The 144,179-nt window shown below is 37.6% G+C and overlaps 2 long non-coding RNA genes across 2 annotated transcripts; both read right to left on the reverse strand.

The window, feature by feature from the left end:
- Positions 1–2,639: 2,639 nt before the first annotated feature.
- Positions 2,640–22,006, reverse strand: LOC146445467 (uncharacterized). The gene is made up of 4 exons (XR_014855103.1): positions 21,839–22,006; positions 20,783–21,197; positions 6,856–7,075; positions 2,640–5,296 (listed from the first exon to the last, which is right to left on the reverse strand). It is a non-coding gene; the product is annotated as an uncharacterized LOC146445467 (long non-coding RNA).
- A 2,494-nt stretch (positions 22,007–24,500) lies between these two features.
- Positions 24,501–63,357, reverse strand: LOC146445468 (uncharacterized). Its single transcript, XR_014855104.1, has 3 exons — positions 63,221–63,357; positions 42,271–42,350; positions 24,501–30,210 (listed from the first exon to the last, which is right to left on the reverse strand). It is a non-coding gene; the product is annotated as an uncharacterized LOC146445468 (long non-coding RNA).
- Positions 63,358–144,179: the final 80,822 nt, after the last annotated feature.

Consider the following 144,179-nt stretch of genomic DNA (forward strand, 5'->3'; position numbering starts at 1 on the left):
CAATGTTCCTTAGAGCAAAAAAAATATGAATTTTCTAAATAACTATACAGTTCCTGATTATTCAAAGATTTAGGTACAACTAATTAGGATAATGGCAGTGTTATGAGGTGGGAAAAGAAGTTCACAAAACTGTGAAGACTACCTAAGCAAACAATGCTGCTGGCTAAAAATTAACATAAAAAAATCTGGTTTGCTTATTTTATTATGCTTCAGCTTTGTGCCTCTTCACAATTCCTGATTCCTGGTAGTACCTGCAACAAAAGGCCTGAAGGCAGAACTGAAGCTCAGTTTGTTTATACAAATACAAGTATCTAAAACTGATGCAATGATTGCCACAAGGAAATCTAATCCCTATTCCACTACAAAGCTGAACTCAAATGGATGGACCTGCATAGGTCTTTGAGTCACATTACTCATGTCAGCAGTATGTAAATATATAGAGATGACTGTCATGAACATGGCCCACATACAAATGATTGAAAAGGCTTATCAAGAGAGTTAGGTTTTAGCACATCTTTAAGCATCTTTCCTCTGAGTTCTTACAGTTTAGTAGTCTCTATTTTGAAGAAATCTATTAATTCTTCTGTCTCACAAGGCTTTGGTAGAAAACCTGTGCTCTAAACAGAACATATTGCCAATTAGTAACTGTAGAAGAGCACTGCAACATGTACAAAAGAGGAAAAAAAGAGTTTGTTTTCTTTTCCTCTTATTTTATATGGAACCTGCATGACTCAGACTACCCAGGGTTACCCAAAACAGGGATCAAGAAATAAACAATCAGATCTTCTTCCACTGACAGAATCAATTTCCCATTTACTCTCTGGAAAACTAATTTTCTTCTACAAATTGCCTTTCAACAACTATCTTGGCCCACTAGGATTTCTTATGAGGCCTGCTATTACCTGGTTTTAACTCTGTTCCCTGTGTTCTCTTTCTGGGATTTCTGACAGACATCACAAGCTAATTGCCAAATGGATCAGAATTTCATAAATATGGAAAACAAATTCTTTCTGCAGGAACAGATATGTGGCTTTAACATACTGAGATATTTTTTAGTCTCTTTCCATTATTTGGAAACCTTACGCCACTGGTCTTCTGGGGAACCCGGCAGCTCATTTGGGAATCCTCACTTGTGCTGTGGTTAAACGAGCTTTGAGGAGGCTCTTAGGGCTGAAGTACCAAGATCTGTTTCACTGCACAATTAAAACTCTTCAACGGTGAGGATTATCAGGAAACAATTGTTCTGATACCGAACTAGGATTGACAAGACAATTATGAATGTCTACCCTCATCTTCTGCATTCTACAGAATGCTGGGTTTCATCCATACCTTGAGAAGTTTGTGCTAGGTTGTGCCAGGTTGTAGGAGCATTTTATGCCTTGGTCTGAGAATATCAAACATGTATGGACTATTCCAGTGGTTAATGTCTTCAATCCTCTGGATTTTTTTTTTTTTGTTGTTGTTGGTTTGGTTTGGTTTGGTTTGGTTTGGTTTGGTTTGGTTTGGTTTCTCTCCTCTTATTAATTGTATCTCACTTTAACTTCTGAAAAATGATTCAGTATTTTTCTCAGGAAGATATTTTGATACTGAGACCAAGTCACTTCTCGATCTTTTTTTTTTTTAACTTTTTTTATTTTTAATTCCAAGCAAATATAAAACTGTCTAGAGATTTTTTTTTCAGCTTTCAAATAACTTATGTAGTTTTTTTTCACATCCATCATGATTTCTTCTCCCTTCTCAAATTTACAGACCCAAATCCTGCAAATTTTATTCACATCTCTGAAAAACACTGTTGTGAAGTAAGTTGACTGGTCTTGTCTTGTTAATCACAGTTTTCCATTGTATATACAAGTGTATTTCAAAAAGGTTTATGGAAACATCACAATAAGAACTTATAATCCAAGATATATATATATACACACACACACATAATATTTTCACATTGAAAATTACTTCATGAAAACTGTCACTTATTAATACTTGATTTAATAAACATACCTTCTACCGACCCTTTTTTCTGTACACATCAGTTCAGGAACATTTATTAATCAGGGAATGAGATTCTTTGATTCTTTCCAACTAGGCAAATATATTCTCATTCCTTACTTCCTTATTTATTCCTAAAATATAGGGAATCACTAGAAAAACTTTTTGGTTTGGTTTGACAGCCTAGAAGTCACCACTATGAAATATTCAAGGTGCCTGATTTTCAAAAATAGCTCCTACTTTAGTGAGCCATGCTTCTATAAGAGTTTTTGGGTTCCTAATGGTGAAATCAAGAATTTACTTGTTTTTTTGAAGTTCTTCAGCAGCTTTGGTTCCTCTTGTTTTACTTCTTTATCAATCTAGATTTAAGTAAGATAAACTTCCTTAAATGTTATCTTTTCACATGGTTTGAAAGGGAGATATATATCTCCAGTTGGCTTGAGTCCATAATTCTGATCTCTACTTTTCTATTAGCTCAGTGGATAACATGCTATTTGAAAGACCCTCCAGAAGAAAATGTCACCTTCTTATCACTCTAGTTTTGGATATGGCTTGATTTTGCATGGAGAATAACAAAACTATTTGGATAAAAAGATGCCATTTTACACACTGTAACTTCTAAAATTAACTGTATTTTCAGTAAAGCGTGTTTTTTCAGCACTTTTAAATCCACTGGAAAAATGCAGAAAAGGATACAGTTCTTCTTGAGACAAGTGAAGTGTTAATATCAAACTGTGAACTAGTGAGAATCTTCATGATGCATCTGTGCATAGACTGCTAAAATATGTAGAATTACTATATTTTTTCATTGCTCCAAGTGCTTCTATTAAACTTTGTGATTGTAACCATTCGAAAAACTCAGAAGCCCTTCTACTTGCATATCATAAAGCATCTATCTTACATCTTGTTTGATGTGCTTTTTGTGTTATAAAGGCAGCATGAAAATAGATTTGCTCAGGGCCTATGGAGTCATCACAGTTGCAGTAGTTTATATTACTACCCTAGTACTTTTGCCATCATTTCCCAACTTTGTAACAACACTTGGAAAGAAAGAAGAGTAAGTTTTCCATGAGAGGTTAGTTGGAAAAATCATCTGCCATAATTTTGGATTTTGTTAAATCAGCAAAGTTTTGAAAAGGCTGCAAGTGAAATGTTGCTGATAAAATTTATACCTTGGTTTCCCAGTGCTGCCAAGGGTAACCGATAACCAGTCAGGGGTTGGAGGATGAGGGCAGTGCCCTCCTGGTGCCTGGGCTATACCAGCTGCTGGCTTCCACCTTGGAGCAGACCCCATCCCTCCTCTTCCCTGTTAGTTTATGTTTAGTGACATACTGTTGCTGTCATCTGTATTAATGAAGTTGAACACAAAAATAAATGCAAAATGCTTTGTGCTACAATCAAATGTATTTCAGTGTGCAGAATAGGATTTCTTCATCTATTGTGATAAAAATTCCTCAAAATTACATAGAATATTCTGCTGTTTTGCAATCATAAACATTTTGAAATAAACTAAACAAGCACAAACATGACACTCTATATTCTTTGTAGTTAATATTTTTCTTTGCAATTCTCAATGTTTTCCTGTTAAATTATTGAAAAATATCATATTTCTTTTGTAGGAAAATCTGTGCTTTTAAAAGCTTGTGCATTGCAGCTAAACCCAACTAAACTCAATTTTAATGCGCAGAACAGGTGCATCACATTGTCAAGCAGACTTTATCTTTGTCATTTGAACTGAGCCCATTGCAGTGGAGAGCAGTGATTTTGTGATGTAATAAGCACAATCAAAAGATCAGCAGAAGCAGGCAGAGAAAATGATACATATTCTGCATTGATAGCAGCCAAGGACAATGTGGACACTCTTAATTTCAAAAAAATGTAGTCAGGGGGGATTTAATCCTGAAAAGTTTTATTTGTTGTCATTTACAAGAGAATGAGTAGGTTGCAAGCTTCTTGTCAATCATCTACAACTATAGCCTTTTGAAAAAAAATGTTAAATGTGTCTTATTTAAGTGTATCCACTACATGTGTTTTAATTGAAAATATTATTTATGGCAATGACTCAATGTTCGTTAAAATCTGTTTTAACAGACTCTCCTCTCTAGTTCAAGATGATGCTTTTCTTATGACACTTCAGCAAATAGATTTAATTTTTATTTTAATCTGCTATTTCTATATTCCCTCTTCTTTTCCATAATAACTCATGGATCTACTGCTTTTCTTCTGCTTTGAACTTCCATACATTTCACTTCACATCTCAGGCTCAAAACCATTTTTAAATACCATACCCAGAATTATTCTGGCCCTACTGTTTGTCTTCCTGTACAGCTAAAAAGAAATAGTTTATATATTTTATCTCTGAATAAATCAGCTTTATACTCTGCATTCTGGAGTTTACATTCAAAATAGGGAGAGACATTTTTGGAGAGCTGGAAAAAAATGGAAGAACTCTTGAGTGATCCAATTCACAATAGACACTGAACTATTTCTGAAATACTCCAGATTTAGGGAAACTCAAAGATACTGAAATGAATCTTCATCTCTATTGCTTGTGCTCTCTTGAGAAAAGCAGCAAAAAACCCTCACTCAAGACTATACATCTTTTATGAACAGAATAGAAAATGCTATGAATAAAAATATTTGTGACAGAGATGGACTTGAAGCCTAAAGCATGGAAAGAATATTTTATCTATACATTTCATTACACAAAAGCAAGGACTGAAATCCTACCTCACTAAAAGAAATGGCAAAACTCCCATTTTACTATAATAGCCAGGTTTTTACCTTAAAGACTTTTAAGGATGGAAAACTGATGTGTAAAGGTTCTCTTTTGAGGGCACTGCAAAAACACTGCCAGTAATTTCCTAGCAGCATTTGTAACTTAAATCCTCACCTCAAGGTGAACATTTGAATATGAGAAGGAAAGTGTTTGTTCAGTTTGCGTTTGAATTTGTCAGTTTTGCATTTTGCCTTTTTAAGACAGAAAGGACTCAGACCTGCATTCTGAAGAGTTTCACACTTAGCAGTTTGAGATAAAAACTGTGGTTCTGACTCATTTCTGAAAACAGAGTTGCTTTAACAGCAGCATCAGGCTCTTCTGCAGTCTATGCCTTCAGTTTCATCTTTATCTGCATGGAGGAAGCTGATTAGTATTTCAATCAGTCATTTTCTGTTTCAGGACCAGGAAAGATGCAGAAGCAGTTTGTGAAATATTTTCTTTCCTTAACTCCTGCAGCTCCATGGTGGGTGCTATCTGTTGCTGTCACAGATGCACAAGAACATGAACGGCAAGGTGCTGGGAGCAGGACACCTGTAGAAAAAACATACTTGGTCAAAAAAGTTATCTCAGTTATGCAGCCACGTAGGACCATGAAGCCATTTTCTCTAATCTGTTTTTGTTATTCCTGGTAGACAAATTGCAGAATAAAGCCAGGACATTCATCATCATGCTGTCATTTGATCCTCTATATTCTAACAATCCACTAGAATTGAAATATTATAAGGAGAAGATTAATATAACTGCACTAGAATTCTGTCCTAGGAAAGAGACACCAGAGAGGCACTGTTTAAAAGCAATGCCTTCACCCAGTGAGGCACACAGGCACACACTGAAGGGGATGCATATGAACTGGCATCCTCTATAAACAACATTTCTGGCTTTATGTTTCAGAAGAATTTTCTCAAAGTCTGCAACATGCACAGAGACAGTTTTCACCACTTTATCATTTGTCCTTATTTCTCTTTATACTTAATATTCTATACCTGATGTTTTGTCTTAATACCTTTCTTTGAATTACATAATAGTCTGATATCTTTCTTCTTAAATGTTTATTTATCTGCTTGGCTGAACTTTGTTATCCACTTACTAGCCAGTAGAAGTTCTCTTTTATTGTTCATTTAATGAACAGAGATGACAAACACAATTTTAAATTGCTGGGCTATTCATTGCACCTTGAGAAGTATGAAATTAGGACTTGAGCATAGAAGGAAAGCTTGTCAAAGGAATAAACAAACCATACTTTTGCCATTTTTGCTATAATTATTCAAATTAATTGACTTGGTCTTTTAATTGAATTAATTCAGGGTTGTTATTTTTCTTTCATGGAGAAGAAAGAACATTTGTTCCATGGTTATTTACTAATGCAGTACACTATAAACACACACAGGGAAAAATGGCATTGAAATAGCACTGTGTACTACTTTATAAGTAAAATCCATCTGAATTAGATACCTTTGAAAGTTCTGTTGATAATACTTGTGTATCATAATTTCTTGGGGAAGTTAACATAAAAAAGCTCCAAGCTATTGAAATGCACAATACAAAAGCAAACCTAAGTGAAAGACACACCTGACACCTATAGTAAACTGTTCTTTATTGTGAAGTCAATAATTACACTCTGCTCCAATTGCACTCTGTCCCAGTGTACTGATACATGTTGTCTATTGTTCTATATTTTCTTCATATTAACAAAAACAGCAGAAAAACAAGTGTAGAACTCTGTTTCAACAGCTTGTTGTTACACCTTGAAGCCAAGGTTTAAAAGACTAATGTTCCCATTTTAAATTTTCAGAACAACCTGTTTTCTTTGTGGGAATCTTGTAGGAGGGGGGTCAGTCTGCACTGTGTACCTGCACAGGATACTTTTTAGAGAAAAAAGCCCAAAGCTGGTATTTATATGTTTTAGTTTTAGATCCTGAGAACCTTACTGAACAATCACATAAAACATGTGGTAAAAGTATCACTGAGGAGGAAACTCAACAAAGAGAAGCACTGAGTCAAATCCATTTAGCTACAAATAATCTGGCAAAATAGGCTTCTAAGCAGCTGGGTTTATATACAGATGAAAAATGACAGAGAGAAGGACATACCTGCATGGAGAGTAGATGTATCCCTTAGCGCATTAGTGGTTCTGCCCTCCTGATCATCTAAGTCTTTTCTGTCACTTCCTGTGGAAAGCGAGGGGATGGAAGGATGGGAAACAACTCCATACCAAGCTTGTTCTTCTCCTATGGTTAGTGGAATATGCTTGGGAACTTGGAGGCTTTGAATATCTCTAAGATGCCCTTTTTCCCCCTGGTTAGGTGCAACCTGAGACAAAGTTGATGAGTTCTGCATCAGTCATGAGTTAACTGTGATCATGGATAACCCAGCTAAGACCTCTGTGCCTCAACCAGCTTACCTACAAAAGCAAGTAACATTATGTACTTCATATTTATGTGAAAGATATTAAATGCATTTATATTGAAAATATATTACTTTATATGAAATTTATATAGCATATATTCATAATAACATGTCTCATATTTATAGGCAAAGATGTGATTCTCATGTGTTGTGTGTATTGGACTGCAAACATTCACCTCTGAGAAATATTGCCTCTTAGGGCAATTTCATTTAGTTTATCTCTTCACTGGTGAAACACTGGTAATTATATTCATGATAATTAGCCTTATCCTCCTTGAATATTGCTCTTGGTCTGCAGGTAAAAACATTCTTAAAAGCTGGAATTCAAAGACTTCTATTCTGTTTTTCATTGCCTTTTAAATTAACCATTATTTAAGTCTCTAAATATTTTATTAGGCAAAATTGAAAATTAAAAAAACCCATACTTTATTTTTAAAACTACTTCCAGATCAAAAGAGATGATCAGAGATGGCTCTTTAGCTATGAGGTTACCTCCAGGCCATCAATATGAAAGAACATCTTTCAGTGATTTGAGTCTGAATTCATCTCTCCTGAATTAGTAAGCCAAAAGACAGAGAGATGGCTCCCCAAATTAGCCAGCTGCCTTTGCATAGCAAAGAAACACACCAAGGCCAGGTAAATAAATTCCCCTCTATGTCACATACAGCAGTACTTGGGATATTAGGCGATCATCCTGAATGATACATCTTGCTTTTATCTTGACCTGGGCAGCTGGAGAACCTGAGGCTTGCAAGCTGTTCTCATGCCAGGCCCACAAGATGCTCTTTTCCTGCCCACCTGTGATTCTGTACAGCACTTAAAATCTTTGTCCCAGCTATCACAGCTCTCTTTGCAAGGAGAATTGTTTGTTTTCTAATCAGACGAATGGAAAAGGATTAGTCATTTAAGTGGAGACAGCAAGGAATGGCACATACTGAGCTATTTCCTGGGCCTAGGAAATCATGCTCCTAAGCACACTTCTTTCACAGTTACCCTTTTCACTCCTGACTTTGCATCAAGAGGCAACAGTCCCACATTTGGATAGTAAGAGTATTATACTGTTCCGTGGTTATCTTGTGTGTTTTCGACATGAAAATTTTCATGAAGGGATGGTCCTCCAGAAAGAGTAAAGCTATTGGGAGGTTACCAGATCAGCAGCACCCTGCAGCTTTCTGGGGTTTGAGGCAGCAGGCATGTGCTGGTCTCCACACTCCTCAGATCCATCATTTCAACCTGAGACAGGAAAGATCACAAGTCTTGTGAACTGTCTCAGCAACATGATTGTCAATGTCATTAATGTTCCATTCCTCCATTTATGAGGCAGATATAATTTGTGCCTTGGTACCTTTCAACTGCTTTCAAGCACCAAGAGAAATTCAGCTCTGGTAACAGACAGCAACTCATCCTGGGGAAGGGTCTCACATCCCATGACAAGGAGCATCAATCTGAACTTAAAATTAGAAAAACTCTATTCCAGCAAAACAGGGCAAAACATCCAAATACATATTGATGCAGAACATCCTTAGGTAGGATAATGCATATTTTCCTACTTCTGGGAAGGTGTTTGTCCCTTATCGCCAAAACAGTCTCCTTGACAGAATGGTATGGATGAGATCTCTGGGAATCCCAACCAGAGAGGGCTAACTGCAGCTATTGATTCACTGCACTTTGGGATGGATAAAGCACAACTCTGAAATGAGTATTTTTTTCTCCTTACCCTTGCTTGTCTGGCCTCTCTACAGCTGTACATCTTCTATTGAGGTGAAAACTGAGCCCCCAGCATTTCTGTCCAACCTTGTTCCTCTTTGCCTACCATAATCATCATGCTCTGCCTAAACCTACCTAAATCTCTACATAAATTTATTAGAAGAAAACTCTTTGGTTGTCTTTCTTGCCTCCACTCATATAACTTTTTAAAATTTGTCTAAACTGCATCAACTCTTCAAACCATTGGTGCAATATCACTGTTTAAAGCAAGCTTTGGAAAAAGTCCCCATATTTTTTCCTTTAGAATTTTGTTGGGTTTTTTCACTCCCCAATTTACAGCCTGAGCCCAGATAATCTGAGAGACTTGCCAGTCAGTAGGAAAAGCAGAAAACCTGTGGAAATTCAGAACTTTCTGTATGTCTGTGAAGAGGTTGATATGTGGGATGGCTCTTCCAATGGTTCCAATCAGTGTACATCTGACTTCAAGTCCTGTAGCCACCTCATGGCACAGGGTTGGTTAGGGTGGAATGCTTTGCAGGGAGATTTTTAAAATTTTATCAAAATTTTTGTGTGAACTGAAAGGAAACAAGAACGTTGCAAGAGAATGACAGTGCTGAAGGCCAGAAAATATAACTAAAATGTGTCTAGCTTTTCAAAAGGTCTATTGTGGGTGCAAGCCAATATTAATGACCTTAAAAATGGATGTAGAAAGTCTTGCCTGTTGCAGAAATACTTTGTGGAAACTTCCTATTAAAAAAAATCAAAACAGAACCAAAGCCAAAAACTAAAACAAAGCCAAAACCAAACCAATTAAAAAAAAAAAATTCTGTAAAACAGCTGTACTTCATAATGAATATCTCCACAGACATTTCTTATAGTGGTGGACATTGATTGCTGCAGGGCTGCTCACTGCAAGCAATATGGGTTCTTCATTAGCTTTCCTGTAAAACACCATTAGGCAGTTTCAAAAGGATTTTTTGAATGAACAGAACCTCTTTGTATACCCAAAAGTATAAGAAAATATCAAAATGAAAATGAGTTCAGGAGTACGTTAATGAGCTGCAAGAAGTGTGATGAGTATTTCGTTTTTCTTTCTTTGAACATTGCTCAAAATTTAACCAAAATTGATTTAAAATATGTACAAAAAACCAGAAAAAATTAGATCGAGTAATACCACAATTTTAAAATGAACCCTTATGAGTCATGAGAATTGAAGAGTTGTATATCTACAAAGATATCCTGTTTTCCTAAATTTGTACATAAGTTACCCTAAAATCCTCATTTCCATCTTTCTTGACATGCTTCATCAGGACTAGGTTAGGCTCTGGCTAGACCCGTTTGTAGAAGTTTTTGTCCTGCTGCCAGGAAAAACCATTGCTGGATGCTCTTGAAGAAGGAGACACTTGATGGTCTTGAGAGAAGAGGATGTGAAGGAAAGATGTGCCTAAGCACATCTCATAAATCCCAAAAGATCAAGGACACCAACCAAGCACATGCTGTTTCTCCTGATATGTTAAAGTGTGGGGTCTGCCAAAACTCACTGCTCTCTTCATAACCACAAGGCATAAAAGTTATAGCCAGAGACAAAGGACACCTGCTCCCTGAAAAAGGCAATAATTGATTTCTTTCAAAAGGCATTGCCCCCAGAAATATGAGTTTGTCTTGCCTCTCATGTTTTTTTATTGTCATCAAATGGAACCAGGGAATGTCAATCTCCTGAAGGATAAAACGGGATTAAGGTACTACTGTTCTCCATCAGCTAAAGGATTTGGGATTATGATGAAAGTTAAATGAGCCCTAAATCCAGCTAATATCGGTATCATATACCTGGCAATGAATTGTGTGAGGAAAAATGGCATTGAAATTCATTAAAAAATAAAAACCAATATGGCCTTCTTATGAGGAGACTGGTGAAAGTGACAAACAGACAGAAAATAGAACCACAAATCTTGCATAACTAGTCACATTACTGTGGCCAAAATTGTATTTTTACAGTTCTGAATTCTGAACAGCAAAATATCAGCATGACATTGCCTGACCTGGGAGGCTACATAAAGATAAAATAAAATTTCAGGCTAAACTACATAAATACAAATTAAAATGTATTGTTCTCTTTCATACTGGAAGGTAATAAAGCATTACTTTAAGTGGCATTTATGACACAAAACACGGTTAGGTACTGTAGTTTCAAATGAATGGGAGCAAGAAGAATTGCTGCAACTCATTTTAATCTCCATTTTATAAAATAAAAGTGGTATTAATGCTTATATTTGTATTTAATGATTATTTTAAAACTGCAAAACCAGTGTACCCATGTTTCTGTCACAGTAAAAAAAATCAGTATTGCTATAATTTCTCTGAGTTACATGCTTTTAATGGAGCACATGTTAATTAGCATGTTATTAAGCATAAGCCAATCAGCATATGATTATTGAATGCAACTCCAGCCATGTCGATCTTGCAGCCATTTTCTCTGTGAGGAAATATTCTCTAGGACATGGCTGGGAGCAGAATTTGTAAAACACTGTCAGTGGATTTTTTCAAATCCTGTTATTAACCCACTATATTTTTAAGAGTACTTTTTCTGGTTTGGGTTTATTTTTTTTTTAATTTTCTTTTCTGTATACATATTAAGTAGAATTTGCAGAGAACCAAATGATGCAAGAAAAGCTACTCTCCAGTTTTATGGTACATTGCTCCTCTCTGGATTTTCTGCCCACAGTGTTTCCTATTAAAAACCTCTATCTCTAGTAGAAAATGTAGAAGGCAAATGCCCATTAAAATTTTGCTGCCTGCTCTATCAAGTAGAGTAATTTAATTGCATCAAGTGACTATCTAACAGATGCACTAAAATTATAAAGCTCCAGTAGACCCTCCATATAGAAATACATTTTACATAAACATCTATGTTGTTAACCACACACCCATAATTAAATACGTCTTCGCAAGATTTCTACACTAGAACACATATTTTGCCATTTTTGCACTAAATGAGATTGCACGAAAGTTTGGACATTTTTCAGCTTCTTAGAATTTTAATAATTTTTTGTTGTTGCTTTTAACTTCACGCTGTTTTACCACTAGGGAGTCCACTGTTTGCTTTTACTACTTAACAGGAGGTAATATCAAAGAAATATTCAATAAATCCTCTTTTCTGATAGAACTGAAATAAAAAGAAAATATGTACTTGCTGTGTGAATGTGAATATTGTCACATTTCTTATGTGTTTGACATTCAGCAAGAAATCAAGAGCTGCCCACATAATGTATAACTTGTCTAATACTTCTTCACTTTTGACTGGTAATTCACTACATGCTGCATATCTTGGCTGACTTTCAATTTTACACTGATACTCATCACTGCAGCATGAAGGTCTATGATCTCTTTGCTATAGCAGACCAATCTCCAGTGCTGAAGGTGTAGCTGACTCCCATTCTTTCAAGCACCAGGTGCCTGAATCCCACCTTACTGACAGTGCAGGAGCAAAACTAGCTACCCATAGGATATTTTCTACATAAAAGAGATGTCAGTCCTAAAGCTCTAGTCAAGGGATGACAGCATCACTCTCATGGTTGAAATTCAAGATAGTTCTTAAAATATGCACTTTGTTGGTAGTTATGATCAAATCTAAGTAGTACTAGAATTAACATAACAAGCATTGGAAAATTAAAAACAACTGAGATGAGGAGAATATACAGAGTAAAAACTGCCTTGTACAAATTTTTAATCAAAGTCAACATGCCTACATCAATTTTTACTAGCTCAGGTTTGACCCTCTGTTAACATCAAGATGCCACAGTTTAACCAGTGCTCAGTAGGACCCTGTCTTCCACACTGCTAAGGAGATAATCACTGTCCAGATTTTGCCACCATATGAATGGAGCTGTGAAAACATTGACACATAATTAATTGTTAGTGATGATTTTAGCCTTCTGACAATCTTCTGTAAAAACAAACAAAATAATGTAAGCCAATGCAGTGCAATTTTTCTTTCATTTTCAAACCAAAGCCATTGTTTGCAAAACAAATTTTGCATGCGTCACAGCAGTGAAGTGATTGTCAAAGGGTGAATTCTGTCTGCTGGGAAACACTTTTCCATGGTAAGCTTTTTCTAGGTGATCTACAGTGTTTTTGTTTCAAAGCAGAATAAAAATGCTGAAGAGCTCATTATATATCCAAAGCAGACTTCTTCAAGAAGGAGGAAGTATGGGGAAGAAATAAAATTGGAATCTCTAACAAAATTATCGGGAGATTTTAAAAAATTTAGAGCAAGTAGCAATAACAAACTACACTCTCATCTCCAGCATAAGATTTGAGAGCAGGAGGAAGAAGGGTAGTTATCATTATGCCCAGCTACCGAGGAGGCTGTCATGGTCTGAAATATTCAGATCTCATACAAATACATAGCTCTTAGTCACTCTTCATCACAAAACATCTGTTACTCATGATTTTGTCTCATGATTTAGAAGCCGAACAGTTAGGAGGAGATTTATCTACAGCCACGTGGATCTGACTGAGTAAGTTTGAAAATGACTCCTGAAATTATACATGTTTATTCTGAGACCATCACTGATATGACTCACTAATATATAGAGTTGCCCATTCTTCAGAAAGTCTGAGTGATGTATAAAGAGCCACTGTTGCAGAAGGTGGACAACCCCTATACTTTAAGGTTTTTTATTAAAAGTGTAGTAGAATTCTTGTTCCTTAACAAACGAAGTTTAAGTATTTGAAAATGCACAGTGTTAATGACTGCCAGCACCATGGGTGCTCCAGCAGGCTATGATTGCTCTCACCAGCCTTTAACCACACTCCACTTCAATCCTCCTTTGCAACCTCTCCTTCTCCCCACCTCCTTCTCCCCTCTGGGCTGCCCTGGACACAGGAGCACACCCTGATCATCAACTTTGTGTTTCAGTGCAAGAAGGGGTCAAGAACCTTTTCTGGAGTTTGGCAGGGAAGGTGGTGCTGGGAGCATAATCCCAACACAGCCATGCTAAGCACAACATCCCCAAATCATAGCCCTATCCCTCCCACTGCACTGCCTCCTTGCCAAGCTGCCTGCAGCCCCAGGAAATTCCTCTGGACAGCACAGAGCTCCCTTCAGCAGCACTCCCAGCACCTTGGAGAACAAGAGGAGTGAAACACTTTCACCCATAGGACCATTGCATCAACCGGCTCTCAGGGAAAGAGAGGCGTGCCAGTTAATTGGTGACTTGTTGCACCCTACATTAGCAGCCTATCAGAAGCTTCTCAGGGAGCATCTAGCACTGTGCTCGTTTACCCCACCTTCTCCCTCTCATGTCCTTTGTATAAAAAATAAGAATTGTGAGAGAGGGTTTACAGAGGAATATTACACAGAAAGACACAGGGTGTTCAGAATGACCAGAGACTGCTGCTACACAGACCCTTATGAGAACGTTTTGTAAAATAACCCTTAATAATTTAAAAATAACACTTTTCAGTAGAGTGGGTGTGCATGTATGTTTTTCTCCACCAAAACATGCGCTGCACAAGTGACAAATGTTGTGAGAGATGTTGACAGGCTGGAGAGGGGGGTCTCTGTGAACCCCAAGAAGTTCAACAAGGTCAAATTGTTGGGGGTTGAGTACACTTGGAATTTCTTCCCATTCCTGTTACTAAGCAACAAATAGTTGGGTGTTTTAGAGCCATCAAGTCTTTTGTAAAAGACAAAAGGTGTGCTTGGGCAGGGCACGGTAAGGGGAGAGCGGGCCCTGGGAATGCTCTCTTGTTGTTTGGACGCTGAGGGGAGAGGCTGCTCTCTTTGCTTTCCAGCTGCTACCAGAGGAAATCCAACTGTGCCCTGTTTTTTCTCTTCTCCTGGCTGGGTGAGCTTTGATTCAACTTTTCTTCCCGCTGGGAAGGGCGCGTTTCCCCGGGCTGCGTTTCCTCGCGGCTGCTGCCGGGGAGCCCGGCTGCTTCTGCTGCCTGCCCCTGCCTTCTGCCGCACGAGACCGCGGCGTCTGCTGTGACTGCAGAAATCCTTGCTGCCTTGCTGGCTGGCCGGGAGGGAGCCGGTGCCTGCCCCTGCTGCCCTGTTTTCTGCCGCTCCAAGCTGGCTGGCTGCCCGCTTTTCAGCCCTTTGATATTGCCAGCTGCCTGGGGCTGGCCTGGCCACCTGCAGCCGCTCAGGAGTCATCGCACCTACCCTGACCAGCCGGAAGCTCAACAGCGCCACCTGCAGCCACTCGGGAGTCATCACACCTGCCCTGCCCAGCCGGGAGCTCAACAGCGCCCCTGCTGCTTGCAACTGTGATTACACCACACGGGAAAAGGCTCAGCAGCTCACAAGTCATCTGCTATTGGTTTTCTGGTTCTAGTTGTGGTTGCTATTATTGTTATTGTTTGTTTATAGATACTAGTAAAGAACTGATATTCCTTTTTTCCGATACCTTTGCCTGAAAGCCCTTGATTTTTCAAAATTAAATAATTCAGAGGGAGGGGAAAAATCACATTCTCTGTCCTAGGGAGGGTTCAACCTCTCTTGGCAGACACCTGTCTTTCAAACCAAGACACAAGTGCAAGGTTCTACACCTGGGTCGGGGCAATCCCAGACACACCAACAGGTTGGGTGGAGAAGTGATTAGGAGCAGCACTGAGGAGGACTTGGGTGGTGATGGTTAATAAAAAACATGGGCCAGCAGTGAGCGCTCATAGCCCAGAAAGCCAAACAAATCCTGGGCTGCATCCAAAGGAGCATGACCAGCAGGTCAAAGGAGGAGATTCTACCCCTCTATCTGCTCTTGTGAGATGCCACTGGCAGTGCTGCATCCAGCTCTAGGGATCCAGGAAAGGAAGGACAGGGGACTGTCAGAGCAAGTCCAGATGTGGCCATGAAATTGATAAGGAGACTGGAGCACCTTTCGTATGAAGACAGGCTGAAAGTCAGGGCTATTCAGCCTGGAGAAGAGAAGGTTGTAAAGAAACCTCAAAGAACATTCCAGTATCTGAAGGGGCCTACAGGGAAGCTGGAGATGGACTCAGGAACTGTAGTGATAGGAGCGGGAGTAATGGCTTCAGACTGAAAGGCAGAAAATTTATGTTAGATATTAGGAAGAATTTCTTTAGGGTGAGGGTGGTGGGGCCCTGGAACAGGCTGCCCAGCAAAGCTGTGGATGTCCCCATCCCTGAGAGTATTCAAGGCTAGGCTGGATGGGGCTTGAAGTAAGCTGGTCTAGTGGAAGGTGTCCCTGCCTACAGCAGGGGTTTGGAACTGGATGATCTTTAAGGTCCCTTCCAACCCAAACCATTCAATGATTCTATGATTCTATTGCTTTTTGTCTAATTGTAGATTTTTACTCCATAGTCTCTCACCACAAGAGAGATGGAAAGCAAGATAATTTTATTATGTGCAAAAAATACTGTCGCTGCTATTTATCTCCACTCTGCAAGAGGAAATACCAGGGAATGAGTTGTGGTGAGGAGAGATTTAAATAAACATAAATGGTAGGGAGTGTGTCCAGGTATTTGTACCAAAAGGCAGGCTGCATGCTCAAGAGATGTAAATCAACATAGTTCTTTTCAGGTTAAATATTCACTGCTCAGATCCACCAGTCTGACCCAGAGAAGGGGTAAGTTTCAGAACTGGTTATTAATTAATTGAAATAAATCACGGGTTATCAATATGTGCATAGCTAACAGCAGAGTGCATAATTAATTTTAATCTCATCTCCATAGTAAATCTTAATCTCTGAATTTCTTTGTAATAATTATTTCTTTTTCTGTTAAAGCTGTAAAATATTTGGAACAAGCATGTTTTTATAAACTGGATATGCAGAAACCTACACATATTTTGGCATTTGACATATTTTTAAATTAAGGATTCTGATGTGAAAAATAAAAATGTATTAGAATATATTAAAAGAGCTCTGTCTTTCAGATGCAAGCTCAGTATAAGAAATCTCTTTTGAATACTGAGTTTATCCTAACCATGCATAACATCACTATTTTAGTACTTGGGAATACTGAGAAAATTAAATAGGTCATGAAATGCTATTATTTTCTGCACTGCTTCTGAAACTCCAAAATACATTCTCCTCAAAAGAATTGATCAAAATAGAAAAATATGAAATCAGAGCAAATAGCCTCCTGAGACTACAATATGAATCAACAATGCCCTTATTGTATCAATTGTCTGAGATAGCCTGATTTTATATCAACACTTCTTAAGACTGCTTAAACTAAGTAAACACCAGAGAAGATTAATATACAAGATAAAATAAAAATATTCATTAAAGACATAAGGTGAAATGTTACTTATGAATTTTCCTAAAGTCAACAGTGATTATGAGCATCTGACATAAATTATGAATGCAACATCACGCAGCCAATTTGAAACTTTAATATGTAAAAGTGCATTTAGAAATAGCTTGAGAGCATCTCTCTGTGTGAATAAACTTTATACATCAGCATGCCTTCTGGTTAGGAGCCAAAAGTCATAGGTTGGAAGAATAATTCAATTTCATTGTCTAAGAACTGATGCTACTTAGTCAGCTTCCCATGATTAGGTGAAACAGAAAACCCAGCAGAATATAGCAGCTACAGTGAGTAATAATGAATATAAATTGAAACTCAGCAGAGTGTTTAGCAGTTAAACTGAAGTACAACAGTGGAGTAGAAGAACCTTCTGGAATAAAGGAACTGGTAGACAGGAAGATAAAAACCTTCAGGTTGTTTCTATTTGTTTGGGATTTGTGGGGTTTTTTTTGTTGTTGTTTTTGCTGTTGTTGGGGTTTATTTTGTTGTTTTGATTTGTTTCATTTCACTTTCACTCACTCTTATAATTAAGGAAAGAGATGACTGTCTTGAATTAAAGTTCAGAAAACCTGTCGCAGTGAATACTTTTCCCAGAAGCACAAAATCCTGCACAACTGCACAACAAGCTATTTCAGAAGACCAGAGCTTAGTGTAAGAAGAAAAGTCTGCAGCAATGAGAATATGATATTCTCTTTTCACTTTCTATGGTGTAGTGAGCACCAGATATCTCTCAGTCTGACAAAACAATTTTTACTTTTATTCATAAGAGTGTTTTCAGGACATCTTTTTCACATTTTGTCATGAAGGATATTTGTCTTTCTGGACAGGAGAGAGATATGAAACTCATTCAACATCAAATACCATATAAATATTAGGTTTAGATTAGCTATTAGGATAAAAAGTCCTTTCTAAAAGGGTTTTCAAGCATTGGAACAGTCCTCCCTGGGAAATGGTGGAATCATCATCCCCAGAAATGTTCAAAAAGATTGTGCATATGGCACTTAAGGACATGGTTTAGCAGTGAACTTGCCGGCACTAAGTTAATAGCTGGGCTTGATCTTGGAGGTCTTCTCCAACCTAAATGATTCTACAATTAGGAAGAATGGGAAATAGGCAAAGTTTGTAGAGAGCTGCACAAATATTGCAAGACAGTCACAGCAGGCCTAAGACTAAAAAATAGGATGCAAAGGCTCTAACAGGCTCCAACTCAGAGATGCTGATCTCTGCCTGCTAATAGTTTTATTAATCCTCCTGACAACAACAACAAGAGCTATCAAATACATAATATTAACTGAAAAATATCTTGGAATGAATATAACCATAATCCTTGCAAGGACACAGAAACTACATAGGGATTAATAGTTATTGAGCGGATAAACAGAGATGTGTCTACAGTGAACAAAATTGAGTGTATGGAGAACGAAACATAATATTAAAACAGAACATCAGAATTGATAAGAATAAACTATATATAATGAATAATGAAGAAAACACAAACTTAAAAGAAACATTTAGAACATTCTGAATTTCTAAAAGGAAAAAGACTTGAAAAAACCAATATTCCTTTAACTGTAGGGTGTCTGCACAGTATGATGTGAAGAAAGGGCTCACTGTTCTTTTTGTTACCATGGGTCAGAGAACTAAACAAGGTTGGGATGTTAGGGACAGATATTTAAAATACTACAGGTTGAAACTTGTGTGGCCATGAGTGTTTCTATGGTTCTTTTAAAGATGTGCTTGGAAGCCAAAGTTGTGCCCCAGGAAAGATCAGCCCAGAATGTTCTCCACCCTCTACCTCTCCCATCTGAGTGTCAGGCAGCAGTGCTGAAAGGAAACATTTTACAAGACTTCAGGAAGTCAAAGAGCAGAACAAGGGAAGACCTCTATGAATGCAGTTTCTGCATCTCATCACTGACTACGTGGCATTTCTCCAGTGAGTGTAAGTATGTATTTGATGTGTCCATAGAGACGAAACCATCATCTCTGTGACCACATTTTCATAATTGTCTTTAATTAAGAATTTTTCTTTCTGCAATACCTGCCCTTCCATGGGCAGAAGTCAGATCATGTTTTGTTCCCTCTTAGCTTTTAAACAAGACAAACAAGGTCAAGAACATTACTGAATAATGCCATACATCTTTGCAGTCTCGAATGTGTTAGATTTCAAAGTGGTATTTCATACTCACAAGCAGTTGACTGCAAGGACCCTATTTAGGACATAACTTTGTTTAAAGCTTTTTTTATCAATGGGAAACTAAAAATCATGAAATGAAAGATGTTATGAGAAATTTCTCAAACATAACTTCAATATATACTCAATCGTACATTTTTATTTTCAGGCATCTTAGATATTAAAGTTAGCTATTTCAGTGGTTGCAAAAATTATTTTATAATAATTTTTGGGATCATACTCTCTTTGCACAGGTGGATTTGTAGTCAAATACATATCTCATATGCACTTTATAGACGTAAGAACTGAAGCTTCAACAAGAAAATCTTTCCTGTACATAACAATCCATGAAAAGATAATTTATTCCCACTTTTCATTCTGGAACAATTAAAATATTGATAACAGCTGAGAAATAATGACAAATGAGAGGAGGGAAAAATCACTCCCAGCTGAAAATTTTGAACTTTGCTAGTTTTCAGTAGAGCTTATTGTATTGCTAATTAACACAAAGTGATGGGTAAAGAGCACCCTGACCTTACTTGCTTTCCAAGGTGTTGGCTACAACGTTCCCAGTTCCTAGAATGACTAAAAACCTGGGCTCAACAGCAGTCCTAAGTACATAAAACAGGAAGAAGGCAGAACTAAGGAACCTGAATTCAACTATGAGGAAAGGCTGAAAGAATTGGGATCGTTCAGCCTGAAAAAGAGAAGGCTTTGGGGTGACCTAATTGTGGCCTGCCAGTACCTGAAGGGAGGCTACAGGAGAGATAGAGATAGATTATTTACAAAGGCCTGGAGTGACAGGAAAAGGTGGAATAGCTCAAACTGAAAGAGGGTTGTTTCAGACTAGGTATCAGGAAAAAATTACTGTGAGCATGGTGAAGCCCTGGCACAGGTTGCCCAGAGAAGCTGTGGATGCCCCATTCCTGGGAAGTGTTCAAGGCCAGGTTGGATGGGACTCTAAATAAACTGGTCCTGGGGAAGATATCCCCATCCATGGCAGGGGATCAGAACTGGGTGATCTTTAAGGTCCCTCCCAACCAGGCCATTCCATGATTCCACGAAAATCAAAATACTCAAGTCCCCACTCATCTCCCATCTAAGTCCAAAGCAATCAAATTCAGTAAGTCACTGCTGAATATACCCTAGGCACTCGAGTTTCTGTCTGTTTACTCTGAGCAGGACCCTTCCTACCAATGGCGTTCACAAAACAGTTATATAGTATAATCTAAAAGCTTATTTTGTGTCACCTGTGTTGGACTCAAATTCTTGTGACTGGTAAAGAGAAGCCAACAATTAGTTGGTGGCCCAAGTAAAATCTCAATACTCCACTGAATAGACAAGTTATTGTAAGTCTGATTACAACATCATTAACATTCTCATGACAAATTAATCCAGGAAAGTCTCGTTAATAATACCTTCAAAGTTGTTACACAAAAAGCCTTGGTTACACTTACCTCCTTCCTCTTAAAAGCAGCTCCTCAAAACACTCTGAGTGGAGGTGGCAAAGCATTGCTACACACAGCAGATTTAGGTCCATTCAGGGCTACAGCAATATCTCTGATTTCAGCTTAGACTTCACTAAAAATGGCACAATTTAAGATCCTATATAACTGTAACACTTTATATGGAACACTGAGGCCGCTGCTTAGTACTTTTGAAATCCTTGTGTTCTCTATTCTAAGGTAGAAACAGCAATATTTTCAGTAGCAAATCTCTCAACAGCATGTTGTTGTGTTTCAGTGTAATCCCCAGCTTTGACCTCACACTCTCTGAGTGCTCATACAGCATTTCTGTTATCTCTGGAATGAACCTTCTCTCACCAACATGATAGATTTCATAGCTTATTTTCTGCCCCCGTGGTAGTGTTCACTGGGGAGATAAGAAATATGCTCAAATTCAATTATTTGATTATGATCTGATTACACAGACACCAAAATACAAACAAGATCTAAATATAATTTTCCAAAATAATCATAATACAGTTGGATTGTTCTAACATGCATCAACTAAAAAAAATTAAATCAGCTAAATCCACAACATTTTGTTGTTTATTTTTAAAGTATTTTGAATTTTGCAAAGAAAATTAACCCATCTCCTACAGATAGCGCTCTGATTAGACTGAATAAAATTTCGTAACTCACTCGTTAACTTTGCAGAGCACATGTAACTGAATTAGTTCAGGAAGAATATACAATTTATGAACCTTTGTGAACCTCAGGAATTCTACCTGAATGGAAGTTCAAAAACAAAAACAAAAAGTAAAACTGGTTTTTCATTTCAATAAGGCTAGGGATGAATCTGGTTTGCTAATACAACATTATAAATTTCTGACTCAACATGCTAACAGAAAGTGTCTGATTTTGTCCCTTACTGACAGCTCAAGAGCCATATTATAAAAGTTTAAATCTTGCAAGGATCCCCAGGTTAATTTTGGCTATGTACCTACTCCCCCCACTTCTAAACTATCTCTGTGAAAAGCACAAGGGGGGAAGAAATAGATTATGTGTTACCTGAAGTGTAATCTTAAACTATGCAGAAATGTCTGTGCAAACTCAAACAGCTTTATAGATATGTAGATAGCCAAAACAGTAGCATTGCCCATCTCACAGATCCCCAAAAACAGTCAGAACAATTAAGTGTCCCAGAAGGAGGGAAATGTCTTCACCATGAAAGGTATGAGATGTCTCACGGGTTGTTGTGGCTTAAGCCCAGCTGGAAATTAAGCATCACCCGGCTGCTTGCTCAACCCCCCCCGCCAATTAGCAAAAACCCAAAACGTCATTGTGCTATCAACACCATATTCATTCCTAATCCAAAACACAAGCACTGTAACAGCCACTGAGAAGAAATTTACCCTATCCCAGCTGAAACCAGGTATTGTTTTTACATGTCTCTAGCTGCTTTCTAGGATGCGTGTATGCATGTTCTTTCTATGTATGTCTAGACTTTTCCATGTTTCAGAAAGCTCCTAAAAATAAATTTTTTGATTAGGACACTGGTAGATGAGTACAAATTCAGTATTAGAATATGTCTTGAGTGTCTCAATGCTTTGTTAGCTGCATGCTGATCTTATGCAGTGTGATGGAATGATTAACTGACTTATCACCATATATTATTTAATAGAATTACCTCCTTTATTACTAATATTGTTTGTTATCAGCATGATATCAGATACTATGTCAATAAATTAATTCAAAACAGAAAGGCAAATTCTTACATCCCGAGCAGTCATTTAATCTATAAGTGTATATAAGTAGGATCAAGTGAGGGTTTGGGAAATGACATTTTTCTGTTATACATATTTAAAATACAGTGTGAAAATAGTTCCTCTTTCCCAAATTTGCCTTTTGTATGTCATGGAAAGAATGTACAAGCAAGAGAACCCTTAACACTTTAAAGAGAAGTATCTTACACTTATGATGGCAGTAATAGGAAGTGGTTACTGGTTTGCTTACTCCAGCTAGAAACCAACTTCACAGGCACTTTGTATAGAGAGCAGCTATGATTTGTCGTTAAAACAGGGGCTGTTTCCAGGCCACAGTCACACCAAAAGAAAATGTTTCACAGGGATAGAGGATGGCCCTCTCTGAGGGTTAAATCTGCTAGTGTTTCTAGTATCCTAACTCACTGAACTGGTTAAGGCTATAAAAGTTGTTTGGAAACAGAATAAGCAATAAAAGTCCCCTATCAAGTTCAACACCGCTCACGAGAAAAACCCATTGTAACATGTCATTTAAAATGGCTGTCCCTGCTTTCCTTGTCAGAGCATTAGGTAACAATCCTTGTCATTAACCACAATCCTTGTCATTAACCACATTAACCACAGTCTTAGCAATTGCCATGTAAGACACCAACTCTGGGACCCAGAACTCTGATCCAACTCTCGTACTGATGGCGAGTTATGGTCACAGAAATAAGAGATCCCAGAACTGCAAAGCACAAGGAGTGGAATTTTTACTCTTTTGTTTTCAGATTCACCACCTATCCCATTGTAATTCAGCATTCAGGTTCATTTGCTTTTGGAATGGTGTCACAAGGAGTTTGTTATATCCAATTTAAGAAGCACCTCAGAGTTAAAAAACCTGATATTGAGTTCCTGCTGGAAGACATGAGACTGAGTCAAAAGGCAGCACCATTGTAGAATCACTTTGTCTACTTAACACTTAAAAGGAAGTGCAAAACAAAAATGGGTAAAGTTGGGTAAAAGTAAAGTAAGGTAACTGTTTTTCAAAGATGAAAGTGTAATAATAGTGATATTTTCATTAAACTAATTCATCTGAGCTCTCTGTACTTGTTCATTTCCATACAGCACCTTCATTTGAAATCTCTCAGTACTCTCCCTTTGTCAGACTGAATTCTGAACAGATGACTCACATTCTGCACTAGGAACAAACTTTATTATAATAACAGGCTATTTTCACTAGTGAGGGATAATGGTTTACATCCTTAATCTTTTGTGTAAGATTGATTCGAACAATACTTACTAGCTTTAGCAACAAGAAGCCACCCTGAAACCACATAGTACACTAGCATGAAGTTCTGGTGATTTGTTCCCACACACATAGCTCATTAATATTATAATTCTGGTTCAGTCTTTGCTTTGATTTGACCATCATGTTGTTTTACTGATAATCCAATAATTTTAAGCTCAACACCATGTTCCTTTTTTTTTTTTAATTTATGATTATTTAAATAAAGCACATAAACCAATACAAATTTCTGATGTGGGAATACAGCTCTGAAGACTAGGGTGAGTTGGATGGGTTATCTAATTGCCCTTTAGCCCTTTTCCTAATTTAAAGTCACCATTCCTCATAGCTGGGTTTTAGATGATTAGACATTCAGACTGCTACCAGGATGAGTTCTAAACATTGCAAGGTGATGAATGCCCTGTGCTTCCACTTCTCATCTCTTATGTTGCAAAATGAAGAAAGATCAATTCTGTTTAACAAGGAGAAAAAAAAAAAAGGCTTGAAGTAAATTTGTTTATGTTTGGGAAGGAATGGGAGGAGAACAAGAAGCAGGTCTTATCCCAGCCTAACTGGTATCACAAAGAAGAACACTGTGACAATGTGCTGAAGACCTCTGCTCAGAAACCTTACCTGTTTCAAGCAGAGCTCTTCTCCTGCAGAATCTCACAATGAATAAACTAAAGGCCAGTGGAGATGTGGAAGGCATTTTGAGATTTATACTTGTCATTTCAAAGGATGATGTAGCTATAATTGTTAGTAAAAACCTCTCATGGTTTGATGCTGGCCAAATAGCAGGCACCCACAACATCCACCCGCTCTCCCCTGCCACAGCTGGACAAAGGAGGAAAAAAAATTTAACAAAGGGGTCATGAGTCGAGATAAGAACCAGGAGAAAACACTTCAAGGACAAAACAGGCTCATCTTAGAAGTACAAGGTGAATTTATTACTAACAAAGTCAGAGGAGGGTAACGAGAAGTAAAAGAAACCCTTAAAACCACCTTTTTTACCCCAACCCCTCCCTCCTTCCTACAAGCAGTGTAGGGACACGGGGGGGAGGGTTAAAAATATTCTTGGTTAGCTTGTCACCCAAGATCTTCTTCCACTGCTCAGGGAGAGGAGTCCTTCCTCTGATGTGCCATGGGGTCTCTTCCCATGGGTTCTCCGTGAACTTTCAGTGTTGTTCCAATCTCATGAGCAGCAGTCCACCCAAACCTGCTGCAATGTGAGTCCTCCCACGGGCAGACAGTCCTCCCAAAACTGCTGTGGTGTGGGTCCCTCGTCCATGGGGTGTAGTCCTCCCAAGAACAAGCTGTTCCAGCCTGGAAGCAAGGGTCCTCTCTCTCCACTGGGACTCCCACTGGACCACAGCCTCCTCCAGGTATCCACCTGCTCTAACATGGGGCACCTCTCCCACAGGCTGCAAGTGGACCTCTGCATCCCCCGTGGACCCCATGGGCTGCAGGGGGACAGCCTGCTCCACCATGGTCCTCACCATGGCCTGCAGAGGAATCTCACTGGTGCCTGGAGCACCTCCTCCCCCTCCTTCTCCACTGACCTTGGTGTCTCCATGTTGTTTCCCTCACATGTTCTCACCTCCTCCTCCTCTCCTCTGGCTAGAAAACACTGTGTGCCCATACTGTTTTGATTTCTTTAATATGTTATCACAGAGGTGTAACCAACATCTCTAATTGGCCCAGTCTTGGCCAGTGGCATGTCCATCTTCAGAGCCATCACGGATTGGCTCTGCTGGTTATGGTGGAAGCTTCCAGCAGCTTTTCACAGAAGCCAGCTCTGTGAGCCCCTGCTACCAAAAACCAGGCCATGCAAAACCAACACAAACCCACAGAAATTTAAAGTAAGTAAGCTGAAATAGTTTAAGTTAGAAAATAAATAAATCTTAACAGGATTTCAATATTCCACACTCTTCACTGTCACCTCTGAAATCTCAAGAAGATTCAAAAGTCACTACAGAAGATTAATATAGAACTGTGTAATCAATCAACATACATCCATAATTGTCACCAAAAATCCTTCAGCCTCTCAAATGTAATGCTAGGTCCTGGAATTAACAATTTTTTCTTGAAGGATACATGGCATAACATAGCCCCTTTCTTAGCCCAGAAAGTAATTTTCTCTCATTTTCCTTTGACAGACAAAGGGAAACGTATTACTTTTTTGTTTGGACAGATTGTGAGGGTAGTCCACATTAACAGCTAAATGACAAAGAAGGAAACATATTTGTGACTTGTTTATTTACAGTCTGATCTATAGAAAAAGAAAATGGGGAGAATATATAATGAGGGGTATGAGGATGAAGCAAAAGAGCCAAACAGTCTGCAGTTTTAAAAATATTCAGAGACAAGAAGGAAGGACACTTTTACCAAAGTATTCTATAAAAGAAATAAATATTTTTTCATTTTCTCTATTAAAATTGTAATGACATGTTGGATGGAGTGAGTACTTTAGACATATCCTAGGATCTACAGAAATCAGACAACTAACTTTCCTGACAAACAGTATATTTGTTTATATCCTTTGGGGACACTATTCTAGCTTCAAAGATTACTTTTCTGTGATACAACACAGCCTGCCCAGAGCAGTAAAACTGTGAATAAGCAGCAATGTAGAAATGTTCAAAGGAAAAGAAGGACCAAGGCATTCACAATATGTGTTTATGTTGGTGCCTGATGCGTTAAATACAACTCAGTTAAAAAAAAAAACAAAAAACAAGCAAACCCAAAATAACAAACAAAAAAACTCCACAATGATAAATTTAATGCCTCCATAAATATATATTACCCAGAATGGATAATATATATTACCAAAAAATGGGAGGGAAATTGATAAAAGAGATGGAAAAACCTTTGTGAGGGAACTACGGAAGTATCTGTCTGCAGGAAGAATCGAGGAGCAGGGAAGGAGCTGGAAGATGAAATCAGGCTGCCTGGTAAGATGAGGTCAAATCCACTAGCAGCAGTGAGCAAATCAAAAGACAAAAGTTAAATTAAATGGCAGGGCAAGTTAATGAAATGGCATCAGAGAATTAAAAACAGCCAAAATCCAAAAGGCAGAAATGGAAAAGTTGATCAAATAGCATCAGTGAGGTGAAAAGTGGCAAAGTTAATTAATGGCAGCACAACTCAGACAGATATTCAAATGGCAGGGAAAGATTAAAAACTCGCAATGCTTATCAGCAATAGATGACACTTAGACTGTGTGGAGAATCCAGGTGAGTTTTGTACAAATGCTGCAATATCCTTTTGGAGGAGGTTACGAAGGGCCTTCCCTGGAGCCCAGCACAGCTTAGAGGAGCCAGATTTAGCCTGCCCAGGAGATAAGACACAAACACAGCTCTGCTGTGGGGACTTGTTGTTTTTCCCCCCACAGAACAGGAGGGATGACAGGGTGAACTCACTCTTCTGCCACAGTTTTAGCAGGGACTGTGCCTGAGACTGTCTCCCTCTGCATTTTGGCTCTAGCTGACTTGTTCATAAAATATCCAGACAACTCTTTAGAGGAATAAAAATAGCATCAAATAGCATTGCCAATTTGGAGAAAAAAATCTCTGAGAAACATGCATATATTTGTAAATTTCCCTATAATTTTTATCTGGTTGCTAATGTAAAATCTTCGCAATTACCCTATGAGACCATCATTTCCATAAGAGTGATTGGTGAAAAATTTTGGAAGCCTTTTGAGGGCTAAATACCCTAAACCTACTATATTATTCCTATCAGCGTGTTTTTAACTACAGCATAAACCATTTAGCAGCTTGTGAGCAATGATTTACTTTTTAAAAAAACCCCACATTTGCTGGTCCCAGACTGTTGAATTATGTGTCATTCATTGTTTTTCATCTTTTCCACCAACCTGCTTGAAACCACAGGTTGCAAAAGCAAAGCCAACAGAGCTGGTTAATGGGTTGCAGTCAAGCAGAACATTATTTCTCATCTCATGTTTTTCCAGCTTTGCACCAGAATGTGAGACAAAATATAAGACGATGTTTTGGAAAAGTCAGAGTAATATATTGGCAAAATGCATTAACTGTCATCCTCTGTGACTAATTTTGGGTTTCCCACACATCAAGAATATGAGAAAGCCAAAGAGAAAGATGTGAGCATTGGAAAAAGAGATCTGAATTTTCTGCCTAGTGAGGTCCCATAGGGAATGTTGTGTTACACTGCTAATGAAAATTGGTTACTTCTCCTATGGGAAAGCAAACCTACCAAAACAAGAAACAAAATCAGATATGGAACAAAAAATAGAGGACAGGCTGAAGGAACTGGGTCTATTCAGCCTTGAGTTGAGGCATCTGAGAGGGGACCTCATCCATGTCTGTCAATATCTGCAGAGAGGTGTCAGAGCATGGACCAAGCACTGCTTGATGATGCCCAGCAATAGGACAAGAGGCAAAGGGAGAAATGGATGCACAGGAAGTTCCAGCTGAACAGAAGGAAGAACTTCTTCCCTTTACAGTGACCACACACTGGAACAGATCACCCAGAGAGGTTGTGGAGTCTCCCTCATTGGAGACATCCCAGAACCATCTGGATGCAATCCTGTGAAATGTGCTCTGGGATTCTGTGCTTGAGCAAGGAGGTGACACCAGATGATCCACTGTTGTCTATTCTAACCTCAGCTATTCTGTGATTCTGTGATTCTCTGATAGTGTAAAGCTAAACATAAAGGCCTGCATCTCTAGTAGAGTGAAGCACCATGACCACCATTTCCATCGCAGATTGTGCCCTCTAGTGTTTCCTACTCAGGGGTGTCAATCTTGTCTATAAACCCAATAGTCAATCAATACCTTAATACACTCATGGCAGTGATCTTGTATTTCTCGAAGAAGCACGTACTCACCTACCACACACAGATTACTAAAATCTGCGCTACATATAATGAATATTATTGCAAATTATGCTCATTCAAAGTGACATGTTTTAGAAACGTGCAACTAGAGAAGACTGGAGTGGTTGAGGGTTGGGGTTCAGACTTCACTTCGGCTTCACAACAGCCAGTAAATACACACCTGTTAAGTGCACACCAGAAAAGCTTTAAAAAACAATAGCAAAACTTGTTAAGTCATCAGAATAGTGAAGATAAAACAATTTTAAAAGTGCATCATAATCACAGGCCTAATTTGCCTTTTCCAAAATTCAGGACAGCATTGAAACACTGCTGCATCAGCAGGACTCTTTACATTAAATCTTGTTTAGAGATTAACAGGTGTCAGAAGGTGTTTTAAAGTTACAAGTTCATACCAGACATTATATTTGTGCAACAGCAGAGCTTGAATTCCCCATCCTTAAACTTCAAAGGAAAAAAAGAGTCATAATAGGTTACAATGTAGACAGGCTGGAAAATTAAAGAAGGTAAAAATTATTCTCTTCACATCATTATGACTAGCAAATCCTAGAGCTACTACAAAGACAAGAAAGTATGTCTTAGTTTTTCCAAAATGTCTATAACATTAAGAAGAAAACCACAAGAGATTATGATGTGGAAATATTGCTTTCTTTTTCATAAAAGTATCAGCTGTGTTTTTTAGTTTAAAAATAAGTTTAAAAATAAGCTATTCTTCTTAAGCATTTGTTTACACTCAAGCAAAAAAGTAGCATTTTGATTAAGTTAAATATCTGTTAAAACATCAGTATAATTGAAGTATCTTTTATTTTCTTAAAAACAGCATGTGTCTGCTGCAATACTAATTACTGTTGATTGAACAAGAGGGAAAATACTTTAGACATTCCTGAGAACAGTGTTCAAAAAACTATGCTAATAAAAAGAAGACCTACACCTATAGGAGGTGATTACATCACTTCTAGTTTTGTGCCAATAAAAGTGAACCTGCAGCTAATATTTCAACATGAAGAGCCTTCAAGGAAGGGAGGAAGGAGCTCTTACTCACTCGGATGCAGATGCTCCAGGGGAGAAAACAATCATTGCTACTCAATGGCATGAGAACACGTCCTTCGGAGGTAAATACTGAGGGGGGGGGGGGGCAGAAAAAAGGGCATTTTTGAAGACTCAGATTTCCCATAACCTTTCAACATATTTGCATTAAGACAACACTTCAAAGCATAGCGATGCTGCTTTATAACTGCTTTATGGAATTGTCATGTATAAAGGAAAAAACTTTTACTACTTGGCTGAGGCCTGAGATCCACTACCTCTAGTAGAAACTAGGAATGAAAAATGTTCTGAGTGAACATAACCCTTGCATATCATCCAGAGCCCTTCTATTTCCTGCACTATTCACAATGGTTTTTGTCAACTTAGATAGACTCACAGCTTGCATCTGAATCTCTAGGTATTCTTTACCCATGGTGTCTGCCAGAGAAATGGCTGTGTGGAATATGGGTGCAGGGTCAAAACTGGAAGTGCCTTCCTGGTGAATTTTGAGGGCTACCTATAGTAAGTAGGGAGACAGAAAAACACAAAGCTGAACCAAGATATATAGTATTTATATAAACCAATGTAAATGCAGTGAGAAAGTTCAGAAACAATTACAGGAGACTCTTCATGTGCAGACCTGAGAGCAGCAGGCAGTAAAGCAGTGAGGCTTAAGTTTAGTCTCAAAATGGTAACACCACCCAACATGAAAGTCAGAGAAAAAGCCCACAGCACAAAGCTGAAGAAGGCAAAGGACATGGAAATTTTACATTTATTGCATTTTCTCAGTCCCAAAGTCATTCCTTTTACTGGTAAAGTCTCACCTTATTTACCAGTAAAGTCTCACACATATACTATGAAATTAGTTGTATGTGATGATGTTTATGAGCATTATATAAAGTGTTCAAAAGCTCCACAAAAAGGCTATTTTAATTCTGCTTGCTTTATACTACTCCAAGTAACAAAAATACTATTGCATCTATAACACTACGTGTGATAGCAGTAAGGTGATTTTTAAAAAAAATATGGATTTTTTTATGCCACATATGTCCCTAAACGATGAACTACTAAATGCTTTGGTCAAGCTCAAAGCCTGACTGACTTTAAGAGAAAATAATGAGATATGTCCTGAAAGTAAAAATCAGATTTTATGCAGGCATGCTCTTAATTTCAAGTCTAGTGCACAAACTACATTAAGGAGAAAATAAAGTTAGCCACGGAATTGTGTTAAAAGATGGAAGATTTCTAAACTGTTAATTTGTGCCTGTAACTTGCAGTATAAATTTGTATCACAGTTAAGCCTTTTTAGACATAGATTTTATTATTCTTGTTTGTTTCAGCTTTCAAACTCATGAAATGAACTGTTCAGTGAAACCAGTTCTTAGTAAGACAATGACATTTAAACTCGAGTCTTGAACATTCAAACTTGCCGCATATACTTTCAAGCCTGAAATTGTAATACACAGATTTTCATCTTGTCTTTAGCCACAATTTGGTTCTATTTATGCCAAAGTGAGCTGTACACAGCCTTTAAGTGATAATTTTCATTTTCTTCTCTGTGAAAATGAGATGATGTCCACTTATTTTACATGCTTACTTGAATAATGGAATAATGAACAAAGCACATTTGAAATGTTGAGTTCTCAATACATTTACCCTATTATTTATTTTTCATATGCAAGATGAGCAAGTCTAAAGTGCAATAGGAATACATAATAGAATTTTTATTTTCTTCATTTTAGTTACTTCTTCTGAAATTCTTCAGGAAAGAACAAAATGCAAAAGGAAAAGGAAAATGTATGTAACAGTACATTGAAAGAAAATGCTTTTCAGTGTCAGTTAATAAAAAATGAAATCTCTTCATAATTGCCTTACCTACATAAGCTGGAATCCTTAGCACATTTTCACTTTAGGAGAACAATATAGAGTACTTAATGCTATTTTCCCATCCATATATGTGACTACTTATCTCTTTCCTACTTCAGAACCAAACTACAACCATTCAAGTACAAACTGTCAAAAAACAAACACAGAGAATATGTCTATGAGAAATTGGCAGCTGAAAGTTTCTATCATTACTTGCCACAAACTTAGAATTTCTAGAATGTGGAAATTCCATCTGGCTACAGAAAAATCATGTGGGAGCAGCAGATACAGGGTATTTTGGTCAGAGAAACCTGTGTTTAATTCTCAGCTGGCAGTCTCTGGGTGAGCCATATCCCTCTCCATTGTCTTACTGCTGATAAATTATGATTGCAGCAAAGTCATGTAACCTTAACACTAGTTAGAGAGTCTGTGTTTTTGGTTCAATGAATATTTGGCTATACATAATACATGAGTAAAGTTCTAGGAGAGACAAACACAGGCATATGCATAATGAAGAAATACTAAGCATGCAGAGCTGGCTGAAGGACTGCTGTGTACACCCAAACCCTCTCTGCATCATGCTAGAGAACAGTGCAGCTACAAGAGGCAGATCACAGACATTATTGCTTGTGCTACAGTCTGTAAGCCCCTTTTCTTATACCTCCTGAAAACAAATTCTGGGCTTTTCAGAGGCCTCTGGTGGTTCTCAAGACCTCCAAGGTTCCTGCCTTTGCTGGAAGAGCTGCGATAGAAGGCCATGACTGCTGGCAAGCTCCAGCAGCAGCCACGATTGCTGGGGACTGTCTGTGTGCTCAGCAATCTTAGTGCATTCCATGGAGCACCAACTTTCCCTGCTGGTCCAGAGACCCAACCCAGAGACCTTGGTGCTGCTGAACTTCCAAAGGAGGAGGCAGTTCTGCAGGTTTGGGACTAAAGGAAGTGCATGGGGATATAACTGGAGACAATCCAGCAAAGAGCAACTAAGGTGATGAGGTGTTGGTGCATCTGATATATGAGGGGAGGCTGTGACATTTGGGACTGATTATTCTGGAGCAGAACTGTCCTCAAGGAGAATTTTACCAATGTGAGGGCAGGTGAGCACTAGAATAGGCTGCTCAGCGACATTGTGGAGTCTCCAAGGGTGGACACAGGTGCTCTGTCTGACCCTGCTCTGAGCAGGACATTGGACCAGGTGATCTCCAGATGTGCCTTCCTCCTTCAGCTACTCCATGATTGCAAAGGACTCACAGAGTTTCCATCGCTTCAAACTTGGTTCTGCTCCAGCACCCATGTAGAACTCCTGTCACCTGTCACCATCAAAGTGAGTGTTCAAGTGTGTCTTTTCAGCCACAAAAGTAGGAAATTATAAATTTTTTTTATGAAAAAAGGAGAAAGCTATGTGTCAGCCAACCAGAGTGGTGCTTCTATAGAATTACAGTAATCTTTATTGCAAGAAGTGTGGGATAAGGGTTTTTGAAAGTGCATGGCCTGCTAAGCTAGTGTTGGGCCTGAGTTTATTTCAGTGAGCATCCATCCTGTCAGTCTGAGGTAGGTCCTAGAGCCAATGACCTGTTAACATTGCCAAGGCATCCTCTGGGAGGGACATAATTTGTCCCAGAAGGAATCTGTATAGTTAAAAAGTGTGAATGAAACACAGATGATGAAAGGAGCAAGATATTTGACAGAAATACAGAGCAAAGCAAATTAACAGTATGGACACACTCTCTCACAAAAAAAAAGATAGCTGAAATGCATGTACAGAGGCAGGTAGGTAAGCCACTTGCAGTTCCCATGCCCAATAAAGACTTACACACAAGTGTGGTTTCAGACAGCTCAAGCTACCATGGGGAAGATTTGAGGAATGAGGCTCTATCCATCACCTGTATTTAACTATATTGCTGGAAATCCCAGTGGCTACTCCCTGCAGCCACCTAAATGCATGTCAAGAAGGAAATGCCCTTGGTGCTTGAGATACTCTGCCAGAGGTACCACCAAAGTACTGTTCACACAGTGAGCTCTAGAACACAGATTTTGTGGCAAGGAGTAAACAGTACGACCAGCTTGAGACCCAAAAGCGGAGTAGATTGTAGATCAGCTTCTACCTTTGAGGGAAGCTGGTCACCTAAGATATCAAGAAGGCAAAGAGTTCAGGACAGTGTAGGGAAGAAGGAATGTGCAAAAATAAAAAATTGGTTGTTACTACTATTTTAACAGTCACAAATCTAAACCTTACACAATTTTAATGTAATCTAATGGATCACTTTCTCTATTACATAGATAACTCCATTACCGTATTTTAAAAATTCTACACTTTTTTTTTTATACCCGTCAGATAACACAGATCACAATAAAATTTTTTCAGGAGTTAATCCAGGCTTGGGGTAGTATGTTCAGGAATTCATTCACATTGATACAGCACTGTTTGGCCTGTAAATTCCTACACTCTGTTCTTTCACATCTCTTCAGAAGTGCTCCCTCACCATGCTGTGACACTGAAAATGCATCAATTCTTTAGCCCTCCTTTCAGTTGCTTTCCTTCAGAGTTCTTGGGTTTGCTAAAGAAAATATTTCTCTCTCATCTCATTTCTTCTTGGTCTTCATTTTACCTTTTTCTCCTGAAATTAATGCTTTTATGGCATTTAATCAATTTAATTTTCTTTTCACCTTTACTGTCTATCATTAGCCCAGCTCCACAGATTGCCTTGTGTCTTTCTAAATCATCTCCCTTGTTATTATACATTATTTTTGCTTTTTGTTTGCAACCTTTGATCTTCCTTTGTTACTCCAACTCTTTCTAGTTTACACCCAGATCATTTTTTGTTTTTTGTTGCAAAGAAAATGAAAAAAAAAAATTTTAAATCTGAGTTGCCTATTTTCATTGAAACTTGCCTTTTAGCCTATTGTAATGTCTTTCATTCTTTACTACTTGAAGGCTGCTTTTTGTCCCTAGTAGTGTCCTATTTACCCAAGAACAATGTTCAGTTAAATATCACAATATCTAATGTGGGTGTTGCAGAGAGATAAACTACCAAGTATGCCGATCACGTAGGTACTGAAATGCCAAGTCTTTCATAAGCTCTTCCAGTAAAAACTGGCACAATCTGGACTTCAAAATACAAGTTAACAATACACAAGGTATTTATATTAGAAGCTCAGCTTGAGGTGAAGCAGACATTTAAAATATTTTTGTCCTTTTCAAAATACGTTACTTTTAAAATAGAATTTAGAACATCAAAGATCCGCATTATAAAAATGAGCACTTAACAATAAATTGGTTTTGGGTGCCAGTACAACAAATAGTTATAAATGAGCTACAAAGATTTTTATAATTTGTCATTAGAAACGAAAATAGATTTTCACAGGTTGAACTAATGCAAGATGCAATATGTGTACTAACATTTGTCATTACTGATGGATATCAGCAAGACCATTTGATAAATGATTGGATAATTTAGATCAGAGTTCAAAGAAAACTGGTAAATCTTGCCTCTTAAAGGGGAAAAATTACCTCTTTTTTGTGTCATGAATGCAATGAGGTTTGTATCTATGGAGGAGAGCTTACTCTTGATCATGGAGCTTTACCAAAACACTCACTAGAATAGTGAGGTTAGCGGGAGATTGTTTCCTACAGCGAAACTTTTAGTGATGACTTACTGCTCCTCTTTTTAGAACAGTGATGGTGCCTAGTCCATTAAACTATCTTTCTTCATATTTAATTTATAGAACAGATGTGTGTAACATATCTTCCCTTGGCAGGTATTAAGGTCAATTCCTAAAGTTCAGGTGAAAAAATATAAAATTAAAAGATTAAATATAATCTACTCTCATTGTAAATATACTGGAAACTTTATGAAGAATTTCAAGTTTAAAAGAGGATGTGTCTGCCTCATGTACTATTAATGTCACCACAAAAATCAATAATAATTAATGACAAGCTATATTCCTGAATATTTTTGTTTATTCCTATATATGCCAATTTACCTATGTCCTTCACAGCAGATTGTGAGTGATTAAGAGGACAGCACTGATGCAATCACACTATAGTCTCAGTGCTTTTTTGTTAACATTTTGTCAAATACATTTTGTCAAATACCAGGCTTACCTTTACCATTTTCCCTTATCTTTTCAACACTTTATGCCATTCTTTGCTTTTACTATTTGTATCACACTCTGATTGTTATTCAGTCTTTGACATTTTTGCAATATGGAATTAGATAACCATCATACTGTTTCAGATGTGTCCATATTTCCCCATATTTCCCTTCTGAAATTTCTATCATGGTTGCATTAATGATGTAATTAAGTAACATGTCAACATGTTGACCCTTATGCATTATTCATCATTTGTTGAGCCGTGATCCATCACAATGGCCTATTGGGAGCTTTCAAACCACCTCATCTGATCAGCTTAATCGATTTGCTGCTGCAGATTAATGTTGCTGTGCTGCTGAAATGCAGACAGTTGCAAAGTGTATCGTTTTATCTCAAATTCTCTGTTATAAATTCTCATATGTACTCATGTACACATGCATGCTTATATGTGTAAGTGCCTGTCGCTGTTGAGCCGCTAGCAGAGTAAGAAGACCCGGGTTCAAGAGGTAGCATCCAGAAGAAGATTTTATTATTTAATTTCATCTTATATAGACTTTTCAAAGGTCACCCGGATTGGTCAGTTCGAAGCCTCCCCCTAGGCCTGATTGACCAGGCCTGAACTGTCCACATCCGAGAAACTGTTTTTAATAACATCCAAACTTTATCTTTGTTTATAAAACACAGGAAGAAGAGAGAAAAAAGTTCCCACAGGAAAGGTCTGTGCTAGCCCCAAGTGTCTGCATATCCACAGCAGGAATCAAATAGGACTTTTTAAAATTTAGCAGTATATAACTGTATGTCCTGATTTCACACCAATCTCCCTTTGCTAAACATGCCAGGATCCCTTTCTGCAGTGCTGCTGTGACTTACAACCCTGTTCTCACCTATTTTGACTGTTAGTTGTGTGCAGTGCTCATGTACCACTATACAGATCACACATATCATTGGTACAGTTGGTGTAGGCAAGATGAAGATTCAGTACTACTGGAAGAACAACATATTGACATTTCTATATTGCTAGTCCTAAAAAAACCAAAAACCAAAACCAAAAACCAAAAACCAAAAAACAAAAAAAAAAGAAAAAAGAAAGTTATTTCTGTGACAATCTAATAATACCATTATGCAATTACTGTTTGTATGGATAATTTATCCTCATTAAGGGAAAAATCTGAGACATTCTTCTTGAATTACTTTCTTCCTCCAAATCTTTGGCACTTTAGCTCTTGTCCTGCTAGTAGGGTTGTTACTTTGTACAGAGTTCCATCTTGGCTTTCCATCATTCTGTTTAGGTGTGACCTGTTTAAAGCTTACATAATGATGTAACCTGCAGTAAAGATATGCCTTTGAGAGATGAGAGCATATTAGGGTCTCTAAAATTCAGATTTGCACAAGGCTGAGGCATAACCCTGGCTAAGCATTTGTTCTGAACAGAGAACATCATGATCTACTCAAAATCAGAATAAAAGGAATTAATTCAGAAATTATATTTTAAGGGGAAAAGTAAATTACTTCTGTGGGATTCTGTAACAATATATAGCAATAAAAACAAACCTCTATTTTCCCATCCTAGTGCTGCATATAGAGTGCTACTTGGGTTAAGGCAGGTTAAACAGGTATTTCGGTATTTAGTGTAATAAAAAACAGGGCTCTTCACTAATATGAAAATATTGACAATAGCTATCTCCTTGAAAAAACACCTACAGCAGTTTTCTGATGAGCAGAATGTTCCCAGAAAAAAAACAAACCAAAAAACAAAACCAAAACCTTCTCCCATTACATCCCCTACAGCATCCTTGTGTGTGTCTTTTTGAATGAACATGAGAACTCTCTCATGTACAAATTGTTCTAGACACACACCTGAGGTTGTTGGCAAGATGCAGCAAAGAAGGATGACCAACAAATGTCTCCAGAGAACTAGAAATTCTAAACTGTGAACAGTGCAAGGTGCCTGACATTAAGACAGCACAAAGGGTAAGATTAGCTACCTAGTGTGAGCCAGATGTTTATGAATAAATCCAATTACATAGATTTTGTTTAAATTTGGTTTTTTACAGATGAAAAGAGCCAGAGAAAATTCCTTCTTTGCACATAAGTGCAGGACTCAAAGTCCTCCACATGTTCATATGCATAATTTGAGAACAGCTTGCAGGCAGGGTTTATGCTACTTTTGAAAAACAAACAGTACACCTGGTGGCAGATTTTTGGTAACTTAATTTACTAGGTGATTCTTGGAATACTTTATTATCAATTATTGTACATTTTTATGTAAAATTGCTATCAAGAACTATTAAGACCTGAGCTCTGCGAAGAGACAAGAGAAAAAGGAGGAGGAAAATTAATAGCTCTGTGAAGTCCTCTTGAACCATATTTGAAATGGAACTAAAGATATGTTCTCTAAAAGTACCATAGATAAGCACTCATACCAGCAGGTACCAATTAGTGAAGAAAAGCAGCAATTGTCTGATCTTTGGCCAAGAGTTTTACTTGCCCTTGTGCTCCCTTTTATGCCCATACACCAGTTTTCACTAATTGTTCAATCTCTTGCTACTGCTCATTTACAACTCTTCTAGCTTTTGGTAGAACAATCAAGATATTACACCAAGCTGTAAGCTCTCTTTTTTTGACATAAATGTACATGGGGAGAAAATGGCAAGCACTTAAATAAAGCTTGTTATAGAAGCCAGCTAAGGTTACATTACTTCCTCTCTCTTCCTTTGAATTGTGCAGTGGGTTTGAATTACAGTTATATAAATGACCTTAATTCCACAGTTTTCTGTCTTCAAAGTGTGTGATCTCCCTATTTAGTCTATAAAATATATGTACATGTATAAATGCACACACTCCTGTGCATATATGTGTAAGAATTCACATGTGTAAGAATTCACATTGAAATATTTCATAAGATATTCAAGCATACTAATTTTCCCTCCTCTTTACATTTGAAACAATTAGATATTTCATGTTCTGATCCCTGTGAGATGGTAATGACTTTTTAAAAAGAACTGTTGTAACCAGCAGAGTTAATCATATGCTACACTCTGGTTGTATAAAATTAGGGTAAGATGTTGAACAAACCTATATATTTAATACCATAGTCCCCTCAAAGCTTGAGAAATCAGAGAAAATAGAATGTTCAGGTGAAGAAGGAAAAAGCTAGAAAAGCAGAAATGTAACCAGATGCTCATAAAGAGCATTTAAGCATTTATTGTTGTCCCATTCTGCTGTAAAAGGGGGAGTGGGGAAGGATTCTTTTCAATAGATTTTTCAGAAGAAAAAAAGCACAAACATGGCAATATTATATCTGAGAACTGTTTATTGAAAAAGAAGGGTAAGTGTGCCTACTGAAGGGGGACAGAAAAGGGAGAAAAGAGGGAAAAAGAGAGATGCAGAGAGAAAGAATACCGGACAGATCGTTACCGCTGTACCCCAGGCGCCCGTTCGGCGAGGGTTTGGCAGATGGAGCCTGTGCACTGCGAGCTGCCAGGAGTCTGCGTGGCTCCCGTGGCGGGCTGGGCGTGATTTCCAAATGTATGTTGAGGCATAAATAAAACTCAGATTAGTCCCTCACAATTGCCACTCAAAGAAAATCTGTTCTATGCATGCTGCATTAGCAATTCCATGTTTATTTTCCTTTTTAACTGTAAACTTGTTATAGTTTTATCTAGTCATCTCTACTAGTATTTAATATTTTTCATTGTGTTCTTCCAGAATGATATTTTAGAATCCTTGAGGAGAGACCACAATCATGATTTTTCTGTGTAAAACATCTAGCATTCTTCTGTCCACTATAAACCGGTGGTTCCCTAAGCACCTTTGTTCCACAAAACAGACACTCGTTAATTCTCCACACATTGAAACAAAATAATTTCAAAATTTAGCATCAACCCTTCAAAAAATCTGTTTCATACAAATTTCTGGTAGCTGAATGCAATTTACTCCAAATATTCTTAAAAAACCCAGAGTTTCAGAGAGCCTCAGGTATTTGAGTGTCATTGACTCCTAATGAATATGAACATAAGTAACTAACAGCACTATATTTTCAGACTGTGTGGAATAATTATTGGAAAGCCAAGGAATTAAACAGTTTATTCAAGAGTCCAAGGTTCCCATGCAGGTCTCAGTGGAGCTTCAGGCAGTATTCCTTATTTCTTTTGGCCCTTCCATAATTTTCCCCTAATTTTAACCTTCTTAGACTCCTGCTAACTCCTTGCGTTTTATAGTTTCTGAAATATCAAAAACCATATTCCCTTTCCAAATTCTGTATTTTGCATCAAAGCTTTACTCTGCATAATTTCTCCTCTGTTGTACTAACAAATGCTCCCTACTCTTCTTAATCAGAATTTCTGTCCTAGAGCTAATGTTTAGTTTATATTTTTAACTCTTTGAACTAGGAGTAAACTCAGTGTTTTAAGTGTTGTGGTGATTGCAATCACAGTAATACAAATCCAGTGACAGTCTAGGACATAAGATGTGGATGGCATGTAGGGACAAGCAATAAAATGCCCTATAATCACTGAGTTCACCTCTATCAGCTGAGCTCTCGCTGCACAGAACCAGCCCTTTGGCAACGGAACAATCAAGAATCACAAAATTAACTAAGTTTAGAAAGACCTTTGAGATAATCAAGTCCAACCTATGACCTAACACCACCTTCTCAACGAAACTATGGCACTGCATGTCTCATACACTCTTTCTTTAAATACCTCCAGGGATGGGGACTCCACCACCTCCCTGGGCAACACATTCCAGTGCCCAATCACTCTTTTAGTGAAGAGTTTTTTCCCAATGTCTGGCCTAAACTTCCCCTGGCCTCTCCCTACAGACACACACACACACACACACACACACACACACACACACACACACACAGAGAGGTATCTTTAAGACACGCTACAAATATCAGCATTTCAGGAGCATTTTTAGAAAAGTTTAATAAGTGGAAAGAGTGTATTTACGCAGCTCCTGAATTTATCAAAACCACACCATTCAAGTGGGAGATTTCCAGCATGTTACTTAAACCAGCGCTTCAGATTTATGCAGTATCTATTCCAATTTAAACTAAAAAAACCCCAAACAACTATTTCCAACCTACCTGGCTGTGCAGTAAAGGATACAGAATAAATATTATTGAAACATTTTCTACTCTTACCGCATTGTTTATCTGAGACCTTAAAAGTATTATCATTAATCATTCAACAGCAGAACAAAATTGCATAACAATTAAAAATAAGTACACAAATGAAACCTTGCATTTCTCATTTGGCCTATTTATACTTTCTGCAGATTTTAATTAGCAGTCGATGTGGCAATTAAAGGAGAGGAGAGGATTTTACAGAGAGATAATATTTAACATCAGCCTAGGCCAAAAAAACCCTGCTTCATTTTTCTAATTAGACCAATAATAAATCTTTTCTGTAAATCATGCATAATTATTTTGATTCACATTTTCAGAAAATTAAAACATTGATCTCTGAAAAGAGTTTTGACAAAGAAAATACATAATGTATATTTTATGTATGTTAGCAGATTAATAACTGGTATTTTCTTATTAATTGTTTTCTTTATCTATAGTTTGCATTATGGAAATTTAGCATGTAATTATTGTGAGCATACAGCAAAAAAAACCAAAGTGTAAAGGAAATGGCTCTCAGTGCTTTGGTACTAAAAAACAAACAAACAAACAATAAAAAACCCTCCCGACCCAATCAAATATATTTTAATAGGGAAATTCAGCTTTTTCTGCAGCTTTTTCTGACAAATGTGCACTTAAATAATGTGCAAGATGACATGAACCTAAACCCACAACTTCCCATAAGCAGGAAAGCCTGCAAAGCAGAGCCTCTCACCAGCAGCTCCATCTCTCTTTGTGCTGGCGAGACCAGCACTAGACCCAGCACCCCAGATGTCTTTCACCAGTTCTCAGCAGAGGGGAAGGGTCACCTCCCTGGATCTGCTGGAAACACTCTGCCTAATGCAGCCCAGAGTACTCTTTATATCAGATAATATTGACCATTCTCTTAAAAAAATTAGTCATTAACAACAAGCACTATTGTTAATGAATAATTAACACTAAAAATAGCATTATGCATTTACAAGTAAAGGTTGAAATGCTAAAAAAATACAGGAAACTAATATCCATCTTACACAAAAATTTTAATGAGCTTTTTGATTTAGACATTATATTGATTGTATATTTCTTATTTTGACAAGTCAGTGAATGAATACATGTTTGAAATAGAGGATAAATATACTTTTTCAAACCACAGAAGGCGACTTAAGAAGCTTTGAAGTTTTAAATTATGTAAGAAACTGATCTAAAACTTATATAATTTATTGGTTAACCTCCTCAGAAATGCCTTTCACAAGGAAGATATTAACATATTGTAGAAATAGTCTATGTCTATTAAAAACTAGTCCTGGTTCCCTGAATCAAAAAAAAAAAAGTAGCCTTCTATGTCCTGCTTGGCTCATCAATTATTGTGCTGGTCTTTTAAACTTATTTTCCAGAAAATTAAACATTTCTAAAGAAACATAGTAATAAGCCCACTGTCAGGACAGACTTTAGATGTGGACTTAACTGCACCTCACAGAAGTCCATAAAGCTTACACAATGACTTACCTTTGTTGTGTCTCAGTGTCATCCTTCCCACTTCTGTGCCTTGGCCTCCCAGTTACTGTGGCACAGGTTTTGTCCAGAGACTATGGAAATTAAGAATAGGTTCTGTGTCACAAAGTGGACATCTGAGAAATCTGAGTTTGTGCCAACCAAAGCACTAATGACAAGTACAGCGAAGTTTTATCTGTGTAAAGTTAATTATCTCTGCTGGGACACCTGACTAACCAGCAGGACTGCCTGGCCATGCTGCTGCAGTTTTATGGCTTTTCCAAATGAACCCATGGAGCCTATCCAGAGCTTGTTTGGACCTCTGTGGGAGGACCACAGAGCATCATGCTGGGCTGCCGAGATGTGCCTTAGAGTTCCTCAATGGAATGCTTTGAGAAAATCAGAAGGAAGGTCCTTTACTGCCACAATAGATTATTACAATTCATTTTTAATTTAAGAAGGAGTTTTTCACTGCACATTTTTGCACTGCTGCTGTTCTGAATTTCCTGTTCAATCAGCTCCTGTAACATCTTCATTAACAAAGTGTCTGATGTAGCATGCCCTGATTGAGTACTTATGCTTTAGAAATCAGCTTTTTCCATATTTTTAAAAATTCAATTATGACTATCCATATGTCTGAGCTTAGAAAAACTAGGCTGAAGCATCATCGGAACAATTTGCTTGAAATTTGGGGAAAAATCATCTTCAGATCTCACCTTTATAAGTCTATGCTAGGGCTTAGATTTTACGAAACCAAAAAAATGGTTGGGCAGTGAATGCTGGAATCAAAGCAAATCCTCTGTGAACTTCAAACCTTTGAGATTAATGTTTTGAAAAAAATTTCACTGCCACAAAATACATTCAAAAATTTGCCAGGCATATATGCACATGCACAAAATGAAACTCTAACTCAAACTCATCTAACACAAAATGAAACTCAATTCAAACTTTGAAACTATCAAACTCTTAGTTGCCCTGTCCTTTAAACAGAAAAAAAAGAAGTATGAATTTGAGGACTATAATTATTATATGCCAGCTACTCGACAGTTCTTTGACTCTTTTTTATTGTTTGTTTTGTTTTGCTGTTGTTGAGTTGTTTTCCTTGCAAGTATATACCTGGGTCAGTTGTCTTCCCTGGTTGTGCTAATTACTGTCATTCCACTGCCCTGTTCTAACATTTAAGTAATCTATATCTTTGAATTCTATCTGTTTCCCTATGCTCTTTCCTATCAACTGTAACATGCAGAACCAGATTGAAAGATAATCAGGCAAAGAATTTAACTTATTTGTAAGAAAAACACTTACATTGAATTGCCAGTCCCATTTTTGTCTAAACCATGTGACCTGGAGGACCTACTCTGATGTCGCTGTTGAGCCGCTAGCAGAGAAGGAAAACCCGGATTCTCAGCATGGCATAGAAAAAGCGCTTTATTGTTTTGAATCCAACATATATATAGACTTTTCAGAGATCACCCAGATTGGTCAGTCAGAAACCTCCCCCTAGGCCTGATTGGCCAGGCTTGAACTGTCCAAATCTCGAGACACTGTAACAACAACATCCAAACTTTATCTTTGTTTATAAAACACAGGAGAATGCTCTCATGGGAAAGACCTGTGCTAGCCACACTCTGGCAACAACACACACCTGTAAGGTTGTTAGTTTGCTTGGTTTTTTTTTCCACAGACAGCTTATTTTGAAATGAAATGTGCACTGGGTTTTCTATCTGTAGTGTGTGCTGTGATTTGTGACTTCATGAAGGAAACTCCAGATGAGACAGACATATTGTTTAATTGATAATGAATTATGTCAACATATTACCAACAGCAGAAATATTATCTGGCTTCATGTTACATTAAATAGTTGCTTGAGAAACTCAGATTTTTCACTCTTATCAATTTACATCTCTGATACTATTTATTCCATGTATGTCTTAGGAATTCACAACATTTACAGGTAATATTGAAAAAGAAAAAAAAGCAATTATATAAGTGGATAATTGAAAATGTGTTACTTTAAAATACCATAATTTTAAAAGTAACTGTGGAGAGGATAGTTGTATTTAAATAAAATTGGCCTAATAATTTTTAAATAAAACATTTTTACAATGTTTCAGATACATACCAGGCCTCTTAGCATGAATTCAGAAGGAAAATAAATATATTTACATTGGAAAGTCTTTTGAAAGGTTTTTAATGCCTTTTTATGTTAAGTGCAAGCTACTCTTACATGTATCATCATATTCACTGCTATTATTCATGAGACTTTTATCAGCAATCACATCGGTCTGACACATTTCAGCCTTTTAGACTAACAGCTTTTCCTGTTTCTCACATGCTCTCCCATGCACACACAATATTTGTAAAATAAAACCATGACATGAATGCTACCATTTCTCATAATTTTCCAAATGCTTTACCATCCTAATCCCAGCAATGTGGTGTTTACAAAGCAGGGGAACTCATCTAAACTGAACCAGCTGCTAGGATCTAGTTCTGTTTGTTTCATTTACTGTAAAATGAATCTTCCTTTTAAAAGATCTCAGGCTGCCTTCCCTTCTTTAGTATTTAATTCCCAAAGAAAATTGAATTGGAGGCTCAGAACTTTATTATGTGAAGAGAACCTGAGGCTCTTTCTACCTAAATTTAATGGAACAGGTAGGAACCATAAGGTATTGCATATTATTACTTAATTGCCTGACTGATTCATTGAGCATTATTTGCCTAAATGCTTATTTTCCATATCTCCCATTAACCACATAATTGCTAAACTGCCCTATGGCTTTTTTTTTGCTCATCTATTGCACTTTCGTAGAATCTTGTACACTTGTACCTCTCTAATTAATCTTTGCTGCCTTCATAAACATAAATCTTTTATTTTACTATTTTACTGTTCCTTTTGTTTCTCTCAAAACACTGCTTCTGCTTTTCTCATCCTTTTTCTGTCTTGTTATTTCCATTCAGTAGAAGTTAATTTAATTATTATTCCTTCTACACAGTTTTTTATTTCACCAACATTTTGCTGCTTTGTTGACCAACAGGCTCACCTAAGTAAAAAAGTTCTATCAGGCTGGTTTAAAAACCAGCTGTAAAAGTCCTTAGCTAGCTAATATAATCAAGCTAATGTCAACTGCATAATTAATTACAAAATTGGGGTAAGGAGTATTTATGGCTCAAATTAAAGCCACAATTACTAAGACAAGAAGCTGGGAGGTTCTGTGTATGAGGTCGGTAAAAGCTCACTCAAGCTGTGCTTTGATGGTGTTTTCTGTTCTTAGTTCCAGAGGTCCATGTACAGACAGGTGCAGCCAAGAACTGGTTTTAATGGGTACAGGAAACCTGCTGTATTACCTATCCCCCACAAATCCTGCCAATTTGAAATAAGCAACACAGTAAAATAAATTACTACTTTCATATTCTAGAAGGAGAGCAGGCAGTCTCTAAATAGTTTATGCATGAGGAATTGTCTACAGAGTGTCAGAAAACCTGCCATGAAACAGTTAAGCTGGCATCCTAGAAGCAGAAAATGGTCAGTTTAAGCAAGCGTTGAATCCCATGCAGATTAAGCCTCAGAGTTTAATACACTTTCCACTGCTTCTCTTGTAGGTGCTGTGTAAGTGACCAATTTAATCACATTTTTTCTGTGTATAGGCAGGTAGACAATCATAACTCAGTCTAACATAAAGTCAGCTTCAGTCCTGTTCTGTGTTCTTTTTTTGTTTTTTTTAATAAAGTCTTTTTGCAAAAATCATTGCACATTAGAAGTCCTGAGGACTGAAAAAGTGAGTCACATAGCTGGAATATAACCACTCCAATTTTTTTGTTTACGAAGTCCCATTAGCCATAATTTCATCCCCTGGATCTCTTATTACATAAACAGGTCTCTGACAGCCAACCTAGCTGGTTTATGAAATCTCTGTACTCCCATAATTCCATGCTAAATCTCATCAGAACGAAATACTTGTTTACCAACTTGAACTGAGCAAACATTCTAAATTTTCCATCTGTGGATGTGTGTGCTAGTTGCAGACATGATTTTAAAGGAAAAAGATATGTATCTGCGTAACTCCTATTGTCCAGACAAACCTGCCCAATAACCACAAGGGAAATTAATTCACCTGCAGAAAATACTCATTTTGTTCCACTCTACCTACCTGAGATTGTTGTGTGAATTGACAGAGACAGACCTTGCTGAGAATTGCAATAGACCACTAGGAAGCTTATTTGCAGAGAGCAGACATTTTATCCATGCAACAATACTTTTGAATTTAAAACCAAAACCAGTTTTAGTCTGTAACAAATTGAACATTGTGCTGACCTAAAATAGTTCTGATTTAAAAGCCTATATATGTTTTGCCATTTTTAAAATGGAACACTACTTGTACGTTGGGGATGCATACATCACATAAAGAACTGTTTATCAGCATCTTGACCACTATGTATAGTCAAAAGGAAGGTTTTCGTCTCCATATTTCATTAATTATTTCAAAACATGATTGACAAACAACTACATGGATGCTGCTAATTGTGGTTGTGTTTACACTCCATTGCATCCTCTGCAACACCATGGAGTCAAAATCCACATCATACTATACCATCCTACATACACTTACTGTACCCAGCATGGTGGGAGCATCCACAGGTATTAAGACACTCTCCAGTGAATTTTCTGGTTTTGAGACCCCAAAGGCTGGTGTGGCTGTTTGTTCCACCCCTGTTCCTTCGTATCACAACTCATTGACCCTTCTTCTTCTGCTTTTTTGGGGGGGAAAAAATAAAAGGCAGGGCATGTAGCCCACACATGCTGTCCTGGTTATCATGGTCATTAGGCTGCCCCCCCATTCCAGGGTAAAGACAGCCTTTCATGCTGTCCGTGGCACACATGGGGCTGCCCTCCACGAGTGGCCATGTTGAAGCTGTAATATGCATGTGATCTCTGAGCATCCTCAGATTAGCTGCAAAGTGGACACCGAGAGACCACATCTGCCCCAGCAGAGCATCTCTGAGGCAGCCTCTGAAATCAGGCACAGCGCTGCCACGCTCAGGCAAAGTTGCCTGCATGCATGAGAAACCAGGACAAAATGCCAATCCAGCAGAACATGTACATGAGGACAGTGAGGAAATCCCCAAAGGGACTGACCAGGCAAAACAGAAGACCTGTCTGATGAGCCCATTAATCAGAAAGCATTTTGAGGAAAATCTCACATGGAGAAGAATGGGGCAGAGGAAAGGTCTTTTCCATGCAGCTCTCCTTTTCCTCAGATTGATGCTGTTCTAGAGAAATTTTCAAGAGTCCTCAGCAAGTGACTGAGGGAGAAGACCACTGTGTACCCTGTGCTGCCTCCATGCCCAAGTCCTGACCCATGGCTCCCTAGAGAAGCTGCAGCTCTTGACATTTGCTCATATGCATGGGGATGGACAAACCCCCAGCCCAGATCCACGGGGAGATGTGGATGTGCAGCACCAGAGATTAGTCTTGTCTGTACAGGGACAACATCTCACCTGAGGGCTTGAACAGCTCTCAGCAGGCACCTGCCTTCAGCAGCTGGACATGTCAAGCCTTTGACATAGAATCACAGAATCACAGGATACTGAGATAGAAGAGACCCATAAGCATCCTCGAATCCAACTCTTAGGCTGCCATCCCCTTGCAGTCCCTCTCCCCCTCCTTTTGGCCCCCTCCTAGCTGGCATTATTCCAGGATGCAGGGACACAAGAGGTGCACAAGGGTCACACAAATTTGTCAGGGGACATTTCAGCAGTACTTCACGTTCATGTGAGGCACTGTATCTGGAAATGGATGTCTTGTCAGGGCAGCTATAGAAGAAAACAGCCCGAGCCAACACAGAGCCCTGAAGAGCTTGGATTTGACCTGTGTTTTGAATCTCTATTCTTACACTTTTACCAACAGATTTTCATCATTATTCGAGTGTGTGAAACAACTTCCCAAATAAACTTAATGCTCTAAACATAAATAATTTCAACAAGTTTTTTGTTTTACTTTTTTTTTTCCTCCAGCTCTTACTAGCAGAATGTGAGATTGATAACACAAACTTCCTGGGTTTTTTTAATTGTGTACCAATGTTTAACAATGCTAGAAAAATACTCTGTAATGGAATAATACCATAAACAAGTTTCCTCTTACTAAGACGAACTTACTCAAAATTTCTGCCTAGTTCTTGTACAACTTTTCTACAATTATCCCCACACTCTCACAACAGAGGTTTTTGGAATTGAACTTCACAGTAAATATGTGACATTGACAACCTTGCTGCTAAACTGAGGAGAGAGCCAGCTGCTGCTCACAGGCAGAAATGCTGCAGAGCAGAGCCTGGATGAAGATCTGTACCTGATGTGGTCTGCCATTTCTCTCATAACCAGTCAGGTTAAAATTAGACAGAGAGACAGCCCTTAATAAATATTCAGCAGGACAGGTAGTGAAAGTATGATCACAATGCACAGCAAGAATGTGTCTGTCCTAGCAATGACATCTGACTCTTCTGTTTCTTTTCAAATTCTTTTTCAGTTTGTCTTGGATAAAAATGGATAATGTGAGATGAATAATAGAGAAAGTGGGAAGGCACATCATAAAGCTCATCAGAATCCAATAAAACCAACAGCATATGAAGAGTGCATTAGGTTAGAATTTAAAGACAAAAATGATTGCAAGGAAAGAAGAGAATTGTAATCTTCATTTGCAATTCCAGACTTGGAAAGTGGAAAGTTTAAGACAATGTATTGCTGAAATACTCCATAAGCTTGGAAGACTTTTGAGAACAAAACTTATGAATATCATAAAAGGTAGATGTCAGGTTTTACTGGTACATACTGAACTGTCTATGATATACCAAAAAAAAAGAAGCCGAGGAATCTTCTACGATTTTGCAAAATTGTAATAAAAAGCTTCATATCGGTGTGCAGGGAGAAGGGCTATAAAAATGGTATGTGCTGCTGGCACGCACAAATCTACCTGTAAATTCTCAAGACAACCAGGTCTAAAAGAGAAACAGTGATTAGGTCCTGGCAACAGAGGTGAGACAAGGTAAAGAGATTAACCATTATCATCCCCTGACTGGTACCAACAAGACACATCCAAAACGAGCACATCCCTAAGCAGAATTCAAGGAGTGTTGGAGGGGCTTGAAAACAGATGCCACCCCATTTTCGTCCTCTCTGAAAAACTGCCCAGATAAGGGAATTTCTGTGCCTGATAGCTTGGCAGACTTGCACACTTTAGGGTATTGGTTGGTATGAGACTGAGTGTGAGACTGAAGTCAGTTGCACCAGAAAGAGACTGCAGAGAATTCAATAAGTTGTAGCTGTACATATGTACTTATACATATATATGTGTATGTGGTATGCATAATTTAATAGACAATTCAGCATTTATTCATTCAGTTATAACTCGTGGGATGAAATGTGGGATCCATCAAACTAAAGGGCCATTTCTAGTGCTAAAGCACACAAGACATCCACAATTTCTAGTCTGAGTTGATCTTATCCGGACAGGCAGTTCTAAAATAGTCTGAATGAGTTTCAGCTGCTCGAAACTCATAGATCCCATAGAGGATCTATGGGAGATATGCAAGGGGGGCATCTTGGGGTGGAAAGATACCTTAGGATCTCTAAAATGCTGCTAGACACCTAATTTTAAGTATTTGAATTGTTATGTATAGAGAAAATTCAGCTATGAATGGGTAAATAACTGGTATCATTTGGGAGTTTGTGGGGGTTTTGAGACATCCAGGCAGAGCAGACAGATGGCGACTTACACATTTACATCTAGACTGCTGTTCCTCAGTGGGTCTCTCACAATACCTGCAGAGCCCGTTTTCAGATACCTGAATCCTGTTTTGTTCATCTAGATTTATACTAAGTGTATGTAGACAGAGTCAATTTGCCTATCCTGATACCTGGCTGATACCAGAGGGCAAGCATTTCTGTAGGACCTATGTCTTATCAGACAATTTCTTGTATATTCACAAAACACTGCAAATAGGACCATTAAAGGGGTCTCAGGCAATCCCACGAAGCCCCCAAACCTTCACCCATGCTTAGACACCAACATTCATTTACCTGCACCTTCAGGCTGGACTCTGCCTGAGCAGGGTAAGGACAACCTGGTCCAAGAAAAGTGGCAGATGCTACCCTTTGCTGACTTTGGAGGTCCTGCTCATAGAAGTGCATCTTCAGGTGAGTCAGGAGCTTACATTGCTGGACGCCAGAAAGCAACCAGCTCCAGGACAGGGATGAAGCACAGGGGGCAATACATAGATTTATTGAGGCCAAGGCAGAGAACCCAGGCCTTCTGTCCATGGAAAAATATCAAGGAAACTCAGTGTAAAACCATGCAAGCACATTTTCAACCTTTGAATTTATGTTTGAGAGATACTAAGAGTAAATAGGCAATGTATACAGGTTTAATGTAAAAATTGATATTCCATGGGTCTTGTCAATGTCTGTGAGACACAATTTTTTTTCTGCACACGCCACAGACCATATAAAATGAAGTATTTTGCTGAAATAGTACTTTCTATCAAAAAACTAATGTTTTCTACCAAGATCTTTCATCAAATGTACTAACATGTATTTATTTTTAAAACAAACATTTCTTTGAAAGCTCTTAAATTGCCATATCAACCATAGTTAGGAGGCATCATGGGAAGACATGACTTCAGACATTTCCACTGCCTAAGTGCTCCTATTTAAGTATGGTCAATTAACCACAGAGTAACATGAAGAGATGAGGCCAATTTACCAACTTACTCCCAAAGCATGAACTCCTATGGACTGGAACAGGGTGGTAAAAAAGAAACATATTAAGTATTATTTTTACACTTCACCTCCATAAACTCCTATTTAGATGCAGAAGAGAGATTTTGAAAAGCAACCTCTGCCAAGTTCAGGACACCAGATGCCACCCTGGAATATTGCCTGGTTGATCTGTGGCATTTGCAGACGATGAAGAGAAAGGCCATTGCATCAAGTGAATGAGGACAGAACTATAAAGAAAATAATTTGTGGGCACTTTATTGAATTATGATATACATATAGACTGTAGAAATTGGATTTCTCTAAACCTGCTGTACTTGAATTTGTAACTTTAAGGTTCTCACAATATGTTTGTCGAAAAATATCACTGCAAAATATTAATCAAAACAGATTATGATTGAAAATACTTGTTCAGAAAAACACGTTTTGGTGGATTTGCAGAACAAATATATTCCACATAATATGATTTCTCCAAAATGAAAAAGATATTTCAGGAGCAAAAATCCAATATACATTCTAAGAAAATATTTACATTTGCTTTTTTCATTACTGTTTTATGTTGTCTTCTGACATATTAGCAATGGCACATAATCTGAAAAGCTACAGGATGAGAGATTATATTATAATAAAATGAAAAAATAATATAATTTACAGAATAGTAGAGAAATTAATAATTCTGTTCACATTTGGATAGCCAAAGGGAGATTCTGATACTGGCTCTTTGCTAAACAGAATGGAGATGTGCCTTTCAGGAAATCTTTATGGACAGAAGATGGAGATGTTCGATACCCCATATCTTTATTTTCTTGCCTTACTTCCAGTAAAGAAAATAACATACTGAGTATTTGGAGATTTTTACTTTCAACTGGAGGAGACAGGTCATACTAAAAGAGTAAAATTTGTGTTCATATCTGTTCTGTTTTCTGGACAGATGCTTTCCAAAATGCATTTTCCTACAAAACTAGTAATATCAGAGGAGCCCATTTATTCAGAAGTTGAATATATTTTTCCTTAATTTAGAATTTTTGTATTTTTCATAGGACAGTAAACACACCATAGGACTAAATTTATTTCATCTTGTGTGCCGTGGCATAACTGAAAGTAGGAGCAACACATGCCTACTTCATGTGTATCCTTCACAATCAGGGAAGCATGCTTGCTAAGTGGTCTTGACTTGTGTAGTTTCAGATAATAAAACACTCACATATATCAACTGAGAAAAAAGGAGAAGTGTGATGCAAGACTTCAAAATTTGAATTAACTGCCCTGTTAGAATCTTTACAGTGCAGCTCTTGTTTCACTGTAAAAGACTGTTTAGGACATAGCTGTTAGTATGTTCCCAAGTAAAAATCCCACAAATACTTTTAAAAATCTCTTTAATTTAAGTGGGGGTTAATTAAAAGGAACAAAAAACTGGTAAATAACATTTCCACATAAAGAAAAAATTGTAACAGCAAAGTCTATAGGCAACATGGGCATGCAACAGACTTCTTAAATACTTACAGCCAGTAAAATACACAATTGGCAACCTTTTACTTGTTGAAAAATGTCATTCATCTTACAGTCCAATCCTGTAGTATAAAAATGATGATCAAAAAGTCCACAACTGGGATGACAACTATGGAGTGATTGAATTATTTCATACATATCAAACACCTGATCTTGCGAGTTGTGTCTGAAGATATAAACAGATTAAGGGAATCACCTCATACCTACTGAAAGTTTTCCTGAGTTTCAACACCTTCATTAGAAAGGCACCACAGCTAAGTAGTAGCAGCAGTTTATGAGGGTGACTCAATACAACTCTAGGAAAATGCCTTACTCTCACACAAACATTACATGAGCAAATACAGAAATGGAATATTTCTCTTGGATAGCAGCACAGAGGGGATAGAATGTATCTCCTGAGGAATAAGGAAAGTATGCAGGTTGGTGGTGGAATCAAGACCACTTTCCTCAAAGGTATGTAAAAAGAGGAAAAGAGTAGGGTTTGTTTAGCAAGACTGCAGGATGAGAAAGAGCTCTCTCTCACGTCTTTACATTGAGTTAAACATGGTTATTATGTGGAAAAGTGTACAAATTATCACGCTGTGCAGCTACAAACTCAATATGGTTTGCTTCTCATCCATCTCAAAACACATCTACTGCATCGCGTCTTTGGAACACATGTTCATTTACAGTCATGGAAAAATTACAGGTATTAGGATTTTCATCTTCACTGAATTTAATTAATATAGGCTCTACTAAATATTTAAACTGTTACTGGTGAAAGATTTTTGTGTTAAATGTGTTTGATTAATTTGTTTTACCTACTCATTTTTACAAGGGAGTTGTTATTACCATGCGTGAATCAATCTCTTTTCAATATGTACTTCCAATCACTAAGCAGATGCAGTAAGTCACTGAGAACAGCATGGGTTTGGGGGCATTTTTTTTTATAATGCGTTTTAGAAGATAACATTTAAAATCAGTTTTTTTACAATTGTATTTTATCATCTAGTTTTCTGTCTCCCTCCACTTTCCATTTACAGATTCCTTTGGTCTGATAAAGGAAAGTTTATTTGGTAACAGTCTTAAGATCAATAGCAGAGCCTGTACAAGATGAGACATTTCACAATAATTCTATTAACTAACATCTGTGATTCTTCAGGGGGAAAAAAGTAAATGCAAATCTGCCTTAGAGATCATGTACATTTTGTTTAATCTTGATATTTTTGGCAGGAAAGGCAAATGCAATGGAATTGTTAGTGGTCTGTATACAATTTGGGCTATATGGAATAATGACTTATCTTTCACACAAAATAAACTACTGGAGTAGATGCAGAGAATTGTATCCTGGGCTGCATCCAGAGCCTTGTGGGCAGCAAGGGAGGGAGGGAATTCTGCCCCTCTGCCCCACTCAGGTGAGACCCCACCTGCAGTGCTGCATCAGCTCTGGGTACCCCAACATAAGAAGGATGTGAACCTGTTGGAGCCAGGCCAGACAAGGCCTGCGAAGATGATCAGAGGTACGGAGCACTTTTGCTATGGAGAAAGGCTGAGAGAGTTGGGGTTGTTCAGCCCCTTCAGAAGAGAAAGCTCCAGGGAGACCTTCTAGTACCTTCCTGTGCCTAAAGGGGCCACAAGGGGACTGAGGGATACTTTTTACAAGGATCTAGAGTGACAGGACAAGGGGGAAGGGCTTCAAACTGAAAGAGAATACGTTTGGATCTGATATTAAAAAGATATTCTTTACTGTGGAAGTGGTCAGACACTTGGGCAAGTTGCCTGGAGAAGTTGTGGATGTCCCATCCCTGGAAGTGTTCAAGGCTAGGTTGGATGGGGCACTGAGCAGCCTGGTTTAGTGGAAAGAGATGATCTTCATGGTCCCTTCTACTACAGGCCATTCTATGATTATACAATTTTATGCAAGTAAAATTCTTGAGTGAGTGCTTGGTTTCTAATTAAACCAGACAGGTCTCTGATTCCTACAGGATTCCAAATAATAAGTCAGAACACAGCAGCTCAACATCTAGTGTGCCAAAACCTGAATGAACTGAAATCTAAAACATGTTTCAGGAAATATGGTCAAAATTTATGTTTCGAATAAATACTTATAAGCAGGGAAGTTCACTGGTTTCTGGTACCTAAATAATTCTGTTGCCTGGAAAAAGCAGGTTTAATATAAAAGTGAAATCTTAACAAAGATCATTGGCAATATTCACTCACTTACTTACTAAATGATGACATTTATCAGCTACTCAGCTATCATCTATGTAAAAATCGAAATGAATTTTTTTGGCTTTGCAAACAAGTGGCCTAGGAACATTCATTCTTCAGATCAAACACTGGTCAAGAATTATGTCTTACTGTAAAAAAAGCCAAATAAAAAGTACTACACAATTACAGTGCGTGTAATGTTAGCTGTAATATTTCATTATACAATATTTGCAAAGTAGTTTGTATTATTTGGCTGATTTTTAAACCGCTAAGCTGAAATATTTAGAGCTAGTCAAGCTGGGACAATCTCAGTGATCAAAAAGAAAAACCCAGATTTAGAATACTAATACTTCAGTTTCAACGTGAATTTTGATAAAAGGATAATTGAGTGCCACAAGGAAAACATTCTGGTATTTGAATTACATTTATAAAATATCAAACCTACCTTTCTTTCCTTTTCAGCCACCTGCTCTTCGATGTAGCGTTAATGAAGATGACATTACATTGAGAGGTAACAAAAAGTTTGACATTTTCTCTTTCTCAGAATTTAATGATATGTGTATTCTAAAAAAACCTCACTGGTATACCAAAATCCTCTGATGATGATGATGATTCTTCAGCTCAGAGTTACTGACTTTTTCCACAACTAACATTATTTTCAACACATCAGTCTATCAACAAGATTTCTTCCCAAAGGGAAAATGGTAGTTGAATAATACTTCTGTATGATTTTTTTATCATAAAAACAATGTTTGTCATCACTTAGATATTTAGGACAGTTATTTGTGACTGAATTTTTTGAATGCTTAAATAAACATGAGTCAACCAGATTGGTATTTATGCAAATATTTCATTGAAATACCACAAAATTTTGATATATACCCCATCCACACATCAAGAAATTTATGCTTCTACTTCTACTACTACTGGTGTTTTTTATTATTATTATTATTATTATTATTATTATTATTATTATTTGTTCTTAGTTAAACAGCTTCTGAGGAATAAGACCACAGGACCCGAATTCTGATGTGACTGTGGTTGTTTACCCTGTGCATTAGGCAAATGAAGCTGTCTGGTTGCTGCTGTGTACAGTTCCATTTAACTTAAATTAAAGGAAGAGATTAGAGCTTGTTTCCACAATCAGGCTGATTTTTAATTAAGTATAAAGCTGTTATACATACAGTATTTATGACACTCTGTAGGAAAAAATTAGAGAAGGTTCTCTATAACAAGAACACCTCTGTAAGATCTGTTCTGGGTGGGGCTGATAGGAGAGGATAACGATACATCCAGTGACATATATATAATCTTCTACCTTTTCCTTTTGAAGTGTCTCACAAGTGACATTTTAATAGGCTATATCCACATACTTTTTTTCCTAGTTTTAAATGCACGTTTCTTATTAACACTGCGCTGTAAGCCAGAAATGTGCGATAGATTCTGCAAGACTCTAAAACCACTTCCTCCATTCTAGATGTGTGGCCAAAACATCACTTACAATATGATTCAAAACACAAAGCTTTACCTCAATTATAGATAAAAATATTTTTAGTCCTAAGCCAACCTTATATTATGAAATTTAACAACAATAATGCACAAATTACTGTAGCCACAAGCCTCTAGTTATATGAACTCTAACCATCAAGGCAGATCATTGATCTATATCAGTCCAAGTTGAATAAAACCCCAGTTCATTACTATAGCCACCTCTGAAACAGTTGAAAGGGAAAATTGTAGGAAAACTGCTACAATTTTACTGCTGGGAACAGAAATTTCTGAAGTTTTCTGAATATGTTTTTCCATAGCATTTTCCTTTTCAACAGTTTTCATCAGTTTCTATGGCAGAAAAAACCCCCATGAAATGTGAGTGAAACAATGTTCTGCTTTTGTGTTTTTGCTTTGTTTTGGTTCGGGATTTTTGTCACTTTGGGGTGGGTTTTTTGTATGTTTGTTTTTAATATTATTATTTAACATACTTCTTACCTCTTTTAAGAATGGTTGTTTGCAGGGTTTTTTGCTTTGAAAACTGCCAACTATTTCCCTGAATGAAAATAATACCGAATATGACCTAGGTTTAGAAAAATATATGAAAATCAGAGACCAATTAAAAAGAAAAAGTAAAAAAGTAAAAAAAAAAAAATGTGTAGGGTGAAGAGCAGGTATGAACTGCAATCATCAAAAGTCAAGGTAACACAAGGATTCCCATCAATCAGGGATCAAAGTACTTGCTTGTACTGCAGGCAACGAGCACAAGGGGTTGCAGGGACAAAATTTCTATTTTTAAGGTTCAAGAAGTGTCACAAAAACTCCATTCCCACCTTTAAATGTAGAGGGGAGAAAAAAGCAGAAGCAAGAGATATCATTTGAATTTCAGACACTTCTGTAATTCCAGTACTGCCACTCTATAATCTAGACAAGGATTGATAACTCAGCATTTCTTTTGTAATAGTCTTTGCTTATATCTTCTCTTAGAGAACAATATAATAAACACTATCCTTTACAAAAGGCAGTGAACCACTTATGTTAACTGAAGCTCAAATATGCTTTCTTCTGAAAGATATTAATATCGATGACAGCTATGAACCATACGGGGTTTTTTTGCTTGTTTGGGTTTTTTCCTCCTTTTTCTCTACTTTCTTTTCTTTTCCTGTTCTACGATGTACAAAAAGGGCGGGGGGGAAGGACAAAAGAATAAAATATTAACAAACCAAAGGTACTGAGAATAAAATCAAAGTATTTTCCCCAATAGTTTTCTCTTCATTAGCCTGGGGACTCTGCATAAAAGCAGCCAAAAACTTGTGATAAAGTTCTGCACTTTGTGTCTAGTAGCCTAATTTAACTACATACAGGCTTATGTTTTGCAGCTTTCTTCTCCTTTGTTATTCAATGAGACACAGGAAGAAAGAGTACTTTTCATTACTACACTACACACCATTTATATCTACCTACGTAACCCCAACATAAGGCTCTAAAATAGCAAAGTATAAATGCCAGCTAAATTGTAAAATTGTAGTGTTTATCTATACATTTTTTGAAATTATTATATCCATCAGGTAACTGGAGTAACGAAGATTTTCACTCTTCTGTACAAAAATATAAGTGTTGATGAATGATTTATGAAGGAAAGCAACTAAGCAGAAGATCAAAAACATCATTAAAGCCTCAGGCAGATGATAACCCAAACAAAACCATATTGCTTGAAGCCCTGCAAGGTTCACCTTTCAAAGCACCAGAGTTTGTGTGTTAGGCTTTTGAATATTCAAAATATATTTCTTGCTGTTTTAATCTAGTGAAGAGAATTTATATTTAGAAACATGCAGTGCCACCTTGTCAGGGAGCATGGCAGGATGGAGCTGAGCAGAAGAGTCACACTATCACAGAATCATTTATGTTGGAAAACACCTCTGAGGTCATTGAGTCCAACCTTTAACCAGACACCACTTTGTCAACCAGTGGCTGAGTCACTGAGTGCAACATCCAGTGGTTTCTTGAACACCTCCAGATACGGCAATTCCACCACCTCCTTGGGCAGCCCATTCTAATTCTAGACAACCCTTTCAGTGAAGAAATTCTTCCTGATGTGTGACCTGACCATCCCATGGTGCAGCTAGGGCTGTGTCCTCTTAACCTGTCACTGGTTGCCTGGGAGAAGAGCCTGACCCCACCTGGCTGCACCCTCCTGTCAGGGAGTTGTAGAGACTGAGAAGGTCCCCCTGAGCCTCCTTTTCTCCAGGCTGAGCCCCCCTCACCTCCCTCAGCTCCTCCTCAACAGATTTGTGCTCCAGACCTTTCCCCAGCTCTGTTGCCCTTCTATGAACACTCTGCAGCACCTCAATGTCTTTTCTGAAGTGAGGGGCCCAGAAGTGGACACAGAACTCAAAATCAGAGTGACCCAGGCACAGGCAGGGTCCTGTCCTCACCCTCCCGCCAGAGAAGGGTGGGCAGAGCCAGGGGCGGCAGCAGGGCCTGCCAGGAGCCCTGGGGGCTGGGAGGGGATGGGCTGGAGCCAGAGGTTTCACTAGGAGATGGGACTGGGGCTAGTGCTGGGAATGGAGGTGAGGCATTGGCATGGTTCACATCCTACTGGGACCAAGCCTAGGCGTGGGCTGATGTGAACACAGGGTGCGTGGGCCCTGGGTGGGGCCAGGGGCACTGCGGGGCAGGGCTCCCTGTGCGCCCCCAGCCCTGCCACACACACTGGTGTCATTGAGAGAAATTATTATCTAATGAATAAAACACATGGGGGCAGGTACAGAGCAAGGGTTGTTTGGGAACAGAGCGTGCACAGCAGCACACATTATAAACACATTCATTATTTTTGTCCAAAACAAAGTTAGGAGATGAAACACAATGATTTGCACCAAAGTAAAATCTGCTCTTTCTGAGAATACAGCAATTTCAGAAAATCCTTCAGGCAACAAATAAGATGGTGCTGACAGAAAGATAAAAGATTTTAAAGACTGCAGATAAAACTTTTCATTAAAGGCCTTAAAACCCCCTCACAACTATTTTGAATACAGAAAGGGAAACTGAGAAGTGGTTTAGGTAGGTTCAAAGACTTCTGTAAGTGAAAACAATTGAATAATAATGGACATCCTCTCTAGTGAAGAAGGGGGAAAAAAGCCAACGGCACCCAATGGAGTTTAATACAACAAAAATCAGGATAGGGAAAAGGGCCAACATTTAAACCAACTGAAACATATCAGGTTCCTGTACCTATGACATGAGTGATGAAAATCTCTTGAAAATGTGTTTCAAAACATCTAAAACCCCAAAAGTTTAAACTTCTCTAAACTTTTAATATCTAAAAATATAGACTATACATAATGAATGACAGAATAGTACAAAAGGTTTTGCCTGCACCCAGTAGGCATGACCTCCACAGTTTACTTCTGTATGATTAAATAATTAAAATTTCCTAAATTCAGAATAATAAAAACTTTCCTCTAAGCCAGCTATCTAAGCCCATGGGTAAGAGCTCTTGGTTTTTTGTTGGGGTTTTTTTCCCCATTGGTAGGGAAAGATTTTATGTAAAAAACATTCGATTGTACAAAAATACCCTTTTATCTTTCTTATCTCTCCTTCTCTTATAGCTGCTGATAGAGACAGAGGAACTGTCACTTTACTGGTTTTCCGCTCATGGTTTTCATTCACTATAAACTGTGCAAGAATGTTATCATTTAATATACTGCTCCAGTGAATGATCAGCTTTATGAAAAAGCACCAACATTTTCTTCTCACTATAAGAAGCACCTCTATTATGAATCTGCTTCCTATTAGTCTCCCCACATTCTGTGTATTAATGATCTAAAGACCTCTTTAAAGAGAATACCAATAACTATTACAAAACATATCACCATCAAAACTCAGGTTTTTAGCAAGTCACAACAGTAGTCCTTGTCCCAGTTCCAAGGTCTGTCAGGGATTCCTCAGAAATTCCTGAGGCCACAGAGAAAAGCTCTGGCTCTATATCTGATGCTCTCTGTGCTGATCCAATTCTTGATTTTCTGACCAGTAATGCTGATAAAGATCACAGACATGTATTGTTAGAGGCAACAAGAAACTGTTGAAATGTGTATAAATATTAATAGAAATTACTTGTCTGCAAGACAGCTGCTTCCTTTCAGGCTTGATTTCTGTTAGTTCAGCAGTTTTAGGAGTTGCAGCAGACATAAACAGCCCCGCTGATCCCCAGATTGTTTTTGTGGTTGTTGTTTGCTTGCTATGCCTCTCAAAAATCTTGCTTCTCTCTACACTATCCCGTCCTCTCTGCCTGTCATCTGCCTTCCTACTGTGCAATCTGGAAGTTATTTTTCCCCTGATGAATTCAGTTCCATCTCAGTGAGAACAACAACTCTTCCATTCATAGAATTCTCCATGATCAAATCAGCATAATTTTTGAACAGGAATGTAATAAACAAATAAATTTCATAGTCCATAACATAACAGGTCAACTGATGCTTCTTTTACAACAGCCAAATAGTTAGAAAAAGGTAGCCTGATTAGTAACATCCTGCTCCTCAGGCAAAATGCTCATTTCACGGGGAATCATAGGATGAGAATGATGAGTCAAGTTGGAAGGGGCCACAGTGGGTCATCTGGTCCAACCTCCCTGCTGAGGCAGGGCCATCCCAGAGAATGGCACAGGGTTGCATCCAGATGGCTTTGGAATATCTCCAGTGAGGGAGAATCCACACCCTCTCTGGGTAATGTAGGTTGTCATTTCAATGGAAATAGGTGACAGAAAATTCCACAAAATTTTCCTTAGAACTTTTATACCTAAAGAGAAAACTGCTATAAGAAAAATATCTGTACTTACCCCTTACATACTACACTCTATGTTCCCACTCTTTGCCTCTCCCTAGATATCAAATCCACTTTTTATCAAAATGTTACATTTACTAGTTGTGCTATTGTTCATCACAGAAGAAAATATTTGTCAGGATTAAGAGGCAGAGGTGGGTGTACAATAAAACCTATACAGATTGACATACATTTAGCCAGGCAGCAAATAAAGTAGAATTTGGAAATTTCCCACTTGCTGTTCTACTGAAATTCTTAAAAATATTCACTAGCAATACTTGAAATAAAAAGTATTAACAACAACAATGACAACAAAAAGGAAATTGGAAGCTTTCAGCAGCTGGAACATTTTAAGGAAATTTTGAAAAAAGCATTAAAGTACACTTGATTTCTTTCAATTCAATAAAACTTTTTTTCAAAAACCTCTCACTGATACTTTATAATATGTAGTCAGCATTGCCTAGAGATTTAATGACTGAGACAATGTGTTTTTCTTTAAAACAAACAAGCAAGCAAATAAATTTAAAAACCATCAAAACAAATATGAAATACTTCAGAAATCACTTTCTGTGGTTCAAAAATGGTACTGTTTTTAAAGAGAAGACTGCGTGTATATTCAGGCCATTTCCAACTTACTAAATGCAAAGACCTATAACAATAAGAACAGGTTGTAATAATGTAGATCTCCAGTTTAAATGTTAAACTCATTAGCAAAGGTTCTTAATATTTGCTTAGATATGTGCTTAATATATGTTTTGCTTAATAATTGCTTGGTTGCAGTATCATGTTTCTTTATCTTGGTAAGAAGAGAAAACCTATTTCCCTAAAACCAAGCATGAAACTTTCTAAGGCTCCTGCTCTAACATTAAAGGAATTTGCAATATGTCTATATAAAAAGAATAATTATCTATAATGACGTGAGAAAGGTCAGATTGTATTGTTAGCTGATAGATATGCTGGCTTAGTCAGGAGATTAGCCAACAAAAAGTGAGTAATGCGTAACAAAACTCTGCTTTTTCATATTTCTTTTCTAATGCCCGATAAACCCTTGGGTGGATTATTTAGCTGCATAATTGGTGTTAGCCACAGGGTATGTATGAAAAAGGATTTTCAGGTTTACTCATCCATAAATATCAGGCTATTAATTATTTTACAGATAACTGCATGTATTGGAAATCACCTGTGTTGAACACAATATATGGAAATGAAAGGTCAGCACACTTTGTGTGCCTGTGCACAGATAGGTAGGCATGTCTATGTAATTGGAGTATTCTCTGAATATCAGACAAAATAATTTTATGGTCTCATATTTTTAACAAGAAATTATACTGCTCTTGCTGAGAATACGAGAACACAATTTCAAGACCTCAAGGTCTCCATTAAAAAACCGTATCTGCATAATCATTTTTGGCACAATGAAACATTTCTTAAACTTTTCTGAAAAACTGAGATACATCAGCTTTAAATTACCTATAAATTGCAAGGCTGTGATTTTGTGAGCTCATACCTTTTATTCTTCTCTGGCTCTGACAGACTAATCTCCCAATAATATTTTAATGGACAGATACCCAAGTCAGACCTTCTCAAAAACTCAAAATCTACATTGTAATTCAGACACATTATATTTTAAACCCCTGGAGCGTTTAATTAGCTATTTATTTTCCCTGGCTATGTTCTGCTTTTGTTTACATGTCCATTATTTCAGAAAAAAACAGAATTCGTACAGGTACATTTTTCGTATTATACCAATTGTACAAGACAGCATTTCAAAATTCAAATACAACACATGAAGAAACTTAGAAGCAGAAGTGAAAAAACCACAGATGTGAAAATGAAGTTTGAGAGGTCTACATTTGTTTAATCATTTTCTCACCATTTAATTTACAGTATTTAGTTACTGAACTCTTAAGTCTATAAAGAAATATTTATTCAGTGACAAGTGTAAAATATTACCGTTGTAATTCATGCATGTGAACAAAAGTCACAGGTAGGACAAATGGTAGTTCATACAAATAGAGTAAAACTTCTACCACCCACTGCATTTTTCTTGTTTTACAGGATAAACTTGCTAGGGGGTTAGCAATTATAAGCAGGAGCTAGAATGGTAATTTGATTGTTTTTATCTCCTGCAGTGTATTGTTCCCTTCTGTAGCAGTGAGGTTAGCCCAAAGGAGTTTGGAAGCTGACTTACCTGATGAAGCCCCCTGGGTCTGAAGAAACCTTTAGGTCAGGGTGACAGAAAAGTGTCCCCCCAAGACACCTTGAGATTAGCCTCCTAAATACGCATCAGGGGACGAAAGTACTGGGGTTTGAATCTCTCCTCCTCTTTATCCTTTTAGAGTTAACAGCTAGAATGTTCCTTTACCCGCAGTTTTTTATTGGTTTTTAAAGTTCTGTAACCTCCCCCTTTGCACCCCCATTCACTGGCTCCTCTGTCAATCCTATATCCCCACCGTCCCGGTTGGTTCCCCTATCCAGACCCCTCCCATCCTTCTGTCCCTCTTAACCTCATGTTCACTTCCGTTCTGTGCTCTGTGCTGCCGGATCCAGACCTGCCCCTGTCCCCCTCGACACTTTCCGAGCCCACGGACCCCACGCCGACCTGCTGCACCTAATAAACCTCGGATTTCTAAGGCACAGAGTCTGCATCTTCTAACCGCTGTGTCTCCTGCTATCCTCTGTCGGGGAATCAACCCGGTCTCACCTGCTGCGACTTCCCGGCTCCGCCTGGCCGGTTCAGCGGGGGGATCGCTGTGGAGACGCCTTTTTCGTGAGGTTTGGGGTGTCTTGCCGCCTTCCCAGGAGCAGAAAACTTCACCCTTCTTTGGATAATTTGGTCATTTACTCCATTCTTACGCCTGCAAAGCACACAGCTGCTGCTTACATCTTGGGTCTTTTCTGCTTAAATATTACAGGGTTTTTTAAAATGAGTTACAGTCTTTTTTACTATGGCTTTAACTTACTATATGTTAACATGAATGATTCTGTTTTATTTAGGAAGTGATTTATTTATAGTAGCTTCATTGAATCTTTATACACTTTACTTTCTGTTTGTATTTTAGTCATACAATCCCTACCTACAAGTACAGGGAATTAATTTTAACACCACCTCTATTCTCTCCCCTTGGACATGCTTCTGTGGACAAAAACAATCATGAATCTGTGCTCTGGGAGAAAAAGAGTAGCAGAGGTGAAACACCTGGCACTCACTGGGAACACACGCAATGCTAAAGCTTTGAAGGGGTTGTTAATAGGCCAAGGAATGTGATCCTGCTCCTCCACTCTGTCCTAATGAGTCACATCTGGAGTGCTGTGCCCGTTCTGGGCTCCTCAGGACAAGAAAGACAAGGAGCTACTGGAGAGGGTTCAGAGGAGGCCATGAAGGTAATGAGGGGTTTTGGTGCATCTCTCTTATAAGGAAAAACTGCAGGAGCTGTGTAGTCTGTAGAAGAGAAGACTGGGAGGGAACCTCTTCAATCCCTACAAATATTTAAGGGTGCTTGTCAGGAGGATGGGGCCAGCTTCCTCAGTGGTGTCAAACAGTGGAAAAAGGGACAATGGGTAGAAACTGTTGCACAGGAAGTTCCAGCTAAACATGAAGAAGAACTTCTTTACAGTGAGGGCAACAGAACACTGGAACAGGCTGTCCAGAAAGGCTGTGTTAGCCTCCTTTGCTGGAGATATTCCAAACCTGCCTGGATGTGATCCTGTACAATCTGCTGTAGGTGAGCAGAGGAGCTGGGCTGGGCTGGATGATATCCAGAGGTCCCTTCCTCAAGCATTCTGAGATTCTGTGGTTCTGCGAATGGATTTCTCTATGTCCCAAAGGAGGAATTCAACTGATCTGGTATATTAAGGGATGCACAGCTACAGAAGTTCCTTTGTTTTAAAACCTAATTCCTTGCATTTATTCTTCGGTTTGTTATCCTTGTTTTCTATATTAACCTTGAAAAATTTTCAGTATTTTTGAGGCATACTCAACTTTCTGGGGAAGAGAACTTTCAAAAAAAACATGTTCTAAATGAGTTTCATGGACATTAGTTGTATTTAGAAGTGCAATGTTTACTCAGTTTTACTCCCCTATCTAGTACCTTATTTATACACCTATTTAGATTTACTTTGAGTACTTTATAAACCTTGCCATATTCTTGTCATGATGAAAATTATTGTTTCTGTGCTGTGATTTCACAGGATTTTTTCTCTTGCGTGAATTTGAATCCTCTAACAGAATGAACCTACTTTCTCGCTCCTTTACAATTTGCTTGCCTTTGAATGTCACAGTGAACTCAAACTGGAAAAATAAATAAGCATTACCATAGAAGTAAAAATTTTCAGGAGTAATCAAGAAATTAGGGTTTCCATACTGTTACAGACTTGAGATGAAATATTATGCTTCTCTGCTTTTCCATCTCACCCCATTCTGCAGGTTCATGCAACAGTTACTAGAGGAGCAGTTGAATACAATAAACTTAATTAAATACACTAACTTTTCCACTTCCTGAAGTTAAAGCTCTCCTAGGTGTTTAGAGAGGTCAAGGCAACCTTTTCATACTTCTAATCTCTTGACTGATGCTGTTTTCTTCCTTCTCACTGAGTTATCTGCAAATGTATTTAGTACACTTTTCAACTCATTTCCTTGGGCCTGAGATGGGTAGGGCAGGGCGTTTGCAATTTCTGTTCTGTTCTCTGTCATCATTTCCCCCCTTCTTGAAGGCTTCCATGTCCCATCAATGCAGAGGAAAAGGACACTCACTTGTGCTAGGCAAGGTGTCCAGTCCTGCCTGGCAGACCAGAATTCACACACAGTGGTTCTACCGTGAGCTCAGGTTTCTACATGGAGCTTGTTGGCCATGAATGTATTCCCCTTTAAGGGCCTGTTTCCACTTTTTATTGCTTCCCAGTTTAGATAATTACAGGCAAATACAGGCAAATGTCTTTTCCACTATATACAAGAGAATGAGGCCTGGTCTGATCCCATACCTGGCCTTACTTATAGTGGGATATTTGACTAGAGTCTTCCAGAGGTCTCTTCTTGATTAATTAGTCTAATTTTCCGTCTTTTATTTTCCCTTCAGAGGTGGTGTTTTTATTTTTTAAAAATTTATTGCTGTAAAAATTTCTATATATACTGAAGGACTTTTTTTTCAATTATATTAATTTGAGAGTCCAAACAGCTTAAAAAGGACTTATTTTTAATTATTAGGATGACATGTTCTAACAAAAAACCACTAATTTTTCCTGTCTACATGCAAAGCAGGGATTTTGGTACTAGTATCACTTGTGAACTTATATAAAAAAACAATGCAAAATTAAAAACAATGCTGCCACAGTAGAGCTTATTCATCAGTAACTGCAGTAAGAATGTTTGCATAATGCATAAATCACACAAAATGTTCTCATAATTAATTTATCCTCATCTTTCCATCTCAGTATGATATGGACAGAACTGATGAAATGCAAGCAGGCAGGCTCTGAAAAAACACACAAAAAAGTGAAGTTTCATATTCGAGGAGTGGATTTCAGCACTTTCGTCAGCCTATGGCTGCAGCTGAAATTGACTTTTCTAAATAATACATCTGTTTTGCCACCACAGACAACTGTGTCCTACTGCAATGAAGGACAACATCCACTTTCAGGGGACAGAAGGTGGTGAGCAGGGGTGGTTTAAAGCCTTAAAAGCCAGTTTCAATGGAAGCTGATACCACATCTCATTTGTTACAGTGCTCCCTTTTCTTGGACCAGCCTCTCCTGAGACTGCTGAACCTTCAGTAAGTCAGAGAAGGATCTTAGCACTGCCAGATTCTAGACACTTTCAGAGGAGGAAAGCAGGATTCTGCAATAGAAAACTCAATTATTTCAACACGTTCCTGATAATAATTTGTTTCATGCTTTTGTCCCTGTCACATACATGTACAGAAGAGGCTCTTGCAAGAGGCCATCCTGCCAATACATTCTCTGTGAAATAATTCTGATGTGTTGCCTTCTGTCTTCTCCTCTGAGAACTTACCCTCTGCAACTGTGCTCCTAACTCCTCAACAATCACGCCTAAGACTGGCAGAGCTCACAAAAAGACAAAGTCCACAGCCCCAGATAAACTAGTTCTCAAAAAGGAATGAAAAAAGAAAGTAAGGCTACTTTAGTCTTTTGTTGTTGTTTTTGTTCACACGGTTTGGTGGGGTTAAATTTCGGATATATTTTTATTGGGGTTTTTTTAACATGGCTTTGTTCTAGACTGTCCCTTGGTCTTACATCTTTTACTTTCCAAGGCAATCCAGCAAATGCTTATTATTTTATTCTATGACTGAATTAGCAGTGGTAGTGTATGAATCTCTTCTTATTTGCAGCTCTTCATATACAAAAGTTTTCAATGACTATTCAGTTCTTCAGTTCTCAATCTCAACTGAAATCTAACTGAAATCTGTTCAATACTAACTTCAATTCTATAATTACTTCACTTGGAAAGCATTCTGTGTAAGCTGCTATAAAAGATGAAAATCAAAGCAGTATTACATTAGAAAAAATTATAGCAAATAATTAAGGAGAATTTTCTCAAAAATGTAAGGGCATGGGTATTACTCTTTTAGAGCAGTTTTCTCCTTATTTGATGCTTAGATTTGCATTTCAAAACTTCACAGATTTAGACATATCTGAACAGAGGAGAGATACTAAAAAAATAGCAATATATGCATATTAAACAGCTCTTAATAAAACCTGAGATGTATGGTTCCATTTGTGAATGAACCATGTTTCTTATTTATGTTCAGAAGTATGTTTTTCATGCAATTTAACAATCTTCTCTTCAATTTCTTCTTGTAATCTTTTTTCCATAGCTTTTAAAAAGACAAGGAGGCCTTTTTTAGACAGTATCCTTCAGCAGATTTATCATTCATCAATAGCTCAAATGCCAGAAAGGGAGTAAATTTTGAAATATTTTATTTTTTCTCTAGATTGTTATAGTCATCCATAAGCTATACTTGAGAAGAAATGTCTTCTTGTATCCAAAGATAATCCACTTTTAAATATCAGATGTTGATAACATCTCTGTGATGAGAAATATTTAAATAAAAATTAGACAAGTATTTTCTGCTTTATAGAAACCAGATATTTTCTCAGTCATTTTTTAAAATTATGCTACTGTCTGACATCATCCTGCTAGCTGGAAAGAGAAAATGCATTTGTTCAAATTTAGTTTAATAGGATTTTAGTGTTTAAGAGGCTGCTTCAGTGAGTCTCACAAGCAACAGCTCTGTGAAAATGCTAACCTAAATTTTTGAAGTCCTGTTTTAATTTTAAAATTTTGTAATAGTCTAGACACTTCTGCATCCTCAAGCAGAGGAACTCTGTAAAGGCTTTTGAAGCTGTCAAAGTTGTATGCACAGAAAGTCACTGCAGGCTAGAAATATTCTGCGTACAGAGAAACACAGCTGCAACCACTACCTCATACAGCCTCAATGCTTCCTGGAAAGAAAATGAAATACCCATTAAGAACTGTCTTTCCTGCTAGATCGATAATGCTTCTCTGCAAAGATTTATATTCTGGGTTTATGTAAGACAAAAAGGATATTACTCTTTAGAAAAAAAAAAAAGAAAAAAATTCTGTGGTCAAATCACACATACTTATATTATTATTTCTGTCATTAACAGCAATCTTGTTCCCATGACTTCAAAACTGGTAATAGTAACAATTACTTGATTTTAAGTGGATGTTGTACCATGAGAGGCCTCCAAAATACATAGCTGCAATATTTCTGCTAGACTGCACGAGAAACGGGTGATCAACCATTACATTTGCCATCTATTTTGGAAGAAGAAAGATTGAGATTTGCAATGATGTTCTACACTTCCATAAGTAATGATGTACTTTTAATTTCTACAGTACTGCTCTAATGTCTAAACTGACAGTTTAATTTCTTTTCAAAGTTTAAAAAAATTCCATTATCTTTTTGCCATGCTTTTGCACTTATAACTGCAAATTTAAATGCAAGGAAAGCAATCCAGCTTCTCTAGTAATGACTGAATAACATTATATGACATTTCAGTAGAAATAAAAAATCTTTTTTTAAGCGTTTCTTAACATCCCAGTTAAGAAAAGGGGGAAAGCAGAGCATCCCCTGCCCCTATACAGAATTCTAAGTTGTTTGTGTGGAAGTAGCACTGACCATAAGTCAACTACTTAACACTGATCAAGTAGTAGTACAAGTTCTCTTCTAAGTGGTACCTAAGCACTCAGGCTTGAACATTTATTCAATTAATCACATTGAGATGTCTGCTACAGCATTCTTGTAGAAGAGCCAGGAGCTCCTAACACAGCCAGCCTGACCTCCTAAGAATTTCCTTCAAAATCAGGGAACAAATGACCAAACATCAGCGAATGAGTCATATCAGCACCGTTTCTTCACTCACATCGTGCTCTAGAGCCTTGACTAAGTACAGCACTGACTCACGGGGTGAAAGCAATGAAAAAGTTGGTTTGGAAACAAACACCATGGTCCTTGGAGCTGAAGTGGGAGCGGGGAGGGTGTGGGTGTGTTTATGTGTGTTAGTAGCCAGCTTGGAGTCTCCAGCTGAGTCAATGGCAAGGGTTTTCAGAGGTTTTCAGGGATTCACAGCTGCTCCTGGAAGAAGCAGTTGCTTTTTGAAATCTGCTTTTCCCTAAAGTACACAGTGACTTACTGGCACAGGAATGAACTGTAGTTCCTGATTTACTACCAGCGCCTTGTTCCACTGTGGTTCACTATTCCTTCAAGAAAATAGAATACAAGCCCATAACTTTAGAAACAAGTTTCATTTAATTTTGCCTGCCAACAGCACCTTCAATTATAAATCAGCATCGTTAGCCTAATTTTTAATATTTTTTGGGGGAATTTAGTATTTTTTTGGAGTTTGGACATTTTCTACCTCCTGAACATGGTATTACCCAGAGAACAGTGTGTCAAAGAAATAACAAAATGCAATACTTACATATTCTTTTCACAAGAGATCAACTCTATGACAGGGATTCTCAGTAGCAAGAAGGGACCAGATAAGCCATACATCTGTCAAGGGATAAAGATTCTCCCAGAGCATACAGATAGCTAAGAATGTTACTGAAGACCTGACTTGTAAAATATATTATTTTTTTTCAGTTCACTCCACAGATCCTACAGACCTCAGCTAGCTGGAAAAGTAGTCAGATTCTTCTGGCATGGATTTTATAACAAAGAGAAGTATGTGGAATTGCTATTACACACAAACTATCACACAGTAATACTATGTAGTGCACTTTTACATAGTGTATCCAAGTCTTGTTAGAGCAATGAGAGCTCATCTAACTCTCATATAAAAAGAACAGATTAATAATTTTTGGGGGGAGGGTTTGACATTAGATCAGTACTAGCAAAGGACAAGTTTTAGTTTCAGATATTGTTGCTTTGAGCAACACAGACAAAAATATGCACACATTTTACTAACTACGGAGTGAGCAAGCAGACAGCTCTTTTGGATGAATAGAATATTCAAACTGCAAACATTTTATTTTAAATCAAAATGTTAAAAAAATAAAGGAACTTAATTGATTTTGAATCTAAGTCATTGTGCTTTTAGTTTAAATTGGAGTTTACATCCAAAAGTGTTACTTTGTTATGCTACTACTTACGGTTTTACAATTGCTTTTTTCTTTTGTTGCTTTGCTTACTAGGCAGTCTGCCTACTCTTACACAGAAGGAAGTGAACTGACCTTGTAAATTGAAAAAGGAATGGTGATGACTCATATCTTCTAAATGCACAAGATGAGAACAAATTTCCTTTTCTAGGCTTAGAGTATTTCCACTTACCATTACCAGGTAAAATTTATAATAATAGGAAGTGGTATACTGTGTGATTTTATTTCTTTTATAACATTTATTAAATACTTTTTTTAAAGTGTGATTGGAATCCGAATAATGGATGGAACCTTCAGTGTATTGCAGTTTTCTCATGCCTTTATTACAAATATAGAATGTTTAATTGATGCATGCAAGTAAAGTCAGAGTTGAATAATAAATTAAACCTTTAAGGAAGAAGTAGTCATTTTTTAGGATAAGTTTTATTGCTTGGTAGTTTTTAGTTTGGTCTGGTTTTGCATTCCTGTTACATCTTGCTAGAGCTTTTTTGTACTCCTTATGCTTAAAATATGAAAAATACATTTTAATTTTTCACAGAGTTACGAGGACAAAGATATGCTCATGTACTGTTAAACTTCAGCTTCAAGGAAAACATTTTTTCTGTTATAGAGGTAGGAATTAAGTAACTGCCTATGAAATTATATGCACTTAGTTATCTAAATTGCCTACTCTGAACACATTTAAAAAATTATAGATGATATTTTCTGCATTTAGAATATAATTTCCAATAGGTCACCTTGCATAACTCCATTCCCTCATGCTTTAGCACTCACTTCTCCCTTTCAGCTCCTTGAAGTAGAATCTCTATTGATTTTGAATTAATTACCAAGCTACCAGAAGGCTTAATGGATAATTTGAGATGTAAACACTACAATCTGAAATTTCGAATCACGTTACTCACATTACAGCCTTCTGATATCCTTTCTCATGTTGAATAACGTTATCTCCCACATGATCCTAATGACTTTAGTATGACTATGTCTAAAAAGCTCCTATCCATACAAGAACAGGATCAGTATCTTGTGGTTTGAAAGAAACTCCTCTTACTTCTATATCATTTTTCTATATTAAGGGACTGGAGAATCTCTCTTGTGAGGAAAAGCTGAAGGAGCTGGGGCTGTTCAGCCTGGAAAAGAGATGACTGAGAGGGCACCTCATCCCTGTCTGCAGTGTCTGCAGGGAGGGGTCAGACCGTGGACCAGGCTCTGCTCAGTGGTGCCCAGCAATAGGACAAGAGGCAACGGGCAAAAACAGGATGCACAGGAAATTCCACCTGAACATGAGGAAGAACTTCCTTCTCGTACAGTGACCACACACTGGAACAGATCACCCAGACAGGGTGTGGAGTCTCCCTCACTGGAGATATTCCAGCACCATCTGGATGCAACCCTGTGGCATGTGCTCTGGGATGACCCTGCTTGAGCAGGGAGGAGGGAACCTCACTCATTTTGGAATTCTGTGATTCTGTGATATGAGAACATAAGTGTTTTCTCTGACATACTAAAGAGATAAAGACACAAAAAAGGACAAAGAACCTCTGGTATACACACAACATAACATTACATAGAAATATTTGATAGCTGCACTCATTCTCAAGGATTGACTAACTGTTGTTCAAAAGCAAATTTGTTCTTCCTGAAACAGTCAATTTTTCACCCCTACTGGTTATAAAGTCATCAAAAGCCCTTCTTCTGATTAATAAAGAGAGAAGTGGATTCAGGGAGACATTGAGAAACAGTCCTGATAGGCCAAGAAGCCCCTGTATTGTCTGTCCATTGATGGGATACCTAATGCCATCTGCATTTTTCACCAAGGGACTAAAAAGACATCGTTTATCTGAAGAGCGATACCTGCTTTCTGAGAAAAACACCTGTAGGTGTTTTTCTGTCACGTAAAATGTTGACAGGTATCATTGCTGGTAAAGTTTATTTCCACGTTATACCACTTTTGATAGTTTTTTCTTGTTTGGACTGAAATGACTTTTTAAATTAAAAAAATGAAGACAACAAAAATTGTATACATGATGGTAAATATGAAAGCAAACTAGCTGTGTAATATTTGTCCACTTTTCAAAAGCAGAAGAAAGCAATTAAATTTTAATCCTGTTTAATGAATTCCACTTGGCATCCGATATAAAAGGGACAAAGACAGCAGTTGATACAAAAAACTTACAGGAAACACTTCACTGAGTGGAGTTCAGTGCAGTGAATTGCAACTTTGGCAATTTGTTGAATTTGACTTTAAATGTTAATGTTTAGGTGAATGAAATCTACATTCAAGGAGCAAAACAGGTCAAAACACCAATAATGTGACTTAAAGCAAAACCAACATTGAACTACTTAGAAATAATTTCTCCATTATTTTATAACTGCCGTGTTACCAGCAATTAAATATTCTAACCCAAAGCTAATGTCTTCCCCCTATATATGGATGGTGGGCAAAAAATATCATGGCTGTTCCATCAATGTCAAGTCTTCTGAGACTGGAACCCTTTTGTGTGGTTACTTAAACCTCACTTCTTTCTCTACTTGTCAGTTATTTTTCCATTAATCACTAAGTTTGAATAAAGATAAATCACAACTGGCACAGGGACTTCAATGTGGACATCATATTTTTCCCAGCTCAAAACACTACCCTCTCCAGAAAGAAGAGGTGGGGGGAAAAAACACATAAAATTCAGAGCAAAATACCTTTAACGGGGACCACAGGATGTCTTTTCATCCCAGCCCAGACTCATCCTTCCCATCATCAAGGTTGCTTGCACTCAGGCCTTTAAATTGCTAATGGTGTTCATCCAGGACCAGTCTGAAATGGAAACAGGACAGTAAACCCCATGATTTAGCTATTATTATTTGTCAACTGTCTTTTGGGGGATTTCATGTTTCACTTAAAAAATCACCAGCAAGTTTTTGTCACTATACATTAAAATCAAACATTAGTTAAGACAGCACAGGGTGTGGCAGAAAAATACTTCTTGTACCTGTAACAACAAAACCTTACCCTTGGAGCTCCAAGTTTGCCTTCAGAAGGGATATTTCATCTATATAGCAGTGCTTTCTCTTTCAGAGGGCTTTGGTTGCATGGGATTTAGATACCTTTCATCTCTTCAGGAGATGCATAAGTCTTCTGAAAGAAGGTATCATCAACATAACTAAGGCTTCCAAGTGCTTGAAATGTCTTTTAATTTTTAACTCTAAGTGGTTCTCTCACAACAACAAAATTTAAAAGGCACATTGGAAAATCTGATTCCTGTTCTTTGCTACTTTCCTTTCATGTACTCACAAGTTAATTTTATATACTTGGTCACAGGGGTATTTCCTGAAAATGATGCAACTGCATCATTTTTTTATAGTGTAGATTTGCATTTATGCACCCAATTGTGAAATGCCTTCTCATTCATTAAGATTGATTAAGATAGCCTTCTAAATTTATCTAAATTAAGTAAATCTGATCAGAGACATGGCTCTTTTTGTACATAGTAGGAAGGGATTGCAAGTTGCTAAGTCACCATGAATAGATTTTGTCTTCTAACCTATACCTTAGATATTACCTTGGAAGTTTGTTAGTCAAATGGCTTTTGTTCAGAATTGATTCAGTTTACTGACCTGCACAGGGGCTCTTCTATAGCAGTTCACAGGAAATCTGAATAGTCTAGGTGGACACAGACACTCACAACTGGAAGTTATAGAAGTTTTATTTGAATAAATATGGTAAAATTAGGATTTCAAACATTTTTCATCTTACCAGATCAGAATGCTAAAGTCTGAATATTAAAGTCATTTATGTAATGAAGAGACCCTCCAGAATGAGAGTTATGTTTTTCTATAGCATTGCCATGCTCATTGATTGCCCTTATCTTACAGGACTACATGCAGGGGTAGGTTCAGAAGAGAAAAATCAAAATAATTTGAATTGAAATATTTTAATATTGTTTTAAAGCAGTAAATTTAAAACTGACAATGAGCATGTGCTAATAATAATTATTGTACCATAAAATATCGCTTTTAAACTATTTTGGAGACTTTAAAAATGGTAATAAATTCAGAAATACATACCACTGAACAGCTGTAATAGAACATACTTGAGGGAAAATAAAAACACAGGCATGGTAAATCTTTATTCCATACCAGTGATGCATGGAAAAATAACTGACAAGTACCTATTATCATGTAACAAAAGAGAAAGAAATGAAGATTAAGTAACCACATACTTCATACTGACAAGAAAACAAAAGTATGAGAAATTATGTGGACTTATCACTACACACAGTAGTTTACACTTAATGCTCTAATAATCCATATACTTTTTGAATTGTGTCTGGCCCCTCTAAAGAAACTCTATATACATGCTGGGCAAAGAATGGATTAAGAGCAGACCTGTTGAGAAGGACTTGGATGCTGGTGTGTGAGAGGCTGGACATGCCCTGGCTGTGTGCACTGGGAGCTCAGAACCCCCGTGTGCTGGGCTGCAGCCAAAGCCCCGTGGGCAGCAGGGCAGGGAGGAGATTCTGCCCCTCTGCCCTGCTCTGCTGAGACCCCACCTGCAGTGCTGCATCAGCTCTGGGCTCCCAGCACAGCAAGGACAGGGAGCTGCTGGAGCCAGGCCAGAGGAGGCACCTAGGTGATCAGAGGGATGGTGAGCCTCTGCTACAAGGAATGGCTGGAAGAATTGGGATTTTTCAACTTGGAGAAGAAAAGGCTTTGAGATGACCTAATTGTGGCCTTTCAGTACCTGAAGGGAGCCCACATGAAACATGGAGAGGGACTATTTACAAGAGCCTGGAGTGACAGGGCAAGGGAGAATGGCTTCAAACTAAAAGAGAGTAGGTTTAAATTAAAAATTGGAAGAAATTCTTCCCTGTAAGCAGCGTAAGGATCTGGCACAGGTTTCCCAGAGAAGCTGTGGTTGCCCCATCCCTGGAAGTGTTCAAGGCAAGGTTGGATGGGGCTTGGAGCAACCCGTTCTAGTGGAAGGTGTCCCTGCCCATGGCAGGTCATTGGAACTAAAGTATCTTTAAGGTCCCTTCAAACCCAAATTATTTTATGATTCTCTATTTAATCGTCTCTCATATATAACACAGCAAGACAGAACAACACTTGAATGTTAAACTGGCAGAATGGAACTACTGCTGAGGAGCTCCACACTGATTACTTTTTTCACTACAAGCCACACAACCCACACACATACAGAAGACCCAGAGACATTCTAATTAGAGGAGCATCATGCTGGTATAGATTTTAGATAAAATGTCAAGTACCGTTGTGATCATTCTTTGGCAAATAACAAGCCACAACAGCTACACATAGCATAGGATGAATGTGTCCAATTATTTTTTTCCCTAGATTTTTTTTTTTTTTACACAGTGTCTGAGCAGGCTGGTGCATTCTGAAAGGCAGCTCATGGCATCCGAGCTCTGGGTACAGAGAGACTCACACAGTCTCTCTGAAGACTCAAACAGAAGAATGCTTTCTCATTCTATAATATTTCTTTAGAAGATTTATTATACTGAATTATTATAGTAGCTTAATCTGTATGCTTTCATTAAGCTTTTATGTGTGTGTGACAACACAGACTTTCATAAAGTGAACAGTTTTATGTGTGTGTGACAACACAAACTTCCATAAAGTGAACTTTCATAAAGTTAACTTGTTAGGATAGGAATCTCTCCTACATTAAGAAGACTGTACAAGTGTGCTTAATCTCAGGTGAAACAATGCTATATTTGATGTCTTATTTTAGGTTACATGAACTGGAACAAAGTCGACCTAGATTTGGATATCTTTAAACACCAGCCAAGAGACATCCATGAAGAAACTGGCTTGTTTGAGCACATCCTTTTTCTGCTCTCCCTGCCTGTGCAAATCAGACTTGCTTCCTTGCCTGAAACTCAACAACAACAAGCAATGCAAGCTGGAGGTTTTCCAACAAACCTGTTCCAAAGTACTGAGCTCCCTAATGCAGAAAATGTCAAAAAGATTATATCGCTTTTGTGTGTTTAAACACAGAACTGGCTTCTCTCCTTGCAGAGAAAACTCTCAAGAGTTGGACTGAGATGTGGTCCCTTGCTGGTGCAAGCACACATCATGTCAAACACTCTCAATTTCCACAGCAATGTAGTAGAGAAAGACAAGCTGTAAAACCAAGGATCAACAAATCCAATATAAAAACAAATTTCATGCTGGAGGTTCTCAGGTGTTTGCAGCAGCACTGTCAAATAAGAAATGTGAGTGGAGAGAAATCTCAGTCTGATTAACCACTGTTTTCCTTCAACTTTACTCTGGCAAATAAAGGAGGATTTTGACTGTGGCAGTAGCTGCAGTGTAAGCCTAGGCAGGACCTGTATTTTTAAGATGAACTTGTCCCTCATAGTTTGAAGCCTCCTAAACCCACAAGTTTGCCCTTCAGCAGTACCTCCTGGGCTTGTCACACTGCTCCTACAGAGCAGAGCATAGCACACAGGAGAATTAATTGCACAGTGTTCAAGGACAAGGGAGTACATCAATCCTGACCGGAAGTCTAATAAACAGCATTTAAAATTTCCCTTCACAGAACCTGAATGCTTTTGTTACTGGGATTATAATAAGCCAAGTGATCCAAAGTGGGTGCTGAAATACAGTTTTCATTCTGTCTGTCCTCAAGGCACAGTCAATCTTGCTTTCGCAACTCTGAGATGTCTAACAAAGAAGCTTGTATTCAAAAGAAACATGGATTTCTGCGTGAACAATGCTAGCTAAACTGCTAGTTAAAAGGTGTGAGTGGTGTGATGTCCTGGGACTTTGCAGAAAACCAAGATTGCTCATCACATTTAACTGTCATGGCAAGCCACACTTGCAACTAGGGAAGTGCTGCTGCTAATCAGAACGGACAAGAGGAGCCCCGTAATGCAAATTACTGCCCTATCACTCAGTGGGAGATTTTCTAGCTGAAAATCTGTGTGCTAGAATGTTACATAAAAATAATGTGTGAATACTAAATGACAAAATGTTCAATATTGTGTAATTTCTACCTAGAGAGCCATCAACGCGTTCTGTTGAACTGCCCTGTAAAGATGAGGGAGTTTTTTAAGCACCTAGGTATTACAAATGGTGGGGGCAAATACAGTGAAGGAGTCCAAACAAAATTCTACAATGAATGGATAATTTCATAGGGATAATCTAAGGTGCTGTCCACTGCAAATGACACCCTTAAGATAAGAATCAAAAATCATCATTTTGAAAACCATCTCTCAGAGCCCTGAAGAGCAGCTCTGCGTCAAATGAAAAAACCCCTCAATATTTCCCTCAAAACACCATAGATTTTATTTAGCCAGGTAAAGATTTCAGCAAAAAACAATGTTACTTTTAGAATATCTTTACTTGCTTACCTTTTCTAGATATATTTTTATCTTGACTCGAAGGCTGCTCCAGTAGCAAGCACTAAATACGACATTCTGATTTAACTGAAGAGAAGCTTTGGTCTTCACCTAATAAAAAGGTGTGCATTCAGCTAAAGCATAAAAGCATAAAAAATTGCCTGTGATACTGTGCTTGGTGTTCCACAGCATTTGCACTGAATGAAAGACTATTTCAAATAAATACAAGCTCAGTTATTTGAAATGTACGTCTCCCTTAATACAGAATGAGAATGACTACTTAAGAAATGTACAACACAGACTTCATAATATACACCCAGCAAATCAAAATGAAAACAATTTATTTGTAGAAAGAGTTGTGAGCATTGAAGTTTAAACTCTGCATCGTTGTAACTGCACCATTCATTGTCACAAGAACACAGGGTATTTTAGCCATTTTAGGCAGCAGGAATGCAGACAAAAGGTGACAATCAATATTCTTTTCAAATAAATGTGAATCAGATACCAACAATTTGATTAAAATTATTCTCCAAGAGCCACACTGTTATTTCACTGAGATAAAATACCCTGAAACAGGTTAATAAGCATAAACATTTATCTAAATTAATTTCATTGTCTGCTTCTGAAAGCATGATAAAACTTCAGTAACAAGCATCCTCTTTATTCTCAAGCACATAAACTGAAAGGAAAAAATATTCAGTTTTGCCGTACTGAGACTAGAAGATACTCATATTTTGAGAGAAACTAGTTAGAGATGAGATTAAATCTGACCTGATTTCAGCAAGGAAAATTCACGGAAGACAGAGTTTAGTAAATTAAAGAGAACTAGAATGGTAAAGAAGCAACAAAATTGTCAGAAATTGGATGGGTATATGCAATCAAAAATAACCAAGAGCTTTTATGACATACTTAAACCATGTATTTTCAAAAGCATTAAAATACACAGAACTACATAAGGCATATTGTGTTATGAATGTAGTGGATCAACAGAGGATGAGTAAACTGACAATATTTTTAATGTTTAATGAAAATCTGCAAATGGTTGTTGATGCCCTTCAAAATGTTCCCTTTGACATTACCTACAGCTGAAGGACGTCCTTAAGGTGATAAGACAGGCAGTAATTCTAAGCACAGCACAAAGAGTGATACTGTTGGAACAGTGCTTAGTAAGTAGCTCCTTGACTACTGTCCTTGCCTGAGGAGGATACAGGCTGAAGAACAAAAGATGTTTCCTATTCACACCAGAGTATCAACACTTGTGTTAGTTCAAGTCAGGAACAAGTTAATGTAAGTAAAAGCAGCCTTATGGAAACTTCCCAGTACAGAATCCTATCCAACTGCTAAAAGTCTGTATTACAAGTAGGCATTTTGTAGTACCAGGATGACAAAATAAGTGCTTGGAGCTCTTGGCAAAGTAAGACAAGACCTTTCCTCAATATATAGTTTAAATTGGTATGGAAGTGGGGAGAATACTGCTGTGCACTTTGAGCCCTACTTGTTTAAGATGAATAATTATGAATACTCGTTGAGTCAAAAGGCTAAAGTCAGTTATGTGAATAAAGACTTCATGGAATTGGGATTTTACTTTGCACATTTTATCAGAGGTGTCTGCAGGAGGCAGTATCTTCAGTTTTGCCAGCAGAGAGGTGTCGCGTTCCACTAAGGGAAACTGCGAGGAGTTCTTTAATTAGGTGGTTGGGAACAAAGTGAAGTCAATCAGACAGACTTTGTATCAGGAAGCATTTATTGATGGCAAAAAACAAAAGAAAGAAGTAACTGCCCTACTAAAGAGGGCTGGAAAAGACAGAAACGAAGGAGAGAACATGGAAAAAGAATGGGGTGAGAGAGGCAGGAAAAGCAGGAGTCACCGCCAGCAGATCCAGGGATGCTCCTGACATCCCAGGGGCAGAAGGCGCAGCGAGCACGCTGTGTGCTGAGGAGCATGTGCGGCTCGTGGTGAGCACATGTCTGCCATGGAGCACGCGCAGCTCTCAGAGGCGTGGCTCACACAGCGAGGGGCGGCCGGACGCGCAGGAGGGAGCTCTCGGAGAGGCGGTGCAGGACACTGGGCAGCGCCGCGGGAGGGAGCAGTGGCAGAGGCTGGATCGTTTCGATGCCGATGGACAGGGCAGGAGGCGGACGCAGGGACAGGGAGGACCCAGGTCGGGTCAGCCAGCGTTCTGCCAAGCGTTTGGCACGAGGGGTGGACACGAGGGCGAGTGAGGGCAAGGGCCCAGAGGCAGGCTGGAGCCAGGGTACAAAGAAAAGCAAAACCAAGCCAGGGCAAGCAAAAGGCCCCCCTCCCCCCCAAGGACGCCGGCGGGTGAGCCCGAAGTTTGTGACGCAGTTTGTTTTTATACCGCTTGTCCCCTCCCCAAGTCCGCCTGCTGACAGGAGGCCACTGGTCCAGTCCAGCCTTCTCTGTTGTTCCTTGGTGGAGACCTTAGCCCCTCTGATTGCAGGAGTGTCTCTGGGGTGCACAGTGTCCTTTGTGAGGTGTTGCTAGGCAAAGTCCCCCCATAGACAAGGCTTCCCCCATCTCCTAGCTGCCTCCTTCCTGCGAGTGGCATGTGTACACCCCTTCTCCCCACATGCCTCTGACAACCTCTCTCTGTATTGAGACAGAGCAAAACTTAAAATGGCTCTTCACAAGAGGCAAATTGTGGTGATGTAAATGGTCACAGACACAACACAATTCAAGGACCTCGCTGAGATAAGCCCTAGTCCTTCCATTTCCCCCAAGCCACATCACCAGACCACACTGCTTTTTAAGGACAGCTGATGCCATAATGTACAGAATATAGTAACAAGTGCACTGATGGATGAGGTGCTGTGGAATCTCTCCACAGCTGACATTAATAGGAAATTGACTCCATATTTACTGAACAATTACTATTTAAGAAGTATCTCTTTTGTGCCTTCAACAAGTGAAGGACAAAAATACAGAAAGGAGGCAAAATTATTTGAAAATATAGCCTGCTTTGCAATACAGCTGTTTTTAGAACATCGCTAATAAAGCAGGAGTTCAAAAGGAACTGCTGTGCTGGTCAAGTTAGGCCAAATACTTACCTGGAGTGGAATAAAGAAAATCCAATAAAGCGCTTTTTTTCTTCTCTCTCTCCCTGCCCGTGACAATACATCAACATGTAACTGAAATCTGTTACAAACTAAAAATTAAGAATCCTCCCCACAACCCCAAGGAAAAAAAAAAAACCACCAAATGCAAGCAATCAAACACAAACAAGGAAAAAAAGTGAAAAAAATAGGAAGAGAAAATTTCTGTACAAGCTATTAATGCTCTGAATTAAGACATCTAAACTGGTAATCTCAATGGTTTTCAGTTTTACTGCTCAACAGGAGAGTTTGAGTTGATGAAAAGTGCTGATCAGAAAGCTTCTCATCAGTAGGATGCCAAATTGACTCAGGGAAAAGAAGGAACTGCTCAGAAGTTGGTCGTGGGTCCAGTATGACAGAGAACAGCTTGGGGCTAACAAACCTGTCAGAGCAGACAAGATGCGTAAGTGAAAAAGCTCATAGATTGCAGATGAAAGCAATCCCAAAGGAAATTACAGTGCTAAAGCCCAGCAGAACAAGGTAACTCAGAGGTCGAATACAGATTTTTGCACTCCTGCTGGGACTCCTTCTCAAGCAAAAATGCTCCTAGACTGAGGCTGTTAACATCACATGGCTACTTCTTGTGGAATGGGGGAACCCCTCCTTAAGTACACAAACTCCACTATCCCACTTGTTAAAACTCCACTTGTTAAAAACTGGAGACATGAACAGAAATGGCACCGAAAGAGCTTATGGACAGGTACCTGTGTATGAAGAGAAAGTCCTATCTGTTAGGCCATTCTCTAATCTATCCTTTTTAAGCTGTTATATTTTAAGTAAATAATTCAATATAAATAGTGATGAGGAGAAAAATATATAGAAGGAAAGTATGCAAGTTAAGTCTCTTCTCACCTTTGATGACAAGGAGTCATTTTCAAATTCCTATTCCAAAATTATACAAGAGTAAGACTGTTACTAACTTGCTGCAGAAATACACAAAAGCCAGAGACATCCTTTCCTGAGTCATGGGTTGTGGTTTCAAGTCCTTTTTTTCATACTGTTCCTTTCGGTGTCTTGTTGAGAGAAAATGGAAACCCATTATAGACATGGAGCCAAAGATTTCTTTGTGACATATTTAAAATCATAACAATATATGTAATTTAACTAGACTAATAATTATCATTGAAATGCAATAGTTCAAAGAAATGCAAGAACATATAATTAGTAATAACTCTGAAATTGTTATGCAAAAAAACTCAGGACAACTTGCCTCTTTCCTGTTAGATGTTTTGTCTGCCCTCCCTAAGCCACTCTGGGTGGCAGATTGAAAATCTGGGGGTGCCATAGTGAGTCACCATTGTTCCCAGGTCTTACTGGGAGACTCGTGATGGTACTATTAAGATCTCTTCCTCATATCTTTGTAAATTATGTCTGTATGTTTTTCTTTGTTTGTACTTTTTCCAGGTATCCTCAGTCCAAAGGATAACCTTTCACAAAAAAGAAGAAAACAAACATAAGAAAAAGTCATATAATCAATCACACAATCATAGAATGGCCTCAGTTGGAAAGGAACATAAAAATCATCCAGTTGCACTCCGTGCCGTAGGCAGGGACACTTTCCACCAGACCAGGTTGCTCCAAGCCCTGTACAACCTGGCCTTGAACACTTCAGGGATGGGGCATCCACAGCTTCTCTGGGAAACCTGTGCCAGGGCCTCACCATCCTCACAGTAGGGAATTTCTTCCTGACACCTGATCTAACCCTACTCTCTTTCAATTTGAAGCCATCCCCCCTTGTCCTGTTGCTCCAGACCTGTGTAAATAGTCTGTCTCCATCTTTCCTCTGGGCTCCCTTCAGGTACTGAAAGGCCACAATTAGGTCACCCTGAACTTTCTCTTTTCCAGTTCTCTCAGCCTTTCCTCATAGCTGAATTCAAGTTCCTTAGTTCTGCCTTATTCTTGTTTTATGTACTTAGGACTGCTATTGAACCCAGCTTTCTAGTCATTCTAGGAACTGGGAATGTTGTAGCTTTTCCTCACAGGAGAGGTAAAAGATCTTAGTTAGAAAAAGATGGATAGATAGATAGATAGATAGATAGATAGATAGATAGATACAGAGTGTAAGCATCCAGACAAAAGTGTGAAATCACTTCAAAATTCAAAAATGTGCATGCACACAAAATACTGTTGAATTCAATATTTTCCTTTTTTCTGGCACTTCAAACACTATTATACTTCAAACACTATTATACATTGATAAACTCTCTCGATTTTCTCTATCATTTCCCCTAATTATGGCCCTCCTGTCTTTCTCTTCTCCCTGAAGTTTATATCATGCTGTCTTTCTGCTGTCTTCTTTAGCAGGGTACCTGCAAAACCTTTGTGTGCCTATACACACTATAGCATTTAAAAATTGCTACCTAATTTCAGCCTAATTGCAAGAGAAACTTCTGCTATGTTTCTGTAGAGGCTGTGAAAGAAGAAAGCCAGGTAGGGCAAGGAAGGCACACTGGGCAGGGTGCTGAATAATGCACTCAAGCATTATTAGAGCCCAGAGAATCTCCAAGAAAAAGGACATTTACAAGTGGTTCAATCCCAGAAAAGAATTTACTGAGAGCTCACCCATTTTGGGACAACAAAGGCAGTAAAACTTCATTCATGCAGGTGATGTGAGCTACTTCTTTCCTATTATTTATTTCTGGGAAGTGAGGATAGACTAAAATATAGCCTTGTGTATTGAGAAAGCTATAACAGCCTTATCTCAATCCACATATATTTTAGTGAGCTGAGTTTTGCATTGTTTGTTCATGTTTTCTTTATATAGCACTAAACCCCTCTGAACCCCATGAAATTACCAATTTTATATTGTGGTAAGCATCGTTCAAGTTTTTACTTTCAATTCCCACTGAAATATTTTCCAGGAGACTAAGTTTGTACTGTGCCATTGTCTTCTGTCCTTTGAAACCACGGTTACTGAAATTAAGTATCAGATTTTTAATATATCTTAAAATCTGTGACAGGTGCTTTATTACCTCAACCTTTTCAATATTCTGGGTGTTGGTCGCTCTTTCTTTCCCTTCCACACAGTTTACAACCTCACTAAATTGTAAGAAAAAAGGTACTGGCCAACAAGCCAAATCACAAAATATTAAAGCTGAAAGAGAAAAGGTCAAAACTTTCAAAATCCAGTTCCCTATTTTTTGTATTTCAGGAATTTTATTAAACTCAGAATCCTTGGGTTTATATTATTTTAAGTAACAAACAATTATTGAAGGATTTTTTTAAAAATAGATAGCTGAGTCTAGTTTGTTGATTTCTCAATTAAAAAATAAAAAGAAATTTAAAGTTCTTTTTCCATTGTTCATCAAAATAATACTCCTTTTCACCAAAGATAAAAATTTTCATTTTCAAATATTTATCATAAAAGCAAAGAAAATGAAGGGCTGGTTTTGCAAAACTGCAAAAAAAGGAGATTCCACTGGTAATTCCATCTCTCCTTCCCTTTTTATGTAATAGGACATAAACTGGACCAATTTGCTAAGTGTATGAGAGAGAAGTTTCAGCTCTGTCATCTGTTTGGTGAGACCAAAAGCTGTGTTTTACACAGATCACTGTCTTCCAAACAAGCATATTCTGATTTCAGAGCATGGAACAGTTTCAGTCCTGTTTTATTACACCTTTCAAGTATTTAAATTCTCCGTAAGTCAAAGCCAAAATATCACTAAGGTGCCTTGTAGGGATTATGGTGTTGGAGATGTCATGGAAGTGATCCTTGTCCATGCCTCAGTAAATAGCTTATTTTTGTGCAAAATAGCTTAATATTGGAATAGACTGCACAGAGAAGTGGGGGAGTCACCCTCCTTGGAGGTGTTCAAGAGCTGGACGTGGCTCTCAGTGCTGTGGTCTTGTTAACAAGGTCACCGACCAGTCACAGGTTGGACTCAATGATCTTGGAAGTCTTTTCCAACTTAAATGATTCTGTTGTCCTTCAAGTAAGACTAAGACCATTCATTCCACTGAGAAATAACCTACAAGCCTGTAACAATCCTTTTCCACCTTGTTGAGGAATATTCTTGGTCTGCTGATTGTCTGAAACTGAGAAAATAATCTGGAAAAGCATGTCTACATGTCAGTTCCTTCCATGTCTTGTTTCCTAGTGTCCAACTGAGGGGTACTGAAAAGGCAGGATCAGGAAAGTGGGGACCTGTGTGTCCTCATCACGGACTGGAGTGGGGCCTCACACACAGCTCTCGGCATGACCTGCCCTTTGAGAGTAGTTCGGAATTTGTCTTTTCCATCGTGTTCTCTCCCTCCTGAGCCCGTAGCCCACAATGAATAGCCCAGTCAAATCTGTGAGTAGCTGGGCATCTTGGGGGAAACCTCCTTATTGGAAGGGAGGACGCAACCAGGTTCAGAATGGATACCTGAAAAGCCACAGGAAGACTCTTGGAAAAATAATGTATAGAGCTTACAGAATGTTATTTATCTGCACGATGGCAAAGCATAAAATAGAAATTAATTATTCTTTAAATCTCTTTTTCTTCACTAATTGAAAGGCTAAAAATGATCTAGAGTGTTGGCACCTTAGGATAACTTTCTTATAAAATAGATATTGCTTCACAGTGGAGTCCTATCTCATGGAAAATTACATTTTAGTATCAGCAAAGAATTGAGTCTGCATTTTTTTCACTAATTTTTCAGCTACTCACAAGGACAAGCATAGTGCTGGTGAAGAAACACAGTTCCAGCATAACAGTCCAAATTCATCCATGCTTAACACCCCCATGACTTGGAATGACAGTTTTCAGCACAGAACAGATGCTTCCACTCTACACAGCAGCATGAGCTACAAGTATAGCCATCTTTCATAAATCTCATTTCTGAGGAAAAAAAAAAATTAAAGTTCATTAAATACCTGAATCATGCTGGATAATTTAATATGGTTACAGCTTTTAACTTACTATTTTAAAAAATAGTGTACTGCAGATAATCTTTTTCAAATTTTGTGAGAGTTTTTTTTTTCAATGTGCTGTGCTCTGATTTAATTACGTGTTTCAAAAAATTAAATAAAAAACCTCAAAACTCTTAGCATAAGACCACTAAAATGTATAAGATAAGTAAACTGCATAAGAGAAGTTGGCTGGAACTTCTGTACAAATCCTGGACTTAGGTGAGATTTTCATTGCTTGGTTACTGCTACCAATGGGTAAATACTGAATTACTCTGCAAATCTTTAAGAAATAATATTATTGCTACCTCCCGTTAAATAATGATGTAGCAAATAGTTTTTGCCTTATAAAGCTCTTCAGAGTAGTTACATGAGAAGCTACAAAATGCAGAGGTGCCCCAGGTGTCTGTAATATGCTGCAGGAAGTCACGGCTGTATCCAAGAGGTTCTGCACATGCAGTTTATGTCTGCCAGGTAAGAAGAGGTTATCAGTTGGTGCACAGAACTGTATTGGTTTTAGAAAGCAAGCAAAATCAGAACTGCACGGGCATGTCAGAGAATCACAGAATCATAGAGATCTTGAAGATCATCTTCTTCCAACCCCCCTGCCATGGACAGGGACACCTTCCACTAGACCAGGTTGCTCAGAGCTCCATCCAATTTGGCCTTGAACACAGCCAGGGATGGGGCATCCACAGCTTGTCTAGGAAACCTGTTCCAGTGCCTCATCACCCTCACAATGAAGAATTTCTTGTTCATATCTAGTCCAGCCCTACTCCCTCTCAGACTGAAGACCACTCCCCCTTGTCCTGTCACTCCAGTAAAGTGTCTCTCTCCATTTTTCTTGTCAGCTCCTGTCAGGTGCTGGAAAGCTGCAATTTGGTCATCCCAGAGCCTTCTCTTTTCCAAGCTGATAAGATCCCAATACTCTCAGCCTTTCCTCCCAGCAGAGCTGCTCCACCCCTCTGATCACCTAGGTTCCTCCTCTGGCCTGGCTCCAGCAGCTCCCTGTCCTTGCTGTGCTGGGAGCCCAGAGCTGATGCAGCACTGCAGGTGGGGTCTCAGCAGAGCAGGGCAGAGGGGCAGAATCTCCTCCCTGCCCTGCTGCCCACGGGGCTTTGGCTGCAGCCCAGCACATGGGGGTTCTGAGCTCCCAGTGCACACAGCCAGGGCATGTCCAGCCTCTCACCCACCATTTATTACTGTCTGCCCCAATACCTATTTTTTTGTTACAAACGCTGCTTAAAGTATCCTTGCAATATCATCAGAGCACATGTAACTAACAAGGTATTGTATGCACCTTTTCATTATTCATGTGAATGATGTTAAAAATGTGTAAATCAATTTTTCTGGAGAACTTAACCATCAAAATAAGCAAAGAGGAATGCAAATTGGGTTGACAGCTAGTTTTGCATGGTATCTGTGGAACTCTTCCAGATTGTTCTTTCAAGAAATGTATAAATAGAATTTAAAAAAAGAAAAAAGAAAAAAGCAGCAAGTGGTATTTTCTGTCACAGATTATGCCTGCCAAACACAAAGCTTGAATAAAAGTGACATTTATGTACACTAAATGTTTACAAAGTTCTTGATGTGCTCCTTGTGTAATTATCTCTCAACATTGCATTCTGACATGCAGGGAAGGCGAGAACAGCTGCTCATTTTATAGCCAACTGTTATCTTTTCCGTTACATAGATATATCTGTTTTCACCATTTTTATGCATCCACGTACCCATATGCACAGATATATGGACACAGAAGTGCACACATCTGTACTTTTTCAGATAGATGTCGTTAGCTGGGTAGGAGAATGTGCCTTCCCTGTGCTTCACAGTCTGTTAGTAAATACTGGAGCTGGCACTCCTGGTGAATGGCTGGCTGAATTGGAACAAAATTAAGTACTGGAGATAGCCAGGTTTAAATAAAGATATTTTCTACAGGAAAAAAAGAAATCCATAGGATAAAGCTTTGGCTTTTTCCTGGGTATTTGTTTGTTTGTTTAATTGGCATTTTTAATAAACCACATTTACTGTCTTACTGAATTTTATTTCCTCTTGCAGATCACTCAGGAAACAGAAATCTGGATTCAGCCATTTCAATGATCCCTTTCTCCATGTAACATTGATCACTGCTGGAACATTTCATTAATTGTATGGGGAATGATATCAGACATGGTCTACAGTAAACTTGGAATATTACACTAGATCAAGCAAATAAATCCTCATTTGAGAAAGAGAAACCTCTTCATAATTGCTTCATTGAATAGAAGGACTGACTGGGTTCATCAGTTCTCTCTGGCCACTTATCATAGCTGAGACAACATGAAATACTTGAAATATTTATACCCTGGTTGTAGCTGTGCAGCACAGTGTCAGTCTGCCTTTTCAGCAGATAAACAATTCCAGGCATAAAGCTGCTTGGGGCAAAGGAGGCACTGACTGGTAGCTGCATTCCCCTTACCCATACCACATATAAAGGACACCCAAGAGAAAAAGAGACACACCATGAGTTCTGTCCATTGAAATCCTCCATCAGTATTAAAGGATAACATACTAAAATAATAGAAAATGATATGGTGTCTCTACCACCACAGAAAAACATATAAATCAGCTAAAAATTACACGTGTGTAAAAGATAATTATATCAAGTACATTAATTTACAGAAGTTATGCTGATCAGTGGTATCTTCTATTATCATATTTTTTCTTGCTTGTTTGTAACAACTGGCATGGGCAAGTATTGGCAGATACATACCAGCAATTTTAATCAAAGCTCCAAAGTGATAGATATTTTTGGTATAGCTTACTTAAATCATTTTCTGGTAATTCAAGCTCCTAATCAAATCAAAGCTTCATTTCAGATTCCAGGCCTTTCCTACTGAGTTCTAAAGGATAATCTTGGTGTTCTTGCAATGTCTTAAGTAGAGAGTTGATGGGTATGCAGTTAAAGTCCTATGATTGTCCACATTCATGTAAGAACGTTTGTAGTGCTTTCCTGACAATAAGCAGTTACAGTACACAAAACCAAGCACCCCTCCAAATCCAAGCAGACTAAAAGATAATAGGAGAGTGATAGACAATAAAAAAAGAAGTGACAACAAAGCAGCTTTGAAAGAGACATCATAAAAAAGGTAGTGGTAATAATATGTTTCATCTTTGGCTGGGTTTCAGATCTTATCAACATGGCTTCTAATGGGCTTAGCAAGACATGCTTTAAACTAATATTGCTCGTATAGAGAAGTTTCCCATTTGGCATCTGTTTTTAACAGTCATTCAGCAATGTTTGCTCAAAGGAAAACTGAAAATATTTACTTACAAACAGATATATTCCAAAACAGCTTTAATGACATTTTACCACCTATTTATGTGCAGTCACCCGTAACAAGTATATTGTTTCTATATACTGTAATTACAGTACAAGCTAAAGGTCTCATACATGCAACTAACCACTTAGTAAATGATAGGCTGTGTTGGTAATTACAGACATTGCTCGAATCACAAAATGAAAATCTTTTTCTAAGTTTCCTAATAATCTTCCCTGTAGGCAGTTCTCCTATTATGCGTGAATTCTAGAGAAGCCTTAAGAAATTGTCATAATGCAGAAATATTTGTTTGAATAGTTCCTGCTGCCAGCAACAAACTATAATTTATCACATTTTGTGATACACAGGCTATCATTAATTCAACTCTCATTCCTAAGTGCTTATTTATTCCATTCTGTAGTCACATGGCACAGATTTGGTCTAAATAGCATCTGTAGCATCTTGTGGACTTACTGATGATACTGAAAGACAGTTATTCCCAACTTTTGGTAAGTGATTTCTGCACAGGTTTCCTAACCTTTGCTCAGTTATCAGTGGTAAAAGGTAGGGAAGCATTTTTTCTCTTTTTTAATCCATCTCTGTCAGCAACTAAAAAGCAGATTTTAATGGGAGATTCAACTTGTTTCAACAAGGTTCAGGTCACAAAGCCCATTCAGAAGATAAAGCACTGGTGTAGACAGAACTGATGGGAGACACAAATTGGACTTGAGCTGAGGTTTCTCGCTCTGGGGAAAGCAGCAAAACCCAGAAATCCCACTAAAGAGGGCTGCCGCGGCGCGAACCCCACGGGAGTCCGGACCGGGCGGAGCCGGGATGCCGCGCTGGCCACGCGAGCAGATTGTGTCCGCGACAGAGAAGAACAGGAGACGAGGCGATTAAGGAGATGTAGTCTCTGTGCTTTAGAAATCCAGGGTTTATTAGGGTGCAGCGGGGCGGCGCGGGGGTCCCTGTAGTCGGGATGGGTCAGAGGAGAGCACAATAGGGCTGGATCCGAAGGCGCAGAGAGCAGAGCGGAAGCAAACGTGGGGTTAAGAGAGAGTGCTGGATGGGAGGAGTTTGCAGGGGAGAACCAACCGGGACGCAAAGGATACAGGATTGACAGGGAAGCCAGGGAATGGAGGTACAAGGGAGGAGGTTACAGAACTTTGAAAACCAATAATAAACCGCGGGTAGAAGGAACAGAGTAGAACCTTCTAGCTATTAACTCCAAACGGAAAAAGAGGAGGGGAAATCCCAAACCCAATACTCTTGTTCCCTGTTGCGTATTTGAGGAGGCTAACTGCAAGGTGCCTTGGGGGAACATCTTTCTGTCACCGTGAGCTAAAAGTCTCTTCAGACCCAGGGGTCTTCTTCAGGTATATCAGCCTACAAGCTCATCTGGGCTAAACTCACTGCAACATTGAGCAACAAATATCACTCTGAAGAGAAAGATCACATTGCTAAATGCTATCTGGTTTTGCATGAGGTTTTTGAACCTGTCAATTCATCTGAAAGCGTGCTGACATTTGCGTTCTTGTGTAATCTCTGACTACTGCATTCCTACATCATCTAAGTGTATTAAAACTAAAATATTTATCTGAAAATTTTAGCACACTTTTAGAGATATACAAACAATATTTTGATATTATATTATCAAATAATAAATAATTCTGTTCAATATTATGAACAGAAATAAAGTGTATTGACTACATTGTTCCTGTCCAAATCAATGCCTCAAGTGACTGCAGCTTTATCTACACTGTGCTTAGAAACCTTTTGTGGAGCTCATATCACTGAAATGTCTGTAGACATTCTTGCATTATCCCATCAGGAAAATGTCTCAGTCATTAACCTGTGAAAGTTTGCCATTTTCGAATAAAATGGGAAATGCTATCTGGGCTCTTTATTTATTTCAAGTACTTCCCCAATCTAATGGTATTTAGAATCCCAGTAACACCCAAAGTCTGGGTAGGTTTGGGTTGATTGTTTCTGCTCTGAAGACCTTGATGTCCTTCATGGTTTTCAGCTCTTCAGACACAAAGTATATTAAGAAACATTTTCCATGGATGGACTGTCCCAAGTTCTGATTCTGAAAATATAGTGCCTAATATTTCCTTAGCAGGACCTTGCCTCATTTTTTTTTTTAATTTCTTCCAGAAATAATCAGCAGAACAGATGGCAAATCTGGATTATCCCAACATTGTTCTATTTGATCTCAAGGTAGCCAGCCTCTGCTTGGTACTTACGTCCTTCTCTTGAAAGAAATACTGAAATAAATTCAAACCTTCAAGCAGCAAAAAACCCAACCAAAACAGAAAGCTTTTCCTAAATGTTTTAATATTACAGCAAAGGTCACATCTTCATTTCCAAAATGCGGGTAGAGACCATAAAGAATAAAGGCATCATGTTACTTTCTAATTTTATTTAAAATGAAGCTAGGTTGAAGAAGATGATGCCCATGACATCTGGGTGCCTTCTTTTGGATCTTTTTTTCCATTGGAAGAGCTTTTTCAGTAAGAGCATGGGGTCTCCTGCCATCTCCAAGCTGATGTCAGAAGTACTTGCATTTCCTCCTTGAATAAAAAGAATCAAATAAATTATGAGTTCTTCCCTACATATTTTCTTTTCTCCTCCCATATGTTAGCCTAGTCATTAAAAAAAAACTATTCAGCATTTCTAGTCCTGATGAACTATTTTTGTGCCTCTAATCACTTCATGCATTCTATTAGCTGCCCGAAGGGAGGGGCAAAGGGAAAAGACAATTATTCTTCAGACAGATGAAGGCTGACATTTTGTTTCTGTACAAAGAATAAGGGGCAAATTCCTAAGTCATAAATATGCCAACCAGATCTTCCAACTTAATCTGAAAATCCACTAATCCAAGGAGAATTGTTGAAAGAATTGACCTGCTTAGGAGATAATTTTTGAAACAGTGGTGATTTTTAAAGTATATATTTAAGAGAACTCAAAATGAACATGAGTGTGCTTCCCAATGAATGTGTACCTAGGGAAACATGGTATCAAACACAATATTAAAAAAATACCAGAAAGTGATGAAGAAAAATTAAAGGGAAAATATTTTGAGAACTTACATGCATAAAACATATAATACATTGTACCTTTACCAGAGGCTTTACCAGAAGTTTCATTATAATTGGCATTTTTCTTAAAACATCAATTCCCTGAGGCTACATGGCAATGTAAGAATCTTAGATTTAATTATTTTTTTATTCCCCTCGGTAACAAAGAAAAGTTTTGAATCTCAAAACCAGAAGGAAGATACAAAGACCCTAAAAATATTGTAAAAGAATATAATCTAATTTGAACGGTTTTTTTTTTTTTTTTCTTTTGAAGAATGATGCATAAATCTTGAAATCTGGGTGTTAGCAACTCTGGATTATGGACAAATAAATGCTTATAGTTGCTTAGTGTACATTCTCACAGTCATCTTGTTATACCACAGATAATACTAGAGGTTCATGATTTGTTGTGAAGTGAGATGGCTGAGCCCCAAAAAGTGAAATATTATTTGAGGGACTACATCAAGATCTTTTCAACCTTGCTAAACTTTTTTTGGAAATATAAACTAAACTGGTTATTTCACAAGTGAAGAGCTTGTACTGGGCAGCAATGTTGGGGAAATTTGATGTAAGAAAATATTTAGTAGTTCAGTAAATATGTGTATTTAAGGTTTTTATGTGCTTACATCCTAACTTCCTCCAACTACTATCAGTGTGAATGACTGAAAACCAGTAGTAAAAAAATTCTTTATATATTTATAATCTGAGACACCCATATAAAAAGGCACACCTACATCTGTCCTTCAAAATCATTACATATCTCTACATTGCTGCAAGGTTTTGAATAAATGTGATAAAACTAAAAATCTAGTGGTTCAGTAATAGCTTGTCAAAGAGTAATTGTGGGTAAAATGTTAATACCTCTCTTCCCTTCTCTTTTATGTTGAATGAATTATTCATTTTTCATTTATTAGCTAACTCTGCATATTTGATGCTTTTTCAAGATTAGTAATTACTTTGTGCAACTTGAAGTATTTACACTGGATTTGTATGATTTTTTACCACGCTGACAGTTTAAACACTCTGTCATATAAAATACAGCAATTACTATTGCCTTGTGTGAGAGAAGGTTGTAAAAACATGTCTCATTAATTTTATGAGGTCATCTACTTGATGTAAAAACCTAGCAGAAGTTCCAGCGAGCAGCTGGAAAGCAAGCAGCTCCCTGTTGGCGCGTGGAGCTCGGGTGACTTCAGGCAGCCTCTGTGCCCTGAGAGGAATGCACCTGCAGTATCCAGCAGCCGAGCAGGGTACGCCAGCCCCTGCCCCATCCCTGGCATCACTGTTTCTTTCACATATGCTCACAAACATGAACTTCAATGCTGAAGGGAAAAAAGGAAAACTGCTTAAATCTCATTGGAAAACTGTCACCAAGTTTCACTGGACTGGAAATGATTGTATATGAGTAGATAAATTCTACCTTGTGTCAGCACTTTGTGTCAGCACTAGAAAGGCTACACAAGCACAGAATGGAGACAGGAATATTTGCATCAGGACACAAATGGAGTTGTCTCACACTGATGTTTTTAAAATTGTATTATAGAAGGCTTTGATGTTTCTTATTTACCCCTTGGCACTGTTGAGAAATGTCCATGAGAAATGTTCTACTGAAATAAAGTGCTCAATATGTGAATTACATATTGTTTGAAGTGAAATGAGATTTATCAAAACGATGTAAATTTGTCTGCAATTGATCTTCAGATTTCAACCACTGGGGAACATGACATTGCATTTAAAATGCATATGAAAACTCAAATTCCTGTTACAGTAACCTTCTTTTAAACAAAACTATGGAATCATTTGTTTTTGATCTGGTTTTGTCTTATGATCCTTGTTGTTTGGACTGTAAGTTATTAGTCAAAAGAGTCAGACACAATGCAATCTTTCCTCGTGGCAGTGTGTTAAAAGATTTACAAAGATTTTTTCCTTCTACTCCCATTAGTTTGGGGCAGTACTTCTTGTATCATAGGACATGAATATTCATTAAGTTTTCAACTTATATTGAGAAACATGTCAATGAAATATGAGAGCGATAAAATCAATCAAAATTATTGTACACAATGAAGTTTCTTAAAGCTTTCATTCATGATAGTATCAAGCTACATGATTTTATGTGATTTAATGAAAACATTGAAATAAAACTTTTATTTTGTATAAAGCTACCATCAGAACTAATTTTCTGTATAAAACCTGAACAGGTTTTTCTCTATTGTTATTTTTCCCAACTTTCTAGTGAGAAAAAGCATTGACATTAAAGCCAAAAACATTTCCATAGACTGAAAGAGGAGAAATTTAGATTATATGTGGGAAAGAAATTCTTTACTGCAAGAGTTAAGAGGCACTGGAATAAGCTTTCTGGAGAAGTTGTGCATGCCTCATCTCTGGAAATGTTCAAGGCCAGGTGGGATGAGGCTTTAAAAAAAAAAGATGTATTGTGTGGCAACCGTGCCCATTGATGAGGATTGGAAGTAGGTGATCCTTATGGTCTCTTCTAACCCAAAACATTCAATGTCAACTATGAAAGACCATAATATACTCTTACATAATTTTGCTCTCAACAAAGCTGCAGCAGATATCAAAAATTATGACAGACAACCCCATTGGCCCTGTCCAAATATTTATTGTTTAAATAGATGTGCTCTCCACTGCCTGAAAACAAAATTTAAATATGGGCGCATCATGCTGCACAAGAACATGGAATATTTAAAAGAAGAGAAGTCTTGGTTACACATAGCTAGGCGCTAAGCAAGAACCTGAGGGCATACACCATGAACACCAAAGGGCCAAGACTATTTTCAGTATGCGATGTCGATGTTTCTAATAACCCCAGAGCTTCTCTCTATCTCTTTCACCTTACACAGCACTACTGGATTTTCCTGTATTCTTTAGCTAGTGTAATATGGATAAACACTTCCTGTCAAAAGAATTGTTATAGTGATTAATTCCGAGCCAAAATTCTAATTCTTTTTAAAGTCATCAGTACAAACGGTTGACATTTCCCGAGTCTATGCAATTGATAGTCAATTGCATATTTATGAGCATCTTATATGCTTAATGTTACAGTAGAAAAAACCGAGGATCTTGAAATATCTTTACTCCTTCTCCAAGTGACATTCATAGAGCACTAAAAAAACCCCTCATAAAATAAGCAGTCTTGGAAATATGCTGAAAGCTCCTAAAATGGGTAGGACAAGAGTCACAATTGCAATTTAAAGGTTTCCCTCTGGAATGTATAATACACCAACTCTTCACATGCTTTGCACTTTCCACTTACTCACCATTTCCAGTGAGGTCCAGAACAACATAGAAACATTAAAATTTGTTTGAGAAAAGTTCAGTCATAGTCAGAATCACCTTCCTGCACAAAATGGACTAGCCAACTGAAAATGATAGAAATCTTATTAACTGCTGCTAGGCAGTGGACAAATATTGGAAATTCTCTTGTTTCAGTGCATATGGAGGGTAGGGCAGGCTAGGTAATTACCACAGAGAAAAACTTCTCTTTTTTTATGGATATAGCTCTGGTTGCTACTCAAACCTCGAAAAAATAGTGCTACAGAGCAGTAATGCAGTCAGAAATACTGTTTTTACTGTGACCTACTGCCTGTATTAGCAAACTCTCTTTCAGAAACAGGACACAACATTCAGTCCAGTAAAGCAGCTTAACTGTTTTGTTCTTACAGGCTGTACTTCATAATCTTTGTTTGTTATTTAAGTCTTCTGTTATAATTCCATTTGTTGCTTCCTTAGACAATAGACAAACATATTAAGCTTATAAGTGCTGTAAGTGAGTAAACAAGTGACAGAACAAGAGCTAATGATACCAAAAGCAGTGTTCCTCTACCTTAAAGCAGGAAAAAATCCATATCCGTGAACTGAATTCTGCACTAGTAATGAAAATGCCAGTGTTGATGGCAATGCAACTGGAAGCAGTGTCATTGAGCAGATGGGTTTTGCTTTGATTTCTACTCAAAGACTAGAACAACTGAAAAAAACCCAAAAACTTCAATATTTCTGTAACAAACATAATTGCTCCTGAAGACTGTTCTTGCCCAGCTGATGGGCTTTAGAACAAAGTACTGGTATCTGGTTTACCTGGCTTCATCTGGGATAGAGGTCTTTTCCTTCCTAGCAGCTGGTACTGTACTGTGGTTTGGATTTAGTATGAGAACAATGTCGATAACACACTGATGTAGTTATTGCCATGCAGTGCTTGTCAAGAACTTTTCAGCTTCCCATGCTCTAACAGTGAGTAGGTCCACAAGGAGCTGGGAGGGAACAGAGCCATGATCTGACCTGAGCTGGCTAAATGAACATTCCATACCATAGAACATCATGCTTAATACATACATTTGGAAAGTTGGCCAGGAGGAGCCCAGTGGGAGCTGACTGGGCATTGGTAAGCGGGTGGTGAGCAAATGCACTTGTCTTCATCTTCTTGTGCATCACTTGTCTTTTGTGGACATTATTGCTCTCCTTCTCCTTTTCATTAAAACTATTTTATTATTGGTATTATTATCAACAGTGTTATTTCTTTCAATTATTAAAACCATTCTTATCTCAACCCTCGAGTTTAATTTCTTTTTCTCAGTTCTCCTCCACAGCAGGGACAGGGGGTGCAGGGAGTGAGAAAGCAGCTGTGTGACACTGTTATATCTGTATCTGTTATTGTAGGAAAATCTGCAGAGCAGATATGCTCTAAAATACATTAAAAACATACACCATATCATATAACATATCTCTGTAACCATACTATTAGATGGTCTCCATACATCTGTCATCCCATAACCCACAGCTATCTTTGTTGTCCTCTTGTTCAAATGGAAGAAATAAAAAGATAAAGAACCTGTTCAAGTAGGTCTATGGAATAGTAGGAGACTGAAACAAGCTTTACAATATCTAGATTTTCCACAGAAAAAGCTTTTCTCTCCCCATGGGCAGGGGACAGAGTTAGTGTCTTCTGCTGACACAGAAATGCCTGTCAAGACAGAAACAAAAGAATTTTCCCTACAGAATTCAAGCTTCAGTGGATAGCTAAACTGAGGGGTTTACCCTTCAGTAGACAGCAAAAAACTGTCCGAAATTAATATTTCTGGTGCATCCTTGTGTTAATTTCATCTGAGGGTCTGTAATGAATTCCATCAATGCCGAGGACCAAACCTAAAGACTTCAGGTCTACCTGGCTGAGACAAAGGCTTAAATAGAAGTCCTAGTGCAGCTTGCAAAACTCAGCACAAACGTATCACAAAGACAGCTAAGGTTCAGCTTACCTCACACCCAAAAGCATACCTGTCACTGCAGAAATTAATCACCCTTTTTTTCAGTGTCTTTAATTGTAACATATAGACAACAGCCATGACTTAGTTCATACATTAAATATTTACAATATCCTAAGGTTTGCTACTGTTTCAAGCTACTCTCCGCTTATGCCTTACTCTTTCTTTCTCCCCAGGTCTTTTTTTCAAATGCTGTAGCAAAATTAAATTCACAATAGCCATAATTGAGTTAGTATTATTCTGCCAATTTTTATACACCCACATGAATTGGAAATCTTCAGGAGTTCACCACTGCTGCCCAGCCAATAACAAAGCTTTTGCATCCACTACTACTTCTGTAATGGGATTGAAATTATTTCCAACCTCCTCCTACCAAACTGCTCATGCCAGCCTTTAATTATACTCCAATCTTCTTGTACATCCACCCCTCTGCAACAGCCCCTTGCACAATGATTTGCATTCACCCTTGCGCCCCATGTTCTGCCTCCACTGTTCCATTTTGTTTTGAATACAGAATTTTAAAGACCTTAATTTCCATTTCTTAAATTCAAGCATAAGATTTTTCCTCTAAATAAGTATGTGTTAACTTCTGATGGTTCTGACTTCCTGCAACCTAGTCCTTTGCAAACTGATAAAACAACTCTGTTGTTTGGAGATATCTAAAACTATTAGTGAAAGGTAATTCCTTGACAAACTATTTCAAGATAATTCTGCTATATGAATGCATAAGAGCACTTCTAATTTTTCTGAAAGAAAGAAAAAGCAACAATCAAAACAAAACCGAACCCTAAAAGAAGAAAAAACACCCCAACAAACCTAGAAGGAAAATAAATCATTTTCATCCAAAAGGGGACATCAGATCACGTTTGCACATGTTCACATGTGTTCACAGGACAGAGGTCTTTATTTCTCCTTCTTGTGTTAATTTTAAACATAAACATCTATTATTTTGTGAAAGAAATGTTTTTAAAACTCCTTTTAAAAAGAAACACAATTCTGTGACTCTTTTCTTGAAAACATTCAACATGTAAGGGGGTAAATGACAGGAGGCATAAGTTAAATTCATCACTACAGATGGTTCTGCTGCACTTGAAACTGATCTAGAAGAAATATAGGCTATTTTGTATTCTTTCACAAAATAGTTGAGCTTGCTTCTATTTTCAAATTAAAATATATTTGAAAGTATTTTTTTAAATGAATGTAAGCATTGGACGGAACTGGAAACATGCAAACAGATTCTAAGGCAGCAGTGCATAAATACTAGAAGCTTTGCTTTATTTCAGTATTCAATAAAAATATTAAATAGGGCAATTTTTTCAGAATTATGGAGACTGAACACATGTATGTATATGTGAACATGGATGTGCACTACATTGAATGAAGACCCAAAAAATCATTGGGTGCTTTTGCCTTCATTTTTAAACCTGTAGTTTTATTAAGTTGATATATAAGTCTTTTGCAGAATTTAAAATGAAGGAATATGAAATGCTTTGGCATAATTACTCATTGCCAGGAACAATAATATTCATTTTACGTCTATCAGAGTTCCTTACAGTGGCCTCAAAAAAATTAATGGAATAGACTTCACTTGGCATTACTGCCTTAAATTAAAGTCACTGTGTGTCACAGATTACATTTAAAGCCTGCTTCTTAAGCTATTTTTCTGCCCCTACACGCTGTCGACCTTCCCAGGAAACACATTTTTCTGTGCAAGCAGAGCAAATGATTACCCTTTTACTGTGATGAATCCAGAACTTTTCAGGATATAGATGTATATATATTTTATTTTTTCCTCCCTAAGAACACATCATTTATGGTTTGTTTTGTTGTCGTATTTTTTTTTTGGGGGGGGTGGAATTTGCTGCATAAAAAAAAACCGAACTGGAAAAAAAAAAATGAATCAAAAGCAAAACAAAATACACACAGAAAAAAAAAATCAAATAAAACCCACAAAAATGTTTTCCCGAGGGATAGAATTTCTTCCAATACCCATATTCTCACTTACTTTATCTCCTTCAGATTCAGTGCTATTGTGAAAAGTATTCCCTGTTTTGAACCCACAATGCAGTTTATCTCCCTCAAAAACATCACAGCAGAAGTTCCTACAAGAAAAGAAATCACATACAGATCTGAAGTCCCATCATCCGTAAAGCTTGATCCTCAGAGATTCCATATTTCCTTCAGCCCCGAACAGACCAAAGTCTATTTTGACTCCATGGTCTTTAAGGGCCCTATTTGGCGCTATTCTACCTTCAACCCCCCACAGGCACCCCAATAACAGGCACAGATAGAGAGGTGTCACCTAGGCTGTTACACGTTCCCTCTGTCTCCCAGCGCTTCTTTGATGGGATGCTGCCCTCCTCCAATCTCCTGCTCATCTCACCCAGGCACTGAGAGCATGTTCATCTCTGCATCCCTCCCATGACTGCACAACATCTGCCTACAATCCCTGAATCCTTCAAAGCCTCCAGAGCCATGATTTTCCTGGGTGGTTTGCCAACATATTTGGCTGTGCTGCTGTGCTGTACAGAACAGGGCAGTCACAACCCAGGCTTCAATTATGCCTTGAAGTATACACGAATAAGGTTTTTCAGACAGGCACATGCAAAAAGCCATACCTTAACAGAGAAGCACAGACAGATTCAGAGCACATATTCATCCTACAGAGCATTCAAAATCCAAGACCTAAATTCTATTCAATACTTTCAGGATATCCTCTAAATATGGATTTTTCATCTTGTAAAACTATCTGAAGAGATTTGTGTATGATGAACCTCTCACTGCCTCAGATGAACAAGGAAAGATTACTGAAGAGGCTACGCTTTAATGCCTACAGTCATTTAATTAATTTACAAAATAATCCAGTGGGAACCTACTGAAGACCAGAAGAACATCAAATTGCTTATCTCTCCTGATGTCATTTATACAGTGGGAACAACTTCTTAACATTCCTTTGAAGAAAAAGTTTATCCTTTAAAAGGAATTTCAGAACATTTCAAGCATATTTACAGTGCTTGGCAAACTGTCACACTAAGTCCGCTATCCACTGATTATTTATTCACAAAAGAACATTTTCCAAGTAAGATGTTTCAAACACTCTAGACGTAAATGTATATAGATGTCTTTTAATAACATCCCACTTCACAATTAAAAACAAAGGTGACTTCCAACAAAGTAAATGTTGAGTAATTAATATCTACTGGAATTTCCTTCGAACAGGATTAATCAATTTTTTTTCCAGTTCTTAGTAATACATGACCCCCTTGAGCCACTGAAGGACCTTACTGTAAACTCTGTGAACATCTGTACCTTTTTGAAATAAGTGAGTCTATGCAGGTTGGAGACAAGTCTATGCAATTATAGTTCCACTTTGATGTTTGAGAAGGGGCTTATTTGCAGTAAAAAGACACTTTAAAGTTACATAAAAGGATATGTGGGGGTGTCTGGAAGAGAAAATATAAAGTGTATTTTGAATAGTCTTCAGAAGAAAATCAAACACTTTAGTACAAAAACAAGCTACTGGAAACAATTTTGTGTCACTGTTCATTTTTCAGTTCGTGTGATTTTTACTGTGGCAAAATCCCTAATTGCCTGATTCTTTGAAATTAGCATAGATTTATCACAGCTAATTTTTTTTCTGCAAGATATCTGCAAATAATCGTTATAATTTTAATATTTGTTAGGAACTGTCCCCTTGCTAACTTCTACAGTTACACTTCCAAAGAAATTACATGTCAAAAGGACAGCAGATAAAAAAGCCTTTATTAGTAAATCAGGTGTAGGTGTTGAGATAATTCTGCTACTAAATGTGACTCTCTTCCTTGTCCTGCAGGATCCTCAGCTAACTTTATTGTCTTTGCTGTCTGTTCCTCTGGAAATCTACTTTCCCCTTTTCTTTACTACCTTATTAAAACCTTCTCCTGAAGAACGATAATATTCAAATTGGAAAATGCAAATGGTTTAGGAAGATGTTTTTCATTTCCACAAGTAATATTTCTCTAATTTCACTTCCCAGAAATTGTGCATTGGGCCAAAACAGACAGCTTGACTAAAATGTCAACAGGTGAAAATCAATTAATTCAGAAGAAAAAAAGAAAAGGCAAAACCCCCCAAAACAAAATTAACCAACCAACCAACCAAAAAACCCTCGCCTTCCCTTGAGGAAAATTTCAGAGAAAGTGCTCCAATCATCATTTAAACCTGGAGAATATCTAGTGTTTAATTCAACTCTCTAAACTATAATAATTATTTACTACTAACTAAAAACTCTCAAAGGCCTACTTTAAAGTATGTTTTGAGACAGTGAAAAGCACAATTTCTAGAAGGCTTCTTTATATTGTTGGGACATGAAGTTAGAAAAGAATTTGGAAAATTTTATTTGTGAACAGTCTTTCACAAAGGCTTTAACAGAGAGGACACTGGGAATTGAAGTATATGCTGCTTTAGTTATTTCCTAAGAGTTGCCTACAAAGAAAGGGACAAGGAATATAGACATGGCAATTTTTAAGGAAGTTTTGAAATGGCCTGACACAAGAGTTAGAACTCATGAAGAAATTAACTACTGTACCAGAAAAATGAAAAAACAAACATAGAGCTTCCCTCCTTCATAGAGAGGGGCGATAACTAGAGAGTAATGCCACCATTAAATCTGTATTTTCTAGGTGAGTAGCAATTTCTCCACTTTTCCTCCAATTTAACCTCATTAAGATCCTGACTATGGAATAATGATAATGTACACAAATCCTTCTCCAGCCTTTCCTCCAGAAACAGCTCCAAATCAATGCCCATGAATCATCACACCTTTGTCCTACAGCAGGTTACTCCAGACTCTAAAGACATTTCAAATAGTTGTCTTTCTTTTTATTTTAACACCTTTTTCTTACTTTTCTCATAATGAATTTATTGTTGAGCATTACCCATACCATAAAGACATGCTCATTTCTGAATTAGTCCAAAAAAAGATAGATGAGCACATGAACACATGCTGTTCAGTGGTATTTGTGTGATAAATGAAAGTTCTTTCGAAGTCGTGCTTTGAATTTAGACAAAGCTGTTCTTGATCACTCTCTGAAACTACCTGAGAGGAAGTTGTAGAGAGGTGGGGGTCATCTCTTCTTCCAGGTAGCAAGTTATAGGATGAGTGGAAACAGCCTCAACTTCCACCAGGGGATGTTGAGATTAGATATTAGGAGAAATTTCTTCACTGAAAGAGTTACCAAACACCAGAACAGGCTGCCCAGTGGAGTGGTGGAGTCACCATTCCTGGAGGGGTTTAAAAGCTCTGTGGATGTGGCACTTGGGGACATGGTTTGGTGATGGACTTGGCAGTGCTGGGGACAGCTGTCGGGTTTGATGGTTTTAAACGTCTTTTCCAACCTAAATTATTCTGTGATACTTTGAGAGAAAAGAAAAACACCACTGCCACAACCACCACCTAAGTGCAGACAGTCAGGACATCAGGAGAGGAAGAGCAGAGCAACACCCACTTGCCTGAAGCTCTGACAGGCACTCACTGCTGTCTGCAGGCCAGGCAAAGCTGGGGACATGGTCCTGTCATTTGCCTTGAAGACAACATTGGGTTTCACCCATAAAAACAAGTTTACATCTAAGAGGATTTTAAAAGGAGTAATTTTTGAAATACAGGGCACTTGCTTCTCACCTCCATCTTCCTACACCTGCCCAGGGTATTCCTGCTGCCTAAGTGTCTGAGCTCCTGGCTGCACTTCTGCACAGAACCACTCCCTTCTCTCTTCTTGGGTGACTTTGATTGAAAACCGTGGGAGCAGGAATGACTGGAATGAGCTGTGCTCAGGGGCATGCAGTAAGGGATGGGAGAGACTCTAGCAGAAAGGTACAACTGTCTCCATGTCCAGTCAAGTAACTCCCTCCCATATCCCCTGTAAGGGACAGGAAATTTGACACAATGCTATGGAACCTAAAGTTTTATTATACCTACCCAGCATACACCATGTTACTCACTGTTCTGTCATGGGCAGTTTGGTAGATGACTGATTGACAGTCACTTTGTCAAAAGCTTGTCACTCAGAGCAATTCTACAAGACCAGTAGTAGACTCAAAACCAGAGAACAAAAAAAAAAGCACCAAATCATCAAAATGGTTGCATCAAAAAGACAGACAAGGGAAAATACTTCAGAGTAATCACCCCAAAGTGCCCACTTCTTTGTTCACTTCTGCAGTGAAAATTGCAAACCATTTCACAAGTGAGCAGTAGGAAAAGTTCAAGAAGCATTAAAAAATGCAAATGAAAGGCATTGTTACAAGTACTCTCTAACAACTTACAAGAGAAAGTAGAGAGGAAAATACAGGCAAGCCCCAGGGAAATATAAAAGTTATTTGAAGTTGCAGAGTGATAGTTGCATACACCTGTATTCTCCGTAGGAAGAAAAGATAGTATCTCTAAAACTTAGCAGTCACAAAAATAGAATTAATGTTTTAAGTATTCATTGAAAAAACAGATAAACTTATTATAACCATCCCTATGGGCTTAGTTCTGTGTTAAAAGGAGAGATATCAGCTTCCATTAATGCAGTAAATAGAAATAATCTGTCGCTAAAATACTGAAAATAATAAAATAAAATTAGTTTAATGAAGCCCTGTACGTAAGGTAATTAAGTTTATAGTAACCTATTGTGAATACGGAGAGAATTCTACTGAGAGGATTCAAGCTCTCTAAGCAAAAGAAATTTTCTTGACATAAATCCTTCATTAATGTGCAAAAGTGAGCTGCTTTAATATGCTTTGGATTCATCTGGGATGTTTAATAGATACAGAAAATGTCAATTTACCCAAGTGAAATCCGTTCAGGAGATCTATCCATTCAACTAGAGTACTATCAAGCAGTTTTCTGAGCTCAGGAGTGGAACTTTTAACAAAAGAGAAAGTGTTCAATCACAAACAGCTGTTCTGTTGTTACTGGGGAGAGGAGAGAGTCAAGTTCCAGCTATGGACTTTTAATTTAGGTCTCCCAGTCCACGGAAGTATCTGAGCAACTATCTACATTGCTGAGATCATCCATTTTCAGCTCAGCATCATTTAATTTTAGACAGAGTTGAATCTGAACCTATGATTTGAGCTTGCTGCCTATACCTATATGGCCACCATGATCTCAAAGAGGTACACGGGAACGCCTTTTGTCCCCATTCCTACCCAAAAGAGGAATGAAGCCATCACCACAGAGTATCTTTCTTTGTACAAACTTCTTGATCCCTAATAAATAATTTCCTGAAAAAAATATTTAGCAAAGGGATTTCTTTCTCTCAGAAAGTAAGTGGAAAATTTCTGACATATATGCTACATAGAAAGTTTTCATATAGAACTATTAGTGTTTTAGAAGAAAACACTACATTTAGTTTGTATTCCAGTACATAAAAAAACACCATGGCATATTTGGACCATAGCACACTGTAATTTCTATTTCCTCAGTCTGAAGATGAACATCAGATAAAATATGGTCTCATTGAATCTCTGGGCACTGAGATCCATTTCTAAAATGAATTAAGAAATTGTTGTAGAGAAAAGGAATGGAGAACAACTATTTTCATGAGTGTTCTTCAGGAAAGCTATTTAGAAAATATGTTTACATAGTCAGCTACAAATACAGTAAATTCCCCATTTTCTACTTTGCTTCTCCTTATGCCAGCGATGTTTTCACTCCATGGCACTCAAACATATCTGAAATTATGATTTCTCATGTACAAGAAGAAACATAAAATCCTGTTTCCTTATTTGTTGCAATGGCTGTATTCATTGCTGTTTATCCAGGTCTATTGCCTAAGATTTAACTAGCATAAAGTTTGCAAGAGATGAGCTGTTACTGAAATGTCCATAATTCCAAAAGAATCCTTCTTTTTATGAAACTTAAATAATTTACATGTATTGATCCATTAACATGTACATTAGGAAGTAGTATATTGTTATGATAGAGACATATTTTTCTTAAAATAATGCAAATCTTTCTAAACAAACCATCTTTGCTATACTTGTACCTTCAATTTCACACTTCAGCAGATGCCCCATTAGACTCAGCTGTTTTCTGCACTGTTCTTTAGGAGAGTAAACAAAAAGTGCACCCTAGAACTGATGTTTGCAAATGCTTTCTATAAAATACAGAACATAAGCCTATCTCAATGCTAATAAAATATAAATGCAGAAATATTAAAAAAGTTTGTATTGGAACATAAATAAAACACAGGTATGGTAGGGCCAGGATGCAAAAAGCTGGGAAAAAATCCCCAACACAACAACAGCAGCAACAAAACAAACAAACAAACAAACTCTCCACAGAATCCTCACAGGACACCTACTATTTGCTAAAAACAAAGTATTAATAATAACATATCTCTAGATGCATTTTTTCTGCAGTTTTATATCCTGTAGATGTGAAAAAACCTATGATAGGAAAATAATTAGGATAGCTGTTAGTTCTTCAAAGCTTTTTGACCAGGCCTCTGATCAGTGCAACTGACCTTTTTGTAGGTCTTTAAAATCTATTATCTGTATTTACACATCTGGTGTTTAATCAAGTAATTTGTACCTGATTGTCTTAGGTTCATGTAGGAAGGTAGCCCTCTACCTCAGGATGCCCATATATCTTCAAGAGATAATGAATTCCTTAGGAAACATGGTAAAATGGTTTTGGGGTCACCAAGTCATCAGTGTATTTCCTCATAGCACAGGAGATACACAAATAAGAAGTAAAATGAAAAAAATAAGAAGTCCATACCAGTAAAAAAAAATTTAAAAGTTCCTCATAAGAAAGAAGTGAGAAAATACTTTCTACCGTGAAAAATCATAACACAAGAATTTAACCCCCATTTAGGCAAGGGGTAAGTTTTTTCCTCTGAATAGTGAGGAGCCATGAAAAGGGGATTGAACACAGCTCCACTTGATGTTTCTGGGTTAGACATCACCCAAACAGCAGGGAAGGTATTTTACTTTGAGAAAAAGAGCATATCAAATGGTCAGAGACAGCACAACCAATCAGTTTGCTATGCTCATTTTGAAAATTAGTGTGGCTGAACCACTGCAGCTTGATCTGAGGGCTTCTGGCCTGCTATTTTTCAATTTTTCTAATACTTGAGTTGCAAACACATTTGGCAGGAGCTTTTTACCAAAGTCCACACACAGTATTTCACAAGGAATCAAAGCAACTTCTTCTAAACAAATATATTCCTTCTATGCTTTGAAGCATACTGCAATTACAGAAGCTTATACTGATCTCATTTCACTTTAAATTTATCCTTGTTCTTTCACGCTTGGATTGTAAAAGATAACTTTTCTTCTTGGGTATTGACTAACTCTTTCAGCATCAACTTTAAAGCAAATTATGTTCCACTCAGATGCCTCCTGTTTTGGAAAGAGGAAGGGATGGGGAAAGTTGTAAGCAGTAAGCACCCCTTTGATCTGAGCTCTCGCCTCACCATGCAGTTGTGTAAACTGGACAGGACTAGAGATGTTGACTCGTGTAGCACTGGTATTATCTTCTAAATGTTTGCTGAAAAATCGCTTTGAGGTGCTCTAAAATATTATTGAGTGCTGAAACAGAGCCAAGCTAATGAGGACAAGCCTTGTAGTTAAATAAGGCTAGTTTCTGCTTATCTTTTCATTCCCGAACTGCAACAAATAAGTAGAAACTTCACTAAATGCAGTTATTTCATCACTTGCTTATTAGCTGGGCTGTGCTCACAAAATTAGTCAAGTTTACTATATCCTTTATTTTAGATACTTTCATTTTGGTTTAATAAGATTTGGCAAAGCCAATATCAGATTGTGGCAAGCAAAGCCACAAATAACAGTATCGTTCCCTGGTGGTGCACTATGATGTTTAATTGTTGATTAATAGGAGCACATTTGAACTGAGGTAACCATGCCATGAGTGGAGTTCCTGTTTCAAAGAAGAGTCTTCTAGCACCTTCTGAAGTAGCAACTTTGCAAGTAAATTTGACATTTTAAGCACATTTCTTACTTATTGAAACTGAAACACAGACTGAAAGATTTAGAAAATTTTCCAAGACCTTCCTCTGGTATCTGTTGTATTCCTATACATCTTAAGTAAATGTAATGCACATAAATTTATGCTGAAGCTGAATTTGGCCATGGATATATGAATTTTCTTTCAGTTGTGGGATGGGTGAATAGGATATCTTGACACACAGAAAGAAAATAATCTGCTCAATAGCATCCAGAAAGGTCTGCACTTTCTTAATTGACATGCAAAAGACACCGTAGATAACTTTGGTGATACAAGTACATATATACCTTTATTTGTCCATCCTGCCCTGTAACTCAAGATTCTCTTCCATATATACATTCCATAAACATCCTGCTACAAAGGCTGCAGTGGCCTTTGGAAATTCTAAGAAATAACAAGTTAAAATGATGTAAGAAGATACAGCATTAGAGAGTAATTTAGGCAGCCAGGCCACTCAAGCTTTTTTAATCTCCAAATGAAAACCATGACTGTTGAAAACTTGGGACAACAAAACCAATGTGCATCCAAAAATCTCGCTTCTTTTCTGTATTGATACCCAACAGAAAATCCTATTTTGGCACAGGTTGAATAGTTTTATACTTCTAAGGATGTATAGGTCACAAAAACCCACCCACCTACTTCAATTCCCAGAGCTGCAAAGACAATCTGAAGTTACTTCAATCCCTTGTGAAACTCAAATAATGTGGGCATTCATAGGATGAAATAAAGAGTTTCAAAAAGTAGGAAGCGATAACTAGGGTGGTGCCTAAAACAGGCTTACCTGGAACAAAGGCCAAGACATAGTTAGAAGAATAAAAAGCAGACAAATTAATTAAGGCCTTAGGTAATTCAGGGCAAACAAAGCCCCCTCGTGAGGCTACACCCAAAAATGGACACCGAGTCATGAGCTCTTCACCTTTTATAAATTCTGTCATATTAGCATATTGGGCCTTAATTCTCCAATCACACCCTTAGGCAATAATGTCAGCCACCGCAAGCGTGCTCCCCTCCACCCAATTTATTGTTGTTTACATACTTTGGGGCTCTAGGGCGATGAATGTGTCCTTGGATTTCCATTCAAAGGAACAGAGGGGAAAACACATAGGGCTTTTGTGAGGGCTACTTTTGAGCATAAATCAGGACCTCACATGAGGGCAAATGTGGCTGCAGCCATGTAGGTATGTGGTTGTGTGTGCTCATGTGAGAAATCAGTGGTGAATTTTTACTCAGAGATGCAACCTCCTCTTGATACATCCCTAGTCCTAAATTGTTTCCCTTTTCAATTTCATCCCAACATGCACCAAGAAACTTTTGCAATTTCATCTCACTCTTCCCACCAGCAGTTCCCAATGGCGTACCTTATAAATTAATTAGAAAATTACTGTCCATTAAACTTACTCCAGAAGACTGAAATTATGTCCGCATCAGTTTTCACTTCATTAATACTACTTCACTTTTTCATGCTTATAGACTGTATATTTTGAAATGTCAGCATGCTGAGGTCTTGGAAATTTTGTTACATTTTCCACATATGGAAAATGTTCAAAGTTGGAGAAAGTGATTATCTGCCAACAGAGAAGACATACTTTTTATTTTAATAATCTGCCCATAGGTTTTTTTACCCAGTGTGCTTCAGGAAGTGATTCACAGGGTCCTAGAGGACTGGCTTTTCAATTTCAATCAGTGAATTAGCTGATGGACATAAAATGGCAAATAAACATGCTACACCCCATCACCTATGGATCTGTAAATACTGGATGTTGTTCTACATGTAGCTTGGCTACCCTGATTTCAATAATTTGCAATCATAATTTCCCCTTCAGCTCTGCATTTTTATTTTAACATGGCTCCCTTTGGATATGATTTGAGAAATCTTCTGAAAAGAACAACCATGAAATCAGATGTTCGCCACAATAATGGCTACTTTGTCATCTGATCCAAAATTAGGTATAGACTCTATTCTACATTAACAAAATGCAACAGTTTTACAGACCTCTGCAGTCGTATCTCAGAATTAAGATAAAAATACTATTCTTTTATATATTTAACATGTTGGAATAAGACAAGTGGGAGTAGGGTATTGTTGGACAAATAAAGTAAGTTTAAAAAAAGCCACTTTCAGCCTCATTATTTACATTGCAATCACACTGGTTCAAGTACTCAGGTCATGACTGTCATATGCATAAAATTAATTTTAAGATTTTTAAAAACTTTCTCTTTTTCCAATCTGCTAATATTATTTAATAACAAAGAAAAATCTGTTTGATGGCTATAAATGTGAATATTTCGTTGCTTATTTCACTTAACTCCCATAAACAATTTTCAGTAATTGCAATAAAAATCAAATGGAAATTTGAAAACAATTAAGCAATAAACTAAAATCTGCCAATGCAGCTGTAATTTAATTTTTTTAAAAATAAAACTGCTATTCAGGATTGACTCTTCCAAGAATGATTGCATAAGGAGATTTTTATTTGCTAATATAAAGGGAACCTAAATCTGAAGGTACAGAACAAAATGTCCTTGGGTGAATTTTTAGCAAGACCTAGAAGGAAATTAACACTGCAACTCTTATTATTGTTAATGGGAGTTATTCAGCTAAATTGTCATGCACGAGTCATAATTAATATTTACCCCTTATGGTTTTTCTGCATAATATTGTAAATTAATTTCCACAAACAAATTCCCACAAGTCATTTAATACAGTAGATCTGATTCTGTTTCCACAAAGGTCCCTTGATTCACTTCAGCATAAGCCTGAAAGTGTGGCAACATTAAAAGGAACAAAGACCTGGCTGAACACCTTAAATTAAATACTCATCCTGATGTAACTCAACTGGCTTAAACAAACTAGCCCAAATTTACACCAGTATAAATGAAACCAGAATCAGACCCTTACTTCTACAAACCAGTTTCTTCCCTAATTCATCCACTGGGATATTTCCACATCAGTAACTTTTAGATGGGGTATATAAACACTTCACCTCCTTGCTCCACCAGAAACCACTCCAGCATGGAATTCAGTTCTGGTAGATAGTATTTATTCTGGTCAGATCCTTTCAATATCTCTCTTAAATCTTAGGCTAGTACACATTACTTCAGTAAGAATATACTTTCATAGAAGAAGAATTGTGGAAAATTGTTTTCTGTTTATTCCTCTCTTTAACTTCACTTGCAAGAAAACATCAACCCAATACATTTCAGTATTGGTCCTGTTATTTGCTGCTTTTGCATAAGGCTTATTGTCTTAGCATCTGTTCTGCAAGGAACTGCTGAGTTCAGCACAGTGAATACCTTTGTACAGATCAAACTTTTTAGCTTAATTGCATGCATCATAAAACACACAAGATGGAAATAAAACTACCACTGATTACACAAAGATCACCGAGTTCCAACCTCCCTGCCATGGGCAGGGACACCTTCCACTAGAAAAGGCTGCCAGAGCTCCATCCAACCTGGCCTTGAACACTTCCAAAGATGGGACATCCACAACTTTTCTATGAAACCTGTTCCAGTGCCTCACCACCCTCACAGGGAAGATTTTTTCCCTAATATTTAATCTAAACGTACTATTTTTACGTTTGAAGCCAATTCCTCCTTGTCCTGTCACTACCTGCTCTTGTCAATAGTTTCCCTCCATCTTTCCTGTAGGCTTCCTTCAGGTACTAGAAGGCAATTGCCTCACCCTTGCATCTCCTCTTCTCCAGTCTGAACAACCCCAATTCTTTCAGCCTTTCCTCATAGAAGGGGATCATCTTGGTGGCATTGTCTGGACTCCAGCAGGTCCATGTCCTTCCTGTGCTGGGGACTCTGGATGTGTAAGTCATGATGACTCCAGATGAAAAGTGGTGTCAGTACAAGTCCTAATTCTGTCTGAACTAGTTCAAGCTCTTTAGGATCTGGCACCACGAGATAGTTCCCCAATCAACTAATTTTGTTGGTTTTGTGCTTAGTTTCAGGCAGAGCCAAATCAACAGCTTGAGTTTTGCCTGTGCTTTTGCCTTATTGTCTTAAAAATATCCATACTGCAATACCATCCTTATTCTGATTCTGCTAAGCTCTGTAATTGCAAGTTGCCTGTGCCATCAGGGCTGGTTTGCACAGACCAGTGGGTGCTGTCCATATGCCAGTCTGGTACTTCTACTCCATATGCCAGAGGTTTCTACTCCTCCTCATTGCTTTTAAAAAGACATTGGGAGTTAGTAGCTTAGACGTACATATTTATGTAATGAATCCCACCATCCTGGGAGGCCTACAGCTGAGCCAGAGGTGATAAAAATTCTTAGTTTAAAGTGCCCAAGAGGATTTTTTTTTTGTTCTCATATTATCATTACAAGAGAATGGTTTTTTGTTCTAATATTATCATTAACAATTTGTACTATAGAAAGTAAGTTTATGAAGTGTTTGGATGAAGGGGAAAAGCTAGAAATGAGCTCAAAGCTTATCAGCTTATGGTTCTACCTAAAGAGTGGCTGTTGGAAAAAAAGTAATTATGCATGCACAGTGCTGCAGTTGTGTTAATTGCTTCACTCGAGATCCCTGTCTCTGCATCCACAACCCTGGTAATTTTCAATCCAGATAAGCTACGCATGGATAATGAGAGCTATCTGCATTTCTCTACCTGGACAACTGCTATATCCACCTTACACCTGTGTTGCGCACTCTCTGAAAGATTTTGTCACCTGATAGCTTATTTGTGATTTCTAAGGACAAGAAAGCATAAGACATCAGAGCATAGTCTGTAGGAATATAGAAACAACTTTCTGTAATTGTCCTGGAAAATATAAACGGTCCAATTACTGGCAGAGACAGGACAAGATTCGGTCACTGGTCTTCGGATTCCTGGGAGGATACAAAATATTGATACCTGAAACTACACAGAGGCTTTTGTAAAACATTAAAGAAGTGTTTCAGTGGACAGTGAAAGTCTAACTGCTTATCTCTGGAGCTGCTCTTCTAAGTAAAAACAGCTGTGTGCATAAATATTTTTATTAAAAATTATTTTTGCTTGAAATAGTATCAAATTTTCTGTCTCTCTGTCTAACACCTTACTGAAAAAGTAACCACAAATCCCTCAAATCCCATATGCCATACAAATATTGAAGAAAATTAATTTTAAATGAACAGAAGGCATATCTAAATTCACAAAGAAAATGCCATATGGAATAAAAAGTAAAAAACTTGCAAAACACATGTAAAAAAATAAGAACACAAAGTACTCAAAGATTCAGTGAACACATGGACTTTCAGAAGCTCATCCTCTGAAAAAAAAGTTAAAGCTTTTTTTTTTAGGTGCTTAAATATCTGTAAGATATTTAGATACCAAATCAAAGTAACAGGATATAAACAAAAGAAATGTGTAAGAAAGTTACAAGTGTGAGCCAATTGTTATAAATTGGCAAGAAGTGATAAAAAATCAGCAAGATTCAACTTCCAATGAATCCTCTAAATATGAGTCAGAGTACAGGATACCTGAATTTCAGCTGCAGCAAGGCATTATGCACAACACATGGATGTAACAACAGGTCCAAGTAAGACTTCAACCATTTACAAAAATTAAAAAATACATGCCGTATGTTCAAAAAAACCCCTTCAACTTTTTATTAAAATTAGAAGACATATGAAATGATACTGACATTATCAAATGACAGATCTGCCTCATTTGTTTCATCTCTTCAGTAAATAATTTGTGTAACATCAATATTACTTGCTTTAGTTGAATAAAGTAGTAGCATCTATCATACTACATGTTTTTTGTACTACAGTACAAAAATACCTCCCATCCTTCCAACCTGTGTGCACAAAAATCCTTCCCCGACTTAATAAGTCAAGAAAATCTGCAAATACATCCTTGCATAAAAACATGATTGCCCTCAAACAATTGAGCACAATTGGTATTCTTAATTGATTCAGGCATATTCCATAGGAATATTCTGTATCTTTTTCAACAGTATTATATTTTTGAATGGTTGTTTATGCTGAGAGAGTGGTAAAAATGTCTCAATTTCAGAGGTAGTTGGATGCTTGAGTTTTACTTGCTTTTTAACCTGTTTTCAATGACAGTATCTCTGTGGAAAAAAAAAAAAACCAGCCCCAAAATCTCACATGTCTAAGAAAACCCTGAGGCTGAAAGTCTCTGCTCTCAAAAAGACTCCTATGAAAAAGGAAAGTAGATTTTTGCTGGTGCAAGAATATGTCTTTAGGCCTTACTGTGAACCCTGAATGCACATCTATGGCTGTACAAATACTTCTACAGATTAAGCTGTAACTTCAAACTTGCCTAATCAACAGTAATTCAAGCAGAAATATAATAGAAAAATCATTAAGAAAAGTAATTTTGCTGACACAGATTTCTATTAAAAGCATCTTAAATTGGAATGGCTGCACACAGAAAATGCTTTTTCCCCCAAAACAACTGTAAGTGATTAGTCTATAAAAAGATTAATTTCTCCTAGAATAGAAAATCAAACCAGAAACAGCTTTATTCAGGCATCTGCCAGTAGCGGAAAACATATTTTAGCTCTGGCCAAATGCTGAAATAATGTTTTTATTCTGGAAGTATTTTGCTATTTTATGTTCCCCTCATTTTAGTTTTGTAGATTTCATGCTGCAGCCACAACAGTGTTATTAACACCACTAACATTTTTGTGTTACTTAATAAGGAAACCTATGGTTTCAAATTAAAAAACACCACCAGAATTAGCATTTGCATAGTCATTGTAGAGGAGTGATTAGACTAATCAAAACTCCTTGATTAAAAAATGTTTCCCAAGTGTCTGTCCCTGATAATTACTATGCAGCCACTACAGTCTAGGAGATAAAAGTGAAAGCCTTCATGCACATGCTTTAATGCTTTTTTTGCATAGAAATTATCTTTTTAAAAATTTATTTTATTTTATTTTATTTTATATATATTTATATATAGCTAATACAATTGCAGCTTTAGGAGCTGGTATTTTTTTAATGGAATTTACAGTGAAATCACAAATGTGAGAGCACAAAAATCTTTATTTCAGTTTTCTTAAGACGAAAGCAGAAGACAACATGACTCTACATCTTTGGGAGGAGAGTCTGCATTCAGCTCCCACTCTAAAGATTTTGAAGGTACTTTACAATAGATAAAATATATAAAGAGGCTTTAGAACCAATGATAGAATCATTCCCTGGATTCTTCTTCTCCTTTGAAAATGTGAAACATGGATAAAAAGAAAATGGAGGTTAGTCACATCATAACTGTGTGTTGAAAGCACTAGGAACTGATCTGAAGAGAAAATGGTCCTCGTATGCTTCAGCTACATTTTTGAAGAGGAATAATACCACTGCAGGGATGTACTGATGACTTATGATAGGTGTACTAAGTAAGCACAGAGATATCAGATTGGGTTTCTCCAAGCACAAGGTAGCAGGTTTAGTTCGGGTCAGAATCTATGGATTTCAGTATGGTTTAAATGTAAAGCAGACACTGCTACTCAACCATGAACATCACAAGAACATCACAAATGGCAAGGTCAGAGACAAAATACTAAGCAACTTTCCAGTTTTACAGGCAAAAGCTGCGCTCAGATATTGAGAGCTGAATGCTTTTACTTAGAAAATTAAGCACCCTTGTACTTCTCTTGCCCAAGGTCAGACCACAGATTCAAAGCTAAGAGCAACTTCCAAGATCAAGGGAGGTTTTAACCACTGCAATCTCTGATCTCATCAGAGCAAAGTTTAAGAGCATCCTTAACATAGAATGTAATTGCTGTATATTTAATTTAATCCACTATATAGGATAAGAAAAGTTCCTTTTTACAGTCTATAGAAAATATATACACTACAACCTCATTTTTTTTCTCCACTCCTAGTGTTTGAATTATTCATGTAAGTAGTAATTAGAAGGATGATTAAATTAAACCACACAGAAGAAGCTGTATATAAATTCCACCATGTTTTTGCAGTCATATTTAATATCAAAGCAAAATATACATAAATCATAAACCAAGTTCATATCTATGAAGGAAAACACATTATTAAATAAATAAATGAAAATTTCAATTCTTAATTCATCCTTGTGGAAGAATCTGCTTAGCAAACAATGGATGTTTGGTATTGTTGTTTCTTTAAACAGGTTAAATTGTCTAAAAAGATCTTTTGAGACTGAAGCAAAGAATAAGTCTCCTTACTTTCATTTCTTTTCAACTCTTTGTTTAGTCTCAATACTTAGTTTCATGTTTAAAATGTTCATGCTTGTGGCCTACTGATAGTGAAAAATTAAATTCTATTAGCATGAAATTTAATTTCATGCATTACTTAGTAAATGTTAAAAAAAAATCTAATATCTTCTTTCTTCAGAAGAATAGCATCGTGTTACCACAGAAGTTACAGAACATTAGCATGACTTAAAAATTTAATATAAAATTATCAAATTTATCATGTACTCCAGAATTATTCTGGTCGTTCACTTTTACAGTGCCTGGAACAGGGGGGACCCTGATCCATGTAGTATAAGTAAATAAAACTAAGAAAGCACAGGAACCAGGATCTCTTAAATCCTTTGTTACAGATGGTGCCTCTTGGGTACCACAGAGCTACTCAAGACACAAACAGAGCTATATTTAGTTCTTCCTGCTGCATCTTCTCTAGTCTAAAACCCACAGCGGCTTCATTAGCTATCAATTGCAGACAATAAATAAAGAGAATGTCAGGACATTTTAATTGTTAACTTGCAAATCTGCTTCTAATATAGTTCTTTCCTACAAATAGATCACCTCAGCTATTCTATGACCATCCTAATCACAAGCCTGTGGTTAACACATCATAAACCATACAGTTTGCACTTTGAAACAATTTAATCTGAGTTTCTTTCAATTTGTTTTTTGTTTTTTTGTTTTGTTTTTTGAGTTTTAGTTGAAAACTTAACTCCTAAATTATTGAATATAAGGCTACCATTGTTTTCAACAGGGTCACAACTGTCTTTACTGCGTAATTATAAATCTCGAACTAGGAAACCTGTCCTTGTGAAATGCTGAAAAATAGCACTGTCACATCCCATCGGATATGAATATTAAGTGGAGTCAAAAAAAGCAATGTCAAAATTTCCACACAAGAAATGTTTTGCCATCCACAAGAGTTCTCACAAAACAGAGCAAAAATGACAAAAAAAACCCCAAACCCTAAAATATATACCTAGAATAAAAGACTGCAAAATAGCAATTGACAAGAAATTTCACTAAAGCAATACAGTCAACTTAGTCCAATTACATTCACAAGCCTGAGATTCAATAGGCGCTCTAAGTATCCAGGATAGTTGATACACTATGGCAGTAGATGTTTCATGGTCCTGGCTTTTTTTTTAAATTAAATGTGTGTTTAGACACCAATATTTATACAGGAAGAAATGAATTTTTAGACATATCTGAAAACTTAATCTTCTACTAATCTTCTACTGATGCAACATTTCTGTAATCCTTGCTATTTAAGTAATCCTTTGTTTGTGCTCTTTCCATGCACCTCTAGGATAATTGAGCAACAATTTTTTCCTCCAATTATTAATTTTACTACAAGCTCTCCAGTGGTGAAATATTTTAGAATCAGATATTCTGTAGTCTAGATTTGCAGACATAATCCTATACATCAAGATGAAAGTGTAAGACATGCCCACAATGATTAACGTGAACATGTACATAAATGATTTAACTATAACCACGATTCATCTCTTTCTGTCTCCTCAACGTGTTTTTATATTTTATGGTACTACATGAAAGATATATTCCACTTCCCATTAAAACAAACAAACAAAAAGATTTAAGTTATTTGAGATGGTCTGATAGTGTCTGGTGTTAATGTATGGCACCTTCACTGGTCTATACACATGTGTTTGCATATAAATTTTTTTTTCATTGATGTATTAAAGCTGCCCCTGAAAGGAACAGAAATGTCAACTTAGTATTCCTTTGTATTCCTTAGTATTTCCTCTTCTGAAACTTGCCCTCTGCAGCATTTTATTAGCATTATTGCAGTAATGACAGCCTAAAGGTTTGTCTTTTCTAATTTGAAAAAAATCTTTTCAGAAAGGAAAATTAATGCACAGCCCAGCTTTGGTGTGAGGGTGTAAATGAAGAGATATATGCAGGCAGGGTAAGCACTCTGTTTCTAACTATGGAGAGTTATTATTTGCTATGAGTGAATTCAGTTTAGAAAATGAGGGAAGACAAAAGCCTAGCCATGCAGGAGTTATTTGCTGAGTGTTCTTTAAGAATAGGCCGCATTATCCAAACATGTGATGCAGCCTTGGAGTAGGACCTGGACATCTGAAGATGCTTTCCATTAGACCAGGTTGCTCAAAGCCCCATTCAGCCTGGCCTGAAACACCTGTGGATGGAACATCCACAGCTTCTCTGGGGAACCGCTTCGGTGTCTCACCATCCTCACAGTAAAAAAATTCTTCCTAATATAGCTTCTAAACCTACTCTCTTTCCATTTAAGGACATTCCTGGTTGTCCTGCCATGACATGTCCTTGTAAATAGTCACACTCCATCTTTGTTTTGGGCTCTTTTATGTACTGGAGGGCTTCTAGAAACTCTCCTTGAAGGGTTTGCTTCTCCAGCCTGAACAATGCCAACTCCCTCAGCCTCTCTCATAGGAAAGGTGCTCCTGCCCTCTGATCATCCTCATGTCCCTGCTCTGGACTCTCTCCAACAGGTAGACGTTCTTCTTACGTTAGGGGTCCCAGTGCTGGGTACAGAACCAAGGTGGGGTCTCATGAGGTCAGAGTGGAGTGGCAGAGTCACCTCCCTCTGGTCATTTCATGAAAAGTGAGGACCTATATCATTCTTAGGGAACACCAAGCACATTTTTCTAAAACAATATTCAACCAATTACAACATTTTCCATATAAAGTCCCGCAGCTGGTTATGATGCAGTCTTTTTGTCTGATCCACTTTGTCCACCTGTCTTTCAGATTGCCTCACACAATCCAAGATGTCTAAGCTATTCTGTGTGTCAGTAACTACTAATGGCTTCCTGAAAAGGTCTTGGTGAAAGTTCAGTGAAAGGTATAATTTAGCAAGCAGATTTAGCAAGCAGCAGATAAAACAATTAGTCTAAAGATCTTTTGTGAAAGAAGTGGCTGGCAGTACACCCACAGTGAAGGCTGACTTTGTAATTTAGCAAACAGATTTTATAAGTGGCAGATACAACAATTAGCAGAAAAATCTTTTGTGAGTGAAATAGCTCATCAAATATGCACAGAGAAAGTACATTTGCATAAAAATGATGTGTACATTTCCACTGAAAAGCAATCTATTTTTTCCTGCCTTTTTCCCCCTCTTTTTATTACTAAGGTTTGTGGTAGCAGAGCGATGGAAAACAGAGCATTTAGTAAAGGTATAAATTCCAATAATTTACAGGGACTGTGCATAAATTTGAAGCACCACCCTAAAAAACTCTTGCATTAGAACTCGACCATTTTGCACCTCAGCTATCAAAAACCCTGTTTTGTTTTGTTCGGGTTTTTTTTTTATCAAGCTTTCTTGTTTTATGATTGCTATGTTTTATTGCTTTATTTTAAAAACTCATCTGCAGCCAAATGTTGACTGAAACGTTATGCTGTAAAATTATTTGAAAGAACATGACAGGCTGCAATTTCTGTAACTCTTTGTGGAGCAAGGGGAAGTCTGACACCAGATTTATTATGCAGTCCTTGATCTCAGGTAACTGTCTGCTTACACTGCATTGCAAGTGCACACAAAGCTATAAAATGCTGACAAAACCCCATGTTTATTTCTTAGGATCTTGCTTAACCATTTTAAAAGGGTTGCCTCTTTTTGCCTCTTCAACTACAACAAAAGCCACAGTTGACGGCAACTCAAACCTGAGTGTATCCCCCCTCAGCCATTCTCTCCGATCACTCTGAAGTCTCTGGGGTAGAAGAATAAATTTGAGTTTCCTGAAGAAGATAACAGGACAGCAGCTCTGTATTTATCTTCCTGGTATGCTATAGACATCACCATGCCGGTTGGCACAGGGACTGTCTGCTCAGCAGGGCCCAAACTGACAACAGCATATCAAGTATTCTAAAACTGTCTGAGCTATTTAGATAAATGGGTAATTCATATCATATATTTCCTCAGGTTTGAGGATAATGTGGGTCTGGGCAAAGACTTCGGAAAAGGCCCCCTACCTGTTCAGTTATGATGGAGAAATGGGGTTTTCACAGACGCAAGAGATCTAAACTTACTTTCCAGTTTTTGCTGTAGGCATTGCTCCCATGAATGGCCAGTTGGTGATACCCCAGCTTTTGTTCTGGTGGACTTGAATCCATTATATTCTTCTGTCCAGACTGTATGAGATGGAACTGCAAAGGACGTTAAAGATGTTAGCAAAATTTTTCCATCCAGTAAGAATCAAAATGTGTACTATGTTCAAATGAGACAGTTAAAAGAATGGCCTTTCCCTTGCTTTTTTTCATTTTTTGAGGTTTTTTTGTTTGTTTGGTTGGGTTTTTTTGTTTGTTTTTGTGGAGGTGTATTTTAATGCATCTTAAGACCAGCACTTTGTTCTTACATATATCCCTGTTTTAGCACTTTTAGTGGCTTAAGAACTTAACAAAAAAACATTGTAACGCTTTTTTCAAGGTATTTTAACTCACTCCAAGAGAGTGACTCCTGCATTTCCAAACTTGACAATTAATTTATTAAATGATATCAAAACACCGAAACAGATAATAAATAAGTATATTCAGACCAAATTTGTCTATTTTGGAGAGACAAAGCTGCAAGGTTACAGATCTGCCTTTGTTCTTTGAAGAAAAATGATTTTCCTCTTTGAAAAGAAATTAAATAGTTATTAAAAAACTAAGTAAAGATTTGACTGGAGTACACACTACAAAGATAGGAATGGAAAAGTTTAGTATTTCTGTTTAAATTATCTACTACAGTTAAGTTGTACTTTTTTCTTAGAACCTTTTAATTTACTCCAGTAAAATTTTTTCTTATTACTGCAGTTCCTAGCATTTAAGACCCTTTAGGATAATCTCCTAAACACATACAAAAGCTCTTAATAATACTAGAATATGTTACTGCAATAAGACTAGAACACATTATGTTCCTATTAAATATTTTACTTTTGGTAACACTTGTTTTATTACTTATGAAAATACTTTTGCAGACTGTAAGTTCATAATAGCTTAGCAGTGTGTCCCTTAAACTACAGCAACCTGCAAATAAAGAACTATGGAAAAATATCAAAAGTTGCATCACTATCTCCCCTCTTACCTTCAATCATCCATACAGTTGTTTTTGTTTGAGTAACTGTCAACTTACACTTCAGCACATACTGCTAAAGGCAATTCACTCTGAAAAGTACAAGAGATATGTCCACCTCACCAGACAAATATTTATACACAGTATTTACTTTTCCCCTCAAGGCAGTTTCAATTATTTCCCCTCAAGAAGCTACAACTGTTTTCTTCATCACTTTGGTTCAATACAATTTTTATCCCATAATTTCAATAAACAAAAGGTCTTCTAAGATATGATGTTTCAAAATGTCACTAAAGAGGAGGCTTTTGTAAAGCTTAGTAGAGCTCAGAGCTTCTTGCAGGATTGCAGGATTAGTAATGCTCTCTTTGCATTCAGAAGATGATATTCTGCTTTTGTTCAAAAATACAATCATGACTCCAGACAGCTCTCTCCTAAACAGATCAATCCTCCACAAAACCACTTCTTTGTGCCACACAAAGGCAAGAATCAGAAATTCTGATTTGAGGCAAACCTGATGTGACTTTCGTTCCTTGGCACAATATTTATTCCCATTCTCAACCTCAGCTCCTCACTGTTGGAAGGGTGGTCGTACCTCCAACCGCCCTACTTCCATCTTCCAGGAAAGACAAATAAAAGCTGACTAAAGGAGGTAGATATCAACCTGGTGATGGACTGCCTTTTTAATTAATTAATTTAATCAGAAGCAGCTGATTCCAACCCTTTCCGTTTTTCTGGCAAGAGAAATAAGAAATTTCACCTGGAAATACTACAAAAGGTATTCTCAAGAGGCACTTTCAACACAGGAATTTTAGCAAAATATAAAGCATGTGTAGATTTGGCAATGTAAGTAGGACAACTGGGGTGTTGGAGTTTGACCCTGACTAAATGCCAGGCACCCCTGCTCTTTCCTGCCATAGATGTGCAGGAGAGGGGAAAGAAAAAAAAACCTGTTAGACACACACTGGATTCATGAGTTGAGATAGGACACTGATAAGAGGACACACAGAAAAAGGAAAAATACAGGCTCCAAACTTAAAGTTGCATAGTGATTTATTTACCTAACAGAGTTGGAGGATAAATGAGAAGTAAAAATAAGCTTTTCAGACACCATTTGTTCACTCACCCCCCTCCCTCTTAAGAAACCATTTTTCAACTCACCCCCCTCCCTCCTTCCAACCAACAGCTTGGGTAGGGGGCAGGGTATGGGGTATTTTCTTAGTCCATAAATCTATTCATCACTACAGATCTTCTACTACAAACACTGTTTCTCTGCTCACCCCCCTCTCTCTTTCCAACCAACAACACTGGCAGGGGGCAGGGTAAAGGGTTTGTTCTCTGGTCAGTCCAATCAGGGGGAGGGGTTCTCTACTTAGCCACAGGGTCCCTCTCATGAGAGACAGTCCTCTGGGAACTTCTTTGGCGTGGGTCCAATCTCACGAGCAACATCCCGCCCGAATTCTGCTGCAACATGAGTCCTCTTGTCCATAAAGTGCAGACGCCCAAGCCAAGGCCAGGCTGCTTCCCTCCCAGGAGCAAGGCCTTTCTCTCCCTTGCAAGGCCATTGCAGCTTTAACTCTTTAAATGAGACTGCCACTGGATCACAGCTTCCTCCAGGCATCCACCTGCTCTTCTTGTGTGGGCTGTGGGTGGATCTCTGGACCCCTGTGGACTCCATGGGCTGCAGGTGTACCACCTGCTCCACCCATATTCTTCAGCACGGCTAGCAGGGGGTTTTCAGCTCTGGCGCCTGGAGCACCTCCTCCCCCACCTTCTTCACTGACCTTGGTGTCTCCATGTTGTTCTCCCTTTTCATATTTTTATCTTCTCCTCCTCCTCTAGCTAAAAAGAAGTGTGTCACTACTTTGTTTTGATTTCTTCTTAAATATGTTTTCACAGAGGCATAACTAGTACCTCTAATTGGCCCAGGCTTGGCCAGCAGCATGTCCATCATCTTCAGAACCATCAGAGATTGGCTCTGCTGGACTTGGTGAAAAACTTCCAGAACTTTCTTCACACAGGACACACAGGAGCTATCTTTGTGTCACTCCCCACCCTTCAGACTCTTCTTTAGGCCTACCACAACAGATTTTGAAGGGTTTAAATTTCTCTTAGATGCTAAAGGTACCTTGCTGATATTCTGGGCTAAGCAAAACCACCACATGGTGTTTCTGAGTTCTCATGTATGCAGAGAACCCTCAGCTGATAAACCAAAGGTGGCATTTTTTGTTCGTTTAAAAGTCTGTAAGTGAACTAATGCAACAGCTCTTTTAAATGATAATTAAGAATAATAAGTATCTGCCACATTTTAAGATTCAGTTTAAATTGTCTCCTGTTAAAAAGGAACACACTTTTCATTTTGGTAATGATGAGGTCACTTGACTGGGGCATTATCAAGAGACAATTTCTTCCAGAGTATTGAGCAAAGCTCTATCAAGCTGAGGCTCTCTGAAGTCACTACTGACAAGTCCTGTGGAAAGAGACCCAGTTCAGTCTTGTTTTGGAGGGTAGCTCATATCCTTTTACTCAAAGTACTTTTATGACCATTTACAAAGCAGCCTATGTACACATGCACAATCAAATATGCACTACAAAGACCAAAAAAAAAAAAAAAAAAGAAAAAAAATCAGATCCCTATCTCAGTTCTTCATTCAGTGAATTGTGAATGGAAATTTTCTCATTAGTGTGGTCTGTGTTGCACAGCCCTGGCTCTTTTTGGAGGATAATTCTTTTGTAAGCAATCTCCAGCTACTAGACCTCCATAACCATATGTTTCTACTCTTGGTTCATGTAAGCTTTCCTCTTTATCCAGGAGTGGAAAGACCCCTCCTTGTAGTCTCTGAATTTCCTACTAGGAATAACCCCAAACCAAAATGTTGTGAGTTTCATTCATCAATTTTATTTTCTGGTTTATTTATTCACTGATGGTTTTCTCTCTACAGAACTTAAATTTAAAATTCTGTTACATTCCTGAGTATTCAGGAAAATTGGCAGACAGACAGTGAAAAAATGCACTCACAGTAAGAGAAAAAAAAGCTGCTGGGAACCTTGTCACCCTCTCTTCATACTCAGCACAGTCCATGCCAGGTGCCCAGGAGCTCCTCCATCCCAAGAGCCAAAGGAGAGGAAAGGAAGCCAAAGTGACCACACCTTCAGATGGAAAGAGAGGGTGGAAAAGTGACAGTATTCGGTCGGCAATTGATTTGGGGTCCTCAGCCTGATTCATGCAAAGTCCTGTTTATTGTACAAAACACATCATCTTTTATAATGTTACAAACTATAACTTGGCCATTACAAGAACTTTGGTTTCCAGGCTTACAATGTTTTTACTTTCTTAATGGGTCACTGATCGAGGTCATCCTGCCCAATCTCTCCTGCTAATCACTTATGCATAAGGTAAACACAGTCTTGTCTGGCAATCAGTCTCGGCCCCTGCTAGGAGCGATTCAGCTTATCTCTCTTAATGTCTCACATTAACTGATAACAAAAGACCTCGATAGCTGCTGGACCCTGCAGCTCCACCTGAACTCCCACAGTAGGCCAAGATATTTTGTGTCATGTCTGAATGCCTAAGAGTATCTGAACACTTGAGTGCTTGAAGATTCATTTGCGAGAGTAAGAAATGCACAATAAAGATGCAATAAGAATGTTTTGCTGTCTGTGAGACCCACCTGTAAGACCTACACCAATTGATGCTTTCAGCTCTTGTGAATCATCTGCTGTCTGAAGCCATGATCTATTTTGGCATTAATACTAATTAATACATTAATTAGCTATTTTAAGAGAAAAACAAAATTAGTTTCTCCTAAAATCTTGCATCCGTTTAACCCTTTCTAAATTGAATTAATATATGTTTTATCAATTTTCTAGAACTTACATAATTTAATATAAATGTATTATATGATAAATAAATATAATAAAATATCTGTAAAAATTAGGGGAGCAAAAGTTGTAAATACAATATATATTTCTGTTATTTTTAATGCAATTTCATATAGTCTTCAATCCAAAATTCTTGGAGTTTGAAGAGAAGTTTTCCCTCTAATTAAACTTTAATTCATCATCTGTTTTACTATGTTATTGGCTCATGATCACATATTAATTTAATAATTTAAGCAGCTATCATGGATTGTTATGTTTTGTAGAAGAGCTTCTCAGAAATCACAACAATATTTCATAGTTACTGTTTTTGCAAAGTAATCAGCAGGATAAGCTAAATTTGGTGCCATGGATTTACTTTTATGAGAACCTGTTTTAAGTCCCCCACTGTAAGACATCAAATATCTTGGATGTCAGTGAAATTCTTTCTCTGAAAGTGTCTTCATCAGAAGGGGCTTAGAAGGTAAAACCTTACAGGTGCAACTTTTTCATAACACAGAATCATGGAATAATTTAGGTTGGAAAAGACCTCCAAGATCATCAAATCCAACCTTGTCAATCAGACCATGGCACTGAGTCATTCCTTGAACTCCTCCAGGGATGGTGACTCCACCACCCCCTGGGTATCCCATTCCAATACTTCCTTTAGCCCATTACAATATATTCACAGCAGTTTTTATATGGACAAAATACAGACATAAATGCACATGTTCCAACTTTAAATTGGTGGCTTCAAAATGGAGCTTCCATAATGGCACCTCATATTTCTTTAATTTAAAAACATCAGCTATTAACAAATAATAAGCTCATTATGGTTTTCAGCACCTTGGACACTCTCCCAGCAACTAGGAATATATTCAATGGTAATAATCCTTGACAAGTTTGGCTTGTGCTAATGTACTCCAGGAAGAACACAGGTGATCTATCCCCTTGGGTCTGTTGCTGAAAAAATGCGGCAGTATTCACTTTGCAGATTACCTATCCATAACTGTGAGTGTTTCTAAGTTATTTTGAAAATGGAAGGGCCATATCCAAACAAGCATTGTTAACTAAAATTTAGTAAAATTATCACATCTCTAAAGAACACTGTGAAAGGCTATAAGAAAAATGCATACTTTTGTGCTCACGAATCAAAAAGAAATTACATTTTCTGCAATCACCAGCTCATGTATAAAATGCTTTGAAATTGAGTCACATTATCACTTCAGACAGTACAGGAAGTATCATAAAAAAATAACAATGTCATGAATTGCTTTTTTTCCTAAGGACTTTCTAAAGTAAATACGAAGGTTTGATAGTATATTGCTTCAAATGGACTGCATGAGAAAGGGGCTCTGCCTGGGAAAACATTTGGTCAGATATATTACATGTGCAAAATGGCTTAAATGAAATTAATAGCAGAGACATATAAAGTCTGCTCCTTGTGTCTAGCAGAGAAATGGTGAGATTTTATTTGTTCTCAATGGGAAAATTTCCAGAATCTAATTAAATAAATGAATTTGGAAAAATGAATAACTTCATGTTTATGATTTTTAAACTTATTTTTAATGTAATCCCTTTCTCACTCTCTTTTTTTTTTTTCCTCCATATAAATTCCCCATTTCATCAGCATCTGGATATTCAAAAGTATTTTGAAATATGAGTAACCACTATTGTTGTTAAATCTATTGTTGTGTCTGAAATTACTTATTTCTGAAGTGGACCAGATGGAGAACACTTGAGTAATTTTCTAGCAGGAGTGTGTCTGCAGAATTTATCTTTGTTGCAGTTCCTAGCACATGTAAACTTTAACAAATATAGGCTTTCAATGTTTAAAATGACAGTTCTGGTGTATTTTTCAACCATGTATGTGAATATAATTTATGCATTCTCATGAATTGATCTCAAATTTAGAACTTTAACATGGAATTTTAATATTATGCTTTTAACTGAGATAGAAATGAAAGTAAGTTAGGTAATAGCAAATAACAACTTTATTTGCTCACTTCAATCATCTGGGCTATTTTCCAGCAAGCAGCAATATATTTAGCTTTAAATGTGCAAATGATGAGATTTTTAAAATGTGCAATTCAGCAGCATAAAAACTTTGTATAAAGTTCATCCAATATGAATTAAATATAAGCCCAGAAGGGTTATGATGGATTTTTTTCCCCCCTTCTATTGTGTTTGTGACAGCTTTTTATTTAGGCCAGAAAATAGAGGGGGAAAAAAATCCCTTTTCTGTCTGCATGAACAGCATAGAATGTACACACAGTACATTCTAGAAAGATTGCTGCAAGTGGAGTGAGATCTGTGGGAGACTTCTGAAATAGTGGTTCCTGATTCAGCTATCACACAAAGAAATTAGAAAAAAAAAAGGAGTAAAAATGTCATGATCATCACAAGCACTAAAAGTTATATATGGTTAACTGCTGAAGTCTGAAATAAAAGCAGCAGTGGCTGAAATTACCTATACAAAAAAAGTTAATTCATAGCTAAAGAAAACTCTGCTACTTTTTTCTTTTCTCTATCCCAAACAAAGCCAAATTTAATTTGATATGCTAGAAGACCTGTGTGTTTCTGACTGAATAACACTTCAAGACTTCATTTTGTGATAACAGAGGTTTTACTGCAGAGCAGATAAATAATATTTAAGAAAGCAATTCAAAACACAGTGAGAAATTACCAGCAGCCTTCAACAAACAAGCAAGGGAACTAAGTCAGTTCAAGAAGACTGAACAGAAACTAAAGTCAGGAACAAAAAAACCCAAACAACAACAACAAGAAGAAGAAGATAAAAACATTACACAAAGCAATGATTACACCACTGGAAAGACAATATTTGGAGAGATGTAAATTTTGGGAGGAGGGAACTCCAGTAGCCACCAGAGATGACAAATAAGAGATATAAAACTGTGAGAGCATATGGTAAAGGTGGAATCAATTGTACCCACCTTGATAACTATATTTGTGACACCAAAGCTAAATTCTCCAAGTGTCCAAAGTTGTAATAACCAATGAAGACAGATTTAGGAAAGCACATCTAGGAAAACACAAAGTTTGTCTAGACTCTTGTAAATAATTTTTGAACTAACTACAGAGGGAGCTAAAATTTTTCAGTTTAGCGCAAAATATAGGCACAAGGTGTCTACCAAAGTTTAGTGGATTTGAGCCTGATCCTTAATTCAGCCTAGAATTAAGAACAGTAAAATAGGTGACCCAAGAACTTCTGGAAATGATGAACAGATATTAGAAGAATAGGAGAAATTGCAAGTTGCAAACCCATCAACATTAGACCCTGGCCAGGCCAGATTTTAATATAAGCATGGATTTAAATGATGGACCAACATGCTAAGATCCAATAGATAAATAATGGTTAGGTAGCATAAAAACAACACAGCAACAAAGACATTGAGGTCTGCTAAAACAGTCAATAGAATACATTACCTTAAGGGGTGTAAAAGGAGATGAGGGCAGGGACATGAGAAGAGAAACAGATGCCAGATTATCGGTATGAGTCTTAACATCAAGTTATCTGCTGGTCCCCGTAACTACAGAAATAGAGGATTGTGATTGGTACCAGAAAAACAAAAAAGATGACAAATATTTGAAAGCATGACTATGGCAAGGACTACCATGGACAGCTGACAGAAAGACAGATGATATTATACCAAGAGGACATGGGTTCCTCCCTGCCAGGGGCTCATCACTGCTGGACTGTGGCATCCCAAACTGAAACCTCATCAGCTTGGACTGAGCTGCTTCCAGCTCCCTACAGGAAGAGGTTACAGTGCTCTAATCCTTGCTGTGTCCACAGAGGTAGGAGCTGGAAGACCAAACCACCACCACTATTTCCTCTCATGTGCCACTAGAAAGTAACTAGTTGTAAGCTTCAAAGGCACTGCAGTCTGTTTGGGTTTGTACACATGAAGTTTTTGTCAGCACATGATCTTGGTCCCTGACTAGAGCAGTCATGTACCACAGTATGACATACATTTTATTTCAACATGAGTTCTGTCTTAAATCCCAAAATTAAATTCAGGTAACAAGCAGAGTCAGAAGATACAGGGTCTTATCAATTAGTTGTGCACAGTCTGTCATCAACAAGTTGGCTGACACAGAGCTTTATTACAAAAATTTAGTCTGAAAGACATTAGAACATTCCCCAGGGACACCAAAATGAATTGGCAAGCCTGGAGCCCAATGTTACTGAGAATTGCTTTTTACTCTGCAAGTTATTTATCCATGAAAGAATATTAAAAAAAAAAAAAAAAAAAGCACAGGTGTCAATGTGTTTCAATCAATTTAAGTGTGGAAAATTGACTTCTGATATTCAAAGATGCAACTGGCACATTTTAAATGTGTGCAGTAGAGGGAGGTTAAGTCTCATGGTGTAATTTACTATATCTATAAACGAGACTAATAGAAACTGACAAGAGGGGCTTGCATTATTGCAATCATTATATTTTTCCTAGATGTGGTGAACTGACAGACCACTTACCTTTCATTTTTATTATCTGATAACAGCCCACTCACAATAATGCAAGAAAGTGTAACATGGAAGCTGGATTCCCATAGAAGAGACATAGCAATTGTTTTTGGAGGGGAGCTGTTCTCAAAAAAAAAAAAAAAGGCAAAAATTACAGTCCATAATGCCAAGTGCCTGGATGGAAAAATGCTGGCCTGTAAAGCTGCCAGGCACCACAACCTCGGCCACTGGTGCTGACACCACATAGCCCTTCCAAGGAGCATTATCCAGATTTCTGGTATGTGAGCTCATCTCTCACCTGCTCTGTGGAGCATCAGAGCACACACCTGCAAAGCCTCTGCCATCTTTGCAGCATGAGGAACCAGAACGATCTTCCTGGGGACAGACCTCTGCCTTGGCTGACCACCCTGCTAAAATACTAAGACAATAATAAGAATATTAACAGTGCAGCATCTGGGAAGAGAAAAATGTTTCCTCTGGTTTAAAAAGCACACATTCAAGTCTGTATTTTTATGACTTCATTACCCAAGCCTATTATTTCATCTTTACCTGAAATTATCCCATTATTATATTGCATTACACATTTACACAGCAAATAAACAGGGCATAAGTCATTATGAATGCCAGTCATGTAAAGGCATTTTATCAACTGTTAAATGCCTAAATATCTCTGAATACCTACTTATATAAATCGCTGATTGTCACATATTCAGAATTTAATGACTTAGACCTTTGTCACTTTTGAAATAAGCAGAAACTAACTTTGTTTGGATGCATGAAAATATTACCATATTACCTCATTTATTTCTAGTCTCCTCACATGCAATATAAAACAAAAACAAATACAAATATATATACAAAACTGAAGATTCTTTTAAATATATTAATTTATATGCATCGTGTGGGTTTAATGGAATTAATGAACTTGGAGGTACGTATAGCTGACAGAATTCTATTCCTTCTTTTTTAAAATCCTTACCTCTTCAGAACCATGAAAAATGTATTTGAAACAAACAAATTACTGGTTTCAAGCTTAGCATTCACTGTGGCCTGCAGATGAACAAAAGACATATGAACATTCAGAGACGGCAGATAGGATCCTTCTGTTTATACATGCACCCCCTAAATGTAAACAACTCTAACTCAGTAATTTTCTTGTTTCTATTTCAAACAGCACAGCAGCTGTGACATCATTTCCTTCAATTTAATTGAATGTGCAGTTCAGAATATGTTAAAATGAGCCAAATACATATTTTAAAATATCTTGTGTATGAGACTGCTGAAAATCCATCAGACTTTAAAATAAGAAGAGGATAGTGTACTGGGTAAACAGATGACATTACTGGTCATAGCCTTCCCTTCTTCTCTTCATGCCAATCCCAAGCTTCATTTAGCAAAAAGCATGGCTCTATGTTAAACAGTATTGCAGTTCGGAATATTTGCTGCACGATGTCACCTCCAATTTTTTTACTGTGAAAAATGAGACTTCAAAATGAACCTGTTCAAAATTTTTCAATTTCTGCTCCTAAAAGTTTTCTTTGGAGGGAAGAGAAGTTCATTTATTAAAAAAATTTCCTAATGAAACCAAAAGCACACACATTTTTAATTAGCAACAAACATTCTTCCAGTAAAAAATACTTTTAAAATATTTAAACTAAAATTTTGAATATTTTATTAAAAACCTTTTTAAAAATATTGCAGTTTGCTTTTTTTTTAGAGGTGAAACATGAAAGATGTTTGACTTTGATTTGCATTAAATACTATATTTAAAATAATTAATTTTTTAACCACTGCATCCACCAATGAATTAAAACATTGTTGCACTTCACTCCTTGCATGTGAATCCCTGGAGTATAATTATAAATGTGTATTTCTGTTGCACTAAATACAAATCATCAAGACCATTTTATCCTGGTACATTTCTTTGCTGCTTCACCAGTTCTTTGGTTCTTGGACAACTCCTTTGGTTAGAAAGTAAAACTCTTTAAAACCTACACTAAAGGATTCCCCTAAATCCTTGAAAGCTACTTTCTACTGTGATTTTGTCATGTGCAATTTTTATCTAAATTCTACAACTGCTAGATGAAAAGAATGCAAATAAAAAATTATATACTGCTCCTATATTTCATGGTCACACCTTTGAATATGTCCATTTCCTGATAAAGGGAAGTTTCTGACATGGACACCAAAATTTTTTGCTATCATGCATTAAAAAATGTGTGAGATGTCTCTTTCACCAGCGAAGTAGGAAATCTAAACTGCTATGCATTAAAACACACACCAAATGAAACCTTCCTCAAAATAAATTAGGATTAATTTCAGGAGCACAATTTCAGTTCCTTTGCTGATGTTGCTGATGCTTTCACAAAGATTTACACAGTTTTATTCTGGCCCAGTAGAAGATTTTTTTTTAAGCAAAAAAATCAGAGATCTTTTCTTTTGGCTGGAACTATCCTTTCTTTTTCAGTAAGGTACAACATTGAGTTAGCTTATGTGACTATATGCCAGAAAGCAAATACAGCATGACTAAATTCTGAATAGAGGATGCCTATGAATATATACTTTCCTCAATTTTCTTCCACTCATTTTCTGTTTTGGTGACTATATATTTCTTTCTATATGTGATGCACATTCCGATTTCTGAAGAACATTAAATAATAACTTATTGTTGACACGAAATTACTAAAAATGACACTATAATTATCTTGCTCTGATTCTGGTATGCTAGGTTTTTTATTATTCTGTTCCTATCACTTCATTTCATTTTTCCTAAGCTAATATTTACATTGTACTCCATCCAAAAAGTCTTTCACACAGAACTAGGTGCAAAAGAGTAATTGCTTATGTAATATTACAATCCATGCAACCTAGAATACTACTTGTTTAGGAAGATTAATCTTAACACCTTAAAAATGGAATCCCTATTGCTATTCATTGGAACACAAGGGCTTGGACAGAAGTTCTTTGCATTGAAAAATAAAATATCTTTCTTTTTTTTAAATGCATCTGATTTCCTGATTAAAGACAATTTTTCCAGCATTTTCATGAGACTGAACAGAAGTCATTTGTATTTGTCATCAAGCTGTCAATTAAACTAACAGTCAATAACAACCACTGGTAAGGCTCTAGTCTTTGGATAGTGTTTGAAATACATACAAATATATTTGTATGTATGGAGCAGGGGAGGGTATGCTTTCTTGCATTTCACAAAAATATATGGAAATTATATTTGTACAATTGTCTCTTCATCTAAAGAAATAAATCTGTTCAGATGCAGAGACAGAAAAAAAAGTTGTTAAAGGTTCAGCATAAAACAGTACAGTCTTAAATCAAGTGAGTGCACTTCTAAGATCAACCTGCAGTTTAGGTGGAAAATATACACTAAAACCAGCTACTGTTTTAGCACTCTTTACAGATACTCACTGTTTCTTCTCAAAACTGCCAGTTACAACAGTTGCAGTTTTAACATGCACTCAGCCAGCAAAGCAAAACCGAATGGCAACAGAAAAACTGACACCTCCCCGCCGCCTAAAACAGAGTTAACATACACTTACACTTTCCTGTGTTAAAAGCTTCGTACTTTCTGACCACTTTCAAAAGATACATCCCATTAGTGGTTCTTAAAAATAGCAACCTTATAGACATCCCAATTCTGCCGTGTAATTTTCACTGTGCAGCAGAACTGACTCATGACTCAACCAGCAGCCATGCAAACCCAGCTGTAGCTAATGCTACTGAGAAAGGCTATGCAAATGTCAGAAAGTGCTTCTCAGAGGATCTAAGAGAAGAGAGAGAATAGTGGCATAAGCCACTATCTAAACACCATGCTCGAATTTGTCTTCTTTTTCCCATAAACTAATGTTCCTTGACAATTTTATCATTTTTGTCAAGATTTTTATCCCACTTCTCTGTTTTTTTTCCAAAAATGATAAGAATTACTTGGAAAAACATGGAAAACAATCTTTGCTCCTTTCCCACAAATTTAAGAGTTCAGGAATTTTAATTTTACTTCCAGTGAAAATAACTGGTTTTTATAAAGAAGAAAAAGTGCCTCATGTCAAATAGTGTGTATAGTCAGCTCATTTGATCAGTAGGCTAATAGAGAATTACAAGAGAATTAATGTAGACATTCTGATGAAATGTTTTCTTCTTTCTGGGTTCCTTTACACTATTCTTTCCACTTTATTATAAATCTTACCTGAAAAGAGAAAAATCTCTGAGCATGCTTTTTGCCAAGCCAACAACATTAGTCCTCTCATTTTCATTTCCAAAAGAGTCCCATTCCCATTTTAACATTTGCCTAATGCTCTGCAGCTTCCATTTATAACTAGACATCCAACATTAAGCATGAAGTAGCCCAAGTGTATAGACAACAAATGTATATAGCAACAAGAAATTTGTTCACCAGTATACTCACTTTGTTTATCATGACACTGGGTACAAAGAACTACTCAGTGATATTCCAAAATGGTATTTCAATATTAGGCAAAACAGAAGATAAAGCTCATAAAAAAACCCAGACCTGAGGCGTTTCCTGAATAACCTGTTTCTCTGGATGCACATGTAGTATTACAAATATTTGCTTTCGTATATTTTGCATTTCCAATTTCAATAGATCCCTTCCAAACACTCAAGCTGATTTTGAACATTTACTGTTGATAAAAAAAAACCAAAAAAACCCAACCAAATAAAGCCCCCCGCCAATAAACAAACAAAAAAAAACCCAAACAAAAACCAAAGAAACAAAAAACAACAACAACAAGACAGAAATGTAAAACAGCCAGACAGAAATGTAAAATATCTTCTCATGTGTATGCCTACAAAGTTAAAAAGGGCTAATTCTTTCTTTGGAGAGGTTAAAATAAAAATAGTTTACAGATGGTGAAACATTTAGAAGGGTTTCTCTGCCATGAAATGAGATCTTTCCAGATGGAACAATTCTTCACTGCCTGGAAGCGTCACTGCATCAAGACTTTGCTTTCATGGGAAATACTGAGCGTCTTCAAGAGCAACGTGGAAGAAAAGCCCTGCATTCTTATGGACAAGAATGCTCAGTGCAGTGGATGTGGGAGTAGATCAAGTCTTTTTCTTTGGGCTACAATCACAGATGAAAACAGTGAATAATTTCTGAAATGGGGCTGCAAAGGTTATGTTAATGCAGATTAACAAAACTTCTCTGCACTTTGCACTTCTTCTCACCCCACTTTCTCAGGCCAAGAGCAGCTCTAGTGCTCTTCCATGCACCAGTGGCCTCCTATGGCACCGAGTTACCCCAAACCACACCAAGCAACTCCCAGTTATGGAAACCATCAAAACTGTGGGGATGCATGCTTTGATCCACCCTCAAACTCCATGCTGGCAGGAGAGTTTACCTGGAAAAACACAGCAGCCTCCTGAACCTTATCTACTGGTTCATCTCTAACATCACTGATAACAGAGGTAAGCCCACAAGGAAATTTTCTAACAGAGTTTACCTGTAAATCAGCATAAATCTTCAGCATGAAAAACTAGAAAATACAGCAAAAAAAGTGTTCATTCATTACACAAGCAAAACTAGGAAAATCTGTAAGGAACCACTGTGTTAGCATAAAGACATCTTTATGTTTCTACATAATATTGATGGTTATAAATCAACTCCTGCCACAGATACAATGGAATGTAGGAATGAACACGAGAGATTAGAAGAACAAAGCACTCATGTTTTAACATGATACAGCAATATTACAAAACTGCAATAACTGAAATATTAAATAGCCCAAAATGACAATGTCCAGTAGATTCACAAGGGAAAAAACCCCAAAGCACCGTTCTCTCAAGTTTGATTATCTGATGGACTCAGGCTAACTAAAGTATCAGAAGCAACCCAGATGATGCAGTGAGGAAGTTCGCCTGGACTAAGCTACTCTCAGAAGTTCCATGTTTCAATTTCTAGATTGCTCTCACTCCCCACCTGCCCCATGCCTTTCAGTGTAATACAGATTTGGCCACACCAGTGCACTAAATACAAAGCACTTCCATTGAAATAAAAGCGTTCTGGTCAAAAGTAAGAGCAAATGGCCAGTATCTGTACTAGTATCTGTGCAAACGACAGAAATAATTTTTCACGTGTTTTTCCTATGCATGTGATCTTTTTCAGGGAAAAATACTGATATCACAAGTGGCTGCCTTTACTTTTTAAATATTATAGTTATTTTAGTAAGATTGTCTTCTGGTATGCTGAAAAACTTACAGCACATGCACACATCTAAGCAGATCAAACATCATATACTTGCTCTTCTGTTTATTTTGATTTATGTTAATTAAACATTTTCAACAGGATGCAATGAAAATTACTTAGCTCCAAGCTATAATGATTTCTTTTCAGAAGCAGAGCAATAATAAACTCTGTCAATGCTTTCACCAAAACTTGCTATTAAAATATGCAGAAAAATGTTTGCAAGGAAGAAAGAGCAGCAAGGGACAGAAGAGACAACCACAAACAGGCACATAAATATGCAGCTTTTAATAGGCAGTGCAGATTCCTATTTTCATATTTTAAGTGTCTTCACCCTTCAGTGAGCACAAAGAATAGGAGTGACATGGCAGATGTAACAGTATCAGTAACAAAAGTAATACCAGCTAGATCTTGCTGCCTCTGTTTGACTGACAGTTCACTTACCTGCCTCCTCTTCTGTTCTTTCTTTTCTTCAGTAACCACAAAATGTATTACATATTTTGTATCGCGTGTTTTGCTGGAGCCTAAGTGCACACAGGCAAGAAACAATTTCCCTGATGATATTACACGGTGCAGGCTAAATGTGAGGCTTTTGTGAGGGGCCTGAAACTTAATTTGTGCAGCTTGTGAACCATGCAGTGGCACATGGTGCTGGCAGGGCTGCTCATCTCCTGACTTAATTCCATCCCAATCCCCTGGCTGTGATTACGTATTCCTATGTGCTCCATCTCAGGGTGAGGTACTTTCAAAGTTTATACTAACAATACCTGTTGAGCAGTTGACATCCTGGCACGACAACTCCAGCTAAAAGAATGGGCAAGGTCCTTGTTTTAGGTAATCTCATTATTTATGTTTTTTGCTTTGATTTTGATTTCACTTGAGTAAGTACCAAACAAATACCAGAGTAATGCCTGAGGGAAAAAAAGCAATATCATAACCAGTGTTTTGCCACATTTATTAACATCTTTATAAAGCATTGCTACATATGCAGATTCTCTATGTTTGATCATTGAAAGCAAAAGTCAAAACATGTAAGTATATAATATAGATATATGTGTGTGTGGGCACAGGTGTGTGTGGGCACAGATGTATGTGCATTTCAAGAGAGTAATCTTTGTATTAAAAATATTTTGCATTTTCGAAATTAAGCATGTGGTTCCTGTAAGAAATAGAGCATAATTATTATGCATAAAAAGTAATTATCTACTAGTGTTTGATTTCTGTCTCCTAAAATTTTTGCTAGATAATAATCTCAAATATCTACTCAAAAATTTTTAAAGGATATTTGTGGTTCTGCCATTAGATCCATTATATCTATATCCCTGTATACGTTTGTATGACCTTCTACTACAGAAGTAAGTAGTTTATGACACACACCAGAAGGAGCACTGGCTTTTCCTTTAGTATAGGTGTTTATTTGAGAGGTATCCAGAAATTCAAAATCCATAACTATGCAGAAATTTAACTCTTCTCTGTGAACAGAGAGCAGTCAATAATCAAGACAATCACAAACTAATATAAAGACATACATATTTGCTAGTCCCATAAAGTAGTTCTTGTTTTTTGTTTCTGGATTAATTTCTTGCCCTTTTTTTTGCTGCTCTTTTAGTGTTGAATTGTTGCACCTCAAGCAAGAGGCTGCTGTAGGTATCCCATTGGTAGGAATGTGAGACAAAAAAGGATACAGTCACCTCTTTCACCACCTGTCCTCTATACTCTTCCAGCCTATCTTACTTTCAACATCCTTCACAGTAATTTCTGTTACAAGCTGACATTTGTAAATCATAATTTTTCTCTTCTATTAACAATAATCACAAGCAGCAGCAAGTACAACGTCTGTCTGAAAGCAGAGGAAGCTCAGCTATACCCAGTTACAGCCCAGAGTTGCAGCCAGTGAAGCTTGCAGGTATTTTACTTTTTCTGACAAAGCAAAAAGAGAATAACATTAATAAATAATTACTTAGAATTTTCAATTAAATTAAAATAAGTTAATTATGTTTAAAAATAGGAAAGAGGATTACTAGCTGGACTCTTCAATGAGCAAGATAAATATGAGGATGGATACAAACTACTTTGTTTAACAAAAAGAGAAATGACATTTTTCTGCTGCTGCATCAGGACGGGTGGATCTCAAGAAAGATGAAGACAGAACAAGTTACATGACCTAAGAAGAATCAGTTATTCTGAGAAGCTTTTAACCAATAATCTCCAATTTCAGATTTGCAACAAGGCATCATCTGCTTGAAATAAAAGACAGAGAGCTCCTAGAGTGTCTGATAGATATTTCATTCCCTAGAAAGAAGGTTGAGTGATGAAGAATTGTGAAATTTTCATACACACTTTAATTATGATACAGACAATTCAAAATCACATATTTGTGAATCTTCACCTATGGGAAAAATTAGAGGGGCCAGGGTCAATGGGGAAAGTCATTAATTTAGCAATCAACTGATTAAGGAAGGATAATCAAAAGGGATATTTAAGGATTATTTAAAAAAAGAACCATAAAAATAACAAAAAGGATTATGCGTTGGGAAGAGACATCTCAGCTGATAACTAAGTGCTACTTTACCAACAGACAAATGTACTATTTTGTGTTTAAATGCTTTCATACATATTAAGTACCATTCATATATTTCAAACTCTCCTACACACTCTTTTAAACTGATTTAACAACGACAACATTTCATGCTCATTACAATCTATTTTTTGTTTATTTTTTTTCTCAGACATTGTTCATAACAAAGGTGAGATAAAAACCAAACCAAAAACTGAGATAAGCATGCTGCAAACATCCCTGGATAGAGATTTCCATCTGTAAAAAGTAATGGACACTTGTTAAACACAGCCTATAGCAGGTCCCACAATACCATGGATACTTTTGAAAGGGAAATAATAAGCAAACTAATTATCTATATCATCGGGGTATGGATTGAATGGTTGATTTGGGTTGTTTTGTGGGATTTTTTGTTTGTTTGTTTGTTTTTGTCAATGCCAGTTTTGTTTGGTTTTGTTTTACAGGAAATCCAAATCTTCAGGTTACTCAAAGTTTCTACACAAAGTCCTCAAAATTTCTTTTCCTCTTCTGACTGCTGATTGAAGAGGCTTAGATTCATGCTATATCAACAGAATTAAATACTATCTACATACGCAGATATTGATAGTAATTTACAGACTTGATGACAAAAAAGGTCAGAAAAAACAACAGCCATTCCTTCCCACATTCCAAGGTTCTTATAAGAAATTTGGAAAGTTACAGATCAGCAGCATTTATTATAAGACATCCCTATAGATAACTAGCAACTGAAAGGAGAATAAATTCAAGGTAATTTTGATGCCCAAGTCACATAAATACTGTGCAATGGTTACCGTCTAGAAGAAATTGGATTTTCTGCTTCACAGGAAACACTGATTCTTCATATTAGTTTCCATCAGTTATTGGAATAAATGGATACACATTGCATTAATATATACATAATTATGTATTTATATACCATAAATCTAGAATTTGGGATAACAATATGTGGCTAGCACAGGTCTTTCCCATGAGAATTCTTTTTGTGTTTCATAAACAAAGATAAAGTTTGGATGTTTTTTAAAACAGTGTCCCAAGATTTGGATAGCTCAGGCCTGGCCAATCAGGCCTAGGGGGACCTCTCAGGCTGACCAATCTGGGCGACCTCTGAAAAAACTATATATATATTGAAATCAAAACAATAAACTCTCTTTTTCCTTCTTGCCACTGAGAACTGGGTTCTTTGCTAGCGGCTCAACAGCAACAACAATAAAATTCAAGAAACATTTGATTGAAAAGGAGTCATGCCCTTAAGGTTATCATTTTAGACCACTAATTTTTCAAAGAACAAAATACTTTGTTTTACTCTGGGTTTGTTTTTTTTCCCCGACCATAGTGACTCCTGGGTGGTCTCAATCTCTTTTCAACAGAGTATGCTTAAGACCCTGGGTAGAAAACCTTTGGTCATGTATCTCCTTTTAACAGGTAACATAACTGTCTGCCTTAAGGTAGTCACCTTCTTTAACACCTCCAATATTTCTGAGATGTCCATACCAGATCCTCAGTGACAGCATTTCTAGTTTAAATTTATCCTAAACAATTATTGTCCTTAGTTTCTATTGTTATTTTTCCCATCCTCATTTCAAGAAAACCTGGTTTTGCTTTAGCTCTGATAAATAATGTGTGCTTTCACCCTTGCCTTGTAAAATATCTGCTTCAATTTCTTACTGATCTTTCTTTGCCCTTATTCCTGCCCAAAGTCATCACTCTTGTGCTTGTTTTCTTGAAAAACTACAAGCAGTATCTCACATAAACTCTCATGAGGGTTTCTCTCAAACAGAATCCCAATGCATCCCACCATCATATTTTTTATTTCCCTCTGGAAAATTTTCTTTTTGCAGACTCTGCAATTTCTATTATAGGGTCACTATGGAAAATTACTCTTCAGCCTAGGAAACAGAAAAGGTTCTGCTGTGCAGATTTGCTTAAAAGATAAACATCTATTTAATTGCTTGTTATGCTTAACCAGACTTGGCCAGTGGAGAGATCAGTTATTCCATAAATGTCCGAATGTTGTATCGTAATATTAATATCTACCTATACAGAAGTACTTTTAGTGGGGGGAAAAATGCTTGAGTTATGGGCAGGCTCAACCTGTCACAGAGCACATCCAGGAGCCACACCAGGTAACATCTTGCTCTGAACAGCTCACTAAAATTCATTCCTCTTGTTGCAATACTTTTTACTTAAAAAACATATGCCTACTCCCTACCCCCAAACACATAAACAGTTCTGACAAAGGCACCTGGAAGCAGAGAGCTTAGGACATATTAGGGGCACTCTATGGAATCCTGTATAGTCAAGTTCAGAGAATTCAGCCATCCTGTCTCAACTTCTGCTTAGGGAAGTGCATCAAGAAATGATTCAGAGGAAGAAGGCACTGTCTGTAAGCCTGTACAACTTCAGATTCCTTATAACAGACTGTCTTTGTTCCCAGCACTATTATATGGTCCACATGCAGAAAAGCAGAGTAAAAGTAAGTGATGGTAAAACCCAGTTCCCACCACTTTATTCCCAAGAATAGACAGTAGAAATAGATCTAAGTAGAGAAAGTGTGACACTTGTACTGGGTACACCAGGTACAATTCATGCTTTGTGAGGGTTTTTTCCATATTTCTTTTATTTTAATTGTAAATTTGTCCCCTAAACATCCAAAAAGTGAACTTCAGAAATAATTAAACTTCATAAAAAACCTTTCTTTCATACTCAGCTTCCAACTCTGGAGCAGAATTTGTCAAGTCATCCTAAAAATGTTTTATTCAAGACCAGTTTCATGCAATTGCCTGAAGGGCAGAGGTAGAGCAGAGGTAGAGTTCTTCAGTAGATCAGGTGTTTGAACAGTCACACAGAAGTGCAAAGTCAGGGCTAATCACTGCTCTGCTTGAGAAAAGCTGATGTCACTGCTTTCAGGAGACCATTTTAAGTACTATCACAGAAGGTAAGAGAGAGACGTGAGGGGATGACTAGACATGCCAATTGCTCATCACCACTGCTTCACTTAGGAAAGATAATTAACATTTCCATACCAAGAGGGATATCCTCCCATAGGAGTAAACTTATTGTCCTGACTAGCAGACTAGAAAGTCATCCTAGGATATCTTCAGGTTATGTAAGTGATTTATAAAAAATTAATTGCACCATTACAACTAAAGACACACCTTTAAGCTCTCTTAAGAGAGAGGACATTCAGTTCAAGCTATTTATTGCCTGATCAGTACAAGGAATTTCACCCAAGGGCTTGTACCAAAAATAATTTTGTTTTGCACCACACTGTCATGGTTCCAAAAGCAGCCCATGTTGCCAGGTCACTTTTTGCCTACCTAGGATTGCAAAAGCTTTCAAATTCAGGCAGTCCAAACCCTATTTAAGCTTTCTAGAGTCCAGTAACCAGCCTGAAAAGTTATACCCTCTTCTTTTCACCTTCATTTAATCCTCTTTTAATTCCATTCTTCACTTTTTCCTACGATCTCCATCAAAACATGTATTAAATAAATTAATAGAATAGACATGAAAGTAGAGGAAAGAAAAATCAGAGGATTACTGGGAAAAGAAACGCCATGAACAGAGAGACAAGCTGAGAAAAAGTGGGAGGTGTGGAGAGGAAAAGTGAAGTTAAGAGGAGTGTTTGATGAGTAGGTTAGTGAGACAAGGTTGTGAGGAGATGAATGAGTGACAGAAATTAAGAAAACAGCAGAATAGATGACTAGGTAATAGCAAATGGGCAGAAAAACTCTAAACACAACAAACCATCATAGGCAGAGTAAGCCACAAAGAAAGCAAGATTCCCAAATAATTCTCTTTTTCAATACTAAGCATATGTAAGTTTAAATAGAGAATCTCATACATATAGTTAGGAGGCAGATGGGCTCAGGGGAAATCAGCAATGACCCACACAGTTGAAGACCATACCGATGACGTTTTTTAACACCATGCATCCATGAGGTTTTACACTGTCAGGCTCACAACCGGAATGCTTTCAGACTTGAGGGCTTTGCAGAGCAAGTGCTGTGTCTGCTCACCCACTGCTGCTCTGATGGGAGTGTAGGTGCTGCTGGCTGGGACAGATGGCATCGCAGCCACCTTGCACAGGCGATGATTTTCTGATGATATTTCTCTTTCTTTCAGAAAACTAGTATATTGACTGTGAGTAGAAGCAGGGAATTGATCGTTACAGCAGTATGTGGCTTAGCTGGCAGACACCAGTTGTGTCTCCTTTGATGATTTTGAAGAATCCCGCTGACAGGATCCCAGAGCTGGTTTCCTTAGCAACCACAGATGATGCATGACTGTATTATGTTTGATTCTCCAAACATCATTTCAGCTCCTCCCTGAGATTTAGTTCTTGTTTGTTTGTCAAGCTTGTGTCTCTGAAAAGCAGGTTCCAATGAAAGACTCCAAAAATTAATCCTCCACCCATTTCTCAGTAAAAACATGTCTTTTCGCTCACAGAGATTTACACTTTCAATCAAGCAAATGAGATTGGGCCCCTCTCCAGATTTCACTGCCAGGACAAGTAAAGTTCTTCCCAGGAGGGATAAAAGAGAATTTGTCACAAGAGCAAAAGTCAACCACTGCAGCCCACCAGGTGGAGGTGACCTACTGGGGAAGGAACTGCAGATTAATATTGATCCTGCATAAAGTGGAAAATGGAATATAGACAGTGTGGTATTGCAATCTAGATTAAAAAACCAAGCAAAAGAACTGCTTGGGGTGTGTTTTAGGTCATGGAATATGGGACCTAATCAGCCATTAAGAAGGTATTGTGATAAAAAGAGAACATACATATTAATGAATATCAGGTAACCCTCCAGGATACAAATAAAAGTATGATCCTAGAGAAAGATAATTTCATAGAAGAAAATCAATTTTAATGCAATGAATATTGCAGTTGCAAATGTTCAAAAGAGGGGTGTATTAAGATGGGGCATAGAGAATTCTCTACTATTTGTAACACAGACACAAATGTTACAAGGCAAATGTAGAAGATGGGGACTATTATTAACAGGGTGACCCACCCTGACTTCAAGGATAATGAAAGCCAGTACACACAAGTTCAAGTACTTACACCTAGAGACTTTAGCATGACATTTTACTAAGTACAGAAAGAACAAAATGTCTTTAGAGGAGCAGTTCTGTAGATATGTTTTTCCTTTTTGAAGTTTTTTTTGGTTTACTCCTCCTCCCCTCTACAAGCACCTGAATTAGCTTATTTTAGGCTTGATGCCTCCCACAAGGCTGGTGACTTTCTTTGCCAAGAAGGCACATTGCTGCCTCCTGGTCAGTGTTGGATGCACCAGGGTGCCAAGATGAATTTCAACAGATAAGCCTCCAGGTGCAGAACCTGTCAAACTTCATGACAAACTGCTCTGCCCATTTCTCCAGCCTCTGAAGACACCTCTGGAGGGCTGCAAAACCATCTGGTAACTCTATCAAGAATTACTCCCAGCTTAGGGTCATCAGCAAGCTTGCTGAGAGTGCTCTGTGTCCATTCATTCAGCTCATTAGCAAGGATATTAGACAACATTGGACCCAGTATTGACCACCAGAGGACTTGCCCAGGGATTGGTCTAGAGCTGGGCTTATTGCAAATGATCCCAACCCTTTCAGCCAAGCAGTTCAGCCAGCTTTCAGTCCCACCTCACTGCCATTTACCTAGTCCATATTTCATTGGTTTATCAATTCTGGTATCATAAGAGACAGGGCTGAAGTCAAGATAAATTATGTCCATGGTTGTCCTCTCATCCACCAGTCCTGTTATCTGGTTGTAGAAGGTTTTTGGAGTGTTCAGGCACAATTTCTTCTATATTAATAGTCCATGCTGCCTACTCCCAAATCATCTTCTTGTCTTTTTGTGTATCTGGAAACGGTATCCAGAATAATTTTCTCCATCATCTTCTCAGGGATCAAGGCAAGGCTGACCACTATGTACTACCTCAGATCCTCCTCCTTTCCTGTTCTGAGGACAGAAGCATAGCTTACTTCCTTCCAGGACAGAAGCATAGCTTACTTCCTTCCAGTCCAGTCCTCAGGAATCTTCCCTGGTCACTACAACCATTCAAAGATAATCTGGAGTGGCCTCACATTGACATTGGACAGCTCCTTCAGTATTTGGTGGGCTCCAGTCTGCTTCAG

The sequence above is a fragment of the Lichenostomus cassidix genome, chromosome 1, assembly GCF_008360975.1.
Source record: "Lichenostomus cassidix isolate B80296 chromosome 1, HeHo_3.0, whole genome shotgun sequence".
Lineage (NCBI taxonomy): Eukaryota > Metazoa > Chordata > Aves > Passeriformes > Meliphagidae > Lichenostomus > Lichenostomus cassidix.